The 144,179-nt window shown below is 35.9% G+C and overlaps 7 protein-coding genes across 16 annotated transcripts in view; 3 read left to right on the forward strand and 4 right to left on the reverse strand.

Moving 5' to 3' along the window:
• Positions 1–9,499, reverse strand: part of LOC110455282 (mitotic spindle assembly checkpoint protein MAD2B-like) — a 10,464-nt gene extending 965 nt beyond the window's left edge. The window contains exons 1-7 of one of the 2 annotated variants that reach the window (XM_021505312.1): positions 9,366–9,499; positions 6,972–7,090; positions 6,536–6,708; positions 6,093–6,193; positions 5,418–5,491; positions 721–813; positions 1–189 (exon numbers count right to left, since the gene is read on the reverse strand). The exon at positions 1–189 is cut by the window's left edge and continues 965 nt beyond it. In XM_021505312.1, coding sequence (XP_021360987.1) covers positions 151–189; positions 721–813; positions 5,418–5,491; positions 6,093–6,193; positions 6,536–6,708; positions 6,972–7,090; positions 9,366–9,414 — 648 coding nt within the window. In that variant the 5' untranslated portion in view covers positions 9,415–9,499 and the 3' untranslated portion in view covers positions 1–150. The remainder of the gene's footprint in view (positions 190–720; positions 814–5,417; positions 5,492–6,092; positions 6,194–6,535; positions 6,709–6,971; positions 7,091–9,365) is intronic. The other variant, XM_021505313.1, reaches the window with a different exon arrangement.
• A 1,923-nt stretch (positions 9,500–11,422) lies between these two features.
• On the forward strand, positions 11,423–13,333 carry LOC110455262 (adhesive plaque matrix protein-like). The gene is made up of 2 exons (XM_021505267.1): positions 11,423–11,965; positions 12,021–13,333. Exons 1-2 carry the CDS (start codon positions 11,695–11,697, stop codon positions 12,512–12,514), a joined length of 765 nt encoding a protein of 254 aa, XP_021360942.1. The 5' UTR covers positions 11,423–11,694; the 3' UTR covers positions 12,515–13,333.
• Positions 13,330–18,743, reverse strand: LOC110455263. The gene is made up of 5 exons (XM_021505268.1): positions 18,630–18,743; positions 17,313–17,581; positions 16,211–16,329; positions 15,809–15,925; positions 13,330–15,656 (listed from the first exon to the last, which is right to left on the reverse strand). The coding sequence occupies exons 2-5, from the start codon at positions 17,569–17,571 to the stop codon at positions 15,486–15,488; spliced, it is 666 nt and encodes a 221-aa protein (XP_021360943.1). The 5' UTR covers positions 17,572–17,581; positions 18,630–18,743; the 3' UTR covers positions 13,330–15,485.
• A 9,075-nt stretch (positions 18,744–27,818) lies between these two features.
• On the reverse strand, positions 27,819–32,519 carry LOC110455323. Its single transcript, XM_021505403.1, has 5 exons — positions 32,453–32,519; positions 30,996–31,422; positions 29,313–29,643; positions 28,749–28,935; positions 27,819–28,568 (listed from the first exon to the last, which is right to left on the reverse strand). The coding sequence occupies exons 2-5, from the start codon at positions 31,398–31,400 to the stop codon at positions 28,553–28,555; spliced, it is 939 nt and encodes a 312-aa protein (XP_021361078.1). The 5' UTR covers positions 31,401–31,422; positions 32,453–32,519; the 3' UTR covers positions 27,819–28,552.
• Positions 32,520–43,403: 10,884 nt separating this feature from the next.
• On the reverse strand, positions 43,404–64,497 carry LOC110455298 (E3 ubiquitin-protein ligase MIB2-like). 2 transcript variants are annotated; one of them, XM_021505343.1, is made up of 19 exons: positions 64,395–64,497; positions 63,418–63,471; positions 60,775–61,000; positions 60,167–60,338; positions 59,266–59,381; positions 58,603–58,797; positions 58,066–58,205; positions 57,295–57,405; positions 56,782–56,886; positions 54,101–54,278; positions 53,368–53,501; positions 52,176–52,324; positions 51,668–51,827; positions 50,097–50,251; positions 49,150–49,276; positions 48,686–48,895; positions 47,677–47,852; positions 46,627–46,814; positions 43,404–44,663 (listed from the first exon to the last, which is right to left on the reverse strand). In XM_021505343.1, exons 2-19 carry the CDS (start codon positions 63,427–63,429, stop codon positions 44,428–44,430), a joined length of 2,790 nt encoding a protein of 929 aa, XP_021361018.1. In that variant the 5' UTR covers positions 63,430–63,471; positions 64,395–64,497; the 3' UTR covers positions 43,404–44,427. The 2 variants fall into 2 exon arrangements, with proteins under 2 accessions (XP_021361018.1, XP_021361019.1); XM_021505344.1 differs by lacking the exon at positions 63,418–63,471.
• A 416-nt stretch (positions 64,498–64,913) lies between these two features.
• On the forward strand, positions 64,914–120,856 carry LOC110455289 (segment polarity protein dishevelled homolog DVL-3-like). Of its 6 annotated transcripts, XM_021505326.1 has the most exons (18): positions 64,914–65,382; positions 67,444–67,513; positions 75,148–75,272; positions 76,025–76,104; positions 94,409–94,486; positions 97,748–97,871; positions 98,612–98,705; positions 100,582–100,651; positions 101,010–101,097; positions 101,461–101,589; positions 102,083–102,303; positions 102,978–103,109; positions 103,561–103,728; positions 104,725–104,742; positions 106,101–106,367; positions 112,104–112,346; positions 115,017–115,409; positions 116,121–120,856. In XM_021505326.1, the coding sequence occupies exons 1-18, from the start codon at positions 65,222–65,224 to the stop codon at positions 116,141–116,143; spliced, it is 2,484 nt and encodes an 827-aa protein (XP_021361001.1). In that variant the 5' UTR covers positions 64,914–65,221; the 3' UTR covers positions 116,144–120,856. The 6 variants fall into 6 exon arrangements, with proteins under 6 accessions (XP_021361001.1, XP_021361000.1, XP_021361003.1 ...); XM_021505325.1 differs by having other exon boundaries at positions 115,017–120,856; XM_021505327.1 differs by lacking the exon at positions 112,104–112,346 and adding an exon at positions 107,692–107,865 and having other exon boundaries at positions 64,916–65,382; positions 115,017–120,856.
• A 6,230-nt stretch (positions 120,857–127,086) lies between these two features.
• The window catches only part of LOC110455269 (alkaline phosphatase, tissue-nonspecific isozyme-like), a 17,917-nt gene continuing 824 nt past the window's right edge, over positions 127,087–144,179 (forward strand). Inside the window, exons 1-11 of one of the 3 annotated variants that reach the window (XM_021505282.1) lie at positions 127,087–127,184; positions 129,832–129,883; positions 132,791–133,011; positions 138,386–138,560; positions 138,671–138,846; positions 139,085–139,189; positions 140,299–140,401; positions 140,530–140,670; positions 142,045–142,236; positions 142,547–142,648; positions 144,090–144,179. The exon at positions 144,090–144,179 is cut by the window's right edge and continues 824 nt beyond it. In XM_021505282.1, the coding sequence (XP_021360957.1) occupies positions 129,832–129,883; positions 132,791–133,011; positions 138,386–138,560; positions 138,671–138,846; positions 139,085–139,189; positions 140,299–140,401; positions 140,530–140,670; positions 142,045–142,236; positions 142,547–142,648; positions 144,090–144,179 (1,357 nt within the window). In that variant the 5' untranslated portion in view covers positions 127,087–127,184. Of the gene's footprint in view, positions 127,185–128,805; positions 128,842–128,873; positions 128,960–129,831; positions 129,884–132,790; positions 133,012–138,385; positions 138,561–138,670; positions 138,847–139,084; positions 139,190–140,298; positions 140,402–140,529; positions 140,671–142,044; positions 142,237–142,546; positions 142,649–144,089 lie in introns of those variants that run through there. The other 2 variants (XM_021505284.1, XM_021505283.1) reach the window with 2 other exon arrangements.

The raw sequence follows: 144,179 nt of genomic DNA on the forward strand, positions 1-144,179 counted from the left end.
ACATGATCAAAGGAGCAAGATATAGATTTCATGAGAGGCCCAAATCCTTCAGACCAGCATATCTTCTTTGAGTAGTAATGTACTGTTTAATACAATACTTCGGATCTCAACACAAGTTCTCAGGAAATTTTTGTAACATCATGAGTCCTGTCAGCTTTTTTTCGTGGTTTCTTCTACAAACATTTGCATCTGAAACAAATTGGACAAACAATTTAAATAAGTCAGACCAGATCCAAACAACAGAGAAATTGCCTTAGCAATACCATTGCTGAGAATACTAATTGTTTACCGGGAAATTTTTCGCCTTTTTTGCTCTCCATGATGAGTCAAAGTTGTCATTAAAGCAAATCTACGTCAGTAACATAATATTCTTTTTTCTGTCACAAGACATGAATTCATATATTTCAAAATTGCATTTTAGCACATTTAGATTACAAATGATATCTCTCAAAATGTGCAGCATGAGAAATTAATGTTTAAATAAGGCCAGTTGTGCTGGATCGTTTATTCCAGATGATTGAGAAGTAGGTATGGTTCATTCAGGTACATGTATACTCTTGTAGACCACTTTACCAGTGATTAATATCAGTTATTCATGTGGAGACTCATTCACAACTGTATGTCTTTATCAATATTGAAATTGCATCCTCTCAATTGCAAATAAAATATCTGCAAAAACAAAGTGATTTACATTGGCCAGTGATGTAGAAGATCTGTTACCTTTATGAAGTCAGAGGTAACTGCCCTCAGTGGAATAATGTTTGGCTCGTCCAGTGTTGTCTCTCTTCCCTCAGCTTCCACCCACGGAAATCCCTGATTTCAAACAAAAGTCTAGATCAGTTATGCATGAACTGGGAAGATAGTGTTTTGAGAATTCTTTATATCATAACTTCCTATGAAGGAGATAAGAACTTTTTTAAATGAAAAATAGACACAAGACGAGACTTCCTCCTACCCTGTTGACCCTTTTATATATACAACATTGATATACACAAAGTGGAGGTGCCATCATACAACTGTTGTTACAGGGGAATCTCCCTATCTCAACCCCAGGGTGAGACCATGATTTCTACGTTAGTAGAGAGAGATATCAACACTTCCGGTCAGGGAAAGATATATCTGTCTTACTCAAAGATAAAGATGGAGGGTTCCCCGTGTAAAAACAATTGCATGACGTCGCATAAACAGTGCATTAACGTTACATCAACAATGTAATGACGTCGTGACAACAATAGCAGATCACGGAGGGTAACTCTGATATGCTGGAAATCATAAAATCAGCATTGGCACATTAATATGAAACTACCACTTGAATTTGATGTGGGAGAAAAATAATCTTTCGTCACCTTAGAGGTAAGACAGAAAAATATTTAGGTGGGGAAAGATTATATAAATCTTGCACCAGGAAGAGAGTGAAACACTTGTCCAGATTAAGAGAAAACTCTATCCCACCACAGGCACACCAGTGGGTACTACATCTTTCTAAATCCTTACTAGAAAAGGCATAAAAACGTTTTACAGGTCACTGGCTGACATTTTTAATGCGATATGTACCAGGCAACATCATTAGTGTCACAGCCAGCGACTAATATTGCCTATCAATTATGATGCAAAATTGCAGTAAAGTTTGTATACTGCACTGGTCTTGAAGTATGCTGTTAGTTTACTTTTTTCCTCACTTTCCAAATATATTCTTCAATTTATACTTTGGATTCTTGAAAGTCTAATATTCTTGCATTTGTAAGTCATGGTCTTTTTTTTACAAAATCTTGGGTAAAAGGTGGGAGTATAAGAGTCAGTCACATTTAGGTATGGGGGTATAGGAATCCTACCCTCTAGTGTTGGATGTCAACATCACCCATACAGGACTCACTACAGCTGTAGGTAGGCTATAGCTCCAAAGATACATATTACACATGTATATATGACACACCCTAATAATCATCAGTTTGTCTTTACTTACTCTCCTGTACCATCTGTTTGTCTTTACTTTACTCACCTGTACCATCAGTTTGTCTTTACTTACCCACCTGTACCATCTGTTTGTCTTAACTAAACCCACCTGTACCATCTGTTTGTCTTTACTTACTCACCTGTACCATCTGTTTGTCTTTACTTACTCACCTGTACCATCTGTTTGTCTTTACTTTACCCACCTGTACCATCTGTTTGTCTTTACTTTACCCACCTGTACCATCTGTTTGTCTTTATTTACCCACCTGTACCATCTGTTTGTCTTTACTTTACCCACCTGTACCATCTGTTTGTCTTTACTTACCCACCTGTACCATCTGTTTGTCTTTACTTTACCCACCTGTACCATCTGTTTGTCTTTACTTTACCCACCTGTACCATCTGTTTGTCTTTACTTTACCCACCTGTACCATCTGTTTGTCTTTACTTTACCCACCTGTACCATCTGTTTGTCTTTACTTTACCCACCTGTACCATCTGTTTGTCTTTACTTTACCCACCTGTACCATCTGTTTGTCTTTACTTTACCCACCTGTACCATCTGTTTGTCTTTACTTTACCCACCTGTACCATCTGTTTGTCTTTACTTTACCCACCTGTACCATCTGTTTGTCTTTACTTTACCCACCTGTACCATCTGTTTGTCTTTACTTTACCCACCTGTACCATCTGTTTGTCTTTACTTTACCCACCTGTACCATCTGTTTGTCTTTACTTTACCCACCTGTACCATCTGTTTGTCTTTACTTTACCCACCTGTACCATCTGTTTGTCTTTACTTTACCCACCTGTACCATCTGTTTGTCTTTACTTTACCCACCTGTACCATCTGTTTGTCTTTACTTTACCCACCTGTACCATCTGTTTGTCTTTACTTTACCCACCTGTACCATCTGTTTGTCTTTACTTTACCCACCTGTACCATCTGTTTGTCTTTACTTTACCCACCTGTACCATCTGTTTGTCTTTACTTTACCCACCTGTACCATCTGTTTGTCTTTACTTTACCCACCTGTACCATCTGTTTGTCTTTACTTTACCCACCTGTACCATCTGTTTGTCTTTACTTTACCCACCTGTACCATCTGTTTGTCTTTACTTTACCCACCTGTACCATCTGTTTGTCTTTACTTTACCCACCTGTACCATCTGTTTGTCTTTACTTACCCACCTGTACCATCTGTTTGTCTTTACTTTACCCACCTGTACCATCTGTTTGTCTTTACTTTACCCACCTGTACCATCTGTTTGTCTTTACTTTACCCACCTGTACCATCTGTTTGTCTTTACTTTACCCACCTGTACCATCTGTTTGTCTTTACTTTACCCACCTGTACCATCTGTTTGTCTTTACTTTACCCACCTGTACCATCTGTTTGTCTTTACTTTACCCACCTGTACCATCTGTTTGTCTTTACTTTACCCACCTGTACCATCTGTTTGTCTTTACTTTACCCACCTGTACCATCTGTTTGTCTTTACTTTACCCACCTGTACCATCTGTTTGTCTTTACTTTACCCACCTGTACCATCTGTTTGTCTTTACTTTACCCACCTGTACCATCTGTTTGTCTTTACTTTACCCACCTGTACCATCTGTTTGTCTTTACTTTACCCACCTGTACCATCTGTTTGTCTTTACTTTACCCACCTGTACCATCTGTTTGTCTTTACTTTACCCACCTGTACCATCTGTTTGTCTTTACTTTACCCACCTGTACCATCTGTTTGTCTTTACTTTACCCACCTGTACCATCTGTTTGTCTTTACTTTACCCACCTGTACCATCTGTTTGTCTTTACTTTACCCACCTGTACCATCTGTTTGTCTTTACTTTACCCACCTGTACCATCTGTTTGTCTTTACTTTACCCACCTGTACCATCTGTTTGTCTTTACTTTACCCACCTGTACCATCTGTTTGTCTTTACTTTACCCACCTGTACCATCTGTTTGTCTTTACTTTACCCACCTGTACCATCTGTTTGTCTTTACTTTACCCACCTGTACCATCTGTTTGTCTTTACTTTACCCACCTGTACCATCTGTTTGTCTTTACTTTACCCACCTGTACCATCTGTTTGTCTTTACTTTACCCACCTGTACCATCTGTTTGTCTTTACTTTACCCACCTGTACCATCTGTTTGTCTTTACTTTACCCACCTGTACCATCTGTTTGTCTTTACTTTACCCACCTGTACCATCTGTTTGTCTTTACTTTACCCACCTGTACCATCTGTTTGTCTTTACTTTACCCACCTGTACCATCTGTTTGTCTTTACTTTACCCACCTGTACCATCTGTTTGTCTTTACTTTACCCACCTGTACCATCTGTTTGTCTTTACTTTACCCACCTGTACCATCTGTTTGTCTTTACTTTACCCACCTGTACCATCTGTTTGTCTTTACTTTACCCACCTGTACCATCTGTTTGTCTTTACTTTACCCACCTGTACCATCTGTTTGTCTTTACTTTACCCACCTGTACCATCTGTTTGTCTTTACTTTACCCACCTGTACCATCAGTTTGTCTTTACTTTACCCACCTGTACCATCTGTTTGTCTTTACTTTACCCACCTGTACCATCTGTTTGTCTTTACTTTACCCACCTGTACCATCTGTTTGTCTTTACTTTACCCACCTGTACCATCTGTTTGTCTTTACTTTACCCACCTGTACCATCTGTTTGTCTTTACTTTACCCACCTGTACCATCTGTTTGTCTTTACTTTACCCACCTGTACCATCTGTTTGTCTTTACTTTACCCACCTGTACCATCTGTTTGTCTTTACTTTACCCACCTGTACCATCTGTTTGTCTTTACTTTACCCACCTGTACCATCTGTTTGTCTTTACTTTACCCACCTGTACCATCAGTTCGTCTTTACTTTACCCACCTGTACCATCTGTTTGTCTTTACTTTACTCACCTGTACCATCTGTTTGTCTTTACTTTACCCACCTGTACCATCAGTTTGTCTTTACTTAACCCACCTGTACCATCTGTTAGTCTTTACTTAACCCACCTGTACCATCTGCTTGTCTTTACTTTACTCACCTGTACCATCTGTTTGTCTTTACTTACCCACCTGTACCATCTGTTTGTCTTTACGTTACCCACCTGTACCATCTGTTAGTCTTTACTTTCCCCACCTGTACCATCTGTTAGTCTTTACTTACCCCACCTGTACCATCTGTTTGTCTTTACGTTACCCACCTGTACCATCTGTTTGTCTTTACTTTACACACCTGTACCATCTGTTTGTCTTTACTTTACTCACCTGTACCATCTGTTTTTCTTTACTTACCCACCTGTACCATCTGTTTGTCTGTCTTTACTTTACCCACCTGTACCATCTGTTTGGCTTTACTTACTCTCCTGTACCATCTGTTAGTCTTTACTTTACCCACCTGTACCATCTGTTTGTCTTTACTTACTCACCTGTACCATCTGTTTGTCGTTGATGCTATCAGCTGCTGATTCGGTTGTTTCTACTTGGATTGCCCATGTACAGTCTGGAAGTAGAAACTTGTATCATACAATTCCAGTTCAATGAGAAAAATTTCTTCTTTTTTCCCCCAAGAAAATGTTGCTTCACACTTAATTAATTTTCTTGGTGGCAACTTCAATTACTTCTGTAAATTTCTTTTCATTGTAATTTGAAAAGGAATATTTCTCACCAAGATTATTGCAAAAATTGCTTGACATATGCTCGATAACAGGGGAACAAAATTAATTCATTTTTGGTTAATGACCATTAGAATGTTATTTTTCTGTTTTCTTTTAATCTGAAACTGTTCAAAAGTGATGCACACATGTCAACCCGTTTCTCTGGTAAAAAAATTAACAAGAAATTCAAAGAGAAAACCTCAGTTATTACCAGCCGAAGAAACACACACAAAGTCAATGCCATTTCATCCAAATTCAAGAGTTGTGAGTTATAACAGGTCACAATTCATGAATAATTTCCTCTTTGTAAATTTGCGTCTTGTTATACTGCAGTCAACATACCTTAAACATTTTTATTAGGCAAATGAACAACCTCCTCCTGTCACAAACTGATATTCCTAACAATAATTCACCACTACACTACATTTTTATCGATTCCTAATCTACCTGTACCTTTCGGAAGTGGCTGTAGAAGGGCATCACTGACGTTCAGCTTGAGGAGGAAGGCACGCAGAGACTGCTCCAGCTGGTACAGGTAGCGGTCATCCCTGTGAATGATAAAATACAGGTAATGGTCGTCTACGGGGATGACAAGAATACAGGTAATGATGATAATCGTGAGACAGAATCTGGTACCGGTCACAAAGTATAGTCATCAATTGCATTCAAGTCAAAATCAGTGGAGTGGTTATCATAAAATACCAATAACTTTACTGAGTAACTTCATATAATAGTATATGAACTCTCAAATGCTTCAATATTGCCCAGCATCTTTCCTTAACTGTCTATGGCATTACCGTATATAGGTTACTGTAAGTCACATTTGTAAAAAAAAAAAAAAGAATCTGCTTTGATCGGATATGTAGATCTAGACTGGTCAGCACTTCTACCCTTTCATGTTGTCCGAGTGTCTCCCTATCTCTATCACAAATCTCTCCAGAGGTCGGTGGTCAGGTCCCAAGATGACCATGGCAATTTTCTCCACCTGGTTGAGCTGGTTCAGTCGATGAACACTGTCCACTATATTGACCACATACTTGCAGACATCAGGATGGAGACACATCTAGAGGGTTAGAGTAACAGGTGAATTATTTTGGGCTAGATGTGTACAAAACCGTCTGTAGCTACACGAGTAAATATTCCATCTCTTAGTACTACAGGTACTATGTAACATTAAGACTGAGTTTTGTATTCATTTATGGGGTTTAAATGGAATCCCAACAAGAGGACAAACTATTACAAGCATCAAATTTTGTTTGGACTGGCGAGCTACATGTACATGTATTTAACAATGTTCTTGCCTACCAATAACATTATTTTATTTACCTGTACAGGGACATTGTACTTTTTCCTTTTTTCAAATACACCACGTGGATACAGGTCCCGTAGGTAGAGGATGGAGTGGATCGACACCTCAAGGAACTCGCACAAAACGTCAGCACCAACTGAAATACACAACTTCATGAGGAATGACAAATATACAAGTGTCAAATAAATTTGAAAATATTTTTTTCCAATATGTAACATTTCCTTCTTTTTTACTGTAGAGGAATCACACTGACAGTATACAATGTGTGCTTAGTAGACAGGCACATTAACTTGTAACATAATGTGGGCTTCATTCAATGATGACGACAGAAATTAATAAGTTCTCATTGAGGAGTAGAGGAAGTGATTTCAAACCAACTTTCCAGTTAAAATTGAAGGCTAAACATTGTTGATAAACAACATACAGCATGTTTCATTTTGCTATAGGTAATTAGTTTACCTGGCAATTTTCAACTTGAGGGCTAAGAAAGTGATTTTCCTATATGCTATTAAATTAGACATAAAAATCTCTTAATAACAGCAGGAGCCTAAATCATCTTGTCCTTGGTCCAAGCATAGGGGCAGGCAACTGTTCTAATCATATTGATTTTGTTTAACTTTCAATCGCTGGAAACATATATCCTAATATTGACGCTGTGGTCCAAGGCAACGTCCTGGGTCCCACGTCTACATCTACAGCTTTCACTGTTCTGTCAATCAGTTGACCATTACACAGTGTTGCCGGCGTTTCGTAACACTATAAAAGATATTTGATTGAGAAAGAGAAAGGCAGAAAAAGTGTATGTGTATATAATGTGTGTTTGTGGCTACCGTAGCAGCCCCGAGGACAAGCCTAAACTAGCACAGCTCTCACCATTGGCCGAATGAACAACAAGCCTGCTTGAAAGATACCAAGTAAGGGGTCTCAGCCATAGCAGCTGGAAGAGAATTCCAGTGATGGATAATTGATGGGAAGAAGCTATGCCTAAAAGTGTTTTAGAGGAAGAGAGACAGCAATATTTAATAGAGTGATTACGTCGGGTGGAAAATGTCGAGGCTTTCAGGTAGTCCTGGGCTCGGATGTCTAATTTATCATGGGCAATTTTGTACATGGTTGTAAGATGACAGAGGCAAGGTCCTCATGAGTAAACAACTAGTACTACATGTTGAGGATGTTTGCCTTATCTGCTGCGTTAGAGTGTAGTTTCCTATCTTCCTTCAGAGGGGGCTGTGCCTGAGTCAGCTTTCCTTAGAGCCTTTATATACCGCCAAAAAGCTTTCTATTTGGGCTGCGTATTATCTTCTTTATCTATCACGATTATTTTTTCAACATTTTTCCATTAGGATTGTCAGATTATTTTCTGCGTATTTGATCTTGTTTCTTTTCATTAGTTCCGGGTTGTTTTGCCCTAAATCCTGTTCGCGCTAGGTTGTTTTGGTCTGAAACAAAAATTGAGGGCAAAACATTGTTTGGTATTTTCTTTTCATTTTTAGTAGATTTAATTTGAGTCACAAATTAAGTCTTTTTAGTCCTCCATATCATTAAAATCAATTTTATAAAGAAAATATGTTTGTGTTGTTTTTAAGCGAGTGTGACAAACGGCAGTTGCATATTTTTCTACATGAAATAAACCCAACACCAATATAGAAAGTTATCAAACTAGTCGATATATTAAAATATTAATTACAGTATATTAGCATATAAGTTTAAACAAAATAAGATTAGGGCGAAACAACCAACAACCCTTAGCTCAAACGGGTATTTAGGGTGAAACAACCCTTAACACAAACAGGATTAAGGGCGAAACAACCTGTCCTCAGGTTTTCGTGTTTGTTGTTGTCAATTTGTTTCTTTCTTAGTCTGTTTGTCTTCCTGATTTCTCTTCTGATCTTCCCATCAATCCATGGCTTGCTGGTCTTAGATCCGCTAATCATGAGCATCTTACTAATGGGATGTGCAGTTGTCGCCTACAAAGTTTAGTCCACAGTAGTTCAACGTTACAATGTATGTTTATGTGTTCTGTGACCCATTTCAGTGTATGTATTTTCGACATTTGTAACGAAATCCTGTGATAAGTTCAAGTTGACCAACTTACCAATTCATTAAATATCTAGGCCCATGGCATTTTAACCCCTTTCAGTAAATGCTAGTTTGTTGTTTAGTTATATTAATTAAGCTAACCCATCGAATGTATTTGTATGACAATCACAATTCATGATATGACGTTAGTTAGCCCGAGTTTCCTCTGGCCCTGACACCAGACCTAGACATACAGTAGACCTACCAGACATCTACAGGATCTGTCAAAATGTCTAAGTCTGGTGTCAGGGCCAGTGAAAACTCGGGCTAGACGTTAGTGTAATAACTTGGGACGAGACGTCGTTACATGTTGTGTCTGACTGACAAATTACCAGTAGCTGTCTCCAAACAAAACTGTGTGTTTCGCTGATCAACAGACATCACAAACGTCAATCGTTCTTCATCGTATGTCAACACTGCTGAAACTTCGCGGTGTATTTAACCGGAAGTTTGTGTAATCAAAGAAGCCGGATAAGATAGAAATTACGGACGGCATTCCAGATCATATGATAAGTTTGATAGTTGTTAGTTTAACAGTTAGTTTGACTTTTTGATATTGTAGAGACGCAAATACCACATACTATATAGATCTCTGAATAAATTGAGAAAAAAATTGAATGAAATAATTATGGTGTTTTTTTTCATCTGAGCAAATACCTATTAAAATAGATGAATAAGATCATTATTATCATCAACAATGTCACCATCATCATCTCACACTATATACTTCCTTTTTATTGTTTTCAAAATAATAACAATATACTGTATTCAATCTAATAACTTGCCCGCCCCTTGTAAGCGTCATACATTTTAAAAATTCACTGAACTTTAAAATACTTTTTAACTTGTTATGACTATATTTTTTCTTTAATTTTGAAAGGTTTTTCTGCTGTCATTCTATTTTTCAAAGTTGATAATTGACTAAGGTTGGGTCATCGTCTGCATATCTCTTCAGAAGCATGTGAATGAAATTGATGTTCATCATCATCTCAGTCTTAGGGGCATCATACGTGGATGAAAATGAGGATCATCGTTATTGTACGTCTTTGTGAACATTCAAATGGATTAAGTTTAGGATATTTTATCATCTATCTCTTCAAAAGCATATGGGTGCAATGGAGGGATCGATGAACCATTTTGATCATCATCATCATTACTACATCATCGTCGTCATCATCATCATCAGCACTGCATCATCATCATTATAGGAGTCCATATATATGCATGTATTCATAACAATTGGCTCATTATCACAAGCATGTAGATATAACATCAACTCTGGATCGACACAAATTCCCTGAGATTTCCTCTGCCCTTCATGATCAGCCATTTGAAAACAAAAGCCACTGTATACACTGCATTTTAAACTTATTTTTGCAGCGAATTGAGTAAATATGCATCAATCTGCAATGAAAATGCTGTACCTATAATGATATCTGACCTGTGATATCAGCGTATCTCAACTGATGTTCACACATCCAACTCCTGGAATGTTATACATGTACAAGCATTCTTAATCACACTGTTAGGTGGAAATAGTAGCATAATACTCCTTACGTCAACTTCATAGTCATCACTATCATCATCATCTATTATTATCAGTCATCTTATTTATCATTATCATCTTGTTTGCGGTCATCATTATCTTTTTATCATCTCTTCATTGTCATTTGATTTATCATCATTGTTGTCTGGTTTGTGACCATCATCATCATATTTGTCATCTTATTGTCATTATTGTAAGTTTTCAGAATGTGGTCATCAGATTATCCAGTAGTCATTATTTAATCGTCAGCTGGCACTGATAAGTAAGGCCAAAAAATAATTGTTTCCGGTTTCCCTACCGACCCTAGATTTTTGTGCCTACCATGATGTTTTTATTTAGTGATAAGCACTGTTAACCCTTTCACTCCTATGTAACTTTAGTAGACTCTACCCTGCATTGATATGGATGAGTCCATTATGGTCTACAGTGGTGAAAGGGTTAAAGTCAGAAATCCTGCTCTATATAAGCATAGTAAAAAATATTATCATGACAAAACAAATTTGCCTACCAACTGACCCTAATTTTGTATAAGCAGAAACAGGAAACAAATTTTTGTTTTGGCCTAAGCCCTGTTTGGTTGTATTACCACATTAGACATCCACCAATGAAAACTGATCAGTAGAAAACACAATAAGCACTAAAACACCAGTTTCTTATATCAATCATTTTTATTGTTGATAACAGTTTAACTAAAGTATGATTTTCTGAGAATAACAATTGTATATTATACGTAATAAAATTTTGTAAAATATCAAAAAACAGGTAAGTAGGAATCACTATATAATTTATTAATAGAAATTATTAAATATTATATAAATATTTGAAATTATTTCATTACCCTTTTTACCAAATACAAAATTTGTGAAATGTGAAAAACAACATGAAAATTGTCCTGATCAATCACGTTTGATAAAGTATATTGCTAAATGATATAAAAAAATATATGAAATGATGAAGACCGTTTCAAAGGAAACTTTAAATGCTTTAAAAAATAATCAATATTACATTTGGGACAGATGTGTAAATGATACTATTATTAGGGGAGTACCATAAAAACTGGTATTAATTCAGACCAAAAATCAGTGCACTTTATAAGCCAACGATCAAACATAAACATGTATTGCAATCAGACAAAGACCCAACCACTTTACAAGCCAAACACACAACCCATATTTTACAAGCCAAATTCAAACCCCACATTGCGAGCCAAAGATCCAACCCACATTTATAAGCCAAACACCCAACCCACATTACAAACCAAAGACAAAACCCACATTTTACAAGCCAACTTCAAACCCATATTACAAGCCAGAGACCCAACCCATATAACAAGCCAAACACCTGACCCTTTTACAAGCCAAAGACCCAACCCATGTTACAAGCCAAATACCCAACCCATGTTACTTACAAGCCAAAAAACCCAACCCATATTACAAGCCAAATACCCTACCCACAATACAAGCCAAATACCCAACCCACATCACAAGCCAAATACCCAACCCATGTTACAAGCCAAAGACCCAACCCATATTACAAGCCAAATACCCAACCCATGTTACAAGCCAAAAGACCCAATCTATATTACAAGCCAAAGACCCTACCCACAATACAAGCCAAATACCCAACCCACATCACAAGCCAAAGACCCAACCCATATTACAAGCCAAATACCCAACCCACATCACAAGCCAAATACCCAACCCAAATTACAAGCCAAAGACCCAACCCATATTACAAGCCAAATACCCAACCCACATCACAAGCCAAAGACCCAACCCGAATTACAAGCCAAAGAATCCACCCATATTACAAGCCAACACCCAACCCACATTAAAAGCCAAACACCTAACCTACATGACAAGCCAAATACCCAAACCCCTTTACAAGCCAAAAATACCTAATACAAATTACAAGCCAAATATCCATCCCACCTAACAAGCCAAAACGCCATCCCATGTAATTTAACAAAGCCCAGTGTCTCTTGCACGGTTCATCCCTCCCTTTCTCACCACTCAGGCGGTCCACAACAGAGGTTCTGTCCCTACTCTTAATTGGTTATCTCCTCATATCATCAGTATTCCTCCCCTTCCATCAAATCCCAAACCTCAAGTTCCACGTCCCTTCTAGATCTACCAGGACTTGGGCATTCTTGAGAACTCAAATCAATAAAGTGTTGTCATCAGACAGGTTACAAACTCAACCTTATCTGACAACGCTACCTCAAAAGATTTACTCTACCACCGGCCCTGACATTTCCAGATAGGCATGGCCCCTTCAGTCCGATCAGATCAAGTTAGTTCAGTCCACATCAAACAATCAGAGATCCCCAAGAGGTTTACGGTTCCAAACATGCGTGTCCCTTCCCTCTCACACTAGCTTGGGAATCACCAGTCTGACATAACTGCTCTTTGCAATACACCAATAAATATAAAATCGCCCGTTACTAATTTTGAATCTCCCAATGATCACAAAACAAAAAACAAAAACAAAAAAAACTACAATTTCAAATCTCCCATTAAATTAAGAAATTTATAAGTTTTCGAATCTCCCTAATAAATATAAACTTAAATAATTTGAAATCTCCCAATTATCTCCATATAACCACAAATAAAATAATTTAGAAATCTCCCAAAAATTTAAAAATTTATGAATTTTGAAATCTCCCTTTAATTACAAACTTTAATAATTTAAAAATCTCCCCAGTAAATATAAACTTAAATAATTTTGAAATCATTCTATAATTACAGACTTTATTAATTTTGAAATCTCCCTTTAATAATAGACTTGAACAATTTTGAAATCTCCCTTTAATTACAAACTTTAACAATTTTGAAATCTCCCCAGTAAATATTAACCTTAATCGATTTTGAAATCTACCTATAATTACAGACTTTAACAATTTTGAAATCTCCCCAGTAAATATAAACTTTATTTATTTTTAATATCTCCCTATAAGTTCAAACTTTTATAATTTTGAAATCTCCCAAGTAAATATAAAGTTTAATCATTTGAAATCTCCCAAATAAAGATCAGCTTTAATAGTAATGAAATTTCCCTGAAATAACAAACTTTATTTATTTTGAAATCTCCCCAAAACTTTCAAACTTTGGAAGTTCCTAAATAATCATAAACTACCTGAACTAATTATAAAATCTCCCAAAATACTTTCTAACTTGAATCTTTTTGAAATTTAAATAATTATAAACCTTTTTGAAATTTAAGTAATTATAAACTATACAAATCTTGAAATCTCCCTAATAATCACAACCTTAATTTTTGAAAATCTCCCAGATAATTACAATCTTTACATTTTTGGAATCTACCAAATAGAAACTTAGAGTGCAAGTGGCATCAAAGTTTCCTTTGAGACTAGTAGGATCATCAGGAAAAAGTTTTGAAGCAGGTGTAAATGACAAGTTGTTATACAATTGTAATGACAATGAAAAGATCCTGAACAATAAGCATTGTTGTTTCCAGACATTAAAACTTCTCATCAGATGTAAAGTGATATAAAAATAAAAAAATAATGTATTATAAAAATGACTTGGTATTTAAAATGTATCAATTAACCAAACACAGCATATTGCACAATAGTGGCATTGCAAAAGCAATATTAAATTACTAAATGTTATTTGCACCTTTTTGTGCCATCCTGCACACAGTAGCACAGATTGATAATGCATGGTACACAGCAGCACAGCTTGGTGCGGCGCTGTACACAGCAGCACAGTTTGGTACGGCGCTGTACACAGCAGCACATTTTGGTGCGGCGCTGTACACAGCAGCAGTTTGGTGCGGTGCTGTACACAGCAGCAGTTTGGTGCGGCGCTGTACACAGCAGTGCAGTTTGGTGCGGCGCTGTACACTGCAGCACAGTTTGGTGCAAGGTGTTCACTGCAGCACAGTTTGGTGCGGCACTGTTCAATGCAGCACAGTTTGGTGCGGCGCTGTACACTGCAGCACAGTTTGGTGCGGCGCTGTACACAGCAGCACAGTTTGGTGTGGAGCTGTACACTGTAACAGTTTGATTCAGCGCTGTTCACAGTAACATATTTTAGTGATACTCTAGCCATGAATGAACTTGTGTTTCTCTGTACACATGAACACAATGGTATACATATTTTGATTTACAATTTTACATATTTTGGCTTTACTTGCTGCACACTACTGTGCGGCCTGTTCCTCATCAAGCTTCTACTTGTTATGTAGTGCACAGCACATATTTCTTAGCTAAAGCAATATAAATTGAGCTATCTGATATAACAGAGATCTATGGAAGTTACAAAGCACTTCGACATGAATCACATAAATAAATACAATAAAACAATGTGACTGTAACATTACAGCCATAAAGACACTCTGTTATCTCAATGCATATAAATATCATCTCGTAGATATTTGGTGAGTGTAATAACTCAAGTGTAAGCATTGATTTTACAAAGGTAAACACCAAAATCATTGATCCAAACTCATGAGACATGTACAGATAAGGCCAATAGGGACAAGTTAACTAAAACAAACACTACCCAGAATGAGGAGGTAATAAATCTGGGTAACTTTCCACAGAAGGAGACTTATGTAAATAAGAATTTTACAGGATTTCTGGATGAACTTTAGCAAACCAGAATTATTTAAATTGTTATGAAATTTCAAAAGGAAGAATTAAATGTTGTTTAGCATCTAGAAAGTAAACTTGTTTCAATACACATTTAGGACAATTTCTTAAATAAAACTTATCTTTTTAACCTGCCTGTATCTAAAATGAACAATTTACATAGGATCAATTTTTACAAAAATATTAAATATGTCTTTCTAAATGTACCAATGCCCTTTTTAAAACATTTCAAATATTGTTCATTAATACAATAAGGTGAGGTCTCCTTTGTGGTCAGTACAGGTTTGTGATTTAGTAGCCGTGCCTTGGAGCACCCCGGCGAGCCTTGCTTGTGCCAGGACGTCCCCCTCCAAGGGATGGTAATTTCTGTCCGCCAGCTCGGGAATCGCACCTTGTTGGGGTTTGCAGCCTGCTCTCATGAGAACGAGGAGACATCTTTGTCTGAGCCCCAATGTGGGGTAGCTGAAAACAAAGTTTACCTCAAATTTAGAATTTTATATTTCAGATATCAAAAAAAATTTAGGATGTCTAAATAACAAATTCCTGAAAAACACATTAACAATAAGACATAATCTGAGCATGTCAAAAGATGTTTAGATGATTAATGAACCTACATCAATGTAGCGGCTCTCCGGCTGTGGCAGGTGATTGTCCATGATTTCGAAAGTGAGAAGTGTTCTTGGCTTCATCTTGATCTTTTGCATATGGCGAGTAGCAATTCCCTGGCTATCCTAGATTTATCAAAGTGAATGAGTATTAGAATTAACACAGATCAAGATGCATGGCTCATTTTTACTTTTCTTACAGTGCTGGATTTAATTAACTCTATAGATTAGATTGTAAGGTCTAGTACTTCCAATCTTGAATTCAGTTTTTATTTCTTCTAGGTATTCTAGAACTAAAAAAAATCATTCAGATGTAGCATGTATAAGCAGCTTTTATAATACTTAAAGTAGTTAATTGGTAACAAAGGCCATTCAGTTATCCAGCCAATACCTGACAGAGCATTTACTTACCTTTACATCAGGAAATAGGTTTGTGGGTTTTCCCATTGCCTTGTCCAAGTAGGAGAGCTCTTCCTTGATTGGCTTGCGCTCTGCATCCCTGACAGTTAGGCCGGGAACATATCCTTTGACTGGATATCAAGATATTAAGATTAAGATACATGTCATTTATCATTTTGGATAAAAACAAGAGGCCCAGAGGGCCTGTATCGCTCACCTGAATATATGTTTTAAATAATTGGTATGAAGTAAAGATATAGCACTCCATAGGTGCTGTAAGTACATATGAAATTTCAGAAAGATCCATCAAGTACTTGAGATATAGCAAGAACAAACTTCAAACAGAGCCCCACCCCTATGCCCTAAGTGGGTCATACCCGCCATTTATACAAAATTGAGTCCCCTTGACCCAAGGATGCTCCAGACTAAATTAGGATACAACCCCTTAATCCCTATGGTAGAATTAAGATTTAAAAGTCTTCCCCTATTGTTCCATATTTGGTCTGAAGCATCCTTGGGTGAAGGGGAACCAATTTTGTATAAACCATGGGTCTGGCCCCCCAGGGGCCTGAAGGGAGGGGCCCAATAGGGGAAACATAGCAAATTATTCTTTAAAATCCTTCCTTATATTACCCCTTTTGGGCCCCGGCCCTCAGCCCCCAGGGGGGCCAGACCCACAATTTATACAAAATTTGTTCCCCTTCCTCCAAGGATGCTTCTGACCAAATTTGGTTAAAATCTGTTCAGTCGTTCATGACAAGTAGCGTTTTATAGGAAAAGTTGACGGACGGACGACGGACGCTGCGGTATGGCATAAGCTCACCATGGTCCTTTGGACCAGGTAAGCTAAAAATCACAGATCTAAGAATATGAAAGAATTATAAATAAACTAAATAATTTGGCATTCATGAATACCTGAAATGCCATGACTGCAGATATCAAAAAATTATCATTTATTAAATCATTATGCCTAATTGCCCATTTATTAATCAAAAGGTTTTCGTTTCTGCAGAACAACCAGAGGCACTATATATATAATTTTGCTACTGTACGTTGAAACTTAATTAGTTCATTCTAGGAAGAGGGTGTAAAAAAAAGTTTCCTCTTTACTCACATTTGCTGTTACCCCTGTTGGTACCCTGTATTTTTGGCAGCATTCCTGCACTCTTGGCCTCTGCTTGAGGGAACTGTTTCTTGGTTTCTTGCTTAGTGGGGAACATAATTCTCCTCCCTGCTTCTGGGGGAGGGTAGGACCTCAGGCTGGTCCTAGGCTCTTGGAGAGGGGGCAGTTGAGATCTACGATTTCCTTCATTAATTTTACCATCAGACACCGACTCATGGTCGGTGCGGTAATATCCACGGTTCATAACCATCTTGATAGATCTAAAACAACCAGAAGAGCACTTTATGCAATTTTGCTACATTGAGACAAATTACGAAAGATTGACCACACATAATCAATACAGTAATATACATTGAAAAATATTTTTATCCCAGTGTCATTCTGCTTTGACAGGTTTCCCTGTGCTTTTAGTGCATATGGAATTAACTTTTAATAGCTGTGGAGAAGAAAAAATTGATGTAAGTATAAGTAAAGAAATCCGATAAATTAATTGTTTTGCATTCTAAACTTTACTAAACAAGACATCCTTTACTAAACAAAAAATATCAACACAAAACAACAGTACATCATTCCCTCCACCAGAATATGTTTGTAAAGCACAACCATATCACCCTTTGAGTTTGACGGAATCAGAGTTAACGTGAGAGCTAGGAAAGCTTACATGTTTGTAATTTACCGGACCACAACACAACACCGCAAAAACTTGATTGGAATTAATAGACGAACATGCATTCCGGAAAGGATGTTATAGTATTATCATCTTGATTGCATGATGTCGTCTTTTGTTATTGTTAGGTTGTCATTGTTTAGACATTTGGTATACACAGATTTTTCATGTGCAAGCCCGGGCTTTTTTTTCTATGGACACTACGCCCCTGACCACAGTAAGACATACGTCTGAAACATGTGTTGCTGCTGCTTAGGCATTCACAAATGAAGTTTGGTAACTTGATTTTAGATGGAGATTATTGCATATTCTAATAAACAGGAAAATGAAATCACTAAATATTATCCGCAAATGACGACATGCTAGTGCACTCAATGTGACATATATTATTTTTTCTTACAACGTGGGGGTAAAAACATATTAAAAATATCCAATTATGTTAACAAATACAGATGTAATTTACACGAAATATTGTTAATCGGGTTATTTTCTAGCAACATCAGCACTTCCGCCCAGCTGTTCTCCAAGATGGCGGGAATGTGAACAATACCTTTATGGTTTCTGTGTTATTCTGTAAATATACAAAGGTTTTTACATCTAATCCTATTATAGAACAATTGAAAACTTGTTTAAATACTCACGTTATCCTTTTTTTCTTTGAATTACGCCTGCTTTTGCGATTTTTTATGTATTTCCTGGGAGCTCAAATTCAGAACTCCCGCCAACAACAACTCGATCCGGTTGCCAATGCTGACGTCAGAGGCAACCAAATAGCCTAAAGAGTTCCGTGCGTATTCTACGTTGTTATGCTTGTGAAAGGGATAATATACTTAAAACATGGCAAATGGTATTATAGGTTTATGATGCGACAAGTGGTACAATGCTTTTTGTTTTGCATCAGATACACATTTTAATGGATTCGCCACATCCGATTTCGTCGGATAAATAACAGCTTATGCAGGAGTAAAAAGGCATTAGTGTCAAAGGTCAGAAGGGGAGATAATTCTAAAGACCCGATTGTCATTATGCAACTTTTGTTACAAGTATTGTTATGATGTACGTCAATTGCGAATCTTTTAATAACAATAATATTATTCAACATTTGATATAGCGCCTTATATAGCTAGAATAAGCCACTATAAAGCGCTCTACAGTACATAGATATACAATTTCCTATATTCAATAGTACACTGATATTACAATTCAAAGATGGTCAAATACTGAAGTGATTTTGATTATCAACCTGATACCAAAGAGAGACTGAGTTAGTCTAGCCTAAAAAAAACTTTGTCCTTATGCCTAAGGTTGATTCTTTGATATTTCTGATAAATTTCTTTCCAATAAATTTGATGTTTGTGCCATATTTTTGGTAAAATGTCTATTATTTCGGGCTATACTTGAAGTATAATTTAATCACTGTTGTTATTGATTGTCAAATTTCTCCACTGAAAAAAAATCGAAGAATGGCACTGATCAGCCTGGTCTACAAATCCACAAGGAAAGCTAAAACAGGATACAACCCGCTAACAAAAACGATGCTAGGGTTTTCAACAGTTGCTGTAATTTAATACAAAAACATTTTTTAAGCAAATATTATTTCTAAATATCGAAGTTTACAAACGTTAGAAAAATATATAGAATGTTAGATGCTCGGCCAACAAAGAAACCGCAATCTAATTAAAAGTATATCTTCTCATTGCTCCTGTTTACTGACGTGAAATAACAGTAAACGGGAGCAATGTGAAGATATGATTTTAATTAGATTGAAGAAAACGTGACTTTTATAGATCAAAAATTATCCACTGACATGCAAATGAAAAGTATCGGAAAAGACTCCACAATTTCTGCTACAGCCGGCTGAAAACATGAACGAAGATTTAATCTCTATGTCATATTACTGAGATATATTTAGATTTTTTTTTTATAAAGAATAAAGAATTTGACATGCAGGGGTAATAAATAAACTAAAATATATACCTGCTGTAGAAATCTTCTAACATGATAATGCACTCACGAATATTGTTAAAAACAATGGGTCCCACAGTCGTGTTAAATTTAATAATTTTCCAGAAATTCCAGGAGTCCCATCAAAATTCTATGAGTATAGGACTCTGGACTTGTATGAAGCGATAACGTCCCACCCACTGCCACACACATTCCGCTTTCCCCTTACATTCCATAGTACATATTTCCGGTTTAGGTCCACATATACCCGTTTTTACGTGTATCTTTCACATATATTTGTCCCCTCCTTTTGTTGAATTTTAAGGACAAGTTTGCCTAATACTAAAGTTTATCACATTTATTATTTGAAAGCAAAGAGGTTGCAGTGGAATGTCATTAGATTGCTGTAACATATGATATGCACGAACAGAAAGACAAAAAAATAATGATTTGAAAAACAAACCTCTGTGTTTTGTTTAAGAAATCACTCTCCGATAATCAGTACACTCTCATGACTTGGATCTATTTTGGGGGAAATGCATTCAATGTACAGAGAAAATATACATTATATTTACAATTGATAGCTGTACATAAGTCCTATTTATATATATAAATATATATATGGGGCAAAGAAGAAATTCCAACAGTGTGGACAAGTTTAGGTTGTCAAATTTTCGGAGCGATCCGCTCCTTTTTCAAGACACAGTGAAACAGAACAGTTACATGTACATATACATCATATTACAAGAAGATAGAACTGATATACTATAATTGAAAATATAGCTATTATATAAAACCAATAGTCCCCTCGGCTAAAGGCAGCCGAAGGTAGCAACTAAGCTGAGAGCATCGCGGACAAGGAACGCTGATGTAGAGGACCTATTCTCTAATAGGAGAATGCAGTCGTCACTTTCAACTTGTGAAACACGATATTGTAAAAGTGTACTGTAAGTGATGTAGCCATCTTTAAATGTGTTGGCCATACATTTTGAATATTAAAACGAGCAGTTTCCTTGGCAGTGACGTAATCGACATCACCAAGTAAACACTGACATGTAAAAGCATGAAAACTTGACGCAAATATCATCAAAATGCACCAAGACGGTTTAAAGTTTTCAAAAAGTAAGTGTCCGCCGAGGAGGACCCCACCCACCCACAGACCCACACTTTTTTTTATTGGGTAGAGAGCACATGCACCCTCATGCAAAAAACTATTTCCCCTTGACTCGTCACGTGCTGCACGCGACTCGTCCATGTTACCTAGACCTAGCACGTATTTGGACTTCCTTGTAACATGCAGCTAGAGTTTCAGCTTGCCTTATTCGCCTGGAAATCTGATAGCTCAAATGAGCAGGTAAATTTACCTATCAGTCAAAATGTGTTCATGCAGGCATGTTAAAAAAGAACAGGAAGAGGCTGAAAAAGAGGCAAAAGGGTCCAAGTTTGGCAACTTCGTCAGAGTATAGGAGAACAGTCGAAAGGAACGGAGGAAGGGATAGGCATTCTGGCAATAGCAGGGGACTTGTTTATGAGTAAGGTGTTTATAATCACCAACCAAGGACCTGGCATAGTGCTGTGGTCACCCTCTAACACACAGGCCGTCATAGTTGAGCTAGCAGTGCCTTGGTAAGAAAGTATGGTGGAAGCATATAAGAGAAAGAAGACAACATTCCACGAAATGTTTGACGACTGATAGCAATAGGGATGACGAGATTGGCGCTGCCTGTTGAAGTAGGTTGTAGGAACTTGCAGGACAATCCGTGCGAAGGGCTATGAGCATTCTCAGTTCCAGGGGTGACGTTCACTTGTAAACGATCCCTACCACTGGAATATGTCTTGACAAATCGAATGCACACGGTAAGCTATTTGATTAGTTTCTGGTTTTAAAAATTGACCGATCGCCTGGCTGATATGTCACCCTTTGAAAATTATAAGAGGATTGACACCCGACTTTAAAGCCAGTAAATTTTACCGTTACGCTGCCGTGGGATTATTCTGATGCTCGTATCATCCACAAAGGCATCTTCGCTAGCCAAGTGTTCACTTCGTATACACCCCACTTACCCTTGGCTCGGTACACACAGCTATATCCGCCAAGAGTAAGTGGAGTGTATACGAAGCGAATACTTGGCTAACGAAGATGCCGGAAAGGGTGCATGCAAAGTCTTTGATTTCGTCACGACATAACGCAAAAGAGCGAAACCCCAGAACTTTCGAGGATTGGCCGTGGGAGTAATATGCGTATTGGTAGAAGTACATACAGAACATGTATACAGCAACTGTTTGGTATATTATGCCACAAGGCGGAGGCACCTCAATAGAATCACAATGGCTGTGGAAGAGGCGAACAGAACAGTGGCCATCACAGAAACTGTAGTAAAGTCACTCCGTGTCGGGAAGTGTAAACAGGATTGGTGAGAGGCTGTGGTGTTAACGCCATCCTCTTGATTCTAGGGATTACCTCACATACGTCCTCTGCACCCCTGGGATATATCACATCGAAAATATAGGTACGAGGCTGGCTATTTGATTGGTTTCCGCTACAAAAACTGACCAATCTCTGGGCTGATACTTGTCCTTTGAATAATACAGAGAAGCGACATCCGACTGTAAAACTGGTCAATTTTACCGTTATGCTGCAACGCGATTCTTTTGTTATACATCAAAGATCAGACTAGTTCTCGTGTAACATCAGCACGAGATGGTACATACCGAGCCACCAATTTTGTTATGACACATTCCACGGGTGTAGAGAACTGAAGTGTGGCGCACGTCTATTGACCAATTTTGTTATGACACATTCCACGGGTGTAGAGAACTGAAGTGTGGCGCACGTCTATTGACCAATTTTGTTATGACACATTCCACGGGTGTAGAGAACTGAAGTGTGGCGCACGTCTATTGACCAATTTTGTTATGACACATTCCACGGGTGTAGAGAACTGAAGTGTGGCGCACGTCTATTGACCAATTTTGTTATGACACATTCCACGGGTGTAGAGAACTGAAGTGTGGCGCACGTCTATTGACCAATTTTGTTATGACACATTCCACGGGTGTAGAGAACTGAAGTGTGGCGCACGTCTATTGACCAATTTTGTTATGACACATTCCACGGGTGTAGAGAACTGAAGTGTGGCGCACGTCTATTGACCAATTTTGTTATGACACATTCCACGGGTGTAGAGAACTGAAGTGTGGCGCACGTCTATTGACCAATTTTGCTATCCAAAAATAGTGTCGTTACATCGTCGACTTGGCAGGATATCTTGTGTAATATACGGAACTCTAACGCGCCATGCCATTTTTATCTAAACTTATAATCAATACTCATGATTAAGGTTCAAAGCCCGTTTACTGTGACATTGTATATGACGAACGTCCAGGCTTCGTGTGAAGCCAGAGGGTCTAAATGACATGTTTCTGATAGCTAGAACTGTTATCAGTAAGCAAAGCATATTTCATCAAAATTATAACATAATTAGAAGACTTTGAATTTAATGAGATCGCCATCTCTTATTAAGGAATGCTAATGTTAGCTATGTTCGCTGGTAAAGGTGGTTATCTTATTTATTTATGATTACTTATAAGATAATTCATTGCTATATAAGAACCTTTGTTCATTCTGAACAGGGCATCCTACAGTAAATAAAACAGAGTTAATTGAAAATCAAATTGTATACAGTAATCTTGAAAGTCGTCGAAATGCTTGTTTTGTTTACGGTGACACTTCAAATGCATATGGCAATCCGAATTGTGTGATACCGGCTGTCAGTTGAACCCATTCCAGGTAAACAAATTTAACAAATAAAGTTTATTGGTTTTGTAAAAAAAAAAAAAATCAAAAAATCTTGAAAACCAGATTTCTAGACTTAAACAATCGTCATCAAAAGGTTATAAATCACAATGCTACCGTTATACAAAATAACTAACGCTGGTGTAGTGCATGTCGTCTGAGGTTCTGACCTTGAACTAACGGCGGTTTTATATACAAAATAAACGACAGACTTTCGGGTATTTCCCAGCTTACGATACTCTCGGCTTTCTGCAATTGAAGTGAAAAGTACCGCCAATAAAGATCAAGAAAATATCAAACACTAAAGCACTTTCAAATATTGATTTAGTTCTTTTTAATGTTAAAATGTTAAATTTCATAAATCCGAAACATATAGGCATTTTCTCGGCGCGAGATGTGAATGTACACATCATATCAGAAATGTGTGAAAAGTATAATCAATCAAATAGGAAACTTGATTACAGCAGATCAAATACCATAACCCTAAAACTCTGTCCAAAACGGTGATCTCGATGAAGATATTTTTAACGCTAATTTGATAAACTTACCAGAAAGTATATATGCATACTTCATTGAAAACGCTAATCATTTACCCTTTACATACATTGCGTGTTTAGAAAACCCTCACAAATATTTGCCTTTAAGCTTTGAAAAAAAAACTTTTTTTGAAGTGAAAGTCACTCCTTTCAGGAAATATTTAAAATATAAATACGTGTAAACAGTCTACATCAGCATCTGCCGGTTTCATAATTTGGTCACATTTCTAAAAAATATCCTTCAATCTCATGTCTCTTACTATCCTTTCTCTGCATACTATGATACATTATCTTGTTTGGTCTCAAATTTTAGTCTGACCTTGTCAGGTCGGGTTTCTTTGGTCTGATCCCAAAGCTAGTCTACATCAGCATCTGCCGGTTTCAAAATTAGGTCTCATTTCTCAATAATATCCTTCAATATCATGTCTCTTCCCATCCTTTCTATGCACAATATAAAATATAAACTGGTTTGGTCTCAAATTTGGACTGGCCTGGTCAGGTCAGTTATCTTTGGTCTGTCTCTCAAATTGTCTTGTCTTTTTGGTCTGGTCTCAACAATTAAAAAGTGAACACATTTTGGTCTCTGATCCTTGGGCCAGACCAGACCAGACCAACCATTGAGACAAAACTAATGGGACCAGAACAGACCTGACCAAAATTTGGAACCGAACCAAATAGACCAGGCAAGAAAAACCAAACCAGACAAGACCATTTTTATCGTTTGCCTTCTTTCTCCTTTTCCACCTGCAACTTCCTTTCTTCTCACTAAAAATGACCAATTATTTAATATTATTGACAATTTGCATGTGTTAAATTATCTCTGACGTATCGATACAACTCGGCACAAATATGCGTATGCTTTAAATTTTAATTTAAAGAATTAAATGTAAACAAACATTGTTGAAAATTACTTTTATTGCAAGTGCAAAACCTGCAAATATTGATATATATACTTATTACAAAAACAAAACAATTATAAAATATGTAATTTTCCAAAACAAATTCTCCACTCATTGCTTGGTTCCCTTTAACGATATGTCATTAACGCAATAGTTCTTCAAGCCTTATATATTATGCCGGTATCATCACAGTTGGAACAAATCATTACACAATGGTTATGTTTATAAATATAAACAAAATCACCTGTTAGTTTCCACGTAAGAGATTGTAAATACACATACGTGTATTATCGTGGAATAGATAACGTGTTTGGAAAACACTGAGAAACGTTCCAAACTATTTTTGTAATATTTTCCAATCGCAAGCTATATTTTTTGTCATAAAGTTCAAACAAATGTTGAATCAATCTATCCTTCCATGTTAACAAATTATAGAACATGCTTTTGTGTCTTCTTTAACTCATTCATCTCTGAAGACACATTTGAACTCTTCCCAATTCAAAGGTTGGAACAGTTCATTATAAAACTTCAGGGGTTAATGAGTTAATGCTTAAAAGGCACCGTGATTTAGCTGTTGATCATTTAGTGCAGTAAAATAGTTACTGTGTGTGGCTCTCTGATTGTTAGTACCGTTGGCGAGTCCTAAATGGATGAAATGACCATTTAGTGCAGTAAAATAGTTACTTTGTGTGGCTTTCTGCATCTACAAACAGTTATCTTAAATCGGTATTTATTATGCGTATCAAAAGTGGTTGACTTTAGGGTAGACTGTCAGTCCCCGAACCTTGCCTTGTAGATAGAACTTATTCCGGTACGGTTAAAATGAAATACTAGTTTAAGAATAAATTATCTATTGTATTATCTAAGAGCATCACACCGGCATGGTTTATAGGAGCAATAATAACATGTTTGACATATAAATTACCCAATAACACCATGAACATGATGATCAAATAATCGAAAGTGTCTTAACATCGAAAACGTGGTAGAATAATGATGATAATTAACAAATCACTATAGAGTTTCTACTAATGTAAATATAACCACTACAGAGTTTCATACAGTTTATGAAAACACTACTGGTAATCTACGAATTTATTTCTAATTCCTACAGTTATATGTTATTGATCAAAAATAACAATAGATAATCTACTAATAAAAACAATCACTGCAAAACATCTATTATTAAATGATAAATTACTACAGATATTCTACTCCAATTAATGAAAAATCACTACGGATTAACCACTAACTAAAAAAAATGGAATTGATTATCTAATAATTTATGAAAGTCACCTCAGATAACATATTTATCAATAAATCACTACAGATAACTTACTAATTAAAAAATCACTTCAGGTAATCTAAGGATAAATAAAAATGAAAATATATTATCTACTACATAGTAAATAACAAACTATTGCAGATTATCTAATAACTATTAAATCATTACAGATTAGCTAATAATTAATAATAAAAAACAACAACACTTTAACTACTTGTGAAAACAAAACTACAGATTATCTACCTTTAAATTACAAATCACTTCTGACTATCTTATCAAAACCAAATCACTATAGGCAGCTAACGCCGTCTTTGCTTATAAAACAAATTGTCGAAGATAAATAGATTATCTATTGATTTACAAACACATTCACCACAGGTAATCTATTAATTGATAAAAATAAATCACTACAGATGATCTACTTATTTACAAATAAAATAACCAAAAAAGGTGTTTTGGAAATATCAGGTATCTGACACACTTACAAGATTTTCATTCGGCAGATTCGTGCTGAAAGTCAGAATTATACAATCATAATACCATGATGCCATACGTGATACCTGCATATATTCAATAGCACAACAATGTTTACAGGTACGTGTGTACGTTTTTAAACTTTTTATTACATATAACACTGGAAAAAAATCGCCAAAAATGCAGAAAACATTATATGTGAACATTTTTTTTTTATAAAAGTTATAATAATTTAAAAAAAACAATAGAAAATAAACTCTGATAAAAAATAAGCTTTGACAATAAAAAAAAAATCATACTTACTCTTTAATAAACTTTAACTATGAAAGCTAATACAGTGTAATAAATATCGAGTTACTGTAAATCGTTAAACAAATCATTGACATGAGACAGCGATTGCATAACGTTGGAGACAGGATTCACCTCAATATTGTCAAAGTTCTTACAATAATTACAACTATTAACTATATAAGGGCTGAGACATAGCCAAACACTTTAAATATAGCACTTCCGTTGACAACATATTACTTCTGTTGATAACATAGCACTTCTGATGATAACATAGTACTTATGTTGATAACATAGTACAACTGTTGATAACATAGCACTACTGTTGATAGCATAGCACTTCTGTTGATAAACTAGTACTACTGTTGATAACATAGTACTACTGTTGATAACAAAGCACTACTGTTGATAGCATAGCACTTCTGTTGATAAACTAATAATGCTGTTGATAACATAGTACTTATGTTGATAACATAGTACTTCTGTTAATAACATAGTACTACTGTTGAGATCATAGCACTTCTGTTTATAACATAGTACTACTGCTGATATCATAGCACTACTGTTAATAGCATAGCACTTCTGTCGATAAACTAATAATGCTGTTGATAACATAGCACTACTGTTGAGAGCATAGCACTTCTGTTGATAAACTAGTATTACTGTTGATATTATAGTACTCCTGTTGATAACATAGTACTACTGTTGATATCATAGCACTTCTGTTGATAACATAGTACTACTGTTGATAACATAGTACTTATGTTGATAACATAGTACTTCTGTTGATAACATAGCACTACTGTTGATAGCATAGCACTTCTGTTGATAACATAGTACTTCTGTTGATAACATAGTACTTCTGTTAATAACATAGTACTACTGTTGATAACATAGCACTACTGTTGATAACATAGCACTACTGTTGATAGCATAGTACTTATATTGATAACATAGTACTTATGTTGATAACATAGTACTATTGTTGATAACATAGAACTACTGTTGATAACATTGCACTACTGTTGATAACAGTTCTTATGTTGATAACATAGTAGTTCCGTTGATAACATAGTACTTATGCTGATAACATAGTACTACTGTTGATAACATAGCACTTTTGTTGATAACATAGTACTATTGTTGATAACAAGGTACTATTGTTGATAACATAGCACTTCTGTTGATAAAATATTACTTGGATATTTATTACCAAGATACTCTGTCATATAGAGTAACGACAGAGGCGTGTGTCCATACAATTGGATGACATGATTGCCGGTCCGCATACAAAACGAAATCCTGGGTGAGACCTCTCCGATTCTTGAAGATAACCGTAATTTCAGTCTTCACTGTCACTAAAAAAGTAAATAGAAAATACAGTTGAATACATCATCTGCTCAAAATATACAAGGACAATCCGGGGAATTTTATCTATTTATTGGAATAAAAGTATAAACGCTTAAATTTAATAGTATAAAACTGTTCTGTCTGAACCTAGTGTTGATAGTGTTTCTGGAAAGTAAACGTATCCATACCTGACAATGTCGACAATCTTGTTCAGATTGGCCAGCTTCGTCCGTAGGACATCTGCTGTGTTGTCAGCACTACTGCGAACCCATCCTACTAGCCACCGGGCGACTGTGTTATCAAACGTGTCGGACGACTCGTAGTAACCCTTAGAGCTAGACGTGAACAGCATCTCCAACTCGACAGGGATCTTTCCTTTAAAAAAATAATTAATCGACAATTTTAAAGATTTTTTTTAAAGAAATATGCAATTTTGTATTTTTAGAATAGGATTCAGCCATTCCTAAATTTAAAATGAAAACTGAATTTGAAACTGGAGTAAAAATAATTGAATGCCTTGTCTCTCATATTTGTGTACGCTCGTGAAGTTATTTTGAAAAAGTCTTGGTAAGTGAATACTTTTTTCTTAATGTTCACGTTAAATCCAAACCGAGAGATAGGCGAACAAGTATTAGACCTGCATGAGGTATTGTCACCTTTTTTAAAAGTAAGGTTTTCAATTATTCAATTTATGGTTTCTGTTCATAAATGCTACATCTCACACAAATTTACAAGTTCTAGCATTGACTAACCATATTTGCTTGTCAGCATCTTGTGTAGTTTTCTGGCGGGAATTGGAAGTGTAGAGCCCGTTACATCAGGTGTCGGGATCACACAGTCTCTTATGGCATTGATCCCTGCTTTGATCTTCCTATCGTCTTCCTCATCCATTGTCTCATTGATTTTATCATCTTGGGCCCTTTGGAATATTGTCCTCACGTCGCTAAATTGATTAGCAATATCCAAGTTGTGCTGCATCAACTGATCGGCGGCCTTTTTGAAATCTCGTGTCAGTGTTGCAGTTAAATCACTGAAATGAGCTTCCATCACGTTCATTTTGTTTTCCACACTGCCAAGTGTTTCCTGTTCAGTATGATAAAAAATATGAACCTTACGGTCACAACACAATCATATATTAATATCTTCAGCACATATATTGACATGCTATACATGTAATTTTCGAGTGTTAAACGCTTTAACTGAACAATCACTTGCACGTACAGTTACTAACATTTTAAAACACAATGGTCCGTTTGATTTTGATTTGTCGTTAAAAGTCATTTGTAATACCGGTATATCTCTGAAAATTTCATTCTTTTGAGAGAGCAATGTATTGATATTCACATTATGTTAACTAATTCTATATTATGTTAATTAATTCTACACAAGATATATAAATCTGTATAAACATTACAAATTGTCAACATAAAATGCAAAATATATACATTGAATTCAACTGCATAAGAAAATGTTTAATTCACAAATTGTGCGTCCAGGTCATCATTACTATGTTTAAAAGTGTCTATTACAGTCGTTAAGATATAATTGAGTCACATGGGTAACATGGCTAAGTATAATTCGGTTTTAAAAACGTAATGAATCATCGCCCATTTGGTGCAGTAATTCTTGCTGCATTGTATCCATACACAATAGATATGTACCAATTTGTACGGGTTTTTTTATCTGATAGATCTACACAATATTTTTTCTTCTAAAGCTCCAGGAGTGTCCCGTAAAACAAAGCCAGATCGTTGTGTTTTGTGTTGGCCAGACTTATGATACTGGTATAAACGCTCAACACCCACACACCTACTCAAGTCAATGGGGTCAGACACATAATGATTTCGTCTGCTATAACAAATCTTACAAATCTAAAGGACCGTGGAAGATTAGCCTTTGTCTTAATGTTATACATATTTTACACCATATTCAATGCCCTAGTAAAATTAAAAAATCTCGATTATTCTTTTAAATATGAACTTCCTTTTTCGTATTTTACAGATAATGTAAGATAATCGGTAATGCGTATGTGCACATGATAAGCTATAACCTGTATAGTGAATAACTTGGTATCAAATGTAAATGTTTTGTCAATTAACCCGTTTTATGTTTAATATTCCTGTATCTCGTCAGCTTTATATATACACATTTTGTTTAGTGTTCTAAATATGGGATCTTTTCTAATACACGTATTGCCTTTGGTGACACTATCAACATGTGATTTGTATTTATAGCTCCAGCGAAATTCGTATAAAAATAGATTTGAAAATTTTCATTGTCATCTAAACCATCATTGCAATATTATACATTATTTCAACGAGATTTTTTTTTGTTATTAAATACAATGTCTTTGCTTTATGTACAAATAAAATCATATCAGAAACAATACCATTTTCAACACTTGATCCTAACTAATTAAATATTCCGAGACTTACCTCCAACCGTCGAACTGTGAGCTCTAGCATTTTCTTGTCATCTGCAGCAATATTTAAGGTTTTAATCACGGTGTCCGTGTATATGTCTAATTTCTTAGTATCTATCGTTTCCTCGACCTTAATGACTCCGTCGTCCCCGAACATAACATTTTTACAATTTTGTAATATTACAGTTTTCTCCATCTGTTCCACCATGGTCTTGATAACATCCATCAGTTCCTTATTCTGCTTCTGCAGTTCCTCATTTTCCAACGTTATCAGCCTCAGCTTATGTTCCCGTTCGTCGATCATTGAGGAATCATCCTGCTGACCTTTCGTACAGCTGAAAAGGCTACCTCCAGAATTGCTCTTCTTTTTCTTCAGACCCGACTTGTTTCTAATTTCACTTCGTTTTTCGGAGGCCATTGTATTTGTTTATGTTGTCTCCCTGAAATTAGATTATCATTTTCATACCATCAAAATGCAATTTAATTAAAATGCAATGCAAATTGTAAGGAATGTAAATCGTTAGAATCCATCTATTAATTATTACGACATTATCAATTAAATTAATTATTAATGACTCAATTTTTATCTATGAATTCAGATGCGTTCATGTCTCAATTTAGCACTCCAATCAACGCTTATGTGATTGCACCTATACAATTTGGTAATAGATACAGTATCGGTAAAAATGAATTGCACTGCGTCACACAGATGCTTCCTCCTTCTAGGACACATCAATGAAGCTAGGGGTCAAAACAGTGTATTGTCATTGGATTGATACATTAAAATCTTCATTTTTAATCAGATCGTTGATGTTTTTGTTCAAAAATGATACTAAGCATTCTCTTTTTGTCTTGAAATGACAGCTAACCCAAACGCGTTTAACCCTCTGTAACAATAACGAAATTCAGTCTAAAACGCGTATTTTAAAACTCAAAAATGGAATTCAGATGATTTCAAAGAGCGATAATTTGGTTTATGAAAATGAAATATGTATTTCATATGAATTGATTAAAGCCATAAAAAGAGCAAACTTTTTTTCTTTCTTAGTCACAAAAAGTTCATATTCAAAAAGGTTATACCAGTATGTATTTTAAACTATAACTTGGTTAACCAAAACAGACCTTTGAGAAAAAAAACCTATGCAAATTAGATCATTATACCAAACGAACTATTAAATTAAAACTACAATATTAACTACATTTTTATCCGACAATAATACGTCTATTTTAATATATGTCTCGTATGTTGTCACTGCTATGTATTTGTCTTAAAATTGATAATTTAAAGATAATATAAATTCCAAACCCTACTAACGGTATACACACCTACATGGTCGAAATACATTCGAAGGTCTGACTTACAAACAAAAATCAGTTAACTAGGGCACAATATATCATCAATGATCAAACAAATAGTTAACTTTCAGAATACATAAAAAGCAACAACAAACTTAGTGATTTTGCACCTACCAGTTGCAACAGTAAGACGCTCCGAAATAGGCTCACTCTCTTATCAAACCGCCATTTTTACCTGTACTATTTTTTATTTGGCCACGTTCGTTTTGGCTTATTGCCAGTTTATTGTACATAGAATTGATCTGAGAACGAAAAGGCGAAGTATGTTATATTTACACATGCCATGACACTCGTTTGGAAATTTCAGTTTGAATTAAATGAGTCCGTCTGGTGATTCTTTTTAATTTAAACAATTATTTGTTAATCAGATATTTTAAAACTACTCGATTTGTTACTGTCATAAATAATGTTAATGTTTATATTGTAATAAATCTTGGTCTATAATACTTGGAATATATCGGTCAGATATGTACACTAGATCATAGCAGGACAAATATATACCCCCTAGTCGGATTGTTGGTTTATTAGACACTAGTAGAGCTTGGAGTTAAGTGATTCATGCTTGTGAAAAAGAGACCCAAGTGCCTTACAGTCACCTGAAGTAAACCAAACGAATTTGGATGATATACGTGTCTACTGTTTATTAATATAGGATATCCACGAACGTTTGTACCACGAAACGGTCTAAATGGCTTCAAATCACAAAGGAAAGTACCCACCGACATTTCGTGTTATACAGTATACAGAGATATATTTCAGTAATAAGTTTTGTACAAAAAGAGTCCTATGGGTATATTTGCAGACGAAAATAGCGCATAAGTACTGATTTAAAACTGGTTTGATGTCAATTTTCATCAGTCATTCACCAAATGTAGAACGACTTCAATGTTGATGAAAATGTAGGAAAAGTAGTTTTTTTAAAGATTTATTAATACGCATTCTGAACCCACTGATGCTCCACCATTAGTAATTGTTTAACTCATCCATATTGAGCACATAACCCGATTGAACCAATGAAAGGAGACATTTTTATACACCGATTCCTGTCTCAGTTGTTCTGCTTTGCGAAGGAATTGTGAAGGCATGCGTTAAAAAAGGCTAACTAGTTTCAGTGGTTCTGCTCAGTGTAAGTATGTGTTCTGTCAGCTGTTTTCCATACATATATACCAATCAGTTCTGAAATTGAGCATGCACCACTAAAGACGAAGGGAAACATACGAATGAAAATTAGAAAGATTCCTCAAGCACTATTGGAGAAAAAGCTAAAATAGAAACTGTTTAAGGGGACAAAAGACCACAAAATCGACAAAATTTCAACTTTTCCATGCATGGGTAGATGATATATTATATCATTATACAATATTTATGCCTGATTCAAAGCAATAGTCACTATGGCAAGTTTGTTAACGATGTGAATATTAATGTTATCATGAACATTTTTTGTGAAAATGTACTGGCAAGTCGTATATGGGGTACGAAAACACCACAAAGATTACAAATTACTCCCCTTGTATCATGCCATTATACAATATTTATACAAACAGCATAATAATATTGCAACTTTTTGTAATTTTAATAAAACAGGTCAGAAATCAATGCTGAATGATACAGTGTCTGATATATACAGCACCCTAAAAAGTACTGACCATCACACCGTTTCATTTCATGTTACAGTAGTACTAAAAAGTATCAACTGCATGTACCAAGCATAGCGTAGCAAAGGCACCAGCATACGGTGGAATAGGCAATGGGGGTATTTCTCAAGTTTGTTTTGTGTGTGAAAGATAGGCGATTGGTGTCTGTGTTCTTTTTTATGTCACAGTTCTTCCGACCATACTACACATTTAACACACTTTCAGGCACATGTCACTGGTGAGAAACTAAAATGCGTTTCTTGGGAATTAAGTATATTTGGCAGTACATATCAAAAACTCTTTTGTAGAGAAAAAAACCCAATTTTGATATGTACATTAAATCTCATACAGAATAAGCATCACCGCAAACATTTAGAAACCAGAGCATACTATCATCACACAATTATGCAAATTGGTTAAACCTACAAATGTGTTACTTGCAGACAAATATAGGTTTAAAGGAACTTGACAAACCCAACAAACCTCTGTACATTACTTTGACCGACGAAAAAAGTTAATAATGTAAATTTTCGTTCAGTTCTTTTTGTGATGGAAGTGGTGGTAAATTTTGTGTTGTAGATAGGGAGTTTGCAGTTTCAAACTTTGTAAAAGGCTCTGGCTCTTTGGAACAATCTGGAAAACCCAAGAGAAGTGTACGTGACAATATATGATAGACGCCGGTCACTTTACCGTAATGAACATGGTGGTCAAAGGGCTCTAGATAGGACAAGGCATCCATAGATAAATGCGGCAAGAACATATCTACTTGTTCGCATGGATATAACTCTATTTTTGTATGACATGTTCATCCGGAGATATATATCCTGTGGATATGCCCGACACAATTAAATATTGATATATTTATTCCTTAACTCGCGGATCACAAGACTATATAGGTAATGCACACGAACCAACAATAGTGCATACGTACAGTGTTAAACCTATTTCTATTATAATTTCTATCATTCTTTGAAATACAGAATGACTGAATGCGTTGTTCATAGGCATTCTCATCCTCGATATCCAGGGCTTACGCTCACTTTCGCTCTCTACACCCCTGAAATATGTCATAGCGAAAGTGAAGGCTCGGTGTGCGCCACCTTGTTGATGAGACAAGAATACTAGTTCAATCCTTTGATGTACATCAAAAGAATCTCGCGGTCACGTCACGGTAAAAATTGTCAGGTTTTGAAGTCGGGCGTCTCTCCTTTGTCATCTTCGAAGGACATGTATCAGCCTAGCGATTGGTCATGTTTTTTTGCAAAGGACCAATCAAACAGCTATCTTCGTGCCTTCAATTTTGCTATGACATATTCCAGGGGTGCAGAGAGCGAAAGTGAGCGTAACCCTGGATATCGAGGATGAGGCATTCTGAAACCAGAGAAAACCCCTGATGTTACAACCATTAAAGTGCTTTTTATCTATCCGAATTGAGAACATGAACTGAAGAAACAAGCGATGGAAGACTGTATACATCGCTGTCAGGCTCAATTGTTCTGTTTTGTGGAGCTATGCGTTTGAATCAAATGTGTTTAAATTGTTTTCATTTTTTCACATCTTCTTCCAATCGGTATCAAATTTGAGCATGCACTACTAAAGACGAGAGAGAAACTTCAAATGACATTTGAGACAATTGCTGTTTAAACTTTTTAAGGCGGACGACTGGCAACAAAATAACAAAATGCAACAACAATTTAACTTTTTTTTTATTTTATGCATGTGTAGAGGATGTATTATACCATTATACAATCTTTATACAAACAGCACGATAAGGTTGCAGCTTCTTGCAGTTTTAATAAAAGAGGTCAGGAATCAAGGCTAAAGGATATAGTTCCCGATATAACCAACACACGGAGTAGTATTGACCATCACACTGTGCTATGATACAAAGCCACGCTAAAACAAGTTCATGTTATACCAGTACTGAAAAATGTCAACTACGTACCAAGTGTAGTGTAGCAGAGTAAATGAAAGTGTTTCACCAGCATACGGTGGAATAAGCAATGGATGTATTTCTCCAGTTTGTTAAGTGTATGAAAGATAACCGATTAGTGTTTATGTACTTTGCTATATCGTCAGTTCTTCTGACCATCCTACGCGTAATACATACTATCAGGCACAAGTCACTAGTAGGAAACGAAACTGAGTTTCTAATAAATAAAGTAAATTTTGCAGATAAAATCACAACTTTACCTTGTAGAATAAAAGCATTGGAATATGTTGAATTTATTTTCTTTCCTTTGAATACATGTCACAGCATTTACAATTGATTTGGTGAATTCCTTCGCTCAAACGAAAGTGTAGGATAACAAATTAATTATGAAGAATAGCACCATCGTAAACATTAATAAACCATGGTATCATGTTACCACTGATGTTTTGTTATTACTTAAGAGGGTTAAACTAACAATTTGTTCCCTGTGGACAAATTAAGGGTTTAAGGAGCTTGCCAAAGCCAACTTCCGTTAGTGCAATTGTTCAGAGAATGAAAACTATTGTCAGGTATGTAAATCTTCGTTCAGCTCGTGCAGTAATAGTAGTGAGGTTCATAAAAGACTTCTTTAGATCTTGGGACCTATATGAAAAATGTTCAATACATAGAGGAGGAAAGTTTATATGACTGGGAATAGGTGTTTAGGACTGGCAAGAACATATTTTCCAATGTATTTACTTTTTGTCTCTTGTGTACATTTGCTACACACGTTTCCTTCATAGAAAAGATAATCGGAGAAAAAATACAAGAAAACTAAAAGAGTACATAGGTAGTGTGTTGATACTATTAATGCTCTTTGTTCGCATGGATGTGACTAACGCTATTATTGTAATGACATGTTCATGCGAGAATATATACCATGTGAATATGCCCGACACATTAAAATCTTCATTGAAGTCTACAGTTTCAATTCCTTGTGTTCATCAGTCTGTATTAAGGTGAGACACAAGGAAATTATGAAAAAACTTTGGTTAAGAACTGTTTTAGTCTTAATTATAATAATTTATTCATCAACTGCAGAACTACTGAAGGGATGGTGAAAATGTTCGGAAAGTAATATATGTGTAAAGAACGGTGATGTAATTCAGCAATCTGACGAGATATATAAACCATTTGATACATACACCATCAACTTTGGTAAATAATGAAGGAGTTCGGTAAATTAATATGTTAAGAGAAACGTATATGTTTCAATGGGTTTTTTCGTTACAGGTACGTTTATATTGAGTGACTAGTTTCAATGGCTTTGTTCAGTGTTGGTATGTGTATAGACTGTCTGCTGTTTAACTGTTTTTGTTTAGTGTTGGTTTGCGTTTGTATAGAATAGCTATAACCTCAATGGTTCTGTGCATTGTAGATACGTATATAGACTGTCTACTGTGTTACTGGTTTGTTATTGAAAGTATGCGTATAAACTGTCAACTGTTTTACTGCTTTTTCTCAGTGTAGTTATGCGTTCATATAGAATAGCTACAACCTCAATATATAGTTTTGCTTGTATAAACTAATTAGCTGCTGTCTAAATAGTGTTGTACAGTGTATGTATGTTTTGGTACTGTCAAAATTTCTCCTCGAGAGAAGACAACCATGTTCGTTTTGTTAAGAAAGGTAACCAGAAGTACAGACTAGCTAGAAACAGAGGCATTGAGGATAACAGATGATAGTGATTCTTCATGAATGTAGGTAAGAATAAATGATTACCTTAAACTCGAAACACAGGTAGGTCAATCGAAATTGGATTGAAATTCATTTTACCAATAATATTAAAATAGGGTTTCAAAATAAAAATGATAATGCGTTCAATAAATAATTGAGGTTAAATAAGTTATAAAACCTGGAGAAGAGGCAGCCTTTTCTCAACAGAATTAACTGGTGTGACATCTGATTTAAAACAAATTTTATACAATAATAGTAATGCTAAACACAAGATGCATGGTGACATGATATGCTCCCCTTTGTGGCTGATTTTGATATACCTACTGATATCTACCATGTACAGCATAAATAATATATACACAATATATTCCGACAAACCCATGCATTATACAAACTTATCAATAAACAAATAAGTTAAACATAAATATCTTCATAAAATGATGTACCATTACCTCACCTGGAATAGGTTTCGTGAAGCTGTATTAACCCTTTCACCCCTATGTAACTTAGGTAAACTCTACCACGTATTAATATGGACAAGTCCATTATGGTTTACAGGGGTGAAAGGTTTACTAATTGGTGACACATGAAGGTAAAATTGGAGGTCATTTGTATAAAACTGAAAACAAAACATACATGTCATGGGATTCAAAAACCTCACTTATATCTGTGTTAAATAAAAAGGCAAATTTGACCATTTGACATAAGGATCCCTGTTCCACTGCTAAAAACTGTAACTACCGATTAGAAATGTCCCCCTGGCATGAGTATAGCTTCTATTAATCACTTCTGAATTGAAAACTATACCTTGTGATAAAATAAGTAAGATATAATCAGCAGCAGTGTTCTGAGTGTAAAAATTAGCAGCACTTCACAGGGATTCTAACCCTAGACTTCATATTGTTATAGTGATGGTCCAACCAACTCACCTTCCAGGTCGATGAAATCATTCTAGTCCAACTGTGCTACAGTTATATTTAAAATGAAATTAACAGGGGCTTACTGTTTATACGAAAAACGACAGTGCAGTGGGACAGGAAACCTTAATAGTCTTCATTGGTATTGGTAAATGTAGTGATACAACTGGATCCTGCAACTAGTTATTCAAATAAGTTCTGAAGATTTTTTAACTAAAGTGTTTTTCATATGGTAGTATTGTGTTTCTTTTTTTTTAAGGATGAATATTGTATTTCATTATTTTACAGGTTAATGCTGATGAAGGAATTCAACGAAATAACGACATGACAAACTTTTCTATTTAAAAAAAAAAAAAATGGGGGGGGGGGGGATTTCTCTCTGAACGTTTATATTTGTGTATCAGTAACCAACATAGTTTTTTTTAACAATATTTAAACAAGAGGCCCAATGGGCCTGCATCGCTCACAAGGTATAAAACTCCCACTTGTAACCTTAAAGTGATCTAAAATAAAGCTACAGCCAAAATATCAGTATTTATGATTAAAATTTGTTCAAAAGACCCTGTTAATTTTTTTCAAAACATTTCGCCCCTGTGATTGAAAGTCGAACAAAGTCATTATGTTGAACACATTGTATAGCCTTTCATCTCAGGATGAAGCTTGCAAAGTATAAACATGCTGGGACCCATGGTTATTCATAAGAGGTTGTTTAAAGATTTTAAACAAATTTGACCCCTGTGACCTTGAATATAATTGAAGGTCATTCATTTGAAAAAACTTTGTAGCCCTTCATCTCAGCTAGCTACTGGCCAAATATTATCACCCTGGGCAGTTTGGTTATTGAGAAGATTTTGTTTAAAGTTTTTAACATATTTGACCCCTGTGACCTTGAATATGGTTGAAGGTCATTTATTTGAACAAACTTTGTAGCCCTTCATCTCAGCTAGCTACTGGCCAAATATTATCACCCTGGGCAGTTTGGTTATTGAGAAGATGTTGTTTAAAGTTTTTAACATATATGACCCCTGTGACCTTGAAAGTGGGTAAATGTCATTCATTTGAACAAACTTGGTAGCCCTTGATCCTAGTATGCTGCTGACAAAATATCATCACCCAGGGCATTTTGATTATTCAGAAGAAGTTATTTGAAGGTTATTTAAGACAATTGACCCCCTGTGACCTTGAATATAAGTCAAAGTCATTCACTTTAACAAACATAGTAGTCCTTGATCCCAGCATATGCTACTAACTAAATATCAACATCCTGAGCCTTTTGGTTATTCAGAAGAAGTTATTTAAAGGTTATTTAAGACAATTGACCCCCTGTGACCTTGAATATAATTGAAGGTCATTCATTTGAACAAACTTTGTAGCCCTTCACCCTAGCACGCTACTGACCAAATATCATCTCCCTTGGCAGTTTGGTTATTGAGAAGAAGTTGTTTAAAGTTTTTAACATATATGACCCCTGTGACCTTGAAAATAGATGAAGGTCATTTATTTGAACAAACTTGGTAGCCCTTCATCCCAGTTTGCTTCTGGCCAAATATCATCACCCTAGGCCTTTCGGTTATTAAGAAGAAGTCGTTTAAAGTAAAATATTGACGCCGGACGACGGACGGACGACGGACGGACAGACGGACGGACGGACGACGGACGCCGCACCACGGCATAAGCTCACTTGGCACTTCGTGCCAGGTGAGCTAAAAAGTGTTACATGAATGACGTAACACACAGACTTCCTGGGCTTATTGCAAGATAAATAGAGAATGTTTCTTTCTGATCCAATATGGTGTGGAATTCCTGGCTATAATATTTTGGAGATTAAACCTTTTGATAGGCTTTATACTGTATAACATTGAATAATTCAACATTGGCTAGCCATCTTTAAAACTTATCATTTAATTTTCTGTCTTGAAATACAAGAATTGTTTCATAACTGATTTTGTTTTCAAACGCAAGAGTAATGACATATGTACAATTCAATGTATGATTGATAAATGAAACCAAAATTGTACAGTCATTTAATACTTACAACAAAAAGCTATGAAGCTCTGAGTTATCTCCCTTAATAAGCACATTCCAGTTCACTAAGTGTGACATCAGTTTAGTGATTTCCACACGACCGATCACTGATGCTGCCCCTTACCATTGACATGAGAAAAATTGCCATTGGACATACTTCCATTTCCTAGGTAAATTTGCATCGGGGTATAACTCCTTTTATCTATGACAAACTGCTAAGGGAAATAGCTCTACTTATAAATGTCACACTGCCACATGACATAACTTTAGTAATAGAACATGGCTTGACTTTGGCTATATGTACTTTATAAACAAGCATTTTGTACAGTTGAAAAACAAATGTTAAAATGACAGCGAGATGTGTAAAGTATAACTTATAGATGCGTATATGTTGAATGGCTTAAGATGCGTATATATAAAAGATGATGTTATTTTACCCTGTCACATTATAATGCAACTTACAGATTATAAATCATTTTCATTAAATACAATTATATTAAATGTTGATATTTCCCTACCTGTACTTGAAACAACAACAGTGATGTATGGCAATATATCAGTGCTCTCATCATCCTTAATGCAACAGGACAAAAACAAAAAAGCAATTCTCAATAAAATCAAGTGAAACTTTCACAATTCAATGTACATAATTGTAAAACTAGACTGTTTAAAACATTATCATATCCTAGATATTTATATACAAGGGAGATAATCTAAACTGGCAAGGGAGGTAATTACTCAGGGATGGCATTGTTACTGATGCCTTAATCAGTTACATATACACATTCACACATACTTACATGCATTAAGAATACTAGTAACTCCAAATATAGATTGTAGCATTTTGTGGATGACTTTCTTCCATCATATTCAGTTCAATTTTTCACCTATAAATTAGTATTGTGATTCATAACACTTAATATAAGTGACCATCTGTACATTGCAATTTGAACTCTATGTATACATTTCCGAAATACTTCATAAACTTAAATGTTCACCTGTCTTGTGTGACCAATTTTCACTCCCTTTCAAAACTATACGGTATCCTTATTTTGAATATAGAAAATAAGAATAAAATTATGACCTAAATAAGATAATACAACACATTTGCTATCAGTATTCGCCTGAACTTGCCATTTTCATAATTTAAGTTTTTACAGCTCACTGCTATGGCAGACAACACAGATATTTCAGATATCAAATACGTTTGTACACAGAACCCAGCAATGAACTTAACTCATTCACCCCTGAGGACACATTTGAACTCTTCCTATTCAAAAGTTGGAATAGTTCATTATGAAATTTCAGGGGTGAATGAGTTAAAGTCTTACAACGTTGTACATCACAGCTTTGCCCAAGCTTTTTCATTCCATATTACTAACACTGCAACTTCAAAGCTTATCAAAAACATTGTCATATCTAAAATATATCTTTATCACCATTGTTTCTGAACAATATCACATGATTTCTGCAAAGAGTCTTGTAGTACAACATTTATAGCACATCTGACAACAGCTGAAAACCTATAACTAGTATATACGAGAATCTGTGATCCCAAAAAACTACCTGGGCCATCCATATAAAATTGTTTCCCAACTCACATTTATTTCAGTTGGTAGGTATTGATATTTCTATTTTTAGACATCTCATATATCTACATAAAAAAGTTTCAGCACTTTTTCTGCAAAAATAAATAAATACTGACAGTTCCAAAGAGATATTTGAGTAGGTGCACTTTTTAGTGTGTCTGCAAACAAACAGTTTTTATAAAGGACAGCCCTGGCCTGATGCTTTAACTAATTCACCCCTGAAGACACATTTGAACTCTTCCAGTTCAAATGTTGGAATAGTTCATTAAGGAATTTCAGGGGTGAATGAGTTAACATGTATCAGCTAAGGTAGTTTATATTATAGTCTGTTATTCCAACAGCTTAGCTTTATGCTTTAACACATATAAGCCAATCTCCTGTGATGTGTAATGACCTCTTTCAGGTATTTTTACCTAATAATTCAGATAAATGTGTAAAAAGTTAATTGCAGCAAAAACATCACCAAACTTTGTGTACCACTTTCTGTTGAAGGTATTAAACACCACAAAATATTTTACAAATTAAACATAAAGATCACATTCTATAATCTTAAATACACTTTTGGCATTTTGAACTCTCATTTACTTTTCTGAGCATTATATTTAATCTTGATTTATTAATAATATGTATGTTTTTTTGTATATGGCATTACTTTACATGGCATTACTTTGTATGGCATTTTGAACTTTTTCAATATTTGAGATATTACAAAATTAGAACTTTTTTTTATTACATACACATAGTCTGCAGACAACATACTCAGCCAATTGGATCCAAAACAACCAGTATATGCATTTTCCTCAAATTCATACATATTACTCAGAACTGTATCGCTGCCGTGAGGCAGGCAATAAGACAACAATGTAGGCAGCAAATACCAGCTTTTGTCAAACAATGCATACACGTCAGCATTGATATATTACATTGATTGTCAGCATTTATCGAAGAATACAGTAATTGTTAGCATAATCGTATAATGCTGTGTTATTCCAACAAAGGTTTTAGTATCGCAATCTATTCACCTTTTTTATGTTATCACAATTACTAATGAACCCCACAAATATATCTGTTGACTCAAACTACGGTATAAGTCTAAGAAAGGCATGACTAGATTGCATGGAATTTATTTGAAATACATTATTTGTTTTCACATCAACACTACTGTCAAAAGAATTAAGTATTATATATACATTTAGTTATCCTCTTAAAAAATCTGTTAATTTTTGTGAGTTTGTCACTTTAATAATACATAAACGGTAACTTTGATAAAACTTTGAAGAGCTATGTTATTCTAAAACTAGAAAGTACCCTTCAACCTTTCATCTGCTAAAACGTAATTCAATTTCAAATAATCCTGGCACAGGTTTAATAAATGAATTTCAAACTTCAATTGTTGCCAGTTTCAAAATTTCTCCTAAAATCAAAATCTATATTTAACAGTGAAATTGATATCACATTACAACTGTACTGCTCCATATATGATGAAAACCCCAAACGTTTTTAAGTTATGCCCTGAACCTTCTCAGGATCATTCAGGATTCTATAACATATTTTATTGGATGATTATCAAGTTTTAAAGATTTAAACTTCAAGTTGGTGATAAGGTCTTAACCAGCAGGAACAAAATTCACCATTACTATTCAGACTTGATAGCTACCTCAATTGAGTTTCAATAATACCTTCCAGGTAGATGTAACTAAGAACTCTTGGTTGAAGGAAATCTAATTCAAGATATTAAAATTCTGAAGAAAACACAGGAATTTATACAAAAACCTATTAATTTCTTCAAAAGACTGAAAAATCCTGAATTCACATAATAGTCCAATATACCAGCTTCAAGTTCATAACCTTCTGCTTCCTCTCAAAGTCCCTCTGATAATATTTGAAACATCAGTTTAATACTTTTATCATTGCATTTATCAATAATTGCAGATAATTGCAAAGTAGGATAATGGCCGACTAATAATAAAATATCAAAACTGATAAAATTTCAGAGATTTAGTTTTTATAAGAGGCTGCTGACAAATGGGAGTTGTTTTCCCCTCATAATCCTTTTTGACACAAGGATAGGACCTAAGAGTAGAGGGTAATTTTCTTCAGCATATGTATGTATGCAACATTATTCTGTCCTTATTTGTCAAAGTTTATAACACATACAACAGATTTCAATAGAGGTTACTTTGTCTCAGTGATAGGCTTACAACACCATAATTGGATTTAACTAAAGAAAAAGTTTTTGTTTTTTGTGACGCATATTCAACAAAGGTGACAGGTTTTAACTGTAAATGGTAATTTTCTTCGTGATAGGTTTGCGACACATGTGACAGATTTTGAGTGCCTCGCCGCACTTGTTGCAGACACTGTGCCCACACAGGAAGACCATGTCTCGTCGTCGCTCCATACAGATGGTACACAGTATGTTCTCCTCCATCTCCTGTAGGCGGCGTTGTAGTACGTTGGACTCGGAGTCTGTCGACAGGGAATTACTGTTTATCTGTAGTTTGGTTCCATCTAAAATTACATACATTCAAGATGATCAGTATTGATCTCGTAACTTATGATATAAAGTAATAACAACAGAATGGTCTAATATTTCTTTGCTTATATATTCAAGATACTAAGAAAATAATTTAACTTCCTTTTCTGTAGCTTTTTAATCTCAATTTTCACACAGAATAAATATTTTAGAACATATTTCATACAAAGAACGATTTGCTGTCAAACCTTTTTGACAAGAAACTCAACATCTTAAATAAACACATTCTACTTTGGTTGTTTAAATAATGTCATAAACACTTTTCAGGTGAGCTATATTTTTTTATAATTCAATTTACTCTAGTGCTAACAGGAGATTAGAATTGTGGAGTTATCAAAATGTGACTAAGAATTGGTGTTTACATTTAATTAATTAGGATGGATGTTATTTGTATTCACAAATTACAGGTAAGTCAGTTCAGCGGGTCAGTTTGGTGATTTACTGTTTGTTTATAGCTCAGAGACAAGGGTCCAGTAGCTGAGGAGAAAGTGATAATGTCAAAGGTTAAGAGCTTTACTAGTGTGGTATCTTTAGACCGTAGTCCAGTCCTCATATTTCAGAAAGAGTTAGATATGAATAGGTATGTGGTCATTCTGAGGGATTGAGATATAAATAGGTGTGTAGTCATTCTGAGGGATTGAGATATAGATAGGTGTGTGGTCATGCTGACGGACTGAGATACAAATACAGGTGTGGTCATTTTCAGGGACTGGTGTATTAATAGGTATATAAAGGTAAATAGGGAAGGCATGTATATCTAATGAGCTGGCCAGTTACTGGTATTAATAGATTTTCTAGTCCATACATCATGGTCTAATTTTAGACACTAATTTTGTACTAGGTGGTTTTCATAGTTTGTATTTAGAAGAAGCTCTATATTTATCTAGTCACTCTATCTTTTGTTTATCTTGTCTTTGGTGATATTTAGTATATTATACAATTAACTAATTTAAGTCAGTCTTTGGGTATTTTAGTTTATGATGGTATTGGCTAAGTTTAGTCTGTCTTTGGGTATTTTAGTTTACGATGTTATTAGCTAAGTTTAGTCTGTCTTTGGGTATATATTAGATTACGATGTTATTGGCTAAGTTAAGTATGGCTTTGGGTTTATTTAGTATATGATGTCATTATCTAGAAATAGTAGTACTTATAAAAGGGATGTTAGGAGTTAAAGAGGGGAGTAAGTTGAGAATTAAGATTTAGTAGACAATGAAGAGTCACTTCCGAACAGAGAGTTTTGAGAAAATTCTGTAGAGAAGAATTAATGATGATTCGGAGAGTATTCTGTAGACTTGTGAGGAGTCTAGTAGAGTGATTTGTAGAGTGAAGATTTTAGTAGTTTGTTGAATTTAGCAGTGTATTGAGTAGTTTAGACTTCACTTATTCAGTTATACTGCTTTTGAATGACATTTTCAGACTTCCAAAGTTTGGCTTAACTATTTTATTTAAAGGAATTTCAGTCGACTTAATTTGATCTCAAATTTGATATTACTAAGAGCTTATTACAAAGTGTGTCAATTTTGCTTTGGTTATACACTTCACTCCTGAAGACACTTTTATCTAACAATTTACTGGAACTAGTAACAAGTACATTGATTTAATTTCTTTTAATAAAACTTAAGTTCACTTTATGAAATCCTGTATGTTGTGTTTTTATAAATTTCATTTGTCAGACAAACTGAACAACTGGACTATCATTAAACATAGAGAAACAAACAAATCATTAACCCTTTCACCCCTAGGTACCTTTAGTAGACTCTACCGTGCATTGATCTGGATGAGTCCATTATGGTCTACAGTGGTGAAAGGGTTAATCGTAACAGAATGACAGTAACCCACTCAAGATTAAACTTGCACTTCAAAAGAATTCAATTTTGAATACCCTCACAACATAATGGTTTTTTTTAAACATCAACAAGAACATCATCCTACAGTTACCTCTGGAAACCTTGGCCTCTATGTTGACTTTACAGGTCAGGCAGCGCTTTGGTTTCATACTACAATCCTGACAAGTGACCACATGTTCACAGGGCAGGAACTTGATGCACGCCATTTGCTCTGAACACACTACACATTCAATGTCCCCGTCACTGGCCTGCTGCATCTCGGATTTAGTGCCAGTCGCACTGCAAAAACAAAAAGTATGATAAGAAAATAATATTGTAATTTGTGTTTGAGTTATTTTATTCTTTTAGGATTACCTACCTCCTACCTCCCACATATGATAAATTTTAAGGAAAAGCCCTAAAACTAATATTAAATCAACTTCATGCCAAAATTGTTGAATAACATATGTGTAACTAATTAATGAACTAAGTTCATATGCATAAGTTCTTTTTACATATATTCTGGAACTCTTTGGAAAAGAAGGTGCTTACCATACCATATAGTATGAAAACATATAACCATGATCTAGAATTTTTATTAAACAAGTACCTGTAATGGTTTATCCAAAGATACTCAGATAGTTCAATAAGACTTGTTTTTTCATTAATGAAATCATTTTATTTTTTCAAAATATGTATACTGTAGAATCATATTTTCGTGGGGTGAAAATTTTGTGGTTTTCATATACTAGCCTATTTCAAGGACATTAAATTTCGCTGATTTCTGATTTTCCCCTATCTATATTACACCAAATATAAGTCTCTGCGGGGATTTAATTTCGTGGATTTTTGTTATCCACAAAATAAACGAAATTAAATGTCCCATGAATATTTATGATTTTAAAGTATTTAAAGATTTTTTGGAAACATAATTTTGTTCCTAATCCAAACTACTATCCATGATACTGTATATGACCTAATAAAAGTCATACACACATTGATTTGAACAAAATCAGATAGATTGCTAATTATTCCAAAAATTTCCAAAAATAGCCATAACAGACAATTTTTTCAAAGGAAGTCCATAAGTTATGGTGATAGGGTCAGGAATGAGGCTCTTATTTGGTTAAATACACAGTTTCAAACAGTAGAAAAATTGTACTTTGATGTGGCGAACTGTTTGATGAGCTCCTCTGTACGTGCGTCACTGATGACATCCATTGGAGTCTTGCCCTGGTGGTTTTTCTGGGTGAGTTTTGCCCCTTGTTGAGCGAGATAACAAGCAATTGCAGGTCCCATTTGTTCATCATCCTCTGTCATGCCGAGTTGGTGTCGGATCTAAAAAGATACAAACGATTGTCATTACATTAACTAAAGGACAATGTTTTATTGTAGGTTTACACCTTACATACAAGAGAACAAGCCCAGAACTCCTTGCCGCCTGCTAGCAGTAAGCCCATTCTCAAATCTCCAAGGGTTACACTCACTTACGTTCTTTGCACCCCTGGAATATATCCTGGCAAAATTGAAGGCCCATGGTTAGCTATTTGACTGGTATCGGGTGAAAAAAAATCTGACCAATCACTAGGCTGATACCTAGCCTTTGAAAATTAAAGAGGAGCAACATCGGACTTCTTAGACAGTCAATTTTACTGTTACAGTGCTACAAAGGATCAAACAAGTCTATTTGTATCATCCACAAGATGGCGTGTACAAAGTCTTTGATATTGTCATGAAAATATTTCTCGGAAATTTGAGGATGCAGTAATCCCAAACCGTATCAATCTTATCATCTACCACGGCAAGCAGATACCGCCTCACTAAATGAGAGTACATATAATTGTTTTCTAATGATATGCCCATAACACCACTACCTGTTACTGCAATCTTGGATTCTAACAGAAACAAGCCAAAGGATATTGGGCATCAAGGATTGAACTATTTACAGGATTCAGTTGTTTAAAACAAATGTATGAATGAATGAATTGAGAACACACCTGTTTTGATAAAAAAGAAACATGATGTTTTTAACTCTAGGCAAGGAGTCAAAAAAAAAAGGTAAAACACATACTACATTAGATGGATTGAATAAAAAATAAATTCCTATTTACTCAAATATGGAACGCCTTTTTTTATTTCATTTTTTGAACAAAGTAAGGGAGATAACTCACAGCATCCAGCATTGGACTATTCTCCTTCTCTGTCGCAACAGTCTGCCTCATGAGGGCGAGATGGAGACAGGTATCACCATCTTCATCCATTACATTGACGTCTGAGCCACACACCACCAGGAGCTCAATGATGGACGTATGGCCCTGCGATACCGCCAGTAGAAGTGGGGTTTGTTGTCTGTTGTTACGATTCTCTATATCAGCATGGCCCTGTACAACATAAAAATAAACACATCAATAATTGGACAAAAAATGTCTTATAAACTCTTTACCAACTTAATAATTGTGGAAAGTAAACATGATTTTATAACCAATACAATTTTACAGGGACTTCTCTCACCATATCACACGAGGTCCCGATAATTCATATCAGGCAAAAATTGATCTGTATAGCAAACACACAACAACCAAACTGTACCATTATTCAGTATCACTAATCTGCTTATTTTTGTTCTAAGACCTACTTGCGAAATAAGTGTATTTGTGACTTCCTTATGTCCATTGAGAGCGGCAAGATGGAGGGCAGAAAATCCATCGTCTTTCTTTATATCCACGATTTGTCGACACTTAGCAAGAATCTTCTCTGTTGCTCTGTAATGTAATTTTTCAAATTTAAAAATCTTGTTCTGATATCATGAGACTCTTACATATTTATTTGTAGTAGATGGAGCTAGTTTATCTGATGAGATACTGATACATCAGCTTTTTGCTAAGCTATTTAATTCTCAGTTCATAAACCTCTTTGACACAATACTATAAAGCCTTTCAATACATTTTTTTCTTTCATATCCAGTTTTTATTTTTAAAGAACATTAACATATTGTAGGATAAATAAATCCTTTTTACCAACAGGTCATCTTTTTGCATTGTGAATTACAATGACAACAAAAATTAATGAATGAGTGTAGGATGGATTTCTCTTGAACTTGCAATGCCAAGGGATGATTATTTTGTCAGGATCGTATAAATCGCTGGAGTATAAATTGTGTGGCATCTCTTTCAAGCACTTGTGGTGTGAGCAAGTCAGAGCAACTCACAGAAAGTGAGAAAAATATGTTTACAAAGGACAAGGGTCATTAAGGGTCATTTCAGGCCCAATCAAGGATTTAGAATAAGTTGTTTTATTCGTAATCTGGAATATGTAATGCACAATTTTGTTGTTATGACAGGGCTTCCATACATGTGCATTGGAAAAAATCTGCACCAAGAAAGATACCCCCAATTAACCAATATTATGGTTATAACAGAAATCGGTAAATAAATTCCAGTTGAATTTTTTTACTTTTATATGAGGCCAAAAATGACCAATAATGACCCAAGTCCTTTATGTGTAGGGAAAATCATACTACTGGTATGCTTGTTTCTAGAATGTCAACATCATTATCTAACATTTGTCATCAAGTGTTCTTACAAATTGTTCCCTTTCAGGGCAGCATGGTGAAGCACATTGAATCCTCTCTTGTTTTTCAGTGTAAAGTCTATGACATTGACGTTCACCAGCAGGTCAATGATCTCCCGATTCTCTTTACCGATGGCATCGTGTAGGGCGGTGTCTTCATACGAGTCCTGTGCATAAACAGTTTATTGTTAAAATCACTCATAAGCAAGACATGTGTAACAAAGGTTACTATTTTTTCAATGCCTCCCCTAGGAGTCGAACACGAGACCTCTGTTTTACTAGTTTTACCCTCTACGGAATGAGCTAAAGAGAAATTATCTCCAGCCAAGTCGGTAGGAAGGGGTTAGTATTTTACCAGGGTGGCATACTCCCCCTCCAAGTAAGAATGTGTCCTGAGTTTTCCAGGGGTCATAGCGATTCTTGTGAAAGTATCGCAGAGCATATTTGTCAATATTTCCCGGGTCCCTATGTGGGCACCATTGTAACGGAGGTAATTGTTTTTCAATGCCTCCGCCAGGAGTCGAACCCGGGACCACTGGCATATTAGTCTTACACTCTCTTGAATGAGCTAAAGAGAAAGTCTCTCTAGCCGAGTCCGTAGTAAGCAGCTAGTATTTTACAAGGGTGACACATGTTTTGATAAAAATGATACAATGTACCATAACCATTACACATGTTTAAAATTAAGATGCTTGTAAATAACTAATAAATGGGGATACAAAGATAATCATTTTCATAATAATATTTAATAAATACACTTTTCATATATTGAACAAATATTCATTCAAACATTGAAGAAGATACGACTGTAATTAAATAGTATTTACATTTTAAACTGCTCCATCTGACAGTGAACCAGTCTGTCGTCATATGATATAGATACCTTAAATGACCTTGGTTTCTTTCTGTAGTAAGTCGTGTAATATTAACCCTTTCACCACTGTAGACCATAATGGACCCCTCCATATCAATGCATGGTAGAGTCTACTTAAGTTACACAGGGGTGAAAGGGTTATCAGTATTACAAGACCATAGAACATCAGATAGTTCTGGTTTCCACTGTTCTGTCATGGTATACCAGATTTAAAATTATCTGTAATACCTGATTTGAAATCTTGCCATCTGAGGCAAAAATCTAGACCAAAATCTAGTTTTATGAGATTCTTATAAACAGTTTTCTAGACATTGGGTGCAAACAAACTTAACTGTAAACTCATTTTAACTCATTCACCCCTGAAATTTCAAAATGAACTATTCAGACCTTTGAATTGGAAGAGTTCAAATGTATATTCAGGGGTGAATGAGTTAAAGATGGATGAGAAATGTTTTTCAGCATCACCTAATTTTGTACAGATAAGGGTATTAAACCCCAAATGAACAATGGAAGAACATCTACCATCTCCCAATTATTTTATCCTTTCGCTTGAATTCCCTGATCTATAACTCACAATGGCGATTGAATTCCCTGATCTATAACTCACAATGGCGATTGAATTCCCTGATCTATAACTTACAATGGAGATACATGTTATCAATCTCCATGTGGAATTTTAGTCCCCAACACCAATATGTTGAATCAATACCTGTATGTTGACGTTGCACTGATCATGTGCGAGGAGGATCTTGACACAGTCGAGGTGTTGTTTGTTGACGGCCACGTGGAGTGTGCTGCAGCCACCATTGTTCAGGGCGTTTATATGAACCTTCTGTCTCAGTAGTAAACGCATCACTTCAGCCTGATTCCTGTTTTACATACCATTCAAACTTCAAAGAGGTGCAAGTTAAGTTTCGGGTACCAATAGCAAAATGAAAACATAACGTGATGATGACTTTGAACAAGAAAGTTGTAAGGCAAATACCTGGAATATTAATGGTACTGTAATATTTTGCATTTTTTTTAAACATCAGGGTTTTAAATACTAACCTAATTCAATGTTTAATTAGATTTCATTGGATTTGTAATTTTCATTGTTTTGACAACAAACTTCCAATAAATTTTTCTTTGTGAAAAGGTAATGTTCAATAAAAAAAAATGTGGTTTTCTGCCCGAGTTGTATAAAGCAGATTAACGTATAATTTTGAAGCACTTACCCAAATGCTGAATAGTGGAGAGCCGAGTCTCCATCTTCGTCCTGGAGCTCCAGATTGGCCCCAGCATGTAGCAGGATCTGTACGATCTCCGTGTGTCCCTGATGACTGGCCACCTGTAGAGCTGTCTTACCTGAACTCTTCATGTCCACCTACAAAAGCCATGTTAACTTGAATGCTATGTATTGATATGCATACAAACCGCACATAATATTGATCAATTATGGACTTTATCTGAGGTGAACATGCATTTATATAGACCTGAAAAGGATATTATAATCGAGACAATGTCGAGGTCAATATAACTTTTCAGGTCCATATAATCACATATTTACCAAAATGAATAGTTCTTAATTATTAGATATGAAATCATGCTGTTTTCTTATTAAGCAAAATAGAAGGTAATAAAATTGGCAAGAAAAAATGACTGTTTTAGGCAGTGAACATTGTACTGTTACAATTGAACTGACATCATATGGAGAATATTAACCTGATGTATCTAAAAAATAGTAACTTAAGGTTAAAATAACACCAACCTCCACGTGATTGTGATTGACCAAATGAGAATATAGGAATAAGTTGTGATTGTAAATGCTAGATAATGATTAAAGATGTTTATTTCATAAGCTATCAGGATGATCATAACTAACCTTGTCAGGATGTTTACTGAATGAGCTATTGGGATGATCATAATTAACCTTGTCAGGATGTTTACTTCATAAGCTATTGGGATGATCATTACTAACCTTGTCAGGAAGTTAACTGAATAAGCTATCAGGGTCATATCAAACCCTATCAGGATATTTACTGAATAAGCTATCAGGTTCATAGCTTACCTTGTCAGGATGTTTACTGAATATGTTATCAGGGTCATAGCTTACCTTGTCAGGATGTTTACTGAATATGTTATCAGGATCATAGCTTACCTTGTCAGGATGTTTACTGAATAAGTTATCGGGGTCATAACTTACCTTGTCAGGATGTTTACTGAATAGAATATCAGAATGATCCTAATAAGCTATCAGGGTCATAGCTTACCTTGTCAGGATGTTTACTGATTAAGCTACCAGGGTCATAGCTTACCTTGTCAGGATGTTTACTGAATAAGTTATCGGGGTCATAACTTACCTTGTCAGGATGTTTACTGAATAGAATATCAGAATGATCCTAATAAGCTATCAGGGTCATAGCTTACCTTGTCAGGATGTTTACTGACGATCTCCTTGACGATTTCAGTGTGACCTTGAGCAGCCTCCCTTACAAGCCTGTCTGGTCCCGAGTCCAAGGACTTTATCTCCATCAGCTGTTCCAACAGGGAGGTCAAGCTCACTGTAAAATGAAAATATGGTTTAAAATTATTTTTATTACTTATTTTTACAAAGGAAATCAACATTTGAGAAGAGTATTATTTATGACAATTGGATGGCTCTTTACCTACAGACAATGCAAGGCCACACTTACCCAGCACACCAATTATTAACTGACCATTCTGCCTGTGAACTATTGCCCTCTATTTTACTTTTAGGTCTCCATTGTCAAACTTCACATCTTATCTCTGACTTCTATAAACAAGATCAACACTGATGACATTTGACCTTAATAACAGAGACTACCACTGCCAGCAACCCCTGACCTTGACCATTGCTTAGAGTGCTAGTGACCCTGATGTTTAAAACTTAAACCACCACTTATTACCCAGACTTGATTAACCTAGGCTAACCCAAGTGACCCCAGACTTTTAGCACAAAACCAAAATATCAGTCTCTGACTTTTAAATTCAGACCGTAGTTGAGCAAAGGCAACTAAATAAGGCAACCTTTGACTATTATTACACAATACAAACAATCTGCCATGACTCTGCATATTATGAACACGGCCCTCAACAGGTGACCCCTGACCTATACATGTGACCTCTTGCCAATATTTACCCCCTGAAGCCTCCTCACGCTCAGGTGCCGCCCCATTGGTGTTGTTGACATTTGGCTGCGCATGCTGGGCTAGCGTACAACTCGCAGGGTTCAAAGTCCATGTTTGACCAGCAGACACAGACACTCTGAGGTCCCCATCCGGATAGACCTTCAGTACTCGACCAGTCTTCCCTAGGGCCTACAACAGGGAGGCAACGTTTGGTTCGCAAATAATATCACAAGATTAAATGAGATACAAGAAAATTTAGACATATGTCGAAAATTTATAACAGTGAACATTTTGTGTAAAAGAAAACTGGTGTATCAGCATTGAACCGAAAAAGCTTACTACAAATCATATTTTAGAGACGCTTTACAAAATTTATAAATCTTGAAATTAATATTGCTGCAATACATACATTGTAAAGAAAAGGCAGTAGATCATATACTGTTTTATCTACATGAATGATATTTAATACATGAAATTGGACATTTTCTTATCAGGAACTGGGGAAATGTAAATTAAATGATTAAGATTTTTTTGTTTTACATATATATCACAGCTTTCCTACTTTTATCTGCAAAGCTGCATACTACAGCCATCAATACTTCAAAAGGTCAACCTGTATATTGCAGTCAACATTTTCATCTACAAAGCTGTATACTTCAGCCATCAATACTTCAAAAGGTCAAACTGTATATTGCAGTCAACATTTTCATCTACAAAGCTGTATACTTCAGCCATCAATACTTCAAAAGGTCAAACTGTATATTGCAGTCAACATTTTCATCTACAAAGCTGTATACTTCAGCCATCAATACTTCAAAAGGTCAAACTGTATATTGCAGTCAACATTTTCATCTACAAAGCTGTATACTTCAGCCATCAATACTTCAAAAGGTCAAACTGTATATTGCAGTCAACATTTTCATCTACAAAGCTGTATACTTCAGCCATCAATACTTCAAAAGGTCAAACTGTATATTGCAGTCAACATTTTCATCTACAAAGCTGTATACTTCAGCCATCAATACTTCAAAAGGTCAAACTGTATATTGCAGTCAACATTTTCATCTACAAAGCTGTATACTTCAGCCATCAATACTTCAAAAGGTCAAACTGTATATTGCAGTCAACATTTTCATCTACAAAGCTGTATACTTCAGCCATCAATACTTCAAAAGGTCAAACTGTATATTGCAGTCAACATTTTCATCTACAAAGCTGTATACTTCAGCCATCAATACTTCAAAAGGTCAAACTGTATATTGCAGTCAACATTTTCATCTACAAAGCTGTATACTTCAGCCATCAATACTTCAAAAGGTCAAACTGTATATTGCAGTCAACATTTTCATCTACAAAGCTGTATACTTCAGCCATCAATACTTCAAAAGGTCAAACTGTATATTGCAGTCAACATTTTCATCTACAAAGCTGTATACTTCAGCCATCAATACTTCAAAAGGTCAAACTGTATATTGCAGTCAACATTTTCATCTACAAAGCTGTATACTTCAGCCATCAATACTTCAAAAGGTCAAACTGTATATTGCAGTCAACATTTTCATCTACAAAGCTGTATACTTCAGCCATCAATACTTCAAAAGGTCAAACTGTATATTGCAGTCAACATTTTCATCTACAAAGCTGTATACTTCAGCCATCAATACTTCAAAAGGTCAAACTGTATATTGCAGTCAACATTTTCATCTACAAAGCTGTATACTTCAGCCATCAATACTTCAAAAGGTCAAACTGTATATTGCAGTCAACATTTTCATCTACAAAGCTGTATACTTCAGCCATCAATACTTCAAAAGGTCAAACTGTATATTGCAGTCAACATTTTCATCTACAAAGCTGTATACTTCAGCCATCAATACTTCAAAAGGTCAAACTGTATATTGCAGTCAACACTTTTATCTACAATGCTTCATACTACAGCCATCAATACTTCAAAAGGTCAAACTGTATATTGCAGTCAACACTTTTATCTACAAAACTGTATACTACAGCCATCAATACTTAAAAAGGTCAAACTGTATATTGCAGTCAACATTTACATCGACAAAGCTGTATACTTCAGCCATCAATACTTCAAAAGGTCAAACTGTATATTGCAGTCAACATTTTTATCAACAAAGCTGTATACTGCAGTTGTCAATACTTTAATCTTTTCATCACTGTAGACCATAATGGACTCATCCAGATCAATGCATGGTAGAGTCTACTAAAGTTACATTAGGTGAAAGGGTTAAACTGTCAAGCTTTACATTGCAGCTGTCAATATTTTTATGTAAACCTGTATACATTGTACTACACCTGTCAATACTGTAATCTGTTAAACTGTATACGGCAATACGTGTATCTGTTATTAAAGAGCTTCAGTTGTCATGATTCAATACAGACATTTAGCTATTTTACAAAGACGAAATCAAAATAGGGGAAATACCTAGACACCTAGAAACTGCTGCTACTGATAAGTCCTTTCACCACTGTAGACCAAAATGGACTCATCCAGATCAATGCATGGTATAGTCTATTAAAGTAACATAGGGGTGAAAGAGTTAAGTACACAGCATGGAATAATGGTAAAAGAATCTAACTGTTGATACAGACATGGATGAAGTCATATTACAAAATAAAACAATGACTGACGTAACGTCACAAGGAAATGTTAAACAGTGAGTATACTGACCGGCCGCATGTTTTCTGACCATTCTCCATGACCCTTCTGTAGTTCCTTCACTATATGTATGTCCTGCGATATCTTTACAATGTCATTTAATGCAAACAAGTGCACCTGAAAAAATACAGCTTCAAAATGAGTTTGCATTTTAAGAAATGTCACTGAAGGATAATTAGTATTTGGTTTTCAGTTTTAAATCAAAAGGATTAAAAGAAAATGAATGTGATCAGATATTTTTTAATGCCTAAAGATTTCATAATTCATCTGCATGAAAACTTCAATTTTTCTCTTTTGTTCATCCAACTGGATGCATGTTTATCTTATTTTTGTAATAGATCCATTTCTTTAATAAGGATTAAGTCTCATGCAGAAAACTTTCAGCAATAATACAGTTTTAATAGTGGTTAAATATAACTGGAATTTTATGCTGCATGAATATGAACCTTTTTATTAAAATATTACCTCATGAATGCAAAGTTGTATAGAGTAGGTGAACTATCTTTCACCATGATTTCGTTTTACCTTGGTCAGGGCTCCAGCATGGAACGTCCATCGATTACTACATCCTTCATACTGTACCCTTACATCCCCGCGGTCTGTGATGCGATGGACTGACCCAACCTTGCCAATGTACTGAAAACAAATCAAATGATGTTACTTCTTCAAACAAAATAACATTACTCGATTAACTTTAATCAATCAAAACCATAAATCAATATAGTATTAGTATTGTACATAAGTAACCTTTGAGGAATGTACATACAGACAAAAACTAAACACAAACCCAAGAACTACTTTTTAAAAGCTTTGGAATAGGATCCAATAAGGGGCAGAATTTGTAAACACGCTACCTGTCCCCCTGACTGCCTGCAGTATTGAGTGAAATGTCTCTATGATTTTTGACAACTGACTTTGCTGATGCGGCACATGGTGGCTCAGTGAGTTGTTGTCAACTTGACAAAGGTAACAGACATTTTCGACAGCTCGCATAATAAGGTTTCAATTCCTGTTTGTGTTCAAAACAAACTTATCCTTTACTTTTGAAAGTATTGTTCGATATCCCCCCCCCCCCCCCCCAATGGTTGGGGGTTAAAACTCGTTTCATAAATCTCATATGAAATTGAAACTCATGTAAGATCCTATACATCTGTTATTATATCGGAAAAGCTACCAAAATTACAATCTGCAAATGAACATGTCCAACAGACACACAGAATACCCCCATATCATCAGTGGAGTTAAAATACATCCTAACATAATGTAAACTTAGCTTCTTTTTGCCTGAACTCATACCTCTGCCATTCGTGGATTCCAGCCACCATGACCTTCCTGCATGGCCTTCAGGATATCTGCTTCTAGGTCAACCTTGACCTTGTCCCCGACCTTGAACTGACACTGCACACCTCCTGAGGTCACTATATCTGGGAACTCTCCTGCAGTGTGGAGTTGTGATAATTAAGTTTTGCAAAAAAATAAACACTCAGCAAAGTTCAAGAAACAAGATAGTAATTTGCAACAAATATGACACATTATAATCAGGACAATAGACACTTTTCAAGATGTTGGTATCAAAGGAAAAGACCATGGAAACATTATTTTTTTCTCAAAATATTGGCAAAAATGTTAAGAAATCTGATGAAATGTACCTTGAAATAATTCTTGAGATATGAGGTTTATTAAAATTGTCCATAATTATAAGCTTTTGTTTTAACCATTAAATGCAACCTTAAAACCCATTGAATAAATTTCAAATGAGGGTTGAGGAGGACATCGTATTCTGTGATTTCTGCCAGTCTATTAGAGACTGTTATGACACCAATCTACACATACCCAGTACAGGAAGGTGCTCCTTGTAGTAGGATGGTCCGTTGGCAGCACTGATATATTTCAGGTCTACCTTGCCCTTGTGTCCTACACGGTAAACATTGGTAGATCCGGACGTCCATGTTACGTGGGCTACACTTCGCCCTGATTCCGAGTCCCATCCTCGTATATCTGTCACCTTGCCTATCTTTCCTTCCCCACCTGTATGGGTGTGATTTATATCAATACATACCATCATGTTCAACAACTTATGAATGTATCATGTTAAGAAACTTCAATAAGTTAACAGAAGACTGGGATATAATCAGCAACTTCACTTCAAGGTTTACATAGTTTGGCCCACTAGGTTGGGTCATTATCAGAATACTTTAACAGTTTTTAATAACATTTATAGCTACAACTCTTTAATTTTTCTGGTTACCATCATTCTGACCTGAGAAACAAGACCTGTTTTTGGACAAACATATCTTACTTGATATATATATCATGAAACAAATGTTCAGAGTTACAGCATAATTGATAACATCCACAATTTACAGTTCACCTACAAGAAAAAATTCTCTGTCCATAAGTTTTTGAATTATTTATTATAACGGCAAAAGATATCTAGGACACTAAATATATATGCTTTGTACTGCTCCCTGCTATACTCTGACAAGGGAAGCTTACCATCCTGGTTAGCCCAATCCCAGTCTGGTCCTCGTAAAACCCTGGCCCCGGGGAAAATTCCCCAGGATTGGATTTTATTACTGTTCACACTATCCTTCCTTTTTGGCATTTTCACTCTAAAAATAAATAAAGCATTCATTCTTTTTTTATAACATTCTCAAAACTGGAACCTATATTATATAGCTAACAGATTGAGTAAATAGGAAATGTTTGTGATCATATAAAAATGCTTCATGTATGTCCATGATGTGTTCTTATATATATGAATAAATACATAGAGTAATTTTCTATTTCAGCAAAACAGTTTCATTAAGTTTTAGATACATCTAATGTTCAAAGTCTTAGCAACACCATTTAGGTTTGGAGAGTGAATTTGTTATATTTCACTAAATATTTGTAATAGACAACTTATATATAGGCTCCTACAGAATCGGAAAGCAGTCTTCCATGTTCTCAGCATAAGGGACAATATATAGGAGTCAAAATGTGACACCTCTGATTTCCATCTTTTCATTCCTCAAATCTATACTATTGGTGTTTTTTTTAAATATAAACTTTCGTTATTTCAACTTATATTAATCACTTAAACACTCTTGTTGGTCTAGATGTTAGGGTGGGGTGGGGTGGGGGGTGCGGAGAGAGGGGGGTTGGTGGTCTGATTTTGGGAGGAAACCAGAGTACCCGGAGTAAACCCACGTGGTTGGGCAGGTGACCCCATACCTTTAATTTTTCACGTCCGAACCCCGGCCACCTTGGTGAAAGTGCCCTATCCACTGCTTCACCTGACTACCCACTATTGTTACTATTACTGTCGTTCTGTGTATTCTCCCTTTCCACCAATTGTCATATATGACCTTAATCAAAACAGTGTAATATCACAAACATATAAACATGTACATACCCTTTTGAAGGAGATGTCTCAAATCTGAGAAAGGAGTGGCCTAGGTCGTGTTTGTCCGACATGTAACACTCGGTACACAGGTCAAAGTCGTGACACTTGGTGCACTTCCACCGCATTCCCTGGATGCCCTGCTTCTTACAGCCATCACAAATGATGTTCGGATGTTTTACACCTAAAACAACACATTTTATATACATGGTTACATGTCAACAGCAATACAGTTAACAAATTATTGTAGAATCTTTTTAATTTAAACACTTATATTTAACTTTCCAGAAAATACATATATTCAAACTGGTTACAACCCTAGCACCAGGTATGAAACCCCTTGCTATAATCAAGCCTGGGTTCTCAAGCACTTAACTTTCTACACTTCACAAATAATTGAAAAAATTTCAGAGATTATGCTTGATAATTGCAAAAGATACAAAATAACATGTATATTCATCCACAAGAAAATCAATAGTGATAAGCTTAGTGAAACAAGGAAATAGATGAGAATTTTATTTTGTTGATGTATTTTACATCTGCGAGTAAGAACAAGATAGCTAAATCATGACTGAATCGAAATGTGATCTGTGATAATAATAAAAGTTATATTCACAAACCTGTGGGTGCATTGTCCAGAACTCGAAGGTCATAGGCGCCCTGATAACCCACTCGATAATTGGTGCGAGCTCCAGAATCCCACTGAACTACAACAGTTTTATCTGGCGAAGTGGAACTGCTCGGCTTGCCTATTTCCACCACTGTGCCAACGTGACCCTCTCCGTCATCTTGGTTACCCCATTTCCAGTCTGGGCCACGGACCGCCCGTAACCCCACCTCCATAGCCTTGGAAAGAAAATTGAAAATCAGTCAATGTATCAATGCATTAGTGTTGCAAAATACTTCATATTAATTTATAATTCCGAAAAAAACCATATTAATTTTGGAGAAATGTTTTAGTTATCTTTCTTAATGCTAAATGTTTTGAGCAAAGGAGACAAATTTAGAATCTAATTACAATAAAATATGTGGAGAAGTAAGTAGGTTAGATATGCTAGTAATAAACATTTGAAGGTGTGGATTTACTGCAGAAAATAATTTGATTAAGCATGGTTGAGTAGGTGATAAAATGGAAACAGAGATAAGTATAGTTGGTTCTGTGAAAAAAAATCAATGAAATTTGTCTGCATGGCATTTGTTTTATATGTAAATGTATGTTTATCAAGCTGTCAACTCAGCTGGTATTTATATGTTGATCTTATACAAATTTAAATATTATCAACTTATATTCTCTTTTCTTTGTATTGCAATAATTTCTAAAGGTTTTTTTCAGCTAGTCCCAGAAACACAGCTAACTTTGATAAAAGAACAGATTAAGTTCAACTTGGAAAATAATTTGGACCTTGATATATATACCTGCCACGAACTCCAACTTAGATAAGATATATATATATGCCTACCAATACAAACTCCTTCTCTGCTTCCATTTATCAAGTCTGTCTCCCCCAACCCCCGACATTGGACATTTATCAGTGCTAGGCCTACTGTGTGCATTTGTATTACTTTCACATTTATTTGGATTATACCAATTAAACTATAAACCAAATAACAATTATATGTCACATATCATATACAATGCCTCCAGTAAAGATCTATACCTTTATAATGTTTCACTCTTATGAGTTGTGCTGCATGAAGAACAAGAATGATCAAAAGTTTTGTATTCAGAGGAGTTTAAAATTTGCTAACTTAACCTAATTCACTTTGTAGTGTTAGGCTCTTTAAACTATTGTTGTTGATCTTGGCACAATATCTGGTTAACAATTACTTTTCCACATCAAATTGATAGATGTACACATGTATAGAACATACATAGTACAGTTGGTACAAAATCTTTTTGGAGTAGCCACTGCTTCAGAAAAAAATAATAGTAGCAGTAGGTTTCCTTGACATAAGGCGGACAAATTACAGGCGTTTTCCTTCCCCTCCCCCCTTCAAGCCCCAAAATTAAACCATTTTGCCCCATTTTTGTTCAGATTGCCCCAATTTACAGTTCATTTTGCCTCATGTTTGACAACCATATCGCCCAAAAATTTCTTTTTTGACCAAAAATCTAAATACATATATGTCGCCTCAAGAGCTAGCAAACAATATACTAAAACTGGTGGTAACTCATGTATTTTCAGAACTGGTATTATTTCCTTTTTATTACAAATACCCATGTTTGTGTATTAAATTACAGTCTCATTAAGTTTATATCTAAAGGATAAAGAATGAGACATTCAGTCTGCTCTTTTGAAAGTGGTGCACTTATTACCTAGTCCGAATTATTTTGACGTTTTATCGACTTCTTTTTATATAGGTCTGGCGTCGTTAATCAACACCAGACCTATATAAAAAGAAGTTGATAAAACGTCAGAATAATTCGGACTAACTTATTACCTTGCTGTTCAGTTGACTAGCAAGTTCCTCTGCATAATCAAATATTCCATGAATATTAAAATCTGTTCTTAAAATATCAGCATTTAAAGATATGAAACAATATTAGCAAAGTCAGTATTCTTACAGCACAGGTGTTTTTTTAACAACAAGTCTCTATATCTAAAAGTAAACTACCTCAATAAAACTTTGCTAAATGGTCTATTATAGTTAATCAGGTTTGGAATTTAGGGTTCAGGATTTTTTTTTTAACCTTTCTATATGTTCTGAATATGTTAACTGAGTTTTGTGTTACTAAGTCCACAGGTCAATAAACCAATCAGTATGATTGATGACTGAATGTGTGACACAAAAAATCAAAATGAAACGTTTTTGTTTATGTAATTATGCAACTTGCAGAAACATCTTAAAACGAACATTATTTTTTTAACTATATGCTGATTAAAACGTTTAAATGGGGAAAATGAAAAGTTAAAACATTCAACAAATCAACTTTTTGAATATAGCATCCAAAAACACTATTGAACGGTAAACTAACTCACAGGATATTAAAATTGAACAACAGATTGTGAGGGAAAATCAAATGCCCAGATCACAAAATAGATTACATGCCACTCAAAAAATGCATTGATTTTTGGGTGATATATGTTTTTTTGGGGAAAATAGTTTTTTTGATACATATGCAGCGTTATGGTTTCGAGTGTGTCTTGCTGTATAGAGTGCCATAGCTATATATAGGTAGTACACCCAGCTGACAGTCCTGTAGTGTAAATAAACTTTTAATAGCTTTTAACATGCTCGAATACCATATAGTGAAAATTCACCTGCGGACTCATCAGATTGAAGTTCTCAGGGTGCTCCAAGACTGGAAGGAAATTCTATCAACAGAACAGAACAGTATGGCGAAATTGTTTGGGTAATATGAATCAATTTTGGGACGTAACAGCTTGAGGCATTACAGTTTTGGGGGTGAAACATTTTACACTAAGATGGACCTTATAACCTCACACTAACCACAGGGGCACGGTTCAATCTATATCTGAGGCTGCCTTGTTTACCATATATATATACATAATAATGTTAATAGTTATGATTAACAAGGAGGCCTCGGATATAAATTGATAAATTGAACTGTGCCCCAACTGAAATAAAGCCTTTACTTCAGTTGGGGCACAGGGGCATGAACGAAGAGTGACTAAAGGCTATCAACATTTAAAAGAAAGTCATGTTATCTACTTCAGGACATAAAAGTAATCTGACAATGAATGAGTCCCAACTTTCTAAACATAAGTTTCATTTTGAAGTTTTACACATTATTAAACATCCTCATTTATACTTGACATAAAATAATCTGTATTGCGTTTCATTTTTATGTGTATTCTATGATAATAAAAAAAAATCATTTGTTTGATAACATTGATATGAAACATTCTAAGAAATCAAACATTTCTTTTTGCCCAATTCTTCCAAAAAAAATCTGTGTAGTATTGATCACTGGACCGAAAATGAAAATGCCCATCCATTTCTGGTATAATGGTAAATAATGTTCGTGGGAAATCCTATTTATCTATAAGAAATGTAGACTAATTAGTCCAGCATATGAAAAATATGATCGCAACAAGGCTGAATAAATTTACAAAAACAACATCCCGGAAAATCCGACACAAAATATCTGACAAGAAATGACAGACAACGGTGAACCCCTTCCATAAGGTCAAACCAATATTGCAATAAACTCGTTTCAGTCGTTCTAGGAGAGTTGTAAATAAACTATGCTATATCAACAGTGTACAACATATACCTGTGAGGTTACAACAATGCGACTCCTTCGTCAAAGATCCCGTATTTCTCAAAACAGGACAGAAATCTTTCGCCAAATAAAATCTTGATATTCCAACCGGAAGTAGAATAGGTATTTGCACCGAGAGACTATTCACTCATTTTATTTGCCAATATAAAATGTAAACAAAACAGTTAATCACATTTATCTAATTTAAGGATGACAGGATTACTACGTTTTAAGGAAATATATTCTTAAACAAAATGTTACAAATTTTTTTTTTTCTCTGTCTGATATTTCTTTATAGGAACGGGCAATCTGAAAGGATTGTTTATCGCTGTTCCATTTTGTTGGTTGTCACCCCCTATATCATAATAGAAGTTATAACCACAATACGTTCATATCAAAATTTAATGCATGATTTAGCAACGCATTGCAAACAATGTCGACAAATTAGTAATGTTTGGGCAAAACAATGGTATTTATTGATATATTTTAATTTGTGTATCGATTAGTCATCCCAAATCACAAGCACCTGCTTTACTTCATAAGCAGGACTTGTCGTCACCGTAGTAAAATATCTTCAAGACATTATTTATCTAGCATGAACGACATTTCTATAATTGATTTTAAAAAGAGATTATATACTGAGTGAAAAAAAGTCTAAGAGATATTTAAAGCAAAAACTATGATAAAGTTGCATATATTTTCGGAATTCAGATTCTTGCCTCCCGTTAGAGCCTCGGTCTGACATCAGTCTTGGAACACTGAAAATATTTGGACGCCATCTTGCAGAAGATAACTGATCATCATTGTGGGATTTTCCGTGGATATCTCCTTCCTTCGGGATGGAGGAGACTAAAATAATTTACTACATCGATGATGAGGATACTCCATATTTGATAAAATTACCGATACCTGCCGATCGTGTCACTTTGGGGGATTTCAAGAATGCTTTGAACCGTCCAAATTATAAATTCTTTTTCAAGTCTGTGGATGACGACTTTGGGTAAGTGATAAAACGAGACATTGAATTTGATCGACCGATTTTAGTATTTTAACACTCTTAGATGTACTATATATTTACGTATAGGTATGTTTTAACGACAACATCGCTGTTGATGTTGCATTGGTACCCTTTGTTCGTGCTGCAGAAGTAGACATCGTCGGCAACTTTATTAAGTGCAAGGTCGTTTGAAATCTGTGATACAGTGAAGAAAAAGTGGAATATCACCACAGATGAGTCGGGTTTCCATTGTTGAGTATCAAAACACGATTTCAAAGAAAGTATGAAGTGTTATTATAATACTGTTTGAACTAAACAAACCATCGGCGTCCCAGTAAACACCCTACGAGGCCCTACATTTGTGTTTATTGTAATGTTTTGAGTGACAGGTGAAAACTGGCGGTGAAAATGTGTGTGTGTTAGGGGGGGGGGGGGGGGGGGGGGGGTGTATCATTAAATTATATATCATTAATCAACAATATTGACATGTTATTTCATGACATAAAAGAACACTGACATCGACATTACTATAAACACCTACAGTTTAAGTTATATTTTGAAGATCATGTTGTAAGGAGATACAGAGAAAGAAAACCTCAGTGTATTTTGTGAAGGGACATTGGAAATAGTTTTGGGGATTATGTCTGCGTGTAGTGTGTTCAATTCAACAACAGTTTTTGGAAAACATGCCAATACATAGTCCAGAAAGCTTGAGACACCATCTAGTAATTTGTGCTGAGATGGCATTGATCAGTATATAGTGAAATGATTAGTTTGGTTAACGCAAAGTTGTAGATGATAAATGTGACAAAAAAAGAATAAATGTTCCTATTCAAAAAGGAGTGAACACACTGATCAGACTGCTATGAGATAGTTTGATGTAAATGGATAAGTAATAAATGGAAAGGAAAAGTGTTGAATTGCTTATTTCAATATTGAACTGGATTTTTTGTTGTTAGAAGTGATGATTAGTAAGAATTCTTCAGGTGATTCCCAAACTGAAATTAGCACATTTTTAATGGAATATTTCTGACAGTGACCCAGCTCTCATGATGCACTACAATTTTTATTGTCAGCTCCACAGAATGACAGTTTGATATTGGAATATTTGAATTCATGTTTGAGTTATTGACCAATTCCTGAAGATTTACTATTTGCGTACTGAACAACACATCACTGTATGCTATATATATATGTCGTCAGTGATAACTGCTACATCACAAGAACCAAGACCCAGTGTACGTTATATTACATAAGTATGGTTTTCAACTTGAAACAATAAAAATGATGCCAGTATGTTTTAAATTTACAATTTGTATTCTAAAATGAAATTGATGGTGTTGAGTCCCCTTTTCGTAATAAAAGTTAAAAACAACTTCAGGGTCAGTGCTACTTACGTATGGATAAGTTATTTGTGTGACGGGAAACAAGTAGTTTAGGCCTTGATTGAACATTTACATACATTTCTGTTTTTAAGCCCATCATCATCAGATGGTTAGCTATTCAAATCACACTGGTCCGTCGTCTGTTCTTAAACAATTCTTGTTATTATTACTGAAAAAAAGTCGGCTGTAACTCTTGTTTTTTGTTTATTTGTGAAATGTGATGAATTCATGAATAATTGACTGTTCATGTACTTAATATAGTGAATAAATGCATTACATAAATATGTAAATTTTAAAACATGGGACTTGGCTAGATGCCCAGTCATAACAAATCTTTTATGTTTACAAATAAGTAAGGAAAATAATTCATGAATGCATGTGATTTTGAAGTCAGATATTGTTGCCAGTCATACCACGTACATGTAACAGATCTTGACTGGACCAATCAGCAATGACCAGCTATAGAGCACAGTTGGTAGATTGTCTCTCAAAGTGCACAGGTTTCAGGTTCTTTAATTTCTTGATCATCTGTCAAAATCATATGGATGATTAATTTAAGTGATTCTTAAGTCTTTAAACTGTGTGCATGTTATAAGTTGGTTGTAATATATATATTATTTTTTATTTCCAAAATTTCAAGTTCACCTTATCTTCTAATGGCCTTTTTTTTATTTTGCAGTGTTGTTAAAGAAGAAATAATTGATGATGAAACCCGATTACCCTGTTTTAATGGACGAGTAGTATCATGGGTATGTATCTTTAATTGATGATGAGACCCGATTACCCTGTTTTAATGGACGAGTAGTATCATGGGTATGTATCTTTAATTGAGGTATTAATCTCCTGTTGTAAATATTCTTGTGTTTACCCAGTGATTTTGGGACACATTCATTTTAAATACAGGACTCGTGCTTTTCCTGTAAGGCTCACTCCTGTCTTCAAAGCCTGGGACTCATCATTACTTTGAAAATGATGCTGAGGACTCGAATATAACAAATACTCTTTTCAAATTCAGAAATTGACATGCATTGCAATATGTAAAGATACATATTGGAATGCACATTCTGTGTTAACGAACACAACATTAGTTTCAGTTTACAATATATCAAATATTTGTTCATGTTTTATGTAAATTTAATTAGGTTTGCTATTACCATGTAATTTGTGATTGAAATGGGGGAAAAATGTGAATGTGTGGGTGAGTCAGCATTTCCCTAGCAGGAGTAGTTGTGTCTAGATCATATGTATACACATGGTTAGTATATATTGTCTAGGCCTGTTCTAGTGTAGTATTTCATCCAGCTAGTTCTTAACAGTATGCCAGATTCTGTTTTTAAAATATCCCAGATTCTGTTTTTAAAATATCCCTATTACTGCAGAAGCTACAAAATTGCAACAGTTGATTTTTTTCCCATATTAATATGCGCATGATTGCACCAACTGCGGATTTAGGGCTAGTTACATAATATTTGACATTCCAGAATGTATAAGAGGTGTTCTGGGTTTCTCTACACTGCTAAACATTTCTTTTTCCAATAATCTGGATAGAAAACTGTACCCTATTTCTTGGATCACACTTCAGCAGCTGTGATTAAAATTTGTAACACATATGACAATGTATGTGTGTACATCAATTCAGTGATTATAATTAGCTGGTTTATATGATACAGAATATTTAATACTTCCAGTTTGTATGATATTATGTTTGTGTAAATTTGTGTTTAAGAATCATTAATGAATTAAAATTAACAATGCAAACAATTATTTACACATATATTGTAACCATTGTTAAGTTTATGCATTGAGTGATACTATATAGAAAGATGACCTGGTCTAAGTGAAATCACGTGTTCGTGAAATAAAAGTACTGTAACCTGCAGTATTTGTTGTACAAACATGTGATCTTTGCCCTAGTAATAATATAACAGACCTGTTCTACAACAGTAGTGTGGCACAGTGATTAACCCAAGATTGTCAGTCAATTAGACAACTCCATAAACTCACACCATTATTAATTAGTATAATGCAGGGGTTCATCTTGATAAGGTGTGGTATTGATGATAAAAACATTGCAGCATCATTTATGAATCATCACACAATACTGTAGCAACCCCTCTGCTGAAATGGTGGAATCCATTTTGAAGTATGGTTGTGGTCAAACTCTAATTATAGAAGAGTGCAATGTTCGTGTAAAGGTAAGGGCAACTAGTAGGAACACCAGGTGGTTTATAGTGAAACTAGACATCATTGGGATGTTAATTGGAAATATCTGTTTTTAATTCCTTTGATGCCATGGAGAAATCAATAGCTGGGTCATGTTGGGACCAATCATTGTACTAGGACCACTTTTGATAACTGCTAAATTTCTTCTATAATTTATTTTATGGACAGATGATATCACATGTGGGAGATAATAAACTGATAAGGTGTTAAATATTGTAAGGCCAAATAAATCATATGTATGTTTCCTATTCCAATACATATATATACGAGGAGAAAAAATCCTGTCTTCCTAAAATATTTATATTTCATAGCCAAAATTCAGGAAATTTAGTATGAACATCCAAACTTTTTTTGTAGAATTCAATCAGTTAGAACCACTGAGTGAGAAACCACAGATGTTTGTGATTGGTTAAAACCGTTAAAATCAAATTTTATTACAAAATTACATAATTGTGTCTATAAATTCTACTATTGTTCCATGTTACCGGCATAAACATCTTTGAACATCTCTCTAATAACTGACGATGCTGAGTGCCCCACCCCATACTTTTCATTGACATCATCATCTGTATATATATAGCAATTGTTTCCTATATTCTTTACTCATGTTTTCTGTGATCAATGTTCTAATGATCACCCAGGCAAAAAAATAAAATGAATATGTTAAAGTTGCAGTGGTGAGCACATGTAATGTCGGTTCTAAAGAAAGTAATTTCGGAAATCTACCATCCACCAAAAAATCTGAAATTATGTTTTGTCTACTTAATGGCAAGGGTTTGTAGCAGGAGTGGAAGTCCTGTAGACATCGTCGGAAACTTCCTGTAGCTAAATTAACGTACACGTGTGTGATCACAGCACAGTAAGGGCAACTACAGGTCTGAGAGGTTTTGGGGGTATTGAAATGATACAAATCTGGAGGGATGTAAATATTTTATGCTCAACTTGAAAGGCTGGTGTCTAAGCCAGGGCACTGTGGTAGGTGCTGTGAAGCTACTGATCGTATGGTAGGTGCTGCAAGGCTACTAATCGTACAAGTTAAGACACAGCATTTTTATTGTAAATACTTTTTTTTTTGCTCCTAATCTTTCTATCATAGCAAGGTAATACCTTATCAAGGCAAGTCTGCTCTTAAGCTTTAGTCAACCTCTATGTTTTCATACTTTTGAGTAAATATATTCAAATATTGATACATGTTGATCAGTATTCATTTTGTTGTAAATAGCTTATTACAACAGAAAAGTATTAAAAGAAATTAGATACAGGTATAAATTAAAGATAGGCTATACCTGTCATTGACCTACTCCAGGTAATGCTTGATTAAACTGTCATTTAATGAAGTTACAGTCTGGTAACCATGTTTGTCTGTCTGCCAACAGAGTTGTACATGTACATTTGTAACTCAACAGAAAAATATCTACATATATGTTAATACAATTTATTAAAAAAAAAAACAGCCATTCATGTTTGAACATTTCATGCTTAAAAATGTTGTCCCCTAATTCCTAATTACCAGGCTATGGATAAATAACAAGGGAATAATAAGGACTTTCTTTCCCTGAATTTCAAGATTTTGTGATGAAACGTTTAACCACCTTTTTGTGTTTTGAAAATAAAATAAAACTTAATGGATCCCATTTCTTTGAGTTAAAAGATCATTCTTAAGGAAACTACATTACAGGCCCTCCATTTGCTGAATCACCAGATATAAAGAAAACTACTTAAGTTGTCATTCTGTGGTTCTGTTATATATATTATTATAAAATTCTCCATTAAATGTGATTCCTAGGTACATTTACTTGAGCAGTAATTCAGTTCAGTTTCTAGACGTTCATTGTCACCTCCTGGCTTTGAAGTTTTGCTTTATAGATGGCTTCACCTAGATCGAGATATAAAAGTAGATAGTGCTCCCAAACAGTCATATTTAGTATCTCCTCGATGTCTGTTTACATTCACAAACTGTTTTGATCCTGTAGCTGCAGTTATAACTCACCACTATCCTGGAGCACTGGAGCTTACAGATAGACCATTGAACCATAGGCAACGAGATGTATTTCTCCAGTAAGGTTTCAGTATGGAGCGCAGCAAATGTTTGTGTAATTCTGGGGATCCTGATGTAAAATTTACATATTAAATACACACTTCTACGATCATCAAAAAGTACGCTATTAATATGTCGGTGTATCAAGTATTGTCAAGATTTTTATTTCTGTTTAATCATTGAACCGAATGATTTCTCTGCAACACATTTTGTTTCTACTTGGATGCTCCTATGAAAATGTCCAACAGAAAACATTGCTGCAGTAAATAGACATGTTTATGTATCTAATGTAACGTTCTCTATTTTTTCGTGTTCTTGTAAAATGGATCACTCATCTGACATGCAGTACAAACATTGCTATAGTGTACAGATGTTAACATTAAAAACACTGGAGATTGTGTATGTAAAGAACAAATGAAGCAAGGAAGTGTTTTCTATAGACTGGCATACTGACAAAAGCTTTACCCCCAAAAAAAGTAAGACACATGCCCCATACTTATAAATGAGGTCATGATTCTGTTGCAGTAATTATGATGCCAATAAAGAAAGCTCCCCTCCCAGGAAAAGTGGTGGGGTGAATAGGACTGATTTAAATCATTAGGGAGAGATCTTTTTTGCATGTCTTTCATCAAGGTTTCTTTGAATGTGAGCAGTAGATTTGTTCCATCACCCCTCCCACCTTCTCTACAGAGGTAAAACTGTTGCGGTAAATATCTGTAGGTTTTGATGTCAATAAATATACCATCTATCTGAATATTGGAAAATAAAGTAACGTTTACAGGGTGTGGCTGAGATGCCCTGTAGGACTTCCAGGAATAAACACAGCACTGCCAAGACTGCAGGCATAAGCCAAGGTTAGAAACGGTGGAAAGAATTGAAGCATAACCACAAAATTTGGCATTATAATGCATGAAAGTTCAACATTCATTTTCAGTTCCTCGGTAGAAATAATTTAAAGAAGTTTGCTTTGCTGCTTATCTAGGACCCTGCCAGGCAACTGTTGTTAAATTAAATTGTTATTAAAATTGATGTTTTGTTACAACATACAAAATCTCATTGTGCTTAAAATTGACAGATTTGATCGAAGTATTTGGATATTTAAATGTACTGGTCAGTATGTAAAAGTAGTAGCAATGTCAATGAACTGGATATATATAACTTCTCATATCAATATTAACAATTTCTCTCTAGCATCGTGTAAGTATAGTTACCATACCAGACTTACATATAGAGGGTTGTTAGGTACATTATACCTTGTCTATATTGGGACTAATGAAAAGATTGTCAGAATAAGTACTACAGTATATGTACACATATCAACTTACATCTACAATTAGGGAAGTTTTGTGGTCTTCCTAGTTATTAAAAAAAAATACAGTTGTTCAGATTTCTTTTGAAAAAAAGTAATTTGTGTTAAAATCTTTCGAAGTTGCATAGAGAGATATTATAAGTTGTGGTTTCATAATTAGTTTACATGATTAGTGTACATAATTACACTGTAGTCATTTCCTCTTCCCCCAGGTGGTTGTTGAACCAGTGTCTATACTCTAGTTATAGGGATTTCATGAAAAGTGCATAAGGAACAATGTGAAAGCCGTATATTATTCTGTTGTTATACTGGATTAACTCCCTTTGTGATCAGGATGTCAACCTGACCTGATGATAATAGTACATATTCAAGATAAATGTAGTATCTTGTGAAAAATCTAAATACCTTCAATTAAAACCAAATGACATGGCGGGATAGTAGACCAATAAGTACTTAATACAGGTTTAGAAGTTGATGGTCTTAATTGTTTTGGTAGGTAATTATATTATAATGTAATTTCTGTCTGAAATCACCAGAGTTTTACATGTTTGTCTGTCCCCAGCTGTGAGTACAAGTAACTGTATGTATGTACAAAGTCTACAAACAAATAGAACTGGACAAAGCTTAAGCTCTAAATTGAGTGTACTAGGTAATCTGTACAAAACACAACATTGGATTTAAGCTCAAGTTGGACTAGAGACACACAAAAACTAACATCTTCTGGCTAGGGCTTATGTGGCTAGCTTAGACCTGGTGCCATTGTCACCCACAGTGTTGAAGATCGGTTAATAAAACATGTCTGACTTCACGTAAATAAAGTGCTACATTCTACATAGGGTTGAGTCCAAACTAAATGTTTAGGTAACGTTGTGTTTTTGTTTTATTCAGCTTTATCCAAATTATTGTGTAATGGTCAACATAATGTTGCATCAGAATTTTTCATTCTCGTCAAATACAATCCAGGATTAAGAACTGTAGATAAGACAGATATAAATTGGTATTCAATACAGGTGAGGGGATTCAGGCCGGCGAGTACCTTTTCTTTGGCAGGATATGAAATGAATAACTCTCAAAATAGATGTAGAAAAAAATAAGACTTAAGTTTACTTCACTTTTAATGATTTGCCCTATAACAATATCCTTACAATATTTGGAAGTACATTTGAATTTGAAAAGATATCTTTTTGCAGTGCTAATATAACTGACACTCGTTAATTTAGGCTATGTAAGACAGATTAAATGCATGTAGTAATTTTCTATTCTACCACATGAACATGAGCTTGATTTATGTTATTGAGACTTATAATTTATACGGTACATTTAAAAGACCATCCACACATGTCAGAGGACCAACAAAGAACTTCAAAATTTATATTAAGTTTGTGTTACCTGTATTTTCATGGTATTGAATGACACAGAAAACAAAAAACAACCATGCTTATGGTGCACTTCTTGTGATCATTTTCTTTCCTTTTTGTTTGTGTAGTTGACATTGAAGTTAGCATGATAAAAACACTATTATCAGTAACATTACAACCATACACCATCTTTTGGGTAAAATTCAAATTTTACAAGGATTGTATTTCCTACACAGTAGTCAAGATAATTTTATCTTGTGTCGATCAGTCAAGGTTTCATTTTCGGTACAAGTGGGTATGGGTGTCCATTTTATGTGAGCCCTGTGTTCATTGATTGTACAAAGCAGTGATTAATGGCAGGTCTTCCTCCATTTAACAGCCTGTCAGTACAAACAAAGCTAATAATAGCTCTCTTTTAATGTTACATTTAACCTCATCACACCAATCACCGGTAATGGGAGGGTCCAGACAACAGAACAGGCATGCTCCATTATGGAACTATGGGTGTTATTACCTGGGGTATGCAAGATCAAAGGCTTCCTCAATACACTAGGACTTTGTAGTATGGAGGTGTAGCTCTACCATTACTAAGAGGGCCCACTGATATGAGGTAGTGATGTCTGGTTAGCTTTAATTTGTAGTATAGGTAGGACTTTGTAGTATGGAGGTATAACTCTACCATTACTAAGAGGGCCCACTGATATGAGATGGTGATGTCTGGTTAGCTTTAATTTGTAATATAGGCAGGACTTTATAGTATGGAAGTGTAAGCTCTACCATTACTAAGAGGGGCCCACTGATATGAGATGGTGATGTCTGGTTAGCTTTAATTTGTAGTATAGGCAGGACTTTGTATTATGGAGGTATAGCTCTACCATTACTAAGAGGGGCCCACTGATATGAGATGGTGATGTCTGGTTAGCTTTAATTTGTAGTATAGAAAGGACTTTGTAGTATGGAGGTATAGCTCTACTATTACTAAGAGGGGCCCACTGACATGCAATGGTGATGACTGGTTAGCTTTAATTTGTAGTATAGGTAGGACTTTGTTGCAATTCAACTTTAGAAGAAATATGAATGTTGCGGACAACACGAGGTTAAAAAAATGCAATGTATGTTTGGGGTTTGAATAAGATGTTTTATTTTTGATTTGTTTGCAGATGTCAAAAGTATTATAATAATAATGAAATGTTCATTTTATGTGCCAAAGTAAGGGGGGGGGGGGGGCACAAACATGTTATGTTTTTGAGAAACTACAGAAGAAGAAAAAGTTGTTTACAATGTTACATACAACAGACTTTAAAAATTCATTCATAAATTCATTCTCAGGTGGTAATAATTAAAATTAAAAGGGATTGAAGATAAAAGATATGAGATTTTAAGAAGAGATTGTTTTTAAAATATTCCAAATAGGATTTTTTTTAGAAAGTGACATATCCTGTTCTATATTTCCAGTTGGTGCCAGCAGAGAGCAGTACGTCAGATACCCAATCACAATGTACGGATTCACAGTCGGGGGATGTACAGATGCCTTCCGAGAGGCTTGGTGGTATTGGGGACAGTCGGCCGCCATCTTTTCAGTGAGTCGACATAAGTCACAGTATTAATGTAGATATCTGTTTTGATGGTTACATTCATGCTAACTCTGTCATATGTATATATGTAATGGAGTTAAAATGAAATTCATCTGCTGAAGGTCTACAGAAGCATTTTGCAGCAAACAAGAAAGAAATGGTTTGCAGAATAATAAGATGTTTTAGAATGTTTTTCTGATTGGATGATATATTATCTTGGTTTGTGAAACTTGTTAGATGAAGTCATTATAACCTATATTAGTATACCCAATATGGGCAGAATATGGGCATAGAGTAATTTTACAGATATTGCTTATCTTTAGGGAAACCTGTGGTAAAATAATCACTTATCAGCATGAAATTAATTGATGTATACATATAGAAAAAGAATGAAAACAATATTTGGAGATACATCTGGAAAAGTTGCTGCTGTTCTTAAAAATAAATCGAGAGGTTATAAAAGAACATTGAAAGAAATTCAGATGCAACCAGGAAGAATTTATTATAAATACAGACAATTCCTTTTACTTTTAGCATCAGGCTTAAGTTTCCCGTATATTCCTTAACTTAGTATTATTGAGTTCAGGAAAGTTGCTTTCTGAAGGAAATTTTCTTAAGTTAGGGAATGTTGGAGAAACAAGAATCAGTATGCTAACGAAATAGTACTGCTTTAAACGGAAGAAGGAGAATTAGGGATGAGGACTTCTAAAAAAGTAAAATTGTTGGACAGAATTTAACCTTGGAAATCTATTTTGCAGTGCAAATGCGTCTGTCGTAAGTCGAGATCAGAGCTGTGACACGTGTACGGAGACCGACTCAGTCCTGAGTTCACGACGAGGTAGGTGGCGCCACCGTAGATGTTGTGTGTCTGTATTCAGGCTGTATCTATGTATGCTTGCACTTTTATCTGCTTGGTGTTTGCTATGTGATGAATGACTTCAACTTATGTGTGCTTTTGGTTACAGGTCAGAAACGCTTATGCCTAACTTGTGACCTCAAACTTTGCCTGACAGGTACTCGTAGTATTCAAATTTTAAAAGTTGACAGGGAAACAAAGTTATTACCAAAACAATTCTACACAAACAGTACAATTTGGACTAGGTTTCAAGCTTGGTAACATTACTGTATCAAAAGCAAAAAAAATCTCCTAATTTTGAATGATCAAGGAATTCTTTTTGAAGAAATCTTGAGTGGTATTAAGTTGAATTTTCTTCAGTTAAACAATTTACATTTCTGTATAAAGTTATCAATATCACAGTCTGTTTTCATAGTTTAACATCTAGTTTATATTAGGTGTGTAGTTGTGCATTTTTCTAAATCATTTGTAGTCCACATAAGCTATCATTTTTAGCTCACCTGCCCGAAGGGCAAGTGAGCTTATGTTATGGTGCGGCATCCGTCGTCCGTCCGTCCGGCGTCCGTCTGTCCGGCGTCAACTTTTTGCTTTAAACAACTTCTTCTCAATAACCAAAAGGCCTAGGAAGATGATATTTGGCCAGTAGCATGCTGGGATGAAGGGCTACCAAGTTTGTTCAAATAAATGACCTTTACCCACTTTCAAGGTCACAGGGGTCAAATATGTTAAAATCTTCAAACAACTTCTTCTCAATAACCAAAAGGCCCAGGGTACTGAAATTGGGCCTGTAGCATGCTGGGATGAAGGGCTACCAAGTTTGTTCAAATGAATGACCTTGACCAACTTTCAAGGTCACAGGGTCAAATGTCGTAAAATCTTCAAGCGACTTCTTTTCAATAAGCAAAAGAGCCAGGGTACTGAAATTGGGCCTGTAGCATGCTGTGATGAAGGACTACCATGTTAGTTCAAATGAATGACCTTGATCCACTTTCAACCTGATGTCCTTGTTCAACAATCAAGGTCAGAGGCGTCATATGTTTAAATCTTTTAATAGGTTCTTATGAAATCTTAAGATTAAAAGTGTTAGATTAATAACAGGTGAGCGATGCAGGCCCATTGGGCCTCTTGTTTTTTAAACAATTGTAAGGAAACTTTCAGTCAGCAGTTGCTAATGTTTTGCAAGACTAACTGTAATGTTCTGTGAGTGGTTACGTCATTAAAAGCTTCAATGCTGTACTTGATTTTGTTCGCAAGATTTTGCAACCTTCATCATGCCATAGTTGGTATAGCAGAGCAGCACTGAAAAGATTTAATTGTCTTTCAGGTCCTTGAAAGGCTTGAATGTGTTTTGAATGTCAATAAATTAGATTAAAGTATGTTCAAGGTCCTTGAGGTGCTTATCGCTGAAGCATATTTGACAGTTTGGTGTTCTCAAGTAGCACTTAGAGATAAATGTTTTAACATCAGTGCAACTGCATAACACACTGTTTGGGCTCAGAGTAAGCTTTTGTTGTGCTGGAGTAGAACAGTTAGACATTCTGTGCCAGGTTTTCATACTATTTTAGCAAGTTTTCTTGTCTTTTGAGTACAGAGTTATGTTACCTAATACCAATAGCCTTAGATATGCTGTTATTTCTAAGTGTCAGCATTTTGTTTGGTCTTTACCTTGGTAGAGTTCAGATTGACATCGACACAGGTCTCTGATATTGAACTAACCCTGTGCAGTGGACAACATGCTTCTGATTTTGTCGAATATGATGCTTCAAAATACAGCAATATTTGATACAGATCTGTATGCTTATATATATGATGGTTTGAGTGGAATTTAATATAAGATATAAAGGGGCAGGGGATTTTGATCAAACCTATGCTTGTGTGTGATGGTTTGACAGGAATTTTAAACATTAGATATTAAACCTCATTTGATTTGGATTATATCTAGATGCGTAAGTGTTTGATGCCGATACAGAAATTAAATGTTGACTAAAAGCCACATTAATATCCATTATGTAAATGCCGTGTCAATGTATAGCTGGGTTAAAGGGCAACACGTCAAGTACATTCTAGAAATAGAGATCTGTGTAAACAATTCCTTATAGAACAAAAACCATTCCTGTTGCTGCTCTTTGGAAATTAAGCAAGTCTAGGTATAAATATATGCTGCGGTATAATTGTACATGGGGGCTGATGCTGCTGTCTTGTTTAATTACCCGGAGACAAAGTGGAGAATTCCTCGCCCAGGTTAACACATGTACATGTCTAGATTAGTGTTAGGGTTGTCTGCCTTGTAATTACAGGCTATTTTGGTGTTACATTAAGTTGTCCAATGTCAGCAGCCATAGAGATGCTAAGGTTTGTCGTACTCTGTGCTGATTGCTGTACTCTTGAGGGTGTTGCTGCCAGTTACATCTGTCTATGTATTATATACTAAAACACAACAGCCGTGTTAATGATAGGTGTTCTGTGTACATGACACTGATTTTAACCACTTCGCTAAATCGCTACACTTGGATACGTTCCTGGGTACCTGACCCAAACATTCACCTCATTTCTAAATAAATGTACTATACATAATTACCTGGGTGCATGACACTAACATCGACCTCATTTCTACACTAGGGTACTTACCTGGGTACATGACACTAACATCAACCTCATTTCTACACTAGGGTACTTACCTGGGTACAAGACACTAACATCGACCTCATTTCTACACTAGGGTACTTACCTGGGTACATAACCCTAACATATACCTCATTTCTACACTAGGCCCTAGTAAATTAATGTATAATAGATGTAATAAGTGTTTGTTTTGTTAATCCAACAGTAGGTACCTCAATTAATCACCTATTGACCATGCTAAAAGGATCTGGTGGTAATTGCTTTGGGCTCCAGTGAGCACGCTTGCCGGACACCTGTGGGCTTGTCGTCCGGTCCCCCTCCCCTCTAATTACAGGCCCCCTGTGGCAATACGCCTATTTTGCAACTGACCAGTGGGGTCATTGCTGGACTTGGGTCAGCTGTGTGATTTAATCAGTGTCAATTTCTTGTGTAAAAAGACCACCTTCAGTACAAATAACAAGGTGATACGGTTCACAGCCTGAAGGTGATACGGGTCAATTAAGCTGATACGGCAGAGAGGATTTCAAACTGAGGGAGAACCCTGTAGGGTACTTACCTGGGTACATAACCCTAACATTCACCTCATTTCTACACTAGGGTACTTACCTGGGTATATGATACTGATATTATTAGAGTACATACCAGAAGTTGGTTTGAATTAGTAGGTCACTGTGACCATCTTCTTTAACCATTTAGGATAACAAAGGAAGTTATTTCCTGGAGCCTAAATCTGTTATCATTTGAGATTTAAGATCACAACTGAAATATGCCTGTCCATCTTTGTATTGCAGAATGAGACATTTGAATAAACCAAAAACAATCACCAACGATACTAATATTTACACAACTGAAACCATATTGTCCCTGGAATGGTCTGTATTTTCTATAGTAATTTGTCTCTGATCCTGAATTCTCTATTTTATATTATAATTGTTTTTAAAACAGACTACATGTGTTATTGAACACAGCTGTCATCTTCAATTCACACACATGATATAAAGTAACAGTTTTCCGTATGGTAATCTCCTACAGCACTAGCTCATGTGGAAATCTGAAAAACCAAGTTTAGCATGGAATGACAAATTCATTCCTGCTCAGCAGTGCACACATGTCAGCAGAGTACAGCAGTATTGTTGTGAAGCAAGTACTTTAGAATTAGGCTAGAAGTGTGAACTGTAGCCCAGCAGGAGAGGGGCGTTGTTATGTAACAGTTGTATAGACCAGTAGTATAGCACTCAACTCACCCTGTTTACAAAGCTATTCCACAGGTCTTACCCGGGAAAGCCTGATGTGTCCATCTCATCGCTAAAACAGATATTAATGTTTAAAATTTCATTCGGTTTAGGTAAAGGTTTCATGTATATAGAATGCACAGGGACAGCAAAAAGTAAAGGTTTATCATTTATAGTGTAATGAGAATTAAGATGGAATATAAGAAGCTATATATAGATCATACAGGTAGACAAAACAAAATCTTTATGCAAATTTATTATCGATATAAGCACAATCTGCAGCTGCCAAAAGCTCCAATTGTAGCTGAGAGTAACGCGGAAAATGTTTCATTTACAGGATTTTTGAGAAAGGATTGTTCACACAATGTTTTATGGGAAAATGTGACAATGTTCCATTTACAAAATGTTTTGTGGGAAAAACGTTTCATTCACAGGGTGTTTTGTGAGGAAATACTCCTAGTGATACGACTTTGCAAATGTATATTGATAATTTTGCGTGATATTTCATATATAGTTTTGTATATGATACATCACGATGTATTATTCAGGTGCCTGAATATCGGCTAGATGGATTGGTATGTGTGTGTTATACAGAGGATAATAACAGGGCTACGGTATTGATCTGAGGGAAGCCAGTAGACGGTCGAACCCTCACCTTCCACCTGTCTACAGTCACGGGGACTGTCTGTCAATAACATACAAGACCTCTGTGTGTAATTGTCTGTCCTCCAGTCGAGGATTCCTATAACATATCGTCTATGTTGGACAGATACACAACACTCCCCAGATTTTGTCTAGCTAGCTCTCTCCTATGTATACCGTTAAAACCAATGTAAATGTCTCATTGATAATGACAGATATTCCAGAGGTTAAAACACAGCAAAAACCTGCACAGAGAAGAACTGCTTGGTACCATTTGTCTGATAAAGAGATAAGTTGGATGTATCGTTCTTTGGCTTAATTGGTAATGACAGATATTTCAGAGGTTAAAACACCGGAAAGACCTGAAAAGCAGGAAGAAAAAGGACTATTTGGTTACCATTTGTTTGATTTACTAGATATTTTGGGGGAGAAATGCTATCGCTCTTAGGGTTTATGAATATTAAGGAGAATTTAAGCAGTAAAAAAATAGTAACTCAGGATCATATTGATATGTAAGGAAAGGTTTATACACCACAAGTCATAGGAAGACGAGCAGATATGTTGGCGTCACTTGTTAGCTAGGCTATTTCTCTTTACTACAATTTTGTATTGGCCCTAATGACCTTTTTTGTGTTGATGGGCCTTTAAGGATCCAATAACTGACTTTGCTACAATAATATAAATTTAAATTGACCAATTACATCACTCAACATTTATACACACAGATGTCTCAAAAGCACTTTCTTTAAAAAAAATCTGCCTTTTTTTAAAGATTTGTTGACTTGCCATAATAGAATGGTTTCTGGTACTAGAGTGTTAATGGATTTTGTTCTGTGTAAGAGTACAACTACACAATTTTAATGCAGCTATCCATTCCTAACAAGGTTTTCCTTGTGTCTGTGTCATGCCTGTGTCATAACTGTGTCAGTGTTGTTTGGGAGAGAGTAGACGTGAGCAGGTACTCGGTGACCGGGTTTATTATCGCATTCACTCGACTGTGATATTGCGCAAATAAATTGGCAGTTTTTCACAGATCAACGACTGTGAAATTTGAACGGTAAATATGCATTGTAATTATCTTGTCAACTTCAAACAGTAGCTGCTGTTAGCTGGAGGATAGTTAAATGTATCAAGTTATTTTTTTTATCGGGGGAAAAATCTACATACCCTGTGTTAAAAAGTGTATGTGACATTTGAAGTATGTGAAATAATATATTCTGATTTTGTTGAATTTGATTAAGAAATACACAGAAATGTGAAGGTAAATGTTGTTTGTCTGTCTTTCAACAGGTGTAGAATATTTAATGCTGGATAAATGGGAGCTGTTCAAAGGATTATTTCCTTTAAATTCAATAATTGAAGTGGAGAATTTTTTAAATCACACTACAAAAGGTCTCGCTTAAAGGAACACAAAATGCTAAGCATTATTGAGACGATTGTTTAGATCAACTATTATGGAATACACACCTGTTTATTGGTGTACAAACTAAAAGTAATGTGGTCCAGATATTTTTCAATTAAAAACATGAAGTACATGTATTTCATTGTAGTCTGAATAAACTTTTTCAATTTTGTTTGTAGTTGTTAGTATAATATGTGGAACGTCATTATTGAAAATCTTCACATAATTTCACACCCAGGTTCTACTGTCGGTGGGTCTGTTTCTGTAAACATACAGGTACCTTTGAATATTTGTATGACTTGGAGAACTATATTCGTATCACTCTGTAAGGCCAATACATTAACATATATATATCATCAATGTGTTGTATTTGACATCCGTTATAGTCAAAAGGCCTGGGTATAAACAGTTCCGTGATCAGGAACTTTCCTTTATGCCGTGACCAATATATCTATATCATTAAGTGAAACACAATGAAATCTATTACAGGTAGAAGAAAACCGACACCTTCCTTTTCTATTCATATTAATAGGTTAGGTATTTTATATTTCCTAGTCAAAACAGTATCCTTTGTATTTGACAATATTGCCTGCATGATATTCATTACCATGTGGGCCAGAGTCACTTTCATTGCGTTGATTGCATGACACTTTCCATTTACCTATAATGATTGCTGTAGATTGAGGTGTGGCATTCATTTGAAATCGTAGATCGGTATATGTTCTATTTCAATTTCTGTTTTGCATAAATAACCTGTATGGTGTTGAACCCACAGACTATATAACAAAATCAGATTACTGTTTATAAGTAGGCCAGTGGCACCTAGCTTAGGGTAATATATCTGGCCTTAGGATTATACTACACTGACCGATGAGAGGATTATCATTAGTGAGTGGACCGAGGGACAGGTGACATTGAATTGTGTGTTGGTCATTGATGTGGTCAAGGATGTAGAGATAACTGGCTGGACATGGCTTGGTTTATCCTTGCTCGTGTCAGAAACACAGCCCACAGATCGAATACAGGTAAATCTTACTATGTAAGGGCAGGAATACAAGTGCTTGATTCTCAGTGTCTGGGTTTTTGGACTATTTAACTTCCCCCAAATGTACAGTGTTATGATGGATTTCAATGAAACTTTTGAACACTTAATCAGTATGCAAGATAGCTTTTAGCTAAAGGATTTATTCAGTATCATTGATGCGCCATTAGTACTCTACTACATCAATGCAGGATTCAAACTAACACATATCTACTAAAATGTAGTAAAATGCATATATTTTTTATTACTAGTTAAAAAAATCCTCACTGGCAACTTTCTGCAAGTAGATTTTCTGACTCTGAAAATATCCAATATATCTATTTACCAAGAAGTCAGAGAGGTATCAGTCCAGTCCTCTACATTTGAGCTGTACATCATTGAGTGTTTGTCTTTCCTAGCGACTGTTCTCAGTCTAACTTGTTGATCGTCATTCATTTATTTGAGGAAAAGGTCATTAATTTTTGAAAGCGAGTTTCTGATTAATTTAGCAAGTGAAATGATTGATCACTTGCAAAATTTTCGAAGTGGTTGACATATTTTTGACCCCTGGAGGAGATGACAAGTTTCTGCTCTGTTCCATCAGTTCAATTATCACTTAATCTGTGGCATATCTTGTGTACTCTGAAGTTGCCATATTTTGTGTTTGTGTACTTCATGTGATGGAGAGGTGTCACATACTGAATTTTTGTTTCGTACACGTGCCTCACTGTATACAGTGGTTTGCTATGGTGTATATTTTACACTATTTTAAGGCAGTGCAAATAGCGAATCTAAAACCTCTAAAATGTAAATAAGAAAGACTGCAACCATTTTATTGGTAGAGTGTCTGAAGCGCAACAAACACAAGTATAAACATAATGGGAATAGATAGGAAACCCTAGATTGATGTTAAAACAATATTTAAGAGGAAAAACTGAAAATATATGGTGGAGTATGTATAAAAATATGTCTGTATCAGTAACAGCCTTATCACAGTATGTTCCCCTGGGGGAGGGAAATTTCCAGCCCATTAGGAACGGTTACATGTGATCTGATGTAGAAACCAGAGGCTGTTTTGAAATGTTTCAACATGAACTCACACCTACACTTAGCTAGGAGTTCAGTCTCGGTTTAACAGACAGCCCAGTATTATATATATTACATCAGAATGGAGCTGGAAATGGAGAATGTTTTGGGTTTTTTTTTGAAGTTGTTTAAATCTCTTTTTGTGTATTATTGGTAGGAGTTACTCAGAACTTCAACATCTGGGCCTGTTTGCTGAAGCTCAGCTACATGGAGGAGATTTTTAGGCTTACAGATAGCTCTGTATTACTTGTCATAGGAAATTTTTGAACCTATGTACCAGTAAATTTAACTTCTGAACTTCCTTTTTAATAAATATGATCAAAGATTTACATTAACTGCTAAATTTGGCTTTGAATATGATGGTTTTAAGGCCAGGTCAAGTAGCAAGTGAAGGATTTGTACATGCGCACAGCTGAATTCAAGAAAAAGGATTTTTTTAGTGTAAGAAAACAAATATTAAATATCATCTGATCCCTTTTAGGTTTTCCCTGCAAAATGCGGTCATCATTTCACATAGATTTGTTGTGCTCTGCACACAGAATTGATACCTTGCATTGCACGGCACAGGGGTGATTCATGCATACACCTATCATTGTGAATTGCACCGTCCAAAACATAATGGGTTTTAGAGTAGTGCCAGCCTTGTAGGCAAAGATGTCTGTGTAACATAAGTTGTTTCTGATAGCTTTAGCCAATATATAATCAGTCCTAAAGTACAACATACTCTTGGCTTCCTGTTCATAACAGCACGCTTCAAAAATTATGATAGAATTCTCCAAAAATAGATAACTGCATTTGCTGATGGTGGCTAGAAGAAAAAAAATTGGAACAAGTAAAATTTAGTTTAAACGGATATATCCAGGTCTAACCTTCGAGTGTTACCCAACTGCTTTGACAAAGTAATAATTGATTCTAAAGTACAAGTTACATTTGTTTGTCAAAAAAACATGTCAGAAAAAATAAGATACATGTATTTTACAAGAAAATGTGACATGTCCTGTTTAAGATAATAGGTATGTAACAACACTAACCACAAAATAATAGGTTTTAAAGTACATAGAACAGGTACAATCGTTCCCAGCACGGGGGGTTTTACAAAAGATTTCGGCACAGAGGAAGGGAGTTATGTATATCCAAACTTTCTCCTCAGGAATTTTAGATGCATGTTTCATTGATTTTCTCAAGAATATACAGATTTCAAATCAAATGAATTTATTAAAAGAAAGAATAATCAGCAGTTTGTGGGAGAAAGCTTATTACATTTTCTCCATTTCGGTTACATTTTTATTTTACTTTTGTAATTACATAGTGATTTGACGGCAAAGAAGAAATCTATCACAAATTAACATTTATGCATGAAGTAGCCTACATCTGTGACGCAATTTTAGTAACCCCGTTTATACTATGATCAAGTCTGTCTTATTTTTGTATACTGATTTATGTATAAACAAGAACCACGTACACAAATATGTATCTAGGAACTTCAGATTCAAACCATTCACCCCTAAAGTCACATTTGAACCTTACCAAATCAAAGACTGGGCAAGTCTGGTTTTAACATGTAGAGGTAAACGAGTTAACTACAGTGTATATTGATGGAGGTTTTCTCTATCACACAGATTGGTATTTATTCTGCTGCTGTTGCTATCAGGATTAATATATTTCTAGCTGACTTGTTTGTAGGAAAGTGGGAAAAAAAGAATCATTTTACACTACTGCACATTATAAAGTCCCCATCGTGTCTCATGTTCACTTATAAATGACATTTCAAATGCAGAGTAATGTGTAGAGTTTCATTATTTTAAAATAATTGTTCCATAAAATTTTCTTTTTAAATTTCGAAAAGGATACCAAAATGGAAACTGCATTGATCTGTTCCCGGAGAAATGTTGAATAAATGCTACTTGTGTGATAAATTGTGGTCCCGAGTTTAGCATAAGTTGTTCCTAACGGTATTGTCCAGGTCTGTAACGGGATTGGTTTGTGGAGTATTGGCAGTCACAGACAGGATTCTACCCCCAGGCCGATTCTGTTACAAGGTTTACGAATGTGTCCGTCTCCTTGCACTGCCATTGCCGGCTCTAACAGGAGCCATATGCTACAGAAAATGGGGATAATCAGGTTTGGAGCAGTAAAAGTTTGACTTGTTTCATAATATCTGCTCCACTGATTACACGTATAGGTAATAAAAAGCATAACTCCCACCTACCTTATCCCCCAGACTGGGTAATGGACCTGCTGATATGAAAGGGAGGATGAGTCAAGTGCGGGAGATAAGGGGGTGCGAGATATGGATGAGATACCTACCACCAACTGCTAGTGAATATTGGATGGAGATGAAGATAGGTGGAGGAGATACTCGCATGCCTTGGTGTTTTGGGAATTCTTGTTGTTTTAATATGCTGGTCAGGCCGAGGAGCATTTATGGCACTTACATATATGTATCATGAGAGAAGGGTGGAAAATTGGCACAGAACGCTTCCATGGTTTAGTGTGTACATGTAAATGATGCCAAATTGATAGGGCAGGAAGTAGTTCATGGCAAGAGAAATACAGGCAACAGCATTAATCTTAAAAAAATTCCAAGTTGTCCAACATTAGGTAAAATTGTCAATTTAGACATTTTTTGAAGCATTCCAGATCTGAAAAACAAAAGAGAAATAGGCTGAAATCAAGGCTTGAGTTGGTTCTTGTTCAAAGTTTGATATTGGTCATAGTGGTGTTAAGGACTACTGCAGATTACAGGAGTATAGCATATGAGGGAACTGGCAGATAAAACTTTCCCTTTACAGAACAACTGTTCAAAGCTCTGTGTTGTAATTTAATGTGTGTTAGCAAATCCCTCAAAGTGTTTTTCATGTAGCTAGTGTTTTAGATTGAATCTTCAAAGCTTTATGTGTAAGATGAGTTGTGAAGCTAACAAATCTATGCGTACAGTACGATTAAACTTGAAAACATTTTCCCATGGTAGTCCTGCAGGCTACATGTTCAATAAAGTGTCAAACCATGGGAGGGTAGCTAAGCTTCCAATGTGTGTCTCTGTGTCAACAGAGGGAGCTTGACATAACCCATTCACCCCTACATATTTCAAATAGACTTGCCCAGCGTCTGATTTGGTTAGGTTCAAATGGGAGTTAAGGGGGGTGAATGAGGTGAACAAGTTTTCTCTGTTTCCCAGCTGTGCATGTCAGTAGAAGAAAGGTTGGCTAAGCTTTCACTGTGTGTCTCAGTATACATGTCCGTATCCCTTTATTAGTCTATAAAAGAAAGATTGACTATGCTTCCCTATGTGTCCCCATGTAAGGGTGGTCGGGGGGGNGGTTCGATTCCCTGATCGCACATGAAAATATATGGTGTCACCTGCCCAACCATGTGGTTTTCTCTGGGTACTCCGGTTTCCTCCAACATTAAGACCCCCACACGCTAACATCCGGGCCAACAAGAGTGATTAATATAAGTTGAAATTAATTGATTCATAATTGCTGTAAAATAAATAAAGTTTATATTTATATGTCCCCTATATCCAGGGCTATAGAAGAAGCTTGGTTAAACAAGTCTTCTCGGTTTCCCTTTATAAGTCTGTAGAAGAAAGATTAGCTAAGCGTCCCTATGCGTCCCCTGTATACAGGGCTATAGAGGAAGCCTGGCTAAGCATTTGCTGTCTTTCCTGTTATAGATTTGTAGATGTAGCAGCTGTCACCTATAGGTATACAGGGCGTTTATCTTGGAAATTACTGATTGGTTCACATATTGATTGTGTGTTGTTCTTGGTAAGGGTTTTGAGCAGCTATTAACTTCATTCTGTAAAGGTCAGCCTTCTAGCTGTATGATTGTTAATATATCCTGTGCCTACAAAACCCGGTGGTTTAGTTCTCTACAGCGTATTTGTCACTGATATTCTCCAGTAGGATTGTGTAATATTACTGGTTTACCATTGTATTGTGGTATGGCACTAGTCGATACATTAGATTAGTCTGCAAGAATAAAAATTCGGCAGTATAGAGTTTTATTTTCTTTATTCTGGTACAAAGGGAACATGGTGTTGAAATAATTAAAACTGGATGAACACTTGCTAAAACACATCAGTAATAATAATAATAATGATTGAAGGTTCTTATATACCGCTTTATCACAACCTAGTTCGTAGGTCGTCTCAAAGTGTTTCACAAATTATTATCCGTGGTTATAGGGCCTTTGCAACTAGCAAGTACATTTCTCAACTCCCTGGGGAGCATACAGCCAGAGCTGCCATTTCGGCGCTAACAGCTAGCATTCAACAATTCTAGCACTGCCCAACCACATACTCATTTACAGCTGAGTAGACTGGAACAAGCAGAGTAAAGTATCTTGCTCAAGGATACAACACATTGCCGTGGCGCGAACCCGCAACCCTTCAGACACGAGCCCGGCGTCCTACCACTAATCTACCGTGCCTCCGTATCAGTAGAATATATTGTTTATTAAAAATATAACATGAAAACAATTACAAGAATTCAAGAAATCTTCCTCAGAGGATTTTCATTATGCAATATATTGCTGTACAGATTTGCTTCCCAATATTCATCCCTATTCTCCAGATCCATGAATACGAAAAAGTTTTTCGGGTAATTCATAAAGGAGACATTAAGTATAAAAGATGAAGCAAATTATGGTGGTCAACATGAGTAAATGAAAATATTCTAATAGAAGTAACCTCCAAATAGGTAACACTAATGATAACTTCCCAGCCAATATTTAATCTTGTCTGTAAACACTAATATTAACAATGAGTGCTTGAGGATCAACAACTGATAGAGATGTTTGTATGAGGCTGATCGGAAGGTATTTGTCTGGGTGATAAGACTTTTGGGAATGTCACTGTCATAGTTCAAACAGACCAATTGGGACGTCCAAGTCTGGGGTCCTAACATACTGATGGTGAGGTCTAAATATAGTCTTGACACACTGACGGGAAGGTACAAGTCTGGTCTAACAGTCTGATGGGATGGTCTAAATCTGGTCTAACAGTCTGATGGGATGGTCAAAGTCTGGTCTAACAGTCTGATGGGATGGTCCAAGTCTGGTCTAACAGTCTGAGGAATGGTCCAAGTCTGGTCTAACAGTCTGAAGAATGGTCCAAGTCTGGTCTAACAGTCTAAGGGATGGTCCAAGTCTGGTCTAACAGTCTGAGGGATGGTCCAAGTCTGGTCTAACAGTCTGATGGGATGGTCCAAGTCTGGTCTAACAGTCTGAGGAATGGTCCAAGTCTGGTCTAACAGTCTGAGGAATGGTCTAAGTCTGGTCTAAGTCTGGTCTAACAGTCTGAGGAATGGTCTAAGTCTGGTCTAACAGTCTGAGGGATGGTCCAAGTCTGGTCTAACAGTCTGATGGGATGATCCAAGTCTGGTCTAACAGTCTGAGGGATGATCCAAGTCTGGTCTAACAGTCTGAGGAATGGTCTAAGTCTGGTCTAACAGTCTGAGGGATGGTCCAAGTCTGGTCTAACAGTCTGAGGAATGGTCTTAGTCTGGTCTAACAGTCTGATGGGATGGTCCAAGTCTGGTCTAACAGTCTGAGGGATGGTCCAAGTCTGGTCTAACAGTCTGACGGGAAGGTACAAGTATGGGATCTAACAGTCTGAGGGAAGGTCTAAGTCTTGTCTAACAGTCTGATGAGGTACAAGTATGGGGTCTAACAGTCTGATGGAAAGGTACAAGTATGGGGTCTAACATTCTGATGGGAAGGTCCAAGTCTGGTCTAACAGTCTTATGAAAGAATAACACAGCCTTTAGTGTTCTTAAAATAGTCAGTAATTTCTTGTTAATAATTTCTTTATTGTACAAAAATCTATTCCTGCCAATTTGGAACTCTGTTATCTGCAGTCTGTATCTATCTTTGGAGTTCACTAGCTAGAGAAACAGAAAACAGATTTTTTTTCCTTGTGCTCGTTTCCAAAAGTCAGTTTCACATTTAAAAACCAAAATAATTGAGTCTGGGGGGGAAAAAAGAGGGAAAAAAAGACGATTACAAGACTCAAAATTGAACAAGCTACATTAAACACTGACTTAATTGCTAATACTCTTTTGGTGAGTGCTTGTTTAAGCGCTTGACTTGTCTCTCACTATAATTTGACACTAAAGAACATTTTGTTATGAATTGAAAATAGAAACAGTGAATGCTTGGGTACAGGATGAAAAAAACCAAAAAACTTTGATTATATAATATGTTATTATTACTACAAAGTTTTTAAATGAAATTGCAGGAGGACATCTAATCCAAACTAGGTGTGATTTAATCTCGTGTGTGTGTGTGTGTAGAGTAGAGAGTAAGCCAGTACAGGTAAAAAACACTGTAATCCTCGTGGATTGGAAGTCTGCAGCCACAAAATGCACTTGCTCTTGGCTGTTGTTGCAGTATGCTGGGTTTAACATGTTTGTATGATGGAGCCAGTTGATGTTAATGTTTTCTTGGTCAAACTAAACAGCTGTTACCGAGGCAATATTTATCCCAGATCCTGGTGAAGTTAGCCGTAGTTTGGGGTATAAAAACCATCCCCACACTCCCCCATCCTTACCCACACCCAGACACTGGCTAGTCATTATAGGTGCAGAAAGGAACTTCATGTGTATCAATTATCACTATGTCCTCTTCTGTAGCTCACTGTCCATCAGTTCATAACTATCTACATTATTTAAAAAAAATTATATTGAGATGATCCTTTTTTGCTATGTTAATACCTTTTGAGATGACCCCCTTTATTGGTATATTAGTACCACCATCAATTTGAAAGGGATGGTATTACATGTTCTGTTCATCCCGACTTTCTATGAATCATTTGAGTGATTTGGACCGTTGACCCCCCAAGTACAGTATGAACCTTCTAACCTAACGTACCGTATTCATTCTTATAATGGCAATGTTGTAAGCAGAATATAGTGATCAGGAATGCAGTTTAGAAAAAACAAAAACTTTGACTAAATGCCTCATTAATTTACCAAGAATCTCATACTTGATTTAATATATAGAATTATAGAGGCAGAAGCATTTTCTACCAAAAGTTTATTACTTTTTCAAAAAAATATAGGACCAGGGATATTTACATGTAATCTAATGGAAGTCTGTACATGTAATACATTTCTGAGTGCATAGGACCAGGAATTGATACTTGTGATTTATCGGAAGTCTTTAAGACATTGTTCATTGTTCAGATTTCTGGCATTATTGCACGATTAGATAATTTCTGTTGCAGATGTTTCCCGAATCAGATAAGGCAGTAATATGAGTGGCTGCTGCAAAAACGCGGACCAAAAGTTGACGTAATCTGTCATATATTGTATCCTAACAGACTTTCTTACATTCTTATGAACATTCTATTCGGTACGTTGCCTGGTTAAAATCCTTGCACTTACTCATGAGATGTTAGCTGTCATCCTATGCGCATGACTCTGTTCTGATAGCATGTAACTGCATTCATTTTGAAAAATTTCATATCTTAAAAAGAAGTAACTTTAAGAATGATTTAATGAGCCTCAAAGTTATTTCAGCAAATCTTGCCTGAAAAAAGTATTAACCTTAGGCCACTTTCATATAAATTTTATATGAAAATATAATTAATTTTAGGTTATTTATCAAATAACAAATTTTTAGGCAAACAACAAATAAGAAGCTTTATATTTTGTCAAATGTACACCATCTTCAAATCTTCCAACATCATTGAAATGTCACACTATTGGGTTGGGTACATTGACATATTCTGCAAAATATGCTGACAACAGGGTTTTTCAAGTGTTTATGCTACAGTTGTGTCACAGGAGAAAGTATTTCTTGAATCGTCTTTCCTCAGAATGATTTTTTTCTCAAAAATTGTATGTTCAATCCTGTCAGTAAAACATTCATAATAAACCACAGAGAACGTAAGAACTACATTTTCACAGTAAAACAAATTTATAAAGGATCCCAGAGACCAGAAAAACATTGAAAATTCCCTACAGTGAACAAAATAAATAAGGTTACGCAGGGAACCTGAAAAATATGCTGTGGCAGTGCAGTAAAACAGGTTTATGAAGTATCCCCAACTGGCCTTAGAGATACGTTCTCAACAGTATAATGTGTTTATATGGAACCCAAGCTGAGCTAGATAATTAGTTCTTTACTATATAGAGGGTTTATAGTAGATCCCAGGGAACATAAGAAAAAAATAGTCCTTTACAGCAAAGTTTGTTTATAATAAACACCAGAAGAGCTGAGAAATGAGTTCTCAACTATAAACTATGTTTATAACAAACTCGTGGAGTTGATAAATGATTTCTCTGATGAAATAGGTTTATAACAAATCTTAGGGAAGCTTAGAAATAAGTTTTCAACAGAAGAATATGTTAATAACAAACTCCAGGAGAGCTGAGAAATGATTCTCTATAATAAAATATGTATAACATATAGGGGACCTTAGAAATAAGTTCTCTACAATAAAACCGATTTATAGCCAATATCTGGTTACCATTATGAGTTTTTGATTTCATGTTCAAGTGTAACATCTTGCTAGTGTACTGGGGGTATCAAGTGTACTTCGTGTGTGATTTTTATGAGATTTAATCTTATTACCTACAGTTAATTACTTATCAATAAGCTGATACTCTTTTACCAAATTAATCTTGTTAGTATATTATTGAAACATTCTTACTTTCTTTGGCTCAGCATTTAACAATAATTAATCTCTTTAGCTTTAGTTCATACACTATTGTAGGTTATGGATTTTGTTAAAACTATTGGATCTGGTTGCATTCCTATGCTCGAAATCTTGGAAGAATTTCAGGAAAGATCAAAAGTTACCATTACATTAATATGTAATATGCAATCCCCCTAACTATGGAGGGTAAGCTTACTGGATACACTGGTATGTGTGAATGATAAATCATTTAAGACGCCAAGGCATACTGGATCAGTGGAGGATATGTAACAGAATGGAAATAAAGTTCTGTTACAAAAAGAAATAAAATGTCACAGTGATAAGTTGTACCACAATTTTGTTTTGACTTATAGGAAGACAAAACGAGAAGTTTGAATATATACATGTCAAGCTTACCCAATTGTCTTTTGGTATATAACGACAGGTACAAATCAAGATTACCCATTAGTCGGTTGATATCCAAACGGCAGTTGATTTAGTCCCAAGCTAACCAATTATCTGACTAATATCAAATATTTATGTACAAACTTTACCAAAAGTCGAGTGATATTATATACGTACATGTAAATATGGGACAAGCTTACCAAATAGTGGGTTGATAAATATACGAGTCAAGCTTACCTAATCGTTGGTTAATTTATATGTGTACGGGCCAAGTTTGCCTGATATATGTAGTTGGTTGATATTATACATGTAAATATGGGACAAGATTACCAAATAGTCTGCTTATCTTATATAACTACCAGCCAAGCTTACCAAATAGTCTGTAGTTGTTATATATGCAAGTCAAGCTTACCTATTGTGCAAGTCGTCCTTAACCAACAGTCTGCTGATCTTATAATCAGGTATATGTTCTGGTGTATTGTATAATTTCTGCTTTCTACTTGCATGTTATATGCTCTTTCTTACTTTAATATCAGTACTAGCATTGTAACGCAAAATCAATAATGCTTCAGAATTCCCCAATCTCAGACCTGACCTTGAACAATGCCTCTGATAATTGCAAATACATCATCAAGTCAAGATAACAAAGATTAAATGATCCTGGTAAATCAAAATTCTTACACAAGAAAAGTAGTTTCTGTCTTGATTGAAATGTTTACACAAGGGAAATAAGTCTTGTCTGAGTCGGAATTTTTCTGTAAGGGAAAGTATTTCTTGGTAAATCAAACGTTTTACCCAAGGGACAATTCCAGGTACAAGTTTGAGGCCTGGTCATCCCCACACCACCAAACAAGGTGCCTATAATGATGAGAGGGTAATACTTTGGTTATGATCGGGGATTGTCTCTGTAAGCTGGTATCAATAATGGAAATTGACTCCAATATCAAAGTGTACATATCGTCAGTAGATAGTTGCCTCAAAGATGATATAGACAATTCTGTTGCCATCATCATCATCATCATCATCATCGTTGTTGTTGTCATTGTTGTTTACTCTGCCCTTGCTACCCGTGTATACAATTATTGCTGTACTGCTTTGCTTGTTCTTAGTACTAAATCATTTACATATGCTTGCAATTTCAGTTTTCCTTTTTGCTTCTTTTATTTTGAAATGTAGATGTAGTGAAAGTTGTTTAATTTTAGGTTTTTGTTTTTACTTTTTTTCTTCTCTAGATCGACCTAGAAGTTCACGCCATACTCACAACAGTTTTAACAGTTATCGAGACCGTCGTAACCATAACGACCCCAATGGTAAGCCTGCCATTGCCTAGTAACAACTCTGACTCCTCCCTTCTTCCTGTATACCCTCTAACCCAAAGTGTTGCTGGAGTGTGTCAGATTACAATTATTTGTAACTCATACTAATGTGTGGGTTTCATTTTGCCTTCTCTAACCATCATTATAGATAGACTCAATCATTGATGGAATGGTTTCCATTTGTTGCACATTAATCCAACAGAAGTCCCATCCCCAATTATTACATTGTACTTTGAAATTCATAATTGTTAAATCAGAATGATAACCCCTTTGTTTTACAAAAGTTTATTTAGTTTAAATCAGCTATAAAGTTATAATATTGGAAAGATTCCTATGAATTTATGTTTAATTTATTCACAAATTGATTTTTTTCCACAAATTGAAATTCTTCCCCTTCATTAAATAAATCTAGAGACTGCTGTGATTTGTATAATCCCTACTGGATAATTTCCCTTACCGATAATTCTCCTGTTCGGAGTTGACCTGGTTGGACTACTGGTGGATTACGTGACATGATTGAAACTTTTAATTTTAATTTGTGCCTTGTGTAGTGTGTGTTTGTCTTGCAGTGTGCTTTGTGATGTATTTTAGTATAATGTACACCGGTATAGTCTGCACACAATTTAATACGGGAACACTTGATATTAAAACACACCAAGCACCTCACTATGTCACATGTACTAACATAAATGGTATTTTTCATGTACTGATATTTACACAGATGAATCTCCTTAATTCACGAATATATCAGTCTCATTATTTGAATTTTCTAGGTTCTGCTGACATTTATTTCAAAGTTCATTGTTACTTTTGATGTACAATTACTGACAGCAAGGGAGGACAATACAGGGCTTGTTCAACCCTCACATCAGAACTGTCTGGAAACCCCAGGCATGTGTTATAGTACCAGTAACTAAAGCTTACCTGTAATTAGTCTGTGTGCTTGATTTCAAATACTAGTATAAAATCTCCATTTTCTGAGGAGAAAAAATGTACAGCCTAATTTTCGCACTAAGGCATTTCTAATTGGAATTAAATTTTTAGAATGAATTTTTTTATTTATTTGAAATATGTTCTTTATTATTTTTTTAAGTTTGTCATTTTAATAGCTAGACTGCCAATTTAAGCAAAAAAATCAAATCTGAAAGAAACTATGCCAATTTTTGTACAAAAATTCATGCATTAACTGGGATCATTATTGATATTTCATAAAAATTATGAACAATAACGGTGCATGAATGCAAAGCACAGTTTACCAAAGTCGCGTGTAGGGAAAATGAATCTGTTATGTTATCCTGTAGGTCGACAAGACAAGTGATAGTCTACCTGCATTGATTTCTGTGTAACCTACCTGTCTCTCAATTTCTCAAGTCGTTTTTATGAGTCATATACAGCATTCACTTATAATAGCAGCAACCCTAGCAATCCATTTTACCTATTGATTTTTTCAGCATTTCCCTACGACTTGAAGACTTTCAATGCATTTCCAGGTTTATATATAGAATTCCAGGTCTTATTGTCTTAACATTGCCATACTGCTGCAAATCCAGCACAATGTGACGAATTTTAAGAATTTTGGTTTCTTGAAGACATGCAATTCAACTGAACAGTTGGTAAAAAAAAAAGATGAATACCCTAAGGCTGATATGGCATTTGGATTATGTTCAGAGATAGTAAAACCAGCTGCAAGAAGGATTTAGATAAAATTGACAAGAGAGATTAGTTTCTATTTCTAAGTCAACAACATCAAACATCATTTTCAGAGCATTGATTTTCAATCTAGTCACCATTAGATTGGGGGGGGGGGGGGGGGGGGGGGATTGTTAAATAAAAATCAAATTTCGGAATATAAAAATATCAATTCGGCAGTAATTCTCCACATTACACTTGATGACAGGTGGGGTTGGAGTTGTCTGTGTAGGTTAATCATTTGGGAATATATTTCTATGTTATATTGGTGGGAGTTCGAGTCTATCTTTACTGCCTGTTTATTGACTCGCTCCATGTTGTAGCCTTACTATAACTGTACAAGATTTCATTATTGCTGTTGTCTGACTTACCCATAGATATCTTTTTCAAGGGTCATTTGTAATAGACGTTTTAGCTTAGATTTCACCCCAGTCTTCGTTGTTTCGTTGACTATATGTAGCCAGAAAAGGAATTCAGAGTTCACGGAGAATTAAGAGATTTGAGTACAAGAAATGACATCACACAACTGAAACGAAAACTGATTCCTGGCTATCGTTCTAAAAGCAAATAATGGTCTGGACAGTCACCGTTTGTTAACTCATTCAACCTGAATTTTCATAATGAACTATTCCAACCTTTGAATTGGAAGAGTTCAAATGTGTTGTCAGGGGTGGATAAGGTAAACATTGGTCATGTTTCTACTGTCAAATATTTCGCACAGATAAGACAGGCCATTAATGGCAGTTAAGTAATAAAGTTTATTAGCAAGATTAAAACACTGCATGTTATTGTAGTATTTCAAAAACAACCTTTGAATACATCAGTTGAATCATCCACAAGATATTTTTCATTGCAGGTATATATGTTCTGTTTCATTAAGAAACATAACTTCATTTAACTCATTCATCACTGGAATTTATATATTGAACTATTCCAACCTTTGAATTGGAAGCGTTCAAATGCGTCTTCAGGGGTGAATGAGTTGGGAGAATATAATCGGAATAGTTTATATATATTTACTTTTAAGTAATACTAATTATTCAGCAGACCATAACCGTGTTTAATTAATATGTTCTTTTTCCTTATAAACTCACATAAAATGAAATTGTACAGTATTTAGTTCCGTGTGCTTTATATAATATGGGAATAGATATATAGTTATGTGTTATGCATGTTTCCAATTATCATTTAATAATTTAAATATGCATATGTCTCGATATATACATGATGGAAGCACTGGTTTACATGTGTAGAAAGCTGTCAGATTGGACCTTCTTATATATACAACAAGTTACAAACATTTAAGACTATTAGCAGATTCTGAAAAATTCTACTACCTAGTGCAAATTTACAAGACCTGGGCATCAAGTTAGTGGAATTGTACAGTTCTGCACTTGTAAAATATGTATGAGAATATTTTCTTAATTGGATTTTTTTTAAAAATAAGTATGGTGTGTCGAAATTAGATTTCAAGGTTTAGTGAGGATATGGAGTTTCTTGGACGATTTTAGCTTGAACTATGGAGATTCCACTTGCATATTTGACCATGTTTGTATTTGTGAACAGCTCCCCCTAGGATCAATGGCCACAGTAAACATCACAGAGACAGAGGTCACGCATACGACTCGTCAACTGTACTCAGTAGCGATATCGACACCACCAGCTTCTTCGACTCCGAAGATGATAGCAGGTACAAACTGAACAATAGAAGTCTACATAACAGAAACTTGTTATTTGTTAACTCATTCACCCCTGAAGACACATTGAACTCTTCCAAATCAAAGGTTGGAATAGTTCATTACGAAATTTCAGGGGTGAATGAGTTAAAAAGTTCCCATACTTGACAGCTGGCTGCAAGCAATTCCAGCTTTTCAAATTTGTCTGACTTAGTATAATGAAAGGGAGGTATCTACTGTTTGTGTTTTGATAGAAGTAGCCAAGAAACATTCAAGGTCATGAAAGAAACCGTCCACGTTTGCTAATTGTTCAATTTCTGATATAAAAAAAAAAGATAATTAATGTTCCAATTAAGAAATATGAAGTCATTTAATTACCTGATAATTGATACAAAAGTATGTAGGAATGGTTAAAAGCAGCTCTGCATGTATATGTAAGAGAAAAATGTAGGCCATCATGATTTTATAACGACATTTTGAATAATGTCAAGACTGGGAACAAATCTAGTTTGACTGATAAGAAATATTGATAGTGTCGATGTATAAAGTGGTTAAAGCATGGTATAAAACAGATTTGAACACTGAGATATTTACACCCCGGGTTCCCCTTACAAACTTATTATTAAAGACATCTTGGAACCTAAGCTGTCTAGAATTATTATTACATGAAGTGGCACTTGAATTTAATCCAGAAATGGTGCAGGGAAATGTTTTGTAATCTTTTATGTAAAAAGTTCGTAATTTTTCTACGCAGATTCTCCACAGTCACAGACACTACCAATAGGTCGTCAAAATATGGTCGACACCGACGAAGACGGCGGAAACACAGACTCCCTCCTATCAGCCGGGTAAGTCCGCATTCAATGAGTCCCTCCAATTATCAGGTTCAATCAGCGGGGCAAGTCCAATACATTTACGGTGTGTCATGTCAATGTCTGCAACAGGGATAAATTGTCATGTTTTCGTGCAAAAATGTGAATGGCAGAGCATTGCATTATCTGATGTGTAAAAAATGACAGTTTTTATACAGAAACATTATAGGTTGTAATATTTCGGAGTAGATAACAAGAAATATCTGAACAAGAGAAAGTTATCTTGATAACTGCTATATAATAGAGGTAACCTTGGGATAGAACAGTATATAACAGCTACATGGTGATGGGAGTCGTTTTATTACAGAGGTTCTGATAGGGGGGGGGGGGGGGTATATATCATATAGGTACCTAAGGAAAGGTGGTTGCTAAATCACAAAGAGTCTGGTGTATTTAAATTTGGTTACCAGGGAAAGTAAGAGGGGGATCAATAGCGTTGTCAATACTGCCAGTTAACCCTTTTTAGTCGACACTTATTAGCCTACATTGTTTAGTCTACACTATATAGAGTCAACACTGTCAGTCTACACTGTTCACCTGAAGTGTATATATATATATCTAGGTTGTATCTAGAAAATGAATGTTTTTGCATCCAAGATGGTTCAGAGGAAGTCCCGTTTGTTATCGGAGCTGTGCAGGTGGTTTGGCCCACAGTCAATACTGCCATCCATCATCAGATATCTTGCACTGTTGCTAATATATAAATAGATACCTTTATGTTTGTTACACAGGATATAAATAGCCGTAAGATGCTACCTAAGCTTTTCAACTTGAGAAATCTTGAAATCTGTTGAAAGTTCCATCAATATCCTGATAGAAAAGTCAAGTTTGTGATATAATTTGACACTCTGTAAATAGTTCCTCGATCTGTAAAACTCGTCAGGATACAAAGATAAAACAGAAGAAAAATGGAGGTAAAAAAAACCTTAGATCCTGTTGATGTCCCGCAACTAAACAACTGACTAGTATATTCCCTGTATAAGGTAGCTTTGTTCCCAGCATATGGCAGTACCAGTTTGTACAGTTGATTAGACTAAAACAACCGGTAAATTAATAAGTTTTATTATATAGGAAAAAGATAAACATCCATGTTACCATGGAAACAGAATCAAAACACTGAAGACTACATGCTGCTTGTACTTTCTCCCATGTCTTGTACACCCTGGGAGGATGTTTTCCCTGTTAGGGGTTGATAATGGTACTAAATACTTCTGTCCATAACTTTTGTGATTTATATATTAAGAATGTGGGTTATACAAGTATGTACATTATTCTTCACCTATTGGTGTTTCCATATGGGCTATAGGTTTGCACTTCACTCTTCAGTCAGCCCATGCAGCAAATTGTCCAGAGCATATCATATACTCTGTCATCTAAAATTGTCAACGAGTCTTCTGTGTCATCTACAATTGAGTCTTCTGTGTCATCTAAAATTGTCAATGAGTCTTCTGTGTCATCTACAATTGTCAATGAGTCTTCTGTGTCATCTACAATTGCCAATGAGTCTTCTGTGTCATCTGAAATTGTCAATGAGTCTTCAGTGTCATCTTAGATTATTGTCAATGAGTCTTCTGTGTCATCTAAAATTATTGTCAATGAGTCTTCTGTGTCATCTAAAATTATTGTCAATGAGTCTTCTGTGTCATCTAAAATTGAGTCTTCTGTGTCATCTTAAATTGTCAACGAGTCTTCTGTGTCATCTTAAATTGCCAATGTGTCTTCTGTGTCATCTAAAATTGTCAATGAGTCTTCCCACTGTATAGAGTTATGGCCCTTACTTGATTTGGGATGTCAAAATTATTCTGGAGGCGGGTGATTAATACTCATGGTTTTTAATTTTGTTCTGTTTCAGGCATCTTCATTTAGTAGCATAACAGACTCAACTATGTCTCTCAACATCATTACAGTCACGTTAAATATGGGTAAGTCTGTCACATTTAGTAATCCTATCTCATGTAGTACTCGTAACTGCATACATATTGGTCAAACCTATTGTTCATAAGTAAATTACATCTTGGAAAAAAAAAAAAAGGTACTTCTTACCTGAATGACTTCACAACCCGACTGAACATGTATTGATACACTCTTTACTGTAAAACGTGCTGTGGTATTTTTAATTTTTATTTGTCAAAATAAAATTTGTTCAAATTAAAATTAAATATTTAGAATTAAACTCTACTGATTTTACACTTCATTGAATGGTTGTCGCACCAGTACTGTTATTATGCTTATCCTGCAATGTATCTGTATATAAAACGATTGATCTGTTTTGTTTTTCAGACACAGTGAATTTCCTTGGTATCAGTATTGTCGGTCAGAGTAATAAAGGTGGGGATGGGGGTATATACGTCGGCTCAATAATGAAAGGGTAAGTATCTTGGGAGTGTGTCTCTTACTAATTTACTCTATAGAAGGGGGAGAAAGGATGAAAAGGGTTTTAACTTATTAGCATTTTCATGTTCCCCTTACGCAAAGGTAATAAATGTATATATTTGTTTAAAATATTGAAACAAGTTCAAAATTGATTTGAAAGTCTTAAATACTGATAGAAAGAAGACCCAACACATTAACTATGACAATGGATTTTTTTTGTGAATTTTGTTCCATAAATATAACTGGACTCTAACAAGCTGTATATATGTGATACTGTGTATCTTCTTGGAGGCTAAGTTTAGAGTTAATACTTTGTTCTCAGACACTTATATAGTATGAAACCATGTTTTTTCCCCAGGGGTGCTGTAGCCCAGGATGGTCGTGTGGAGCCTGGGGACATGATCCTAGAGGTCAATGGGGTCAGTTTCGAGAACATGAGTAATGATGATGCTGTCCGAGCGTTACGGGAAGCTGTCCAAAAACCAGGGTCAGTACTGAAATGGGAAATTTTTGTCCATGTTTCATTTTCAAATTTGAACATAAGGGATAATTGGGGGGAAAAAACAGAGCGAAAATATCAGATAGAGTTCACAGTATATAGAGTAAGCAGAATTATTATTATATATGGGGAAAACATTCTTTGTTGAGTTAATTTGTTTTGAAGGCCAGAGAGTAAAACTTCTTACAGAACAGAATTATTACTGTTTACAGTATGCTTACAAGAATATAAAGCATAAAATTTAGCTATATATATTTCAAAGCAAGAATGAAATTAAGTTTCTTCACTTTTGGATGTCCATACATATTTTTTGTTGTAAATTTCAGCTTTTCAGTGCATTTTAATATCCGAAATTCATAAATTGTGTCAGTTTACCTTTGAAAGAAATAAGCAATATAATAGTTTAGGGAGCTTAACAAACTATTCAGAATTAACTGTAAGAAATATCAGTTCCTGAAATGCCCTCTGATTTTATTTGCAGTCCAATTACACTAGTCGTTGCCAAATGTTGGGACCCCAATCCTAAAGGCTACTTTACAGTCCCTCGACAGGAACCAGTGCGGCCCATCGATCCTTCAGCATGGGTGGCGCACACGACCGCTATGAGGGGGGACTTCCTGTCACGGGGCGGGCCAAGCCCGTCTCTCAGCAACATGACCTCTACTAGCTCCTCCCTCACTAGTTCTATACCTGAGTCAGAACGTAAGTATTGTAACTCACCAATTATACACTAGTGTCAGAGCTTGCCAAGAGCGTAAGTATTGTAACTCACCAATTATACACTAGTGTCAGAGCTTGCTAAGAGCGTAAGTATTGTAACTCACCAATTATACACTAGAGTCAGAGCTTGCCATTTCGTCATCCAAGTCAGAGCCTCAGTATTTTAACTTGATATAGTTATATACCAAAGTAAGTGGAGAATTTAAACTCACCAGCGATATGCCAGGGCAGATTGTTAGTATTGTAATTGGCCTGGTTTATAACAGTCTGAGCAGGGTATTGTGTGTAATTCATTTGTATTACAACCAAATTAGAGCAGAGTCCTATTACCTATTTCTGAGCAGTACATACTTTTTTACATAAAGACAAATCTAGGAGATGCATTTGTGCAGTCTCCACTCTTTCAAGTATTTTTTGCATTTAGTGGATTATTACATAGCTCTAATCAAAACGTCGTACCAGAAGAGGTTTTTTAAATCGACAAATATTTTGAGGTTATTTTTTTGGTAGAATGATTTAACAGATTAAGTGAGAAAGAAAAAAATGAATAAGCTAATGAATAAAATATTTAATTTTAATTCAGACTGCTTATGTAACCTGTTATCTGATGAGACGAAGAGCACTCATCCTTATAACAAAATTATGGTTTTTTCCAGGATTTGACGATTTAAACCTCACCATTAACACTGATATGGCAACAGTTGTCAAAGCGATGGCACAACCAGACTCCGGACTGGAAATCCGGGATAGGATGTGGCTCAAAATCACCATACCAAATGCTTTTATAGGTTAGTAACATCAATGTTGGTAGGTTTTGAATTCACAGTTTAGAATCCTTTGAAATTTTTATCCAGAGTTCTGATAAGAAATAATTATAATCTGAAACTCAGATTTTAGTTTCTAAAAAAAAGATTTTATAATATTTGAAAAATATCTGTGCAAGGATAAAATTTGTTTGAACACATTTAAAGGTTTAATTTGATGTATTTCATGAGTTTTACATTAAGCATCATTTGCACATTCGTTAGTCTTGTGAACAATTTTATATATGGAGAGATGTATGACACCTCTCTATATGTAATGGATGATATACACTTTAGTGAAATGCAAATTATTGTTCTTACAAATAAATCCTTAAAAGTTGAATATTTTGTATAACATCTACAGACAAATTAGTACAATGTAATAAGAAACCTAGATTACTAGATTATAACGATTATGTGACATTGTGTTTTGCAGGTTCAGACTTAGTAGACTGGCTCTTTACACATGTAGATGGGTTTGCTGACCGAAGGGATGCAAGAAAATACGGATGTAATTTGCTGAAGGCAGGGTACATCCGACACACTGTCAATAAAATCACATTTTCGGAACAGTGCTATTATGTGTTCGGGGATCTCTATGGAAGTAAGTAAAGCCGAAAAATGAACTTTTCTCCAAACACACCTCAACTTTCATTATTCTTTCGTATCTTCATGACCATTTTTCAAACAAACTTCCATTTTCATTATTCTTTCATATCTTCATGACCATTTTTCAAACACCCTTCAATTTTCATTGTTCTTTCATATCTTCATGACCAAAAGAATGATCACATAGTTTTGAATTCATCATCCGTCCTCTAGATGAATGTGTTGTGTAGACTGGTTATCAGTTGAATGTTAACTCATGTTATAGTTGCTGTCTATGACGCTCAGATAAACCGCCGTAACGTGACTAGGGGCTTAGTTTGACAGACTTTAACGAGTCACCATAACACAATCAGGGCTGAGTCTTGACTGACTCCTTAAATGCGACAACATGTCACCATAACACGACTGTGGCTGAATTTACACTGACTTTTCGACTTTGACAAGTCACCAGAACAAGACTGGGGCTGAATTTTCACTGACTTTTAGACTTTAACAAATCTCCAGAACACAACTAGGGCTGAGTTTTGACTGACTTTTCGAGTCACCAGAACATGACGAGGGCTGAGTTTGACTGACCTTTCGAGTCACCAGAACACGACTAGGGCTGAGTATTGACTGACCTTTCGAGTCACCAGAACACAACTAGGGCTGAGTTTTGACTGACCTTTCGAGTCACCAGAACATGACGAGGGCTGAGTATTGACTGACCTTTCGAGTCACCAGAACACGACTAGGGCTAAGTTTGACTGACCTTTCGAGTCACCAGAACATGACAAGGGCTGAGTTTTGACTGACCTTTCGACTGTGACAACAACAGGAACATGTTGCTGTGTTTCGCATAAACATGGAATTCAGCTACTACATGATTCATATTTTCTAATTAGCCTTTCTCATATTCAAGGTCATTCGGCCATCTGAAATGTATGCCCTACTTCATTGAACATTTTGCTCATATTTCATCGTTTCCTTTTTTCTCCATTCCCAATTTTAGATGGACCCGTTTATCCAGGTTAGTAAATTCATAAACTCATAGTTACCTCCCCTGTATATATTAATCTGCTGTACTGCTACTAACAAACCATATATATTATACTGTGTATGTCTGCTTGTCCTCAACTTTTTAAGCTGGAAAAAGGTCTCTTTATCGCTCATGTCAATGTTGAACATGTTCAAATGTCAAGGTCACTGCTTCAGAGGATTGGTGCTAATACATTATATGACAGGTTGGATTATCCTGTGCCGACAAAAATACTGAATATAAAATTGGTGCTAACAGGTCATTGGTGTTGTGTTTTCAGTACTTTGGCGACTTGTCAATGTTACGGGTAAATTGTTTTATATTGGATGCAGGTTTACGCTCTGAAAATTTCTGATTGTAAAAATCTCTTGCATGACAAGAAATATATTTTGATAAAATACGTTTTATGCACAAGTGTTTTCCTCAGAACGTTGGGAAGCTCAAACATTTCATTTCTCCAAGAAAAGCAGCTAGATACATCAATTGTCTTTAGCATGATCAGTTCACTATTGCATGTTGCGTACAAAAGTTTCGTGCTCATTTTTCTATGAACCACCAAAATTTCAAAACAAAATCCCAAATCTTGGTTTTAAATCATGTATAGTCGCTGAATGGACATATTGTACTCTTTTTGATGTTTATAAAAGTATTTTTCTGTGTTTTAATTATGAGGAACAAATCAGAGATTTAAATTATTTCTTCAATTTATGTGTACATCTGAAGTATCGTTGTAAATGCATTGTTTTCGCTTGGCTCCAATACCTTGTATCTTTTTTTAGTGCACAAAAACAGTATTTAAAAATGTATATTAACGTGTGATTTGGTTTCCATTCTTTGAACTTCTCTTCATGAATTAGCAATTAACTTCAACTGAAAGGAATATTATGTTTTACAATATCAAAAACATACATTAAAATGACTGCTATAACAGTGAATACATTTGGCGAGTTCATACTGGGGTTAAACAAAAACTCATCTAATAATTTGCATCTTGTTTATATGGATCCTTTATAGCACCAGTTACTTCTTGGTTATACAGGGGTTAAGTTCTAGTATGATCCAGGAGTACTGGTATGCTTTTGAGTTTGTATATGACAAAAGAATTGTTCAAAAGAATTTCTAGAATTCCTATCTAACTATAAATTGTGGTTTTGAGTATGTATGGAAAGCATATTTTTCTGGATTATAGATTTTGATATATATCAATATATAGTATATATAGTGTATATTGACAGATCTTTAGAGCTTGAAGCTTCTGCGAAATATAAATTAAGTATGGTATATGTTGAATGATATGTAAGGCTTGAAGCTACTGAAGTATATACAATAGTTGTGGTGTTTGTTGACAGATCTATCAACCTTGAGTCTAGAGGATGTGGACTCGGTGTCGGAGGCTGACCGTGACACGCTTGCTCCCCTGCCTCCTCCCCACTGGAACAACCAGTATCCCTATGGTAACACCAGTTACTTACCCACCAACCTCAGCTACATACCGCCCTACAGCTACACCAGTACCGACAGCCAAAGCTACGTGGGAAGCTTCGTGGACGGAATGGACAAGTCGGTGACGGGCGGGGGAGGCAATAACAGCGCTGGCAGTGTACACAGTGCATCAGGTAACGGAAGTGTGGACAAACTCGTGACGCTTGGTCTAACTCACATAACAGCTCATACTGTTACGATGAATTTTGAATTTTCAGGACTGTTTGAAATCTTATGTTATAGCAGTATCCCACTGTTAAGTATTACATGGATAGGTATTAGTCTGTTCATTACCCAAATGCAAGATCAAGTTTTACCCAATATTCCAATGCAGTTCTAGTGTCTCTACCCAGTTCAGGAAATACCTTGTTAAAGTCGGGAAGATTTTAGAATATGGGATACCATATTCCTCCACTCAAACTTACTTCTTAGCCTTTAGAAATGACAAGGAGACCGAGGGAATAGAATTACTTTGGGAGCTCTACAGGGCATGGCATAGCGAACAGCCTAACCTTGGTTTATCTCTTCTGCAGCTAAATGCTTGGCGTTTCTTTTAGAAGTTTTTGATTTGCTTCATTGACAAAGCTTATATGATGAATATCTCCTTGAAAACTATACAAGTGCAAACTTTCTGAAATGAGTCCTAGAGCTTTAGTACTTTAGTGTGGGGTGGGGTGACTGTTTACATGCCGATTATTTGTTGTGAAAACAAATGTCAAAGATAAACCTTCAGGGTATTTGCACAAATTGTGGTACATTTCATATACAAAGGCATTCTATTGAAAAATGAATATTCCTCAACTGAAACCATTTAAGTGATATAGGGCCATCCAATGAGAACATGCTTTTATGCTTTTATGACTTTTAAGAACGTCTGTACTATGAACTTGTTTCTCAGGATGCTTCGTGCTAACTCTTGCTATGGATAGACTTGAACTGCATGCTGCTATGTAGTTCAAAAACAAGAACAAGCAAGATTCAGGTGAAATTTGAAATTTAAATAAACTGATGAAATGAAATTTCTGATTTCTGTCTGAATTGTGACAAGGTGTAGTATTAAGTTGTGGAGAACTTATTAGGTATTCTATGCATGTAAGAGTGTTTGATGTTTTCTGTCTCCGCATGAAACAGCATCATTATTTCTGTAACTTTCATTTCTAAATGGATGTGATTATCATGATTTACCTGGTATTGTAGATGTGTAAAAAAAAAATCAGTTCTGAAACGTAATGTTTGTATTCCATAACATATTGATTTAATTTGTAATTAGTTGACATTGCCCTGTCTGCCTTTCCGATATTACCACATGGTATTGGACCTTGTATCCCTCTGTCCACACCTTCGGATACCAGAAATCCTACCTAATGGTCTTCCTTGTGTGCTGAAAGTGTGTGTTGTTTCTTTTCCCCTTAATTTTTTTTCCTTTCCCCAATTTTTTTTTGGTTTTCTTTTTTTCAGTTGTCCAAAAAGATTGTGCATGTATTGTCAGTACATACAATCATTTGAAAAAACTTTGGGAAAATAAGGATAAACAACAATTCAACCAGCTCCAGCAACAACCAAATTCCATGGTAACCCCATATACGGCCTCCATGGATTTTGCATGTTCACGGACCTCCACAGCTAGTTCTGGTTTGTAGTCTTGTTTGTTACCCAGTGCTTCAAGGTCATGACCTCTATAAACTTGCTGCTGTCAAGGTGATGACCTTTACACCGGTCGCCATGGCTTTCTCTCTTTTTCCCCTTCAGTTTTTGCCTAATTTGGTGTTGGTGCCTATCTTTGGGTGTTTATTTTTCCATTTCAATTTGATTTTTGTTTAACGCTGCTTTTCAATTAAAATGCTTGTTGTTTTTGTTGAATTGGGATATTGTGCAATATCTCACACCTTACACAGCACTTGGCTTTTGATCCGTTGTTACCTGTTGTTTCACATGTTATTAACACAATATATGTTGTATGTACATTGTTATATGAGTCAGTATTACCAAGAGCTTTGCGTTAATATACATTGCCTCGGGGAGTTACACTAAATTGTCTTGAGTCGGCTCTGATAAGATGCATGTGCCATACTTACAACAGTATATACTAGCGCTGCTACTTCTGTATTATTAGCTAATATTTACAGACTCCGATTAACTCATTCACCCATGGAATTTCATAATGAACTATTCCAACCTTTGAATTAGAAAAGTCCAAATGTGTCTTCAGGGGTGAATGATTTAAATCATTTTCACTGTGTTTTCAATATAACCCACTAATTGCATTTTCAATTAGCATAGTTAACTAAATAAATAACGAGCACTTGTAACAATGGCTAAAATAGATTTTCCTTGCAAGATGATATAACAAGGAGAATTATGATCCCATATCAGTCTGACAAATGTTTTAGGGGAATAATATCATAATAATGATAACCAAACATGTCCCTGTTTCAGTACTAACAGGTTCTTTGTAGGACTAGGTAAAGGGGTGTATATTCATGCACATTTTATAACCAAAACTTGATAATAGAGCTGTCTTATCACTTAACTCATTCACCCCTGAAATTTCATTATGAACTATCCCAACCTTTAATTGGAAGAGTTCAAATGTGTCTGCAAGGATGAATGAGTTTATAAAGTGAAGACATGAACAATGGAGAAAAGCAGTAGCCCTATAAAGGAAGGATCTGTCTTAATTTTATACATAGTTGGACTACATGAGGCTGGGAATACAGTATCTTTGGTTTATATGGTTTATTTGCTGGTAACTGAAGGGAGTAGTTCTAATGATGATGAAGGCAATATCTGTAACGCCTATTTCTGTATCCTTGGTAGTTAGTCAACACCAAAGTCTTGCCTGTATGCTGATATTTATTATGCTTACCACAAAACATTTATGATTATATGCTTGTCAGCTTACTGTAAAATTGTCACATTGTGTCAATGCATATTAACCCATACTAATTATAAAAAAATCCAAAGATCATGATCAATAATGATCACCCACATAATAAAAAAATGTAGGATTTTTGGAAGGGAAATGAATTGAAATTGATACTGATCAGATTATTAAAAAAACTTTGTTAAATGGTTAGTGGCCTCAGAAAGTCTGAGTTTGTTCATTTGTAGTACTAGGTCAGCATGTATGTTGGAAACAAGATTTATATTTATACTGTATTGTGCAATATATACACTGTGCTCTGCACTGAGCATGTTACACTGTAGGCTGTCATAGCGCCCCATTGATTTAACCCAGTCTTTTTACCACAACAAGTACTACTACACTGTACTGGAAGTAGTATACCTTACATTTTGTCATAGAGCTTATACCAAACTCACAGGCTTCCTAAATTAATATATAATAACATTTTGCTTTCAAGGATATTCCCCACTTGTTAACTTCTGCAGGTAGCTTTTTCTTGGGTTTGTCACAGTGCAAAGTTATCATTTCACACTTTTTTACTTGATTCTTGCAATTCTTTGTTTTAGTAGATTTTCTCGTAATGATATTGTAAGGGTCAAGTGTTTCTTATCTGCAGGTTCGTAATCTGAATCATCAAGTAGAGTTTTTACCCCCAGCAGAGCTTTGCAAGACAACTGTGAAACTGTTTTTTGGACCTAATTTGAAATTAATTTTCTTATTCATTTGTTTTACTTTCAATACAATTATTGGAAAGATTCTTGTGTTTAAGTTTGCATGTAGACATGAGTAGAACGGACCTCAACTGATGTATAGATTGATCTGATTTTATTCAGGGACATACAGAAAGGATTCCAAATAGACAGGATTGTCAGGGTATTCAGTTTTGGTTTTAATACATAACAACATAATGGTCCATCGCTAAGTGAAGGTACATTATACGTAGGTTTCTCAATAGGAACTAAAGATTAAGTTCAGATTTCATGAAAAAAAAAAATATGACCCTCTTTTTTCCACCAAACCTTTGTACCATCTTTTTACGCTTTTGATAACCCTAATAGACATTTAATCCTTGTAGCTGTGGGATAACTAGAGAACTACAAAGTCAGACATTATTGTGTCTCATCAGGGACAAATTGTAAAGCTGTGAAGAAGACATTGTTGTATGTACTGACATGACCCATAAGTGTGTTAAATTCTGATTATTCATTATTTCTCCATTTCCTTTCATTTTTTGTACCTTACAGTACATTTTGTTTGTTTGCATGATATCTATTTAAGGAATTTGAGATAAACATTGTGAACACTACCCTTGAAATAAAATGGACTGGAATAGTCCATTACAATAAAAAGGGTAGATGTGATAGCTACCCTTGAGTGTGAAAAATGGACTGAACTGGTATATAAGGGTAGCCATGTTTTGACCTGTGGAACGTGATGTGATAGATTACACATGAAGGGGAATAACTCTTCAAAGGCACCTGTTTTCATCCTATTTTGCTATCAGTGTTGTGTATGTATATAACTACCCGCTCACCCCTATGCCTCCTTTGTATCATCTGGAAGGCAGGTGAGTTCACTCCAGGTATGGGGTGAACAGGTTATTGCATGAGACATATTTCATGAAGTCCTTATTTGGACCTTGATTACTGCACAATTTTCTGACTCCTGAGTTGAGTTTTGCTTCCATTACTCCTGTTTTGGTGGGATAGCCGTATTTTCCGTTGATTTACTCTGACATTCTGGCATGGAAACATTGTGAATTGCCATTCAACATATTTCTATATCTTGTTTTATACATGATACCTGCCTCAACTATATGTGTTATTTGTTCATTTTACATATAGCATGCACATAATTCAGTGGAGTTTTCTTTCTATTTTCTTCACTGAGTTCTTTTTCACCATTATTGTTAATTTTTTATCACAAAACTTTTTCTGTCATACATATTTTCATGTTCAGCAGCTTTGCATGCACTATCGAATGTAATTGGGACGAGACGACCCTAGCTTAAGGTTTCATTTCATCAGACATTGTATAACTCTATAGAGCTTTTATTTCATGAGGTAAAATTTAGCAGTTTTGTTCCTAGATCAAAATCAGGTCAATTAATGAATCTTATTTACTGTTTTCTTCGAGCTCCAAGTAGAACCAGTATAAAACCTCTGAAATATAAGTACTATAGTCACGCCGACAGAACACTGACCTCCCTCAGTGAGACGAAACCTGTATGGTTGGAGTCATGTAGGCGATAAACCCGTCAACCAACCAACCAACCATCCTCGATATCCAGGGGTAACGCTCACTTTCGCTATCTACACCCCTGGAATATGTCATAGCAAAATTGATGGCACGAAGATAGCTGTTTGATTGGTCTCGTGTAAAAAAACACCTGACCAATCGCTAGGCTGATACATGTCCTTTGAAGATTACAAAGGAGAGATGCCCGACTTCAAAGCCTGTCAATTTTTACCATTACGTGACTACAAGATTCTTTTGATGTACATCAAGTCTTCTTGTCTCATCAGCAAGGTGGCGCACAACGAGCCTTCAATTTTGCTATGACATATTCCAGGGGTGTAGAGAGTAAAGTGAGCGTAACCCCTGGATATCGAGGATGCCAACCAACCAGTACTACAGTGTATAAACAGTATTATATATCACATTGTACCTCCCTCCAATACATCTTTTGGTAAGTGAACATGAACTATTGTCTATGCTATATCCCAAAGGAAGGTTTAACAATTTCCCAGTAGTATTTTGCATGCATCTGACATCACACCTTTTCATTTTAAGTGTAATTTTCATTTCATTTTATGGTACTTTTCATTTTGTTATTTCACACATTCAATAGGTTATATCATTGGTATAAGTGGCAGGTATATATATATATGTGTAATGATTTTCTCTCATGTCTACTTTGATTTGAGTATGTTTTTGATTTCTCTGTATTTGTTGATTTTGGCAGTTCACAATGCTTGCTCATGTCTGCCAGTAAATCTACCAGCGGCTCAACGGCTGTTGTCAAAAACTTTGTGTATCGAGTCAGCCGAGCCCAACAACAATGTCCGTGGTAAAAAATCTGTGTCAAAATCTCCTGCTACGGTAACCACAGTCGCCATGAAGACTGTTGATACGGCAACTGTTGCTACAGACGATAGGCACAAGTGCAAGTCTGCACCCTCACCCATTCCACCTGTAGATGGCCCAGGTATGTCAGGGGGACATAACTCAACATTGCCATCATTAGTCAGGGGAAGCTACTCCGCATGGCCACCACTGCCAACATCTCACTGCCTAGAACTGCTGGTGCTGCCGAGCTTGACACGTTTCAGGACTCGCATGAAGTCTTCACTGCTGCGCTGTCTTGTAGGCACGCTTATTCCGGGCCTGTAGTAAACACAGAAAGGGGCAGATAACTCTGAAATTTGTTTCCAGCTCACCTTCCATTGAATTTTGTGATCTGTTCACAGTGGTTTTGTGTAAAGCATGATAGTGGTACTTTATTATAGCCCTGCCTCTAGCTTCCGTACACAGGACCAGCGTTACTAATGTGTCTGACTAATGTATTCGTTACTGACATGGTGACTTCCCTCCTCGTATGTATCTCAACAATAGTAGCTGTTGTTATACCTGTATACCTGTACTCAGCTCGTGTGTGTCAGAGCACCAACACAATTACCCGTATCAATGTGGAATCTTGTGGATGGTGTGGTTAGAAATATTTTTTTACACAGCATATTTCATAAATAACCAGTTATTCCAAGTTAATAATAATACACTAAGCACATGTAATCTGTTATTTGAGTAATTGATTTACCCCTATGCTTTTCGGTGTACATTGTATTACATCATCCATGTTCATATAAACTCAAAAATGTGATGCATAGGTCTACAATCGATCTGGTGTTATTGAAGCTAATAAAAAGTTTTTTAAGATTAAAATGTACATTTTTTCTTTTTTTGACAAGATCCTTGTTTGATATTTTTCTCCATTAGTCTATCCTTGTCAGAGGGCATCTGTATACATGTAAATTGATGTCTGTCAGGCCAGTTCTGTAACGTTTCAGTATATATTAGCCAGTTTAACATATAGATGTAGCATAAGTTTTTTTTACATTTTCTGTTTAACAGTATTGTATATGTTTTATGATTGTTTGTAGAAAAAATTGTTCCCTGTCAAGATCTATTTGCAATGCCTATTTATACATTATTCTTTATTTTATATATTATTCTTTATTTATTGTTACCTATGTATAACATTGATTTATACAGTAATTGCATGTAAATGGCTTTTTTATACAAAATTCAGAATTTTTCATAAATTCTGACTACTTTATACTAATTGTGACATAAATATACCAAGTATGAATTGGTGTTTTTTGTTATGTGACCTTTGTAAATATTGATGTTGGATCAGAACATGGATTGCATGTGCCCTACAAGTATTTTTGTGCTCACTTCCAATTTTTCCATAACAAAGAATTCAGTCGACCACATGGGAGATGATTCCTTGACTCAATGTGTTATCTAATTTAGATAAAATCTATTATTATTAAAAAAAAAATCTTTTTTTTTCATATTTTTTTTGTGATGTTGAATGTGACAAAATTCAATATTGGAAGTATCACTCTGCTGATAATACACAAACGTCATATAAGAAAAGTTGCTAAGGTGGATTGCAATATTGTTGTTGTGTATGTTTAGATATTGTTACAGATATGGACCATTTTTTCTTGTCTGTAAATGTCACAATTGTTTCGGGTCAATAAAAATTGATATTCACCTTGGCAGAATACCGTATTTGTAGACTTGTTATATTTGCTAGTATTTATTACCTGTGTATATGTACCTGTTATATTTGCTAGTATTTATTACCTGTGTATATGTACCTGTTACATTTGCTAGTATTTATAACCTGTGTATATGTACCTGTTATATAGATCCTCTATATTGTTACCCGTTTCCCAAACCCAAACAGCTCCTTTTCCTATTGCAGTTTTAGCACCAAGAAAAAGGCTTACATTATGAAATTAATTGTCATGACTCGGGTAAATTTTACCATAATGACCATCATTTCCTATCACGGGTTGTGAAAGGAAATGATGGTCATTATGGTATTTTTAATTGAAATTTTCAATTTGAGTTACTGTTCTATTTTTTCAACTTGCTTGCAGAGTTCAAGAAATTGAATTCAGCTGAAATATTTACTAGAATAGCCAAAACGATCAACTTTAAAATAATCTTGGTACAACAAAAAGTTTTAAAGATCGGCTGTGTAAAGGTCTTGAAAACAATTGTTTAGACCTAGCAGTCTTATTAGACCTCAAAGACAGATGCCCTACTTTCTTGTAATATTATTTTCTCATTCATAGATCTACCGTTAAACTCTACATGTTTTATTGACTCCTTCACCCCTGAAATTTCATAATGAACTAATCCATCCTTGGAATTGGAAGGGTTCAAATGTGTCTTCAGGGGTGATTGATTTCAAAGTATCAATCAGCTAGACAAAATCCTTAAGGCTTTGTTTCCTCAACTCTTTGGAACGGAAATAACACAATGAAAGCATGCACTAACGTAACGTTGTGACGACTAATCTGCTAATACTGTGTCACGACGTGATACCTGTTCAGTCAACAACCCATCATTTATCAATGTAACAACAGTGATAGTTCCATTTATGCAAACTTACACATGAAACTAGAACATATGTATCCTTAGTATAACTAGGAATGTCTTTACCCATAAAATGTTTAAACAAAATTACTTGTTAGAAGTCTTTTTCAATTAACTGATAATAAATTACTGTTTTGTAACTTTCAGCTACGATTTTTGAAATGAAGGTGATTTTAAAAGGTGTGAATTTTTGGTGTTTCAGGAAGCAGTGCATCTGGAAGCAGTCGGAAGGAAAAAGAGAAATCAGACAGAAAGTCCGGGAGTCCCGCGGGAAGTGGGGGCAGTGATACTGAGACAGCAAGTCTAGCAAGTGCTCGGCGTGTACAAGTAGTGCCGGCACCGCCATCAACAAACATGATGCCTCCCAATATGATGCCACCAAATATGATGCCCCCTAATATGATGCCACCAAATATGATGCCCCCTAATATGATGCCCCCTAATATGATGCAACCAAATATGATGCCACCAAATATGATGCCACCAAATATGATGCCGGGCCAAGCACTGCCTCCTCCCCCGAGGGACCTGTCTAATATGCCGCAGGATTTAAGTGGCAGCAGACAGTCTTTCAAAATGGCTATGGGAAATCCATGTGAGTTTTTTGTGGACGTCATGTGATCAATCATGTGGCCTCTATACAGCCAATCAGCTCTCATTATTATTTGCATGCTGAAGAACACAGTTGATTTTCATATTTACATTTTTTAGAGAATTATATAAAAAATTGGAGATCTGATTTCCTGAATGGGATAACTTTTTTTAGAAATGGTGAGAAATCATTAAGGGAAAGACATATATGACATACTGTCATATTTGCTCAGAAAATTTGTTTGATAAATCAAAATTTTAGCAGATGGAATGAGGCAGTACATGACAGGAGAATCAGCGGAGAGATAGTAATGGACAGGAATTTGTTTGTTTTCTTGTGTGATAATGTAAAAAGTATTTATGAATGTACAGTTTACTCGTTAGTCTGCATGACCAAGTCCCAACATATCCTCCTGTAGTTCATACAACTTGTATACTTCAAACTGTATGCTCATGTATCGCCAACTTGTTTTTAGCATGTTTGCAAATGTAATTTATTTTAGAAGATTTTGCGGGAGAAAGTGAGTGTGACTGTTATGTAACACAGAATTTGTTTGTGTGCCCTTAACCCTTGCAATCGTGGCCTTGGTACAGAAAAACCATGAATTCAAAGTACTGAGCAACAGCTATGATTGGAAGGGTTGTCTAATATATGTATGTATAGTCAGATTTGATTATGGCTTTAAGCCTAGTTGTCTTCTTACTTTCACTTTAGGCGATTCAGTCATCGACTCATGACCTCTGACCTTCACCCTGACCCTCATCTCCATGGTTACAGCTTCCTTCCATGATTGGCACACTAGCTGGACTAAGACCTGTTTCTTTGTGTGCGCGTTCAGTATGGGCTGATAGCAGGAGGCACCTCCTGTTACCGCGGACTCGTGCTTGGTGCTTTTAACTACTAAACCTTCAACAGCAGTAGGCCTAGTCGCTACAGGTCACGTGACTCGTCACATGATCACCTTGGCTCCTCCTTCTTCCTGGCCCACCTCGTCTGGAGATCGTAACTTTTCTATTTATACTCTGAATGGTTGTCGCTGTCTTCTGTTTAAGTCACTTGTGATTGATTTTATGATAATTTAAAACCACAATTTTATTATTTTTATTCAACCGATGAATTTCTTTGAGTGATTTTGTTTGGGTAGCTGGATATTTGCAGTAGGGCCCTGTGTGCATGCCATTGTTGTGATAAGCTTGCCTTTCGTTCGGGTTCTCAGTGATTTGGTAAACGTCTCATTCACACTTGGACAGACGCTAGATTGATTTGTACAGCTGCTATTTTTCTTTCTTTCTTTCTGTAAATCTTTCTTTGTCTTTTCTTTCTTCTTTGCATAATCTTTCATTGTTGCAGCATGTTTTGTCGTAAGATCTCCGTTTCCCAAGGTAGTAAGAGATGTGGTTTGCCTGCATAGCTGTTCATGGCATGGTTATCACACGTATATATTTTAGAAAAGACAAATTTTAGTTTGTTTTAATTTATTTCAACTGGTTGTCAAATTTTTATTTTTGAAGTTGTTGTCAAAATGAAATCAGCAATTCACTTCAATATTTACATTACTGCTGGCTTTTAATTCCAAAAATTGATTGAACAATTTTAATTTACCATATTAATGTGATTAAGCAATAGTATATGCTTCATTGAGGAGCTATTAGATGAATCAACAGAAATAGATAATGTTGATCTGAATCATTTCTGACGATAAAGGTAACCGTTTGATCGCTTGCTCCACGGACATGTTGATAAACTGAATACCACATATGAATACACCAAGTAACAGTTGTTATACACAAATGTATATCACAAAGCTTTTCTACTCAATAATTGATTACTGTACTCTATTTTTTTGCATTTTTCCAAACTTGCTTTTATTTACTTTTACAAATACAGACAATTTCGCTGTTCTGTTTACAGAAGCAAATTTGGTCAAAGGTTTTGTTTATTCCAATGAATTACCATTTATTTTCAGTTGACCTGTTTATTTGTTAAGCCTGTTCTGATAAATATTTGTTACTTGACAGATTTTGTTTGTCTTGAAGGTAATTAAGAATGTGTCGCCACAAAAAAAAAAAAAAATCAATTGAAAGAGATTTTTAAAACTTTATTTTGTTCAATTTGCCCAAGTACATGTACTTCCATAGCATCTACAGCAGTCACTGAGATTAAACATTCTTGTTAACCGAAAATTTAACCGTCTTATTTGTGTATTGCTCAGTTTGAATACTCCAATACAGATAATAACATCGTTCAATTTCTTTAATCCTTTGTCCTTATACTGGATCAGGCATCCAGTGGACTTTTTGAAGTGTTGATAGTGTTATAAGGTTCTGAAATAGCAAAGAAGTACCAAAATAATACAACTATCTGGTATTTTTGTATGGACAAAAAGTTATAAAAATATATCCCTGGAGTGAAATATGGTGTAATTCTGTTGTCCAATCCAACACAGGACATAACTCTTGTCAACAGACATGATACGAAAATGTGTCAATTTTCACTCAGAATAAAACCTCTGTATTTCAATTTCATTATCATGTATGTTTGACATGCTGAAATCCATTTACCAAGATGTATTTGTTTCCCCTTGATGTTGGAGATTTTCTACCAAGAAGTCCAAAATGTACAATGTTTTGCTGATTTTAAACTGTATAAAATGTATAAACATTGAAGTAGAATTGAAAAGGAAAAGAAATTTTGATGAGTTTGTCTGTCCCAGAAAGAAAAGAAAGATCATAATTTTTTACCACAAGCATTGTATATATTTTTAATATGTAGTTGTGCTCGTTGTGACTTGCTGAAAATATAATGCCAACTTCTGCAGTCATGCTGTGTATTGTCATCTTGAAGTAGACATTTATTTACATAAAGTGTACTGACATCAGATTTACAACATTTCATCAGTGTTGACATTGAGAACAGGCTGAATCCCATCTTCTGTAGCTGATATTTAAGTTTTGACTTTTAATGAGAACTTCTGTGAACATGGTTGTACAGATGTTATGTGGTATATTGTTGGCGTTTGTTTTCTTTTACTTTGTGTCATAAAAAGGGTATTACCAAAATTTACTGCTGGAAATCTTTGCCATAATTTTATAAAAAAAAAACTGCATTAAGAGTGAAATGGGTTGCCAAATCCTAAATTAGCCAACTTCTTTTCCATATAAATCTCTCTTTTTTTTAAGCTATTGTAATATTTTGTTGTGTCAAAATTAAGCAGATTCACTTTAATTCATTACCCAGTATACTTTGCTGCGTATGTGACAAAACCCTAGAATTTGGTTATAATTCTGTAGGATGATAAGTTAACATAGATATAGTAGTTGATGTGTAGAATGTTAATTCATTCACCCCTGAAAACACATTTGAACTTTTCCAATTCAAAAGTTGGAATAGTTCATTATAAAAAATCAGGGGTTAAGGAAATGCATTTAATATTTATGCAACATTTACAATATCACAACAGTATCTTATAAAAAGTGCATTTCAATGAAAGTGACCAAGAAATGATCATCCGAGGATCATCCTAGGGTGGTGAAAGGTATTGAGGGACAAACAGTTATTTATAGAGGACACAGGTGAGACGCTACATCACAGGTGAGACATACTGACGAGCCATTTTGGCAGAAATAGGAAAGCGGTGCTTATGGTTGTGTTGAAGAAGGAGGTGCATAAATGATGGAATATATTTTAATGTCATGAAACCAAATGCAGTAAAAATGCAACTTATGTGATGGGAATTAGGTATGTATGGATGTCTGCTTGAACAACTTGTATTGAATGAGAAAATAGGCCGCATCAGTCGCTGTTATACAACAGGAATATTGTCTTCTGGAACTTTTTATATCATTTAGCTTTAAGTGTGGTCATCACTGTAAAACCCTGTATGTGTGAATCGTAGGAGTGTGGGTAGAATGTTTGGGGCGAGAGAGACATTTAAAAGGTTAATACATTGTGTGCTGACATGTCACCCAGGCTTCGAGTGGCACTTTCTGTCCAGTGTCTTCTGCTAAATGATTAGTCAATTCTTGTTTCAAATTCTCAAGATGATGTCAAATTGATGTCCCAATTTAATCATGTACTGACTTCAACATTTCTTGAGGTTTTATGTGGAGCTAAAATTTGATTTTGAATAATTAGTATGGAGTCCAAGTTTGGTCATATCATGGTGCTGCTTGGTTTCTCACAAGGGAGATAACTCTTTAACCAGAAAACTTTCTTTTCGTTTTGTGAAAAATGTTGTTTCCAATTTGTGCAATATTTTGTATATATGAATCAACTTTATACTGTACATCCTACCCTGTTTTAATCTATTTGATATAGATACTTTTTAATCAATGATGTATTTTTTCAGTGTGATTGGAATTTCATTTGGTATTTTGAAATGACACTGACCATATTTGTGTATATTTTATAATTTGTTTCTCTTTCATCTGTCAATTTTACTGAAATTTTAACTGATAGATTCAGTAATTTACATAATTTCAAAGTTTTATGAACAGTTAAGTTTTATTCAGGTGCTGAAACAATACCTTTAAATTTTCAGGTTTTTTGTGCCACCTAATTTTTGTTGAAATGGCTTTCCCTTGTATTTTAATACTTTAATGCAGCTTATGTAATACAGTTTTAACACTTAAATTCTACAAATGATCAACTGAATAGCATACATATCATTCAACCCTGAAATTTCATAATGAACTATTCCATGGAATTGGAAGAGTTCAAATGTGTCGTCAGGGGTAAATGAGTTAATGTCGCTTCTAAATGGATTAAAGTTGATTTTTATCCATCTATGATGAATTGGTAAATTTGACACAAATTCAAAGGTTGCTTGAAATGATGCCAGAACATTTCTCATCTTTGTCTGGATAAAGAAACAAGAAGTTCGGACTACAGTGATTGTGTCATTGCTTTACAAGTGAAAGTCATTTGCTTAAATGATGTTGTGTTCTCCGAGCCATGACCCTGTGTAAATGTTGTGTATAAATGATGGCATGGTCCCTTGTAAATGTTGTGTATAAATGATGGCATGGTCCCTTGTAAATGTTGTGTATAAATGAATTGTGTACATGTTATTTTGTGAGAAAGTCTGATTTACTGATGAAACGAGTGAAATGAAAAAACGAACACAAAGATAGGCATTGCTAAGGTTACACTAACTTCCTGTCAAACCGTCAAAATGAAAAAGACAGCGATGTGTATTGTAACTTGTTCTAAACCTAAGATTTTGAATATACATTTGTAACGAGTGTTCAGTAAACCAGACTGGAGATGACCTCTGATGTCATGTTTACAAATTGTGGTTGAGAGTTGTCTGCTCTTGTCCAAGCATCACCATGATTACTAGGTACTTGGTTGGCCCCCCCAGAAGATGTTTTGTACAGAATACTTGACGGTAGATGATTGTGTAAATGATATCGGTCTAGTGGGCCGAAATAAAAATGCCCAATATAAACTCCTTGTCTTGTTGTTTTATTTGCTATCAATACAGCTGATGGGGAGATGGAGACCAGACCCCGAATCATGAAGTGAACTTGATTGATAATTGTTTTTTTTTACGGTTCAGTGCCATATACAGTACCAGGACATTTTCGCTGCAGTTTGATTTTTCGCCTGTTTCGCCTTTCCCGATAAGGGCGAATTTGTCATTACCGCATATATAGATTAATAGCATGATATACATAATAATTAAATGTGAAGGGTGAAAATTGATTTCATGGTCGAATGGTAAATGTTTGGCTGGGCAAAAAATTCCCAATATACAGTACAAACAAATTATACATGTGTATATTGCACATATATGTATCATTTCACTAAACAATGAATGATAAAGAAAATTTTGTATTTTGAAATTTGGACATAAATCTGAAAGACTTTTCAAATCACTAGGACATGTCAGAATTTAAGCAGCTGTCAGAAGATTAAAATATTACAAAGGATCATTAGGGATACAACAAAAGTTTGTCGGTCACTTTACATGTCTTATTGTAACAGTGAAGAAATGTAGATGTTCTCATTATTCAGTTTATAAAGAGTGTAAAAGGAGGGAGCTTTATAGAAAAATCTAATAACCAGAAAGTTGAATGGCAAAATCCATCAGCAAAGTGATACAGACACCAAAACCTGTAGGAACAAAGCGATACTCAAACCAAAGTATGTAGAAGCAGAATGCTACATATCAGACCCTGTGTAACCAGAACTAAACATAACGAGCATGTCAAAACAAAACTAGACACATCAAAACTAAACAGAATGCTACATATCAGACCCTGTGTAACCAGAACTAAAAACAACGAGCATGTCAAAGCTAAACTAAACAGAATGCTACATATCATACCCTGTGTAACCAGAACTAAACACAACGAGAATGTCAAAACAAAAGTAGACACATCAAAACTAAACAGAATGCTACATATCATACCCTGTATAACCAGAACTAAACACAACGAGCATGTCAAAACAAAACTACACACCAAAACTAAACAGAATGCTACATATCATACCCAGTGTAACCAGAACTAAACATAACGAGCATGTCAAAACAAAACTAGACTAACCAAAACTAAACAGAATGCTACATATCATACCCTGTGTAACCAGAACTAAACACAACGAGCATGTCAAAACAAAAGTAGACACATCAAAACTAAACAGAATGCTACATATCATACCCTGTGTAACCAGAACTAAACACAACGAGCATGTCAAAACAAAACTACACACCAAAACTAAACAGAATGCTACATATCATACCCTCTGTAACCAGAACTAAACATAACGAGCATGTCAAAACAAAACTACACACCAAAACTAAACAGAATGCTACATATCATACCCAGTGTAACCAGAACTAAACATAACGAGCATGTCAAAACAAAACTAGACACACCAAAACTAAACAGAATGCTACATATCATACCCAGTGTAACCAGAACTAAACATAACGAGCATTTCAAAACAAAAGTAGACACACCAAAACTAAACAGAATGCTACATAGCATACCCTGTGTAACCAGAACTAAACATAACAGCATGTCAAAACAAAACAAGGCAGACTCATACACTCCAGAACCAGTTTATAATAACATACCAAAACCTGTCTGAACAGAATGATACACAACAGTTCTATATAACCATTTCGATGCATATATAACGTGTATCTGTTTGAACTATTTGGAATATGTGACGGAAAGTAGGAAAGTAGCTAGAAGAGTTGTTTTCTGAAAGTTATACAGAATAACTGTTCAGGTGTGATTGCTACTGTGTAATCCCATTGTATAAGAAATACGGTTGACACTTTTATAGCTGTGCTGGGTATACGTTGTCTGGCAGGTGGTATTTAGGGTCATAATATCTATTCATATTTATATATGGGCTATAAAATTCACAACAAACACCACTTTAACTACTGACTAACATCAATGAAATGGTAACAGTGATACTTGGACTGTAGTATGATAGTGCATCTCCTACAAACGGACTAGGTCGGAACTTCCTTTCCTGTTCATTTCATATTTCACCGGAAACAATGTGAAAGTATTGTACGTCATGTAGCAGAATAGACGTAACATACGTCATGTAGTACAATAGACGTATCATACGTCATGTAGCAGAATAGAGGTATTGTACGTCATGTAGCGGAAAAGACGTATCGTACGTCATGTAGAGGATAAGACGTATCGTACGTCATGTAGTACAATAGACGTATCGTACGTCGTGTAGTACAATAGAGGTATTGTACGTCATGTAGTACAATAGACGTACCGTACGTCAGGTAGCGGAATAGAGGTATCGTACGTCATGAAGAGGAATAGATTATCTTACGTCATGTAGCGGAATAGACGTATCGTACGTGATGTAGTACAATAGACGTATCGTACGTCGTGTAGTACAATAGAGGTATTGTACGTCATGTAGCGGAAAAGACGTATCGTACGTCATGTAGTCCAATAGACGTACCGTACGTCATGTAGTACAATAGACGTATCGTACGTCATGTAGCGGAATAGACGTATCGTACGTCATGAAGAGGAATAGACGTATCGTACGTCATGAAGAGGAATAGAGGTATCGTACGTCATGAAGAGGAATAGATTATCTTACGTCATGTAGCGGAATAGACGTATCGTCCCGGGAAAGAAAGGAGTGTAGGAAATTTCTTTCTCCCATTTCCCTGTGTGTAAGATAGAGCTGTCCAGGGTAAGAAAGGGTTGTAGGAAAGTTCTATCTTACACCCCATTTCACGTGACGTGACGTCACAACGGCTCAACAATGACGTGACGTCACGAATTTGGAACTCTCCGATGCCGCAATGCGGAAAAGGCGACGTGGTGAAATTAAAACCTTTTACTTTATGTAAACTGTACACGTTAGAAAGATGTGATTATTTTTTCTGGGCAAACGTTGTTTACAAATATTGGATATGCTCAATCTTGCTGGCTGATTCGTTTTCGTCTAAAAAGCTCAGGAAAAATTGGTATTTTCAAAATGGGGGCCAGTCCATATTCTGGTGGTTGGAATGAGAGAAAAATACTCTTTCATGCCCAAGGGGGTAGGATAGGGAAATTCCACCCAAATTTGGAAACCCCTCGGGTGGAATGTCCCTATCCTACACCCCTGGGCATGAAAGAGTCTTATACTCTTACGTCATGTAGCGGAATAGACGTATCGTACGTCATGTAGAGGAATAGACGGCAGTTACGATAACAACCAAAACAGTTATTATTAAACAATATACAGGACGGAATCCCAAAAATATTCACTGTACGATAAACTTACCACCAGTTCCTGGTATCAAACTCCTGAACTCGAAGACCACTTTAAGTTGAAATTCTGTTAAATTTCTCATTTCTTTTCCAATACATGTAATCTAATTTGAGATTTTCTTGAGTTTTATTAATGCATAATTATTTTACTTTTTCAATAACGAATTCTTTGAAATATACCTGAGAATTGATCACGTACTTAAAGTTAAGAAGTATTGTGATCTGGAGTCCAGATCAATGATACGTGTGAAGCTCCCTTTTTTATCGATATGAGAGAAAGCCTGTAGGCAACCTAACAAAACAGGACACAAAATGGATAATTCCATTTAAACCACTCTAAGTCTGTAATACAATAAAGTCGATATATGCTGCAATGTCTAGATTTGTAGTTTTTGTAAGAGACAAAATAACATAGATCCAAGTGCGTTCATAGCACGATAAACTGCATTCGCACATTGCACTGTCGGGGGTTGCGGATGATTTTGAGAGCAGGATCAAGTTTTGAATGACGAAATATTTTAATATTTAACGGGCATATTTTTAGAATTCTAAACTGTGCACAACCTCTTGCGGATGTTTCGCAGCGGTTTTGGCGTTTAAGCTCTTTACATTACCTTTTTGCATTTTCAAACACTTGAAAAAATTCGTTGTCATATCAACATAACTGCACTTGATAGTAAACGGGGAATTGTCAAAAGTGATGGAGATAACAACCGGAATCCCCCAGGGAAGCGTCTTAGGGCCGCCTCTTTTTGTAATTTATATCAACGATCTTCCGGAGTAGTAACACAACAGCGTGCTTGGTCGCAGACGATACCAACATTTATAACTATAAAGATAAAATATTTGACATAACTGCAAAATGTTTTAACCGAAATAGAAATATCAAGATCCGGGTTCGTTCTCCGGTGATCAAGCTCAACGTAACTTTCTTGTAATTTGCGTCAATTTATGTGACATAGTCACAACTTTTAGGTGACAATATTGAAAATAGATTCGGCTTTATATTTCCTCAATATTCCTTCAAGTCATGACGAAAAGACAGTTTAATATATAACCGGAACAAAAGTAGGTTTAAGAAAACATTCCGAGTTTTGGCTTGAGAACGGTTTCGTGAAAACGAGCCCAAGCTTCCGTGCCATTATCTCTGCCAGCCTCTTTGAGAAGCTCACTTCCGCGCGTGAGGGAAACATGCTTTCTTTCTCTGTCACGTGATTAATATAATCCAATAAGGCACGTTGTTATATAGATGAGGTCTAATAAAGTTGTCAGTTATAAAGAAATAGTGCCTGGCCCGACTAAGAAGTAACTGATGGCAAATATCTAGGCATAGAAACTGAAATTACAGCAATACCTCTTGTATGGTAATACTCTGGCTAGTCTTATATATATTAAAATAATAGAAATAACGCATTCCCTCTATATATCTCTGTAGACATATCAACAATGTATGACGTCACAATTTAAACAATTAAACAACGTCTCGTTCCGGAGCATTTCGGTGGAAAGCTTACCTGTATCGCATTGTAGGCTTACACTTGCGATGCTAGTGGCACATTAACCGGGAGTATCTATTCAGGAATTAAATTTCGAAGGGACGCTCCATTCCCTGGATTTCCTTTGTATCTTTGTAACTATAGCGCTAATTATACAACAATCTGACACCTAGCTACTGTGCACCTTTGCCAAATTCGTGGCCGGGGTCATGTCACGTGACAACACTGGCATTCAGCTTTGCACTCATTGTGGCATGCACTTTGTTAATTTGTATAGTTGTATTTGTAAAGTATGTATATATTCTTCTATTTGATTTGTTGGACAGTCGGTTTCGGAATCCTATACCATCTACGTGCTCTATAATACAACATCTGAAAAAAATCTTTCTTATCGTTATCATCTGTTTTCTGGAGACACCAGAAAAGTAAGAATTGTCTAAAGAACTACGCATTATACAGGGAACTCTGGGTAAAGCACACTTCATAAATACTACTGAAGTTTGTATGAAGCTACTGATAGCGTCATTATTGAGGAATATGTGCGTTAGACTTCAACCGGAACACTAAAAGATATTATGATCACCGTAAATTTCAACCCCATGATAAATCACAATTAAAAATCATCATGGAAAGATGTACATTGCATACATTGAACGTTAACCTAAGTAATTGATACAAACGACTTTACCTTAGTCTGTAATAAGGCATTTATAAATATTGTTTACCGAATTTATGATATGTCAATATTTTTCGTAACCAAACTGAATGCTACGATACGACGCGTTATACTTAGGTTGTGCAGAGCTTACTTTCTCTTTTATTAGCTGTTGAGAGACAAACTGTCCTCTAATCAAGATGGTTTGGGCCATAGTCGGACGCGACAATAATGGCCCATAACGTCATGGCAAGGCACACACCGCAGCTGTGTCATTTGAAAAGTCTAGGCATAGTTATCCTGAAACTCGACAACAATTAAGTGCTTTTGTTTTTTGAAACTCTACATATACGTTGAATTAATACGGAGACTCATTTACGCCGACCCCTAGATACATCTGTCAAAAACGCCCGTCACTTCTTCAATTAATAATAAACGTGGCGCATTAGTGTTTTACTGTCCTTTCCTCAGTAGTAACATACCAGTTTCTCCTATGCATGTCATGAGAGATCACTCTCCAAATATGTATGTAATATTATGTATTATATTTATGTATACCTATGGGTCGTAAGGCCCCCGGATTGAACATACCAGTTTCTCCTATTTATTGAGGTTCACGTTTAATAAGCTGAAAAACGAAACGGGATTAGATTATCTAAGTCCGCGATACCGACAAAGACAATCTAATTGATCGCATTGATTGGTACCCCACTAGGTGATTAGAACAAGGTAGCGGCGCAGCCAGGTGACCAAACTACCCTGACCTTTGACTTCTATTCAGTATGCCTCGGAAGATTCATATCGACCATAGATTAATAACTTGGAAGCCGACACAACCTGTACTACCCCGACGCACCTGGAAGACAAGGTAAGTTATTTTTCATTATAATTGGATGAAAAACAACATTTGATAAACCCAAATCACATTAGTTAATCCACATATTAATTTGAATATATTTCACTGGTAAACTGGAGAACTGCCTGATCTAACCGGGAGGAGAATCAGGTAATTGCAAAACATAATACGGAAGACAAGGAAACGCATAGGAATTATAGGCCAGTTTGACAATATTTTGTAAAAGGGTAATGGACCATCTTGGCGAAAAAAATCGTTTAAGTAAGCATCAATATGGATTCGTTAAAGAAAGGTCGACTATTTTACAGTTTCTAAAAGTCAATGATGACTGGACAGAAGCTAACGATCAGGGAGGATCAATCCAAAACGGGTTACTTACTCTTTATGACAGCGCTTGACACTGTCCCACGACTACGGCAGAATTTATCAAATGGGTTGAAAGTTTCATTACTACCCGGAAATAACGCGTAGCAGTAAACGAGGAATTGTCAAAATGGCGGGAGATAACAAGCGGAATCCCCCAGGGCAGCGTCTTAGGGCCGTCTCTTTTTGTAATTTATATCAACGATCTTCCGGAGTAGTAACACAACAGCGTACTTGGTCGCAGACGAGACCAACATTTATTACTATAACGATAACATTAATTTACAAGATGATCAAGATCAGCTTAACATTAGTCAGATAACCGGTTTTTGAAATTCCATCCGGACATATGCACAGTTTTGTACATAGGAAAGAAAACTAATAACTCGGCACTACGTTAATCGGGGACGCATTGGCGAACGTAACAAAAGGAAAAGGACCTTGGAATTATAACGGACAACAATCAAAATTTCATAGAAACACGATGCGATGAACGAAGCCAATATAGTAATGGAAACCGTCCTAAGAACTTACACATATCTAGATAATACAATATTCTGTCTTTTATACAATACACTTGTACATATGTAAGGCCACGTCTAGAATATACAAAACAATAAAAGAGTTAGAAAGTGTACAGGGTAGAGAAACGAAACAAATACAGGGAACGAAAAATCTAAGCTATGAAAACAGACTGGGGATACCGAAATTTTCAGTTTAAAATTACACTTGAAAGGCCACATCTTGAATATGGGGCCTGCGTATGGAACCCATATTTACAAAAGCTATGAAAACAGACTGAGGATACTAAAATCACTGGTCAAACTAACACATGAAAGATATAATAGAACTGTCACAGAGGGATTGTTTATTCACAACAATAACAAAAGATCAAGGGACACAGTCTATCATTGCTATAAAGAAGGAGTAGGCTGAACTTAAGGAGGGTTGCAACAGGATTGCTAACGCGAACATTGCTACACTGCAAAGCATATCAATTTCAATTATGCATTCGCCTTTCACCAAGATGGCCGGGGTTCGACTGCCCGATCGGCCGAAGAAAGGCATGGGGATATATATACCGACAAAGACAGTCTAGTATTATCGTATTGATAGGTACCCTGCTACGTGACTAGAGCACCCCAGTGATAGGCTGGATAAACAAGGTTGCGGCGCAACCAGGTGACATTAACTACCCTGACCTTTGACCTCTATTCATTATGTCTCGGAGGATTAATAACGACTATAAATTAATAAAATGGAAGCCGACAGAGCCAAAGCTATCTGGACGCACCCTGAAGGCAAAGTACGTAATATTTCATCAAATTTTAGGAGAAACAATTTTTGATTCATGCACGGATAACAGTATACAGGGAACAAATTACGAACAGCCACGTGCTGGGAAATATCTAGTCAAATAGAAGGTAAATATGGTATTTTTTCAACTAAACGAGAACACATATGTCCATGTAGATACCAACACGAAAATTGCTACACTGCAAAAATATCAATTGTAATGGAAATCAATTAAATTAATACATCGTGTCGTGTCTCGATGTTATTCAGTCAAAGGTGTCAATTATGTTGATAGAGAATTCTGATTGTTCATTAAAAAAATATATGAAAGTAAGAAATATATTCATTTTCATGTCTGTAAAAACGTACATTTTCGTTTATTCGGAATTCGTTAAAATATCAAACTGTTTTCGATTAAAACTGAAAAAATATGTGCTTATTTAGCATTAGATTATTTGAAAGAATCCAAATACCGAACGGAGTTGAAGCACTGAACTCAGGGGAGTCTTGTGATAGTTTTAAAGCAACGTATCACATGGCAAGATACGACGAAAATATATATAAAATTTTGCTAAAACTTTTATATATTATGAAAAACTTACTCTGAAGCTTAGATGACCTCGGTAATGTTTTCAAAATGTATTTTTTTTTTGTCCACCCGGCATAGTTGAGAGGAAATATATAAGGGATGAGACGGGATACCAATGTCAGTGAATATTCGACAGACCCGGGTAATGTTGTGGTGGTCAAATCATATCACCACAACAACGCCCCGAGGAAATAGTAACACCTCTTTTAAAAATGAATTTTTATGAAAACTAACTTCATTGTAGTAAGTTGTTGATTACATTCACGTAGATGTTTGTCAAAAAAGGTACGTCATGTTAACATTAAAATCACTTCAGAATAAAATAAATTTCAACATTATATATTGTAGGTATTTGTAAAGTTTTCACACACGTATTTATAGAGGCGTCACTCCCTTGTTTCATTGTTTCAGATGCGGACTCTGCCATGGCTGATGTCATTGATCGTATGTACCGTCACACAAGGTAAGTCCGCGCACACTGTCTCATAGGGCTGCATCGATATATCGTATCGTATCGTGATTCTTTCTTGTGTATCGTATCGAACATGTTTGCCTGTATCGTGATATAACTATCAGCACAGCTACTTAAATTATCAATCAATTTTTATCAAACTCTAAAAAGGTGTACTTCAGGGTTTTTTAATCCTTCATTCAGTAAAGATATTGTCCACTTTGCAGTTATACCGAAAAGTACTAGAAATTATACAAAAATGTATTTCGATAGTATTTACTATTGAAGTCTGTGACAAAACTTGATAAAATCCTACACCCTTCATTATGAGGTTGACCTATTAAGCAGATATTTGTATCGTGATACGTGTTGTATCGTAAGCATCATACGGCGATAGTCCATGGGGCGTAGCTGGGATATAAATCTCGTGTAGGCACTTGAACAATATCGGCTGATAAATGTGTATGTTTTTAGTTTCAAGAGAGCAGTTTTATAGTTTTAATAAAATCAATTGATAAGTAAGTATATCGGTGCGTTTTATAATTAAATATACAAATAATACGAAAATATATGCCAATTTCGAAATCCAATACAAACGAGGCAGGTCCGTATCCTTATCTAAATAAATGGACAGTCAGAAAGATTGTAATACAGAAGAGTGATTAGCTAGTATTTCGTCTTTTGAAAATTTGGTAAGGATATAGGTAGGGTTACTTTGGTAATCAAGTATGCTTAGTTCCTCTTGTTTTGCAAGCAGACAATGTAATAGTGTTTACAAAACAAGATTAGAATATAAGATGCTTTGTCTGCAGACACAAATACATGCCTATCGTGCAGATTGACTGTGGTTTGCACTTTGGGGTCACTTTGTCTTCAGGGTTTTAGTAAATAAACTGAAACCTTATGTGTGCCAAATCAGGGTAGAGTAGGGCATGAGAATTAAAGAATGACCTATTGCTTTGAGAAGCCTTGGAAGTCGAGACAGTTTCACTGCGCGGGGATCATCTGACTGGGTCTCAAAAGTTTTGATATTTAGAATATTCTGGACCTCGAACTTGTTCATCGTTGTGTTATTAGGCGTACTATTGTTTAATATAAGCTTGAAAGTTGTATTGCATTTATGTGCATTACAAGATCTTGTTCACTGAAAATAATCTAAAACATGATTTTCGTAGTTTGTACTAACCCTATACAAAATATACTGAATATAGTGTAATCTTCAATTTTAATGAAAACATAATTCAATTTTTGAATTAATATTGACTTAAAACAAACACTTGACAAAAGTATGTATAGGCACGTGCCTACCCGAGCCTAAGGCAGCTACGCTATGTATACGTACCGTATCGTGAGGTTTGCGTATCGTTGCAGCCCTACAATAGTGTCTTACCTTCTAAGGTAGAACGCACCATCTAGCAAGTAGACGCTACAGACGCATTATGCAAAAAATAAAATATTAACAATAGTGTGGTCATTTCTAGTTGTACTTATTTAAAACTGAATATTTCCACTATTTTGCCTTTTTGTACAGAACGACGCCATGATTGACATTATTGATAAAATTTACATGCATACTACATTTTCGACTGAAAAAGAAAATATATTAAATGTTCCTATGCTTGTTAAATATGGAATCGAGCTGTTACCTCAGTTTATACCTCTGTTTAACGGACTGATTAAGAATAGAATTATAAAGCTTGGATTTTGTAGTGGTCAATTCCGTGTGTAAATTTTGTTTCTGTCAATATCACTGGTTCTTTAAATATTTAACTAGTATGATCCCTGACCAACTGGACGGTGTTTATTTCCTATAGTTTGGATATAATTCCGTTGACTAGGTAGTCTCGTTCAACCAGACGCTTGCTCACTTAGCTTGCGCAGACAACAAGAGTCTGGTTGAACGAGACTATTGACTAGTAGCTTAGTCGGTTATAGCGATAGTATAACAATTTGGGGACCAGGGTTCGAATTCTAGCCATACTGAATGTCTACATTAGAAACTATTCTTGATTATATTTTGTTTATTTCATATTTCTCATAAAAGTCCCGGAAGGTATGATTTTCTTTTCAGAAATGATTAATCAAAGTTTTAGTCCTCCGGGAAAAACATCCATTTTTAGTACTAAGTTACAGATTTTGGCACTAAAGGATCCTTAAGGATTTCCTCTCCAACTGGACAATCGGAAACCGTCGGCACTTTCCGTAAACGAGAAAATACTCGTTTACGGAAAGTGCCGACGGTTCCCGATTGCCCACTGGATTGTGTTTTTATACATACAGTTACGTTCCCTTAAAGTCGTTTCGGATGTAACTGAGAACAGCTGAGACAGAACACTCCCTTTAGCTATGTAGCTTAGTCTTTTAGTGCAATCTGAAGTCTAGGGTTCGAACCCTGGTACAGTTTCGCTGTACTTTAACGCTCAGTGCAGTATTGTTGATTATAGGGTTGTCAACGATTAGCCGGTTAAACGGTTACTCAATCGGAAAAAAATGTTCGAGTAACCGTTAACCAAAATTTGACCTGTTTGACAACTAGTTGATTGTGATTTTTTTCCATCGGTATTATTTGTTCATAAAAGTAGCGGGCATGAAACCGTTCCCATGCTCAAGCATGGATTCTGTGCTCAAGCCTGCTTTCTTGTAACTCGTTTAAAATCATGTCAACGATCAAAAAGTCAATTACAGTATTCAGCTTCAATTTTTTTCCATATACCGGAACAAAAAGTTAGTCTTGTGCACAATATCAACGCTTGAGCATTAGAAAGGTTTCATGAATACGGGCCCCGGTATTTACAGTTTTCAGAAAGATTTTATCAAAGCTGAAAAACCCCGGTTTCCAGTGCCAAGTTAAGTTTTTGGCCGTGGTGCAGGGATCCTTAAGTTTCTCTATTCACACCATTTACCATTTTGTAATTTCAGACGCGGCCTATTGGAATACCCAGGCTCAGGAAACGCTGAAGAGAATGATGAACCAGAAACATAACACAAACGTCGCTAAGAACGTCATTCTGTTTCTCGGTGACGGGCTGGGGATTTCTACCGTGACCGCGTCCCGAATCTACAAGGGTCAACTACAAAGTCAGACAGGGGAGGAAACTGTGATGGCGTACGAGAAGTTCCCGTTCACAGGGCTCATCAAGGTATTGTTATAGTTATATCAACCTTAATACAAGAATAGGTTTCATAAAAGCCAATGTTCTGGCGTACACATGTATTACTAGTGGCGGAAGTTTACAAGATTAACAAAGGAAATGGGGCAAGAAGAGGTCACCTGGCTCTCAGATTGCACAGGGTTTGAGCCAGTGTGTAACTTGTCCGGTAGCTATCACCTAAGACGTTTCCGTACACTGATTTAATCTTATGTGGCGTATGACAAGCCAACGTGATATTTGAATATCATAAATAACTCTTTTTAACACAGGGTTGACTTTTTTTCCTTGAAGAAAGATACCATCCCACTACAGTTCTGGTATTTACTTGCGTCTTCTACCTCTCTACCTCCAGCAGACAGTCAACACACATAAATAATAATAAATAATAGCACATCTAATACGCAAAAGGACAACATCCAACAATGGTTGAAAGATCACAGGAAAAACTCGACAACGATTTGGACACGACACTTGAAACATCAATAGACAATGTGAAATAGGTAATAAATCATTGACAGTTACGACTTTCACAAAAAAGGAAGGATTTATGGCAATGGAGCTGAAGAGCACGAAACTGCACTTGTGAAAACATAAAGAAGGGAGAAAGAAATTAAAAAAAGACCGTGGAAGATGACTCACCGGTTCAAAAAGGCTGGAAAAAGAAAAAGGTCTATTTGAAGCAGTTAAAAGTCAATCATATACGAATAAAATAACCACGTTCAGGTTCTACTCATCAGGCACAGTTGTCTAGTGGTAGGACGCCGGGCTCGTGACCGAAGGGTTGCGGGTTCGAGTCACGTCACGGCACTGTGTTGTATCTTTGAGCAAGATACTTTACTCCGCTTGTTCCAGTCTATTCAGCTGTAAATGAGTGCGTGGTTGGGCAGTGCTAGAATTGTTGAGTGCTAGCTGTGAGCACTGAAATGGCAGCACCGGCTGTATGCTGAGAAAGATACTGGCTGGTTGCAAAAGCCCTATAACCACGGATAATAATTTGTTATTATTATTATATCTCATTATAATCATCAGTTCTAGAAACGCCAAGATACTACAAAACCTATAATTATGCACATTCGCTAGTCAAGTGTTCGCTTCGTATACACTCCACTTACCCTTGGCGGATACAGTCGTGTCCTCATAATTCCCTCCACTGCCACTTAGCGGATATACCGAGTTCTACCACAATACGCTGTGTTATTCCACTCTCAAATCATTGTATATACATGCAGACTGTTGAATGAATATGAGTTATACACCACACATGGTATATGACCTTCCGTAGTTTTGATTGGTCGAGAAGATAAACCTTGACCGTCGACTTTTTTCACGCGCTTTTTGCCGCGTGCTGTTTTGTTAACGTCGTCTGCTGTCAACATCCGACAAATGTTGGTGACTTTTGTGAGGTTATGCGATGGGTAAAGGGGGTTATTAAGGCAATACCAAAAGAAGATGATGCTTACAGATTTGATCGCTAGTTTCAGGCAAAATTGCTACAGACGCTCGATATCGTTTCGACGCCATACCGTCGCGTGTCCAGGTCGTGAATCCCAGAGACGTATGTCTCTGTGAAACCCAAACAAGGTCTGTAACAGTGTCGGAAAATATTTCGTTCTCCCCATGTCCCGTTATCAATATTTGAAGGGCCTGTCTATGGCGGAACTCTCACTATAAACGTCAACCATAGAACCTCACGAAGAAACGTCACAGGCCTATGGTTTTGGACATTGACAGCGATTAGTTCGTCTTCATCACTACGCGGGAGGCAGCCTACATACGATATGCTTACGCGCATATAGTCCGTAGTTTATTTATATCATTTAATGCAATATTACATACTCTCAATATATAAAGTCGTTCAGTGCCGAAACATCAATTTTGAAAATTATTAAATTTGTAAAGAATGAAAGTCATTTTTGAATATTAATGAGTGATTTTTTACATATGGGTCATATCACTACGCCAACCTTGTCAACAAAATGTGTGTATGCTATTCAAATCAGGAAATACTAGCTGTTTTCGACTGAGATTGTGGTAGAAACAGATCACACGACTCGTGGTTATTGAGTATGGTATTTATATCACTCTCGTTAGTTAGTTTTCGTGTCTTTTGTAACTTTTGAAAATTAACTAACTCGAGTGAAATAAATACCATATTCAACAACCACTCGTTGTGTAACCTCTATTTATCGCTCTCCTCCCAAAAAACCTTTTAACCAATCGGAATGACCGTTACATACACACTCCATCGGCGTGTTGACATTAAGCACGTGTATGTCGAGCAGAGTATAAATGACAGAGCAATATGGAAACAATCCAAAGGCAGCACACATTTCCCCCCAAGTCATCATTTACATGTGGCTCGTAGTTTAGGATTTCCCAAAGATCGTGCGCCTATTTTTATGGGCAAAACACTCTGACATATACTACGACGTGCTTCCGTAAAGGGCGCCACCATTATTGTTTTCCTTCGTCAACAACGCTATATGTAAGACGCAATGTCATTGGATGCGAGCGATTGGCACCGCAAGAAAATTTGAAGGCTCTGTAAACACGGCTATATCCGCCAAGGGTAAGTAGAGTGTATACGAAGCGAACACATGGCTAGAGAAGATGACAATTATGGTGCTTTCTGATGTCTGTTCTGAGACAGTTGGTCCGTCAGTCCTTCGGGTTATAATACAAGATTGGGATGTAGAAGGACTCACACAACTAAATCACTTACTATATGTTATTACCAAACATTTTAGCTTATTACTTTAATATTTGAAGTTCAAAACCAGTGACAACTGTCTAGATTCATAAATACATACCTTGCAAAGGCTACACAATGTCTTTTTTGGTAGGTTTAGTGGCATATTGGAGTATCACAGCGTCAAAACAGAAACGCCCCCAGACATTTTGCCCCTGTGAAAATCCGCACACAGACATGGAAATATATCAAAAGTATACATTTTTCAAAAGTTAAATGCCTGAACATTTCATTTATCTAAACATCTGTCATCAGTCCCTCATCAAACTCCTTCAGTGGCCAAGTAATTAGCCGGAACCTATTTTAGATAGGAACTACAAACTGATTTAGTTGTGAGGGTCCTAGAAGGACTAGAGATGAACAGAAGCAAGCTCTTTCGTAGACGGCTTGGTATCCCGACATGTTTCTTCAACATGGGTCCTAAACAAAACAAATCTGTTTGGTAATTAAAGGTTCGGGCAGCTAGATTTATCATGACTTTGAAAGACCCAAAAGAGAAGAGTCAGAAACGCTGGGATACAACGTACAGGTATGGACAAGACGGAAATGACAGTCACAAATTCAGTTGCGGATTTTGAATACAATCAGTCGGGCGTTGTAGTAACTATGCGCTGGGCACAAGTTAGGAACAACAAAGAGTTACAATTAAAATCGGATGGCGTAACAGCATCCTCGATACTCCAGGGGTAACTTTCGCTCTCTGCACCCCTGGAATATTTCAAAGCAAAATCGAAGACTTAGTGTGCACCACCTTGTGGATGAGACGAGGAGACTAGATTGATCTTTTGATCTACATCAAAAGTATCCCGCGGTCGCGTAACGGTTAAATGTGCTGGCTTTGAAGTCGAGTGTCGCTCCTCTGTTATCTTCAAAGGACAGATATCAGCCTGGCGATTGGTCAGGTTTTTTTTTTACCCGAGACCAATCAAATAGCTAGCCGTATGCCTTCAATTTTGCTATGACATATTTCAGGGATGCAGAGAGCGAAAGTGAACGTAACCCCTGAAGTATCAGAGGATGACGTAACAGAAAGAGTGTTGCTTATGCAAAGTGAAAGTAGAAACCAGGAGGAGAAGCAAAGGGAAAATGGGACTGTGACGACGGGCTGGAAAGGCACACGACCAGGGCAGATACAGAGGTGCAAAGGCTCACGCGGAGATATATCTGGCGAAATTCACTGTCACAGCTTAAGTTATGGACAGATCTCTGGTTATGTTCACTGTCAAAGTTACAGTCTTGGGGTCTACTATCAATATAATCTGGCACCATTACCGACGACTCTCCAATAATGGAGATAATTATCACACATCTGTGTAAATTGTGTGTAAAACATGGCTTTATACGGCTCACGCACTTTTGCCATGCTAAACATAACTTACTCGATGCCAGTGTTCCCGAATGCCTGATCATGAGTAGAGGAACAAACACTTTTATCGGGTGAAAGATGGTCACAAGATGTACGAAAGTTGACATCTAGGTTCTGACAGAAAAACGGATGATTGAGTTGGATCTGAACGATGTAGTACAAACGCTGATATTGCATTATGTTGGCGTAGGAATGAGACACTTGTGGTCGTTGAGATGATAGTGGTTTGGGAAGACCTTTGTGTACATGATAAGGAGAGGAAAGGGGTGACCGCAGTCATCATTGGCGGAGAGCATCAAATTCCATATGCCTGTGGATGTAGTATGTATGGGACTTCCGGCACAATCTGTCTCGAAGAAATTCAGTTTGTTGTAAGTTGGATGATGCAAAGAAGGACTAATACCCATCCATCTAGTATAGGATGAATGGGGAAAGCTGTATTGGAAAGCCAACCACCGAAGCACAGTGAGTGAACGCCACTTTGGACCCCTATCCAGAGTGTTCTGATCTAGGGATTGAAACATACGATAAGGATGGACTCGGCCGACGACACGCTGGTACCAGTGTCAATATCATTACCATTGTAAGCTGTTTCCGTCTTTGCGTACTGCAGAGTTATCTTCTCTTGAGAGCAGGCATTTATTGCTACGTCATTTGTTTTTGAGAGTAACGTCATAAATTTATGAGAAAACGACGTAATTTTCTCACACAAACCAATGACGTAACAATCAATACCTGCTCTCAAGAGAAGATAACTCTGCAATATGCAAAGACGGAATATGATGGTTTAAATGCGGGAATATTTGGTTCATTAAACACGTTGCCAAATAAATTCTTATTTGCGGTTCTTCTTGTGATGAAGCTGTTTATTACTAGTAGCCCATGTGGTTTATGACTTCGCATTTTTATGCAACCATGCAACAAATAATCCAATGCTTCCTCCTGAATTAAATGTATTGGGTTTATTTTCCTATTGGACCACATTGTGGTGCTAAAGAAACCATTGTGCAGGTTTTTGGGGTTGTCATTGTTGAAAATCACATGTTTATTTGAGCTAAGAAGGTAATATCATTCCATGTGTTGCGATGTCCCGCCGGAGAATTAAGATGGCTATCTTGTAGTTGAATTTCACATAAGCAATGAACAATTTTGATTTTCATCCAATGATATACATAATATTAAATTGACGGGATATTTTACTAGAGTCTAGTTTGATGGAGTACCGATAAGAAAGGTTTTACTTGCAGACATACAACACCGACCAACAGGTTCCTGACTCGGCTGGTACGGCTACGGCCTTTCTATGCGGGGTCAAGGCAAAGGCTGGCACGGTTGGGCTAGACGATAGCGCCATTCACAGCAACTGTGCGTCACAACACGGGACGGAAGTGAAGTCAATTCTAGACTGGAGTAAAAATGAAGGTATGCTAATTTCTGAGAGCGTTGTGATGTTCTTTATAGTTTTGTTTCGTAACATCGTATGACTATTTCTCTACTGATACATCTTCTCTATAAACGTTCTGCTTACACAGGTAAATCTACAGGAATTGTGACCACCACTCGTGTGACGCACGCGACACCGGCTGCCTCATATGCGCATGCGGCAGATCGCGGGTGGGAGGGGGACACAGAACTTCAGGTTGAGGAGATCGAAGGGGGTTGTCGAGACATTGCCTACCAGCTCATTATGAACAACAGCGACGTCAACGTAAGCATGGGTCTACTTAATTAATTATCTGTGGGAAAAGACAACTCTACTTATCAGGAGTGGTTACCGTGTGAAGTTAGGAATGCTTTTGTTCCCAACGGTTATTGTTCTTTTTTGCGTTGTAAATGGTTTTTATTCCATAGCGGAGTGTCATTTTACATTATCGGATGCTTCACAAAATATTTGCTGTGATTTACCATGTGTTTTTGTAATGGTACTCTCTCTCTCTCTCTGTCAGGTAATCCTAGGAGGTGGGAGGCGCTACTTCTTGTCCATCAACAAGACAGATCCCGAGCTGAATGAGACAACTCGGTCCCAGAGAGGGGATCTCGATCTCATCGATGTAAGTGTTATAAGTCACTGAGGTTGTATTGTCAAGACTAGTTGGCCCCTGTGTACACAGGGCATTGTATCCAATTCCTTCATAGATAACATATAAGATAATGATGTATATGGTTATCCCCCAGAATTGAAACCATGAAATTTTAAAACTGCTCTGTTAAAGTGTTTCAGAAAACGACAAAAGATCTCTAAGTGGAAACACACTGGAAGACCTACTGGTATATTTTTGCAAATCGGGTAATATCAATGGTGTGAAAAAGGTCTAAATAGTATTAAATAGGACATATAGTCCACTAATTTACACACTCTTTGTGGTCCCTCTAGAGTTTGTCTATCACAGGTGATCAGGTTTACATCCAGGAGAATAATACCTGTACCAGGTAGATATCAACATCAGGACCATGTGTCCTCATTCCATAGTATGCGGATAACTTAGGTTTGTAATGCTTTAAATGAATCTTAATTTCTTGTAAGAGACAAAGTGTGCGAACATCGGTACACATTTTCCCATCAGAGTTTACCAATAACAAGGATCTTTAATCAATTTAGATATCGGCAAGGAGAAAAATACCTGTTGTATGATATGTAGTTGCAATTTGTGTCGCCATCCTGAGGTCAATCGTTTAAACGTTCTGTAAGGTTTTAAAAGCTCGAACTTAACCTTCAGAGAAGCAAAAAGTCACTTTAGAACCTTGAAAATGAGTCACCATTATATTTACCTCCCACCAAAATCCTTCATCTCTCTCAAATTAGTTCTCCACACGTTGTAACATTCTGAACAGACACGAAGGCCTCGGTATAAACGACATAGACCCTGAACAAGGCATCACAGGGGAAACCAATTAAACGTATTATTCAGTTTTAAATCTAGCTGATATATCACCATATCCGTTATGTACTGTCGTAGTTAGGATTCCTGTGTTAGAATGTACACTCCTTCCTCTCTATCAAATTCCCTCTTGAGATGTTTTGCTATATTTGTGACCGTTATCTTGGCATAAAATAAAATCATTCAAAAATATTCCATAATTGGAAGCGGGTGCGACATTCCGTTTGAAAAAAAATCCTGGATCGGCGTCTGGTAGTCATAATAGCATGCGTGTGTTGTAGGAATGGACACAGGACAAGGTAGACCGGAACAGTAGTCATAGTTACGTATGGAACAACGCCCAGTTTGCCAACGTAGACCCGGACAAAACGGATCACCTTCTTGGTCAGTGTGACACAAAAGGCTAAATCGGACATTGCATGTCAAATCTTTAACTCGTTATTTAAAACAAAATTTCACTGATTTATTTGATTCGACAACATAATTTCTTTTATTCAAATATTTTGTTTCAGGTTTGTTTGAATCTTCACACATGCAATATGAGCATTCGCGAAACAAGGGACCGGACGGAGAACCCTCTCTGGCGGAAATGACACAAAAGGCCATACAAGTCCTTGACAATAATCCTATGGGATTCTTTCTATTGGTTGAAGGTTGGTTGATTTAGTTTGGGGCTTGAGCCAAGAGCATTTGACGACGTTTGATAAAATCTCTTTTCGTTTATTGGTAGAAATGTGTTGTGGAAATGTACGCCCGTCTGATTGGTAAAACATTCTTTGAATGCTTGATTGGTAATAATGTTCCCTTCTGATTGTTAGTTTATTTTCTCCTTTCTGATTGGTAGTTTATTTTCTCCTTTCTGATTGGTAGATATTTTCTTTATTCTCATTGGTAGAACATTTGCTCTTCTCTGATTAGTATATTTTCTCCTTTCTGATTGGTAGAATTTCTGCTCATTTCTATCTGGAAGAATATATGTTTTATCTGTCTGGAAGAAAATATGGGTCTACTAGGTCGGTTGAAAACAAAAGTCTGATTGTAGATGGTATGCTTCCGAGTGAAAGAGGATGTACTTTTCTCTGACCAATAGGCGGTATGCTCCTCTCTGGTTGGTAGAATATATAGAGTGCATTTCTATTTGATTTTTTTAGAAGATCTGTATATATACATTGAAGTTGGTTTAATGTTTTGGATAGGCCCCGTTGTATAGCATAATATATTTCGTCGTTCCTGCGCCACGAATTCATTTCAAAATCGGTGCGTGAAAGTGAGGTTTCTTTTTTGCCTCAAAAGTGTCGACGAAATGCATTTGTATCACAACCCACTCACTAGAACAGTAAATATTAGCAAGGACTTAGATCCGGTCTAATTCCGTGATATTAGCGATGTTCGATTAAAACAGTGAATTTCATATAAAACGTCGGAAACAAATGCACTTAAATGACATTAAGTTCAGTCTTAGAAACCTTACAAAGGATAATATGTTTTAGTAGCATGTGTCCCCTTTCAGATGTTTATTTTGAATGTCGCAAACATGCAGATTTGAACTGCATTTGAATTACATACATTATCAAGAAAACGCGTTTTGTTTCTTAATTTTCTGTATATAAATACAACCATCGTAAATTTAAATTCCTGACGGTATTTAATTAAAAACGATATGAGTATTACGTTAAATTTACCTTAACGGTCATAAAACCATATTACCTTCAAAGATTATGACATGGAAACTCGGAAAAGAGAACGACGGCATCCTCTGTATGTGTTTTCAATCTACTATGAATGTCAATCATAAACAAAATGTGTCCTCCTATTCCGTCTTTGCGTATTGCAGAGTTATCTTCTCTTGGGAGCAGGAATTGATTGTTACGTCACTTGTTTGTGAGAGTTACGTCATCAATTTTTGAGAAAACGACGTAATTTGCTCCCAAGTGAAGATAACTCTGCAATACGCAAAGACGGAATATCAGTATTGATTGGTCTGCTAGACTGGCACATTATGACTAATATTCAGACTGCTATTGCAGGGGGAAGAATAGACCACGCCCACCACGCTACGTATGGCCGGCGAGCGCTACACGAGACCGTTGCTTTCGAAGAGGCGGTACAGATGGCGCTGAATCTAACCAATGATGAGGAGACATTAGTTGTCGTCACAGCCGATCACTCTCACGTGTTCATGGCTGGTGGCTACCCGAGCCGAGGCAACAGTATTCTCGGTAATGTAGTTAAAATGGAAAATTAAATGATGAATGAAAACAGGTTCACCTGAAAATTGGCAATATTAATCGAAAACTCTCTATTCAGACCTGAAAATGGCCAATGTTAATCGAAAATTAAATTTTCATGTGATAGATATTCACTTGATGAAGATAAGCTGAAGAGCTTTTTTTAAGTTTTTAATTTTACTATAATTTTATATATCTATATGTATGATTTCAGATTTTCATACTTTACATTTTAATTAAGTTAGTGAAGTAGATGTCGTCTGATGTATTTTTCACATCTGTTGTTTCGTTGTTACTCAAGGTCTAGTGAACGATGAAATGGGTGACGATACGATGCCATATACTTCACTAGTGTATGGTAATGGTCCCGTGGGACGGGAAAACCTCACCAATATAGATACAGGTACGTAAATGGTCCCGTGGGACGGGAAAACGTCACCGATATAGATACAGGTACGCCAATGGTTCCGTATAACGGGAAACCCTCTATAATCTAGATATAGGTACGTCAATGGTCCCGTGTGACGGGAAAGCTTCACCGATATAGATACAGGTACGTCAATGGTCCCGTGGGACGGGAAAACCTCATCGATAAAGATACAGGCATTTTTGATGGTCCCGTGGGACGAGAAAAAACAACCCACCGATATAAATATATAAATACAGGTACGTCCATTGTTAATGGTTATGGTCCCGTGGGACGGGAAAACCAAGGGTTTAGATCGTCTTTCGGTAAAAATAATTGTAACATATTATCAATGGGGATGTTATGTTTACCGAAAGTCGATCTAAAGCTCTAAAACATGTAAATTTACCCTGAACACCTTAGTTTAAGTCCAAATATAGCTGTAACAAATTATCAGGTCCCTGTGACGTCAACGGTCCCGTGGGACGGGGAAACTCTCCGATATAGATCAACTTGCATTGAGTATAGCGACGATCCAGCGTGACGGATGCTCCACATAGATACAATAAGGTCAGAACCAATCCCTTGTTTCACTTGATTCAATACGTATTCTAATTTATACAATCAAAATATTTCGGTTCCTAGCACTGCTGACGAGATAATAATAATCGAAAACTGTTTGGATCAGTTAAGGATACTCATACCACTGTCAAAAACTGTATGATGAACTTGAATCGGTTACTCCGGCATTACTATATCTTTGACAAATCAATTCTGACAAGAAAACCAAAGCTTACGAAAGTTAAAAAAAAAACCACGAAATATATGAATTAAAGCGAATAAACAACAATGATCTGAGTTTAAAAATGAAACGAACCAGATTAGGATTCCAGTCGACCTCCGAATTCTGTCTTTGCGTATTGCAGAGTTATCTGCTCTTGTGGGCAGGTATTGATTGTTACGTCATTTGTTTGTGAGAGTAACGTCATCAATTTTTGAGAAAACGACGTAATTTTCTCGCACAAACCAATGACGTAACAATCGATACCTGCTAACAAGAGAAGATAACTCTGCAATACGCAAAGACGGAATATGTGAACTGAACTACCTGTACCGAGAGTACTCTTATCCAGTTGCGCTTTAGATATATCTAAAAGGAAATAACAGGAGGTTACAGTATGTGTACCAACAAACTAAGGTATAATTCTCTAGTGTTTAGCCAGCAGTTGGATAGGGATAATTAAGAAATAATGTTCCTTGTGGTCGAGAGGAATAAATCTGTCAAATGTTCAAATCCTTAGAATATCCAACTAGTAGTGAAGAAAAGACGAGAGATCAACGCCCCCTGACATTGTTTACTGTTGGTAGTGACTTGAACAGTGGCCAGTTAAAGGGATATATACTGTCTTTCCGTATTGTGTACTTTTATATATTTCAGCCGACTTCGACTACAAGCAAGGTAGTGCTGTCCCTTTGTCATCAGAGACGCATGCGGGAGAGGATGTTCCGGTTTACGCCAATGGACCAA

Source organism: Mizuhopecten yessoensis, unplaced genomic scaffold (assembly GCF_002113885.1).
Source record: "Mizuhopecten yessoensis strain PY_sf001 unplaced genomic scaffold, ASM211388v2 scaffold8195, whole genome shotgun sequence".
Classification (NCBI taxonomy): Eukaryota; Metazoa; Mollusca; class Bivalvia; order Pectinida; family Pectinidae; genus Mizuhopecten; species Mizuhopecten yessoensis.

What these genes read in the sequence shown, in the direction of transcription:
- LOC110455262 (XM_021505267.1), top strand. Translation starts at nt 11,695, where the DNA reads ATGTATTGCAATCAGACAAAGACCCAACCACTTTACAAGCCAAACACA. An exon ending in CAACCCATGTTACAAGCCAA is followed by an intron (nt 11,966 to 12,020) that starts ATACCCAACCCA and finishes ATTACAAGCCAA; the next exon opens with ATACCCTACCCACAATACAA.
- LOC110455263 (XM_021505268.1), bottom strand. Translation starts at nt 17,571, where the DNA reads ATGGTTATGAACCGTGGATATTACCGCACCGACCATGAGTCGGTGTCT. An exon ending in CAACAGGGGTAACAGCAAAT is followed by an intron (nt 16,330 to 17,312) that starts GTGAGTAAAGAG and finishes CTTGATATCCAG; the next exon opens with TCAAAGGATATGTTCCCGGC. An exon ending in CGGAGAGCCGCTACATTGAT is followed by an intron (nt 15,657 to 15,808) that starts GTAGGTTCATTA and finishes CTTTGTTTTCAG; the next exon opens with CTACCCCACATTGGGGCTCA.
- LOC110455323 (XM_021505403.1), bottom strand. Translation starts at nt 31,400, where the DNA reads ATGGCCTCCGAAAAACGAAGTGAAATTAGAAACAAGTCGGGTCTGAAG. An exon ending in TCACAGTTCGACGGTTGGAG is followed by an intron (nt 29,644 to 30,995) that starts GTAAGTCTCGGA and finishes CATACTGAACAG; the next exon opens with GAAACACTTGGCAGTGTGGA. An exon ending in GATGCTGACAAGCAAATATG is followed by an intron (nt 28,936 to 29,312) that starts GTTAGTCAATGC and finishes ATTTTTTTAAAG; the next exon opens with GAAAGATCCCTGTCGAGTTG.
- LOC110455298 (XM_021505343.1), bottom strand. An exon ending in GCCCTGAAAGGGAACAATTT is followed by an intron (nt 49,277 to 50,096) that starts GTAAGAACACTT and finishes ATTACATTACAG; the next exon opens with AGCAACAGAGAAGATTCTTG. An exon ending in CAAATACACTTATTTCGCAA is followed by an intron (nt 48,896 to 49,149) that starts GTAGGTCTTAGA and finishes TATGTTGTACAG; the next exon opens with GGCCATGCTGATATAGAGAA.
- LOC110455289 (XM_021505325.1), top strand. Translation starts at nt 65,222, where the DNA reads ATGGAGGAGACTAAAATAATTTACTACATCGATGATGAGGATACTCCA. An exon ending in GACTCCCTCCTATCAGCCGG is followed by an intron (nt 98,706 to 100,581) that starts GTAAGTCCGCAT and finishes GTTCTGTTTCAG; the next exon opens with GCATCTTCATTTAGTAGCAT. An exon ending in CATACCAAATGCTTTTATAG is followed by an intron (nt 103,110 to 103,560) that starts GTTAGTAACATC and finishes TGTGTTTTGCAG; the next exon opens with GTTCAGACTTAGTAGACTGG.